Source organism: Arvicola amphibius, chromosome X (genome assembly GCF_903992535.2).
Source record: "Arvicola amphibius chromosome X, mArvAmp1.2, whole genome shotgun sequence".
In the NCBI taxonomy this organism is placed as follows: Eukaryota; Metazoa; Chordata; class Mammalia; order Rodentia; family Cricetidae; genus Arvicola; species Arvicola amphibius.
The window spans coordinates 116,554,588-116,698,766 of NC_052065.1; the positions used below are offsets into that span (position 1 = coordinate 116,554,588).

At 40.3% G+C, this 144,179-nt stretch overlaps 1 pseudogene; it reads right to left on the reverse strand.

The window, feature by feature from the left end:
• Window positions 1-6,331: 6,331 nt before the first annotated feature.
• On the reverse strand, window positions 6,332-61,022 carry LOC119804457 (annotated as a pseudogene).
• Between the last annotated feature and the right edge of the window lie 83,157 nt (window positions 61,023-144,179).

The following is a 144,179-nucleotide window of genomic DNA, read 5'->3' on the forward strand; positions in this document are numbered from 1 at the left end:
CGCTCAGACAGCTTACCCCATTGTGTGAGCTTCAGGCCAATGAAAGACTCTGTCTCAGAAAAAAATTGGACAGCACCTCAGAAAACATACCCAAAGCTGTCCTTAGGAATCCACAACAATGTTTACAGATGCCTGCACGTGTGCACGCATGCAAACACGCAAGCTCACTCGCACACTCCCCCCCCCCCCCCCCACACACACACATACATTTGATCACCTGGTGTGGAGGTTCTCCTCCCTGGATACCCCACGAAAGCATACTAGGAGCTTACATACCACACACACCACTACAATCTCACAACCAACCTACCCCCCACCCCCACACACACAGAGGGAGGGAGCCATAGAATGAGTGAATTCTGGACCTTATGCCCAAAGGCTAATTTGATTAGCCTTAAAGGAGGTTCAGGTACCAGTGGTAAGAAATCAGGTGATACTACCCAACCTAATTCCTGCCTCCTGTCCCCTAAATCCAGTTACCTCACTGGTTTTTCTTATTATGTGGAGAGGATCTCTGTTTTTCTCTGGTCTTGACCTTAGCAGCAGTTTCCTTCTTCCCTTCCTTCCTTCCTTCCTTCCTTCCTGCCTGCCTGCCTTCCTTCCTTTCTTCTGTCTTTCTTTCATTCCATTCTTCATATGATCCTTCTTGTTCTTGAAAGAGAAGAATCCAGATAGGATGCAGTAGTTGAACAAGTAGTCAAGAGTGTAAGCAGAGCAATCACGGAGGCAAAGCAAACTGGTCAAGTTGAGATGTAGCAACCTAGATTCTCATGAGCACCGAGCTTAAATATCTCTTCTCACTGTTCATCTCTCCTTTGTGCTCCCCTAGTATGGATACTTGAAGGCAAACGGTGTGCTTTTCTCAGAAGCCTAGCTTTCCTAGAATTCAATTTTATAAATACGTAAGTGTATAAGATGCAAGAATATGTAAAGAAGTTTAAGAAACAGATGAAGTTTGCCAGGTATGGTGGTGCAAGCCTTTAATCCCAGTACTCTGGAGGCAGAGACAGATGAATCTCTGAGTTCTTGTCCAGTCTGGTTTATAGAGAAAGTTCCAGGACAGCCAGGACGACACAGAGAAAGTCAGATAAGTAAGAAGGAAGGAAGGAAAGAGGAAGGAAGCAAAGAAGGAAGGAAGAAAAATAAAGAGAGAAATAAAGAAAGAAAGAAAGAAAGAAAGAAAGAAAGAAAGAAAGAAAGAAAAGAAGAAAAGAGAAAACTAAGTTGAAAGTTTACTAGGCAAAATATATAGAGGACTCTGCATGCCACCCCGCAGAGGAAGTCTTGAGGCTGTTTTAATCTGATCCAGCTTATATGGACCACCAGCCCCCATTTTTGGTCACATCCTGTTTGGAAGGTCCTGAGCTGGCCCATCCAGAGTCTCCCACTGCCATTCTTCTTCTCTCATGACCTCAGGTAGGCCACCAAATTATATTTATGGCACTTCAGGACCTTAGGTAGCCTACCCATTCTATGGCCTGTCTTTTGTGGTCTGTTGGTCCCTCCCAGAGCTCACCTTATGCCTAATAGCTTCATTGACAACTGCCATCATATTGCAAGTCCAAGGTCTTTTCTAGTCTTTTTCCTTCGGCACAATGGAGACAGGATGGTGTCGGGATATCTGGCTCAGATCATGGATATTCCTCAGCTCATTTGGGGCAGTGCACCGTCCCTGAGAGAAAACCGCAGCCAGCGACAGCCAGCCCAGGCTTCCCAGAATCATGCTGAGTGGAAAGAGAAGATGATAAAACTGTACACCAGTCAGGGTGAGTCTAGCCATCTGGAAGTTTCTTTCTTGCTAATGTTTCAGGCCTGACCAACAAAATGCCGTTTAAGGCAGAATGGGCAACTCAGCCTACCTGGGACCGTGGGTACAGAACGGGTTGGTCTGGCCTGGTCGGAAAGGGCACTGAAGTAGACTCCAATAGTAGATGGATGGCTTCAGCCCGGGCAGGAGGCAGAATCCTCAAACCTTAAACCAGGACGGCAAGAATGAGGGGTTAGTCAGGCCTGAGAAGGGGCCCAGGATGCTGAACAGAGGGGAGAGCTACAGGGTGTACAGCCAGTCCCTTGTGGCCAAGGAAAGGATATGGTCCCAACGGAGCAGGTCCTGTCAGGTTCTCTGACTTCCAGGGGTGTCCATCTCACGCCAGGAAGCCCTCCAGAATAGAAAGCAAGGAGCACAAGGCTAAGGCCCTGCCTGTGGTTCCTATCTTCACAAGACCACGGATAGATGTGTGGAGATTTGGTCTCTACCGGGAACACATGAATTCATGGCTCCATCTCCGGATTTCAGGAGCTTTGTGACATCAGATTCATGCATCATAGCGCCCACTGTGGATAACGTGACAACCATTGCCAGGAGACGCATCAGAGCAGCTCCTCACAGTGACTGGCTGTCTCCTTCTCACAGCCCTGGCTCTTTTCCCCTTCTGCTCATGGTCCTTGCTGTCCTCACTGCTGGGCCCCACAGGCACATTCCCTGTTAGGTGTCATCCAATCTTCGACCACTAGATGTCGACAGAGATCCTGGTGAGAAGCTTTTCTGTTCTTTTCAGGCTGGGCCAACATTTCCAAGCACAGGTAGACTTTGTACTGGTCCACTGCAGGAAATTAGGGAGGCAGACAAACCAGCGTTCTCACTCTTTCCCCTCACACACTCATCTCTCTCTCTTTCATACACCCCTTCCAGTGACCAAAGTCTGAGAGGCAGTATCTGGCCCACCTGGGATCCCCTGCCTTGACTTTCTGATCCTTTTCCAAATCATAGAGTGGAGAGCAAGCAGTGGCCAGAGTCTAGGAAATGAGCCGTGAATGTGCCATCTTGGGTCTTTCTCAGTTTCCTGTATCTACTGCCTCCTTCATATGGTTACATACTGAGGGCCCAGGTTGTCTCCTGACCTCACAATGATCAGGATGACTAGGAGGCGTGACTTAATCATGGGTAACATCTTAGTTGCTCTGTGATTTTTGAGCTACTTATTCAGCCTCTCTGGGCCTTTTGCTTCTTGTGTACAATGTGGATGGCAACAATACTTATGATATGGCGTCATTGTAATGGTGAAGTAAATATGTAAATCTACAGACTATGTGGAGAATATGTGTGTGTGTTGTTATATAACATGGGCTAAATAAACATGGGCTAAGTAGCCCAGTGTGGCCTCACAGTTACAGATGGCTGTTAGTAAGTACTGCAAACTGAACTCAGGTCCTCTGTCTAAGAGCCCTATTGAGACCAACAGGTATCTCTTATTATTTCAGGTTTTGTTGATTTTAAATTTATGTGTATGGGTATTTTACTTGTGTGTGTGTCTGTGGATATGCCCACAGAGGTCATAAAATTGTGTTAGATCCCTTGGAACTGGAATAACAGGTAGCTGTGAGCCACCATTTGGGGTCTGGGGACGAAAGTCAGGTCTTCTTGAAGAGCCATCTCCTCAGCCCTGCCTCAAGACACATCTTTTACTTTAATATTTCCTTCTTTTTGAATTTTTCATTTACTTTTATCATTTTCTCCCTTCCCCAACTCCTCCCAACTCAACATCATGCTCTTTCTTTTGCTTAAAACAAACAAAAAGAGTCTGTTTAAAAGTCAAAAACAAAACCGTGGTGTTTTATTGATCCCGGGACTGCTGGGCGGGGGGCCTGTTCTGGGCTCTGTTTGCTCTACCCAGTGTCACTCCATTGAGAAAGCAGCTATCAATCACAAATTGCTACTTGGCTCGTTGTAGGGCTTTGTGGCCACTTCCCGTCCTTCATGCTGGGATTTTATCTGGCTTGAGCTCCTGCAGATCTCCTGAGTGATGTCATGTTCTCTGTGAGGTCGTATGTACATCAGCACTGTTGGTTCTGAGAACGATGTTGCTTTGGAGCCATCCACTACCTCCGGAGATTCAGTTAGATGCAGACTCCGTGCGTAATCACTCGTCACCGAGTGGGCTTTCGTGATTCAACTGCTTTAGAACCACCCCTGTTTGTGTAAACTCCTCGCCCACAATTTGGTCTGTCATGGGTTCCCTATCCAGGAGAAGTGTCGCTCAGTGCCATCATGGTGCTGCTAATGGTGACCGTGGCATATGGTGGAGACTCCTCGTGTGGCAATGGACAGCATGCAAAGATTATAGATCAGATTCAGTGAGTGGTAAGTGTACCAGCCTTCAAAGGCCATTCTCCACACACTCCCCAACAGTGCCACCTGCTGGGGGCTAAGTGCTTAAACAGCAATCTTGCAAACCCCACCAATCATCTAAGTAGACGAAACTGAACTGAGGGCAGAAGCTGTTCTCAGCAACCAGCACTAACTAAATGAGCAGGTATGTTGGGAAGAACATCCCAAATACTCCTGTCTTAGGAGTGGAGAATAATTTCCCCATAGGCTCAATATGGTTGTGGTGCCACCTAACAATCTGAGGAATTGATCTCTTCCAAATACCTAGAGAACATCACACTAAAGTATGAGAAAAGGTCAAAAGTATTTGTAGAAATAAAAGTTCTCATATCTAGTAAGCTAAAAGTCAAAATATCTGATATCCTATGAAAAACTTTCACATGAACAAAGACACAGTTGAAATACAACCAGAGTGAGGGGGAAGTCATTGATACTGATATGAATCTAGCACAGTTAGAAAGAAAGCGGAAATATGTGTTTAGAAGCAAGGGGAACCAGGCGGTGATGGTGCATGCCTTTAATCCCAGCACTCAGGAGGCAGATGCACAAGGATCTCTGTGAGTTCCCTGAGTTCCACAACAGGCTCCAAAGTGACACAGAGACACCCTGTCTCAAGAAGAAGAAAAAGGAGAAGAAGAAGAAGAAGAAGAAGAAGAAGAAGAAGAAGAAGAAGAAGAAGAAGAAGAAGAAGAAGAAGAGGAGGAGGAGGAGGAGGAGGAGGAGGAGGAGGAGGAGGAGGAGGAGGAGGAGGAGGAGGAGGAGGAGGAGAGGAGAAGAAGAGGAAAATAAAGCAACTACTAACTACAACCACAAATGTATCTTCAACGTAGAGACATGGAAGATATAAAGCCAGCCTGAATAAACTTCCTGGTATAGTGATGAAAATTATAATATGGGAAATAAAAACTGTACTGGTTAAATTCAGACATGACAAAGGATTCATGAACCCAAAGACCCGGCAGTAGAAACTACAAAATGAAACATACGGGGTGGGGGGGGCAAAATCAACAATAAAAATACCAGTGAGCTGTGAGACACAGGCAATTAATATCTCTTTCAGGAGGAGATACGTGAATAAAAGTATCTGTTAAAATCCATGTCTGATGAAAATGACAAAGTCACAGATTCAAGTTCCATGAACTTTCAGCACAGGGAACACTAAGGAAAGCTGACTGAAGCACATGATAACTCCGTGTGAAAAACAACACAGACGTACCCTGTGGAGGCGGGGAAACATGGTAAGTTCAGAGAAATAAAGGTGAGGATGGGGCCGTTTCTCAGCGGGGACATGGTGAACAAGTGGATAGCAGGGCAAGATCTTTAACTGGCGAAGGGAAGCGCCTCTGTCAACCTAGAATGGTTAAGGAAGTACTGCAGGGGGAAGGCAAATGGATCTAGAGGGAAACAGGGATCCACAGGAAGGGCCAGGTAGTATTCCCAGTGCTGGGATGCCTCACTCAGCCATGATGCTGGGGGTGGGGGTGGGGACTTGGTCCTGCCTCAACTTGATTTGTCGTGCTTTGTTGACTCCCACGGGAGGTCTGTCCCTTTCTGAAGGAGGAGGAAAGTATGGGGGTGGTAGGCAGGAGGTGGGGGGAGGGAATGTGAAGAGAGGAGGGAGGGGGAAAACTATGGTTGGTATATAAAATAAATAAAAAATTTAATAAAAGAAGTAAAAGAAAGGACTGGGTAGTGCCCAAATTAAATAAACCATGTGGTGCAACTACGTTAGGTTTATCTGTTGCTTATTTACTCTTTAAAATAGTTGCTTAAAGAAATGTACATATTATTGAGTATATGTCATATATAGAAATAACATGTCTGTATGATGCTGAGTATTGTTCTTTCAAGGTCTGGAAAGAATTGTGTTGGAATTTTGCTGGGTATTGTATTGAGTCTGTAGATTGCTTTTGGTAAAATAAATGGTCATTTTTACTATGTTAATCCTGATGATCCATGGGCATGGAAGACCTATCTTTCTTCAACGACCAGAAGATTTTATTTTTGCATTATATAGTACTTTAAGAAGGAACTTATATGTCAGTACTCCTGGTTAAATAGTGACAATGAATCAAGGCAAACCCATCAGGGATCATGTGTATTATAGTAACTTAATTATGCTTTATATAATTGATGTGTAATGGTTAAGCAAAACTTAATACATCAAGCAAACATTTTTGCATATATTTCCTTCTCTTTCCCTTTCTGTGCCTTTATCATTTGTTTGACTTTAAACAATTTTCTCCCTGGATAGCCCTATCTCCTGGAACTACCTCCTGTGCCTCCTTAAGACTGGCCAATGACAACACCATTTGTTAAATATGCTTTCTTTTTTTATTTGATAGGTTTTGCTTCTTTGTCAAAAATCAGGTGTTCAGAGGAGTGTGGATTAATATCCAGGTCTTCAATTCAGTTCCATTAGTCCTCCTGTCTGTTCTTATGCCAATGCCAGGCTTTTTTCAGTACTGTAGCTCTGTAGTAGAATTTGAAGTCAGGGATTGTAATGCCTCTAGAAGTTCTTTTCTTGTAGAGGATTGTTTTGGCTATAAATGCCCCTTGACCAAAGAATAAATTAGGAAAGTGTGGTACATTTATACAACGGAGTACTACACAGCAGAAAAAATAACGACATCTTGAATTTTTCAGGAAAATAGATGGATCTGGAAAACATTATTTTGAGTGAGGTAACCCAGACACAGAAAGACAATTATCAAATGTACTCACTCATAGGTGATTTTTAAACATAAAAGCAAACAAAACCAGCCTACAAACCACAATCCCATAGAATTTAGACAACAATTAGGACACTAAGTGAGACTCACATAGATCTAATCTACATGGGAAGTTGAAAAAGACAAGATCTCCTGAGTAAATTGGGAGCATGGGGACCTTGGGGGAGGGATGAGTGGGGGAGGGTAGAAGCAGGGAGGGGATCAGAGAAAAATGTAGAACTCAATAAAAATCAAGAAAAAAAGAAAATAAGATTGGCTAATGCTGGATCATATCCTTTTAATCCTTGCCATTCTTGCAATTTATATATATAGTGCTTTGGTATTTGATGGATCCATTTCAAAAGCCTTCAAACAATTGCCTGTTGCTCCCTGCCAACTTGGCATCTTCAATTTACAAGCACCGATACTCGGTAAGCAGCTTAAGGATATAGGTTGCAGTCTGGATGTATCTGTTGTCTCAATAATTACCCACACACCCTAAAAAGTTTACATGTTTTAGAAGCTATCTTCCAGTTCTGAGATTTGAAGGAATTATTTCCATTTTTAAGTCTTTAGCTATTAACAAAATCTTATCTATATCTTTTAAATCTATACCTGTAACCTTGGTGAAATCAGAACAGCCGTCACCAGAGCCATCTTTGGGGAATATTCCTCAATCACCCTCTCCTTTTAGTTTTCTGCATTCTGTTACAACACATAGTTTGGCAGGGTTTTTTTTTGCCACTTACTTCTACATTATCAAGCATCCTTGCCACACCTACTCCTTTAATTACTTGACCAAATACCACATTTCCCATCCAAATGGATTCGGAACTGTTGTGATAATGAACTGAGACCCAATTGTATTGGGAGCCTGCATTTGCCATGCTTGTAAATAATTTTCATCTTCGAATTTTTCACTATAAGTAATTTCTCCATCTATCCCATTCTGACTTGAGAAGTTTCTGCCTTGAACCATAAGTTCTTAGTAATTTGATGGAAACGGCATCCCTTAAAATACAGAGGTTTCTCAATTGTGGATCCAGTGCCTTTTTCTCCTGTACACAATGCAAGAAAATTTTATATCGGCCAACAATTCTAAAACAATTCAGCCAACTCACTACCTGTCCATGTTCAAATCAAATAAGACCCAAGGGTTTTTGGAGTTGGGAGGGCTTGGCAGGTCAGGGTGGGGGCAACATCTTCATTTCAGGCACCAGGAAGCAGGACTGAGAATTGAAGCTTTTTTATTTGTTTTATTTCCAATAAATTATTTATCTTTATTTTATGTGCATTTGTATGAAGGTGACAGGTCCCTTGGAACCAGAGTTGTAAACTGCCATGCGAGGGCTGGGAATTGAACCCAAGTCCTCTGGAAGAGCAGTCAGTGCTCTTAACTGCTGAGCCATCTCTGCAGTCCCGATAGACTTGAAGTTTTTATAATGCAGGTCTTTCACTTGCTTGGTTAGATTTACTCCACAATATTCTATATTATTTGAGGCTACTGTGAAGAGTGATTTCCCTGATTTCTTTCTCAGTCCATTTGTCATTTGTATGTAGGAGGGATATTTTTTTTTAAAAAAAATCTTGTATTCAGCCATTTTGCTAAAAGTGTTTATCAGCTATAGGAGTTACCTAGAGGAATTTTTGGAGTCACTTATGTATACTATCATATCATCTGCAAATAGTGAAAGTTTGACTTCTTCCTTTCCAATTTGTATTCCCTTGATCTCCTTTAGTTGCTGTGGGACAATGGTCTGTACCCTGTCACCTGTATTTTAAATAAACACTGATTGGCCAGTAGCCAGGCAGGAAGTAGAGGTAGGGCAATGAGAATTCTGGGAAGAGGGAAGTTTCAGTCTGTAGTTGTCACCCAGACAGAGAGGAAGCCAGACATGGAGCAAACAAGATGTGATTGCCTCATCGAAAAAGGTACCAAGCCATGTGGCTAACATAGACAAAGATAATGGGATGTAAGAAATTTAAGATGTAAGAAGGAGTTAATAAGAAGAAGCCTGAACTAATAGGCCAATCAGTTTATAGTTATTGTAGGCCTCTGTGTGTTTATTTGGGACTAAACGGCTATGAGACCTGGTGGGACAGAAACCCCAGTCAACATTCAGTTGTCTTATTGCTCTAGCTAGAACTTCAAGTACCATATTGAATAGATATGGAGAGAGTGGACAACCTTGTCTTGTTCCTAATTTTAGTGGAAATGTTGGCTATAGGTTTGCTATAAATTACCTTTATTATGTTGAGGTATGTTCCTTGTATTCCTAATGTTCCCAGAACTTTTATCATGAATGGGTATTGAATTTTGTCACAGATGTTTTATGCATATGCTGGTGCATTATATTTACTTAAAAATATATTTATATGTTTTTTGCCTTCCAAGATTTTATCGAGTGGTTTGGGTATAACGAAACTATTTTTTCCTGTTCTCCTTTTAAGGTAATTTATTTATTTATTTTACAACCCAACCACACTTTCCCCTTCCTCCTCTCTTCCCATTACCTCCCTCCACCTCCTGTCTCCCACCCCTATCCTATCCTTCTCCATTCAGAAAGGGGCAAGCTGCCTATGGGAGTCGAACAAAACATGGCATAACAAGTTGAGGTAGTACTAAGCTCCTCCACTTGTATTAAGGTTGGGAAAGGCAACCCAGTATGAAGAATAGGTTCCCAAGAGCCAGCCAAAGCCATGGGGACAGCCCCCGATCCTTCTAGGAGTCCCACAAGTAAAAGTATCCAACTGTCATAATATGTAGAGGGTCTAGGTCAGTTTCATACAGGCTCCTTGGTTGTTGATTCAGTCTCTGTGAGCTCCTGTGAACCAGGTTAGTTGTTTCTTTGGTTTTTTTGTGATGTCCTTGACCCCTCTGGCTCCTATAATCCTTTCTCCCTCTCCTTAGCAGGATCCCCCAAGCTTAGCCTAATATTTGGCTGTAGTGTAGTGTCCCAGTCCTTTAACTAGAACTAGGATATGCTAGTTCAGGCTATGTATTCACTATTGCTTAGGAGGCTTAGCTGGGGTCATCCTTGTAGATTCCTGGGAGTTTCCCTTATATTAGGTTTCTACCTGAGAATGAAATATTTCGCTCCCCTGTCTGTAGTGATTGGGAGCGGTGGGCTGCATTCCCGCCTGGCTCCCAGCCGCCTGGCTAGCTTATGCCCCAAAATAACAACACACGAACTGCATTCATTTAAACACTGCCTGGCTCATTAGTTCCAGCCTCTTACTCACATCTTGATTAACCCATATCTAATAATCTGTGTAGCACCACGAAGTGCTGCCTTACCAGGAAGATTCTAGCATATGTCCATCTTGGGCTGGAGCTTCATCGCGTCTGGCTCAGAGAGGAGAGGTATGGCATCTGTCTCAGCCATCTACCTCACTTCCTTCTTCCTGTTCTGTCTACTCCACCCACATAAGGGCTGGCCTATTAAATGGCCAAGGCAGTTTTCTTTATTAACAAATGAAATCAACACAAACAGAAGACTCTCCCATATCTTTTCCCCTTTTTCTGTTTAAACAAAAAAAGAAGGCTTTAAGTTTAACATAGCAAAATTACATATAACAAACAGTTATCAAGTAAGAATTACAGTTACAATATTTGTATCTATTTTATCTTTTATCATAACAAAGGAAAACAACTATAACTATCTATTCTTTAACTCCATCAAAGACTCCAGAAGGATATAATATTACCTAAGTAAATGAGAAGTAAGCAACTTACAAAACTCTAGAAATCACAGAGACATCTTACTGCCTGGACAGTCACCCAAAGTTCCTCTGTACCGTTGGGGCATCCATCTTTGGCCTTCAGGCCCATAGTTTCCAGCAGACATTTCCATGATGTAGGAAATTTCAAAGGCAGTTCAGTCAGTATCTGTGGTGTCCTGCAGAATGTCTTGCAGACTCTTTCATGAATCAGGAACCACGAAAGATCATCTCACCTATAGGCAAGTTCAGCAGTCCTCTCTCTGAGGGTTCTCTGTGTCCAGTTTATGCAATAGCCCAGGCAAGAGCAGTTTCTTGCCCAAATGGCTATTAAACTCCATAAGTAGCCTCTTCAATGCCCGTCTTCCTCTTGTAGTAGATTGGTGCTGCCAGGAGCAGACATGTCTCATTGTCATGAAAAGCCCTAAGTTATTAAAACATTTAAATGCCATATTCTGTAGTCTTTGAAAGATATGAAGGATGCCTATCTAACTGAAATATATCTCTATATATCTAGAAAATCTAACTAACATGACTACAAGCTTGACTATTATTGATGATTATGCATTAACAACCTATATTTCCTAATTATACATTACATTTTTAAATGAACTACACAATCACAATACCGTAATCAAGATCAGAAATACATATACATATAACAAAATTGACCTTAAAATCCATACCAATGCAAATTATTCATATCTGTATCATATCCCCCTTTATATGTAAAAGAACATTTATAAACAATATTTGGGAATATGGGTGCAGTTATTTCTCTCCAAACTGCTTCCTGCTGAATGGGGATGATGTTAATCAGATCTTTCATGGTGTAACCTGTGTGCTAGGTTCGTCTTAGTCGGCAGTTGAGCAAAGTAATTTTCTGAAGGTGTTCACAGCAACCTTTCAGGAGGGCATGGTCTATCATACCATATTGGGATAGAAGCAATCCATAGGGTCTCATCCTCTGTGAAAACAAAAGAAGAATCTCTTTTTCAAAGCATGATATCCTTAGATCCAAATTCTGAAGTCAAGATACCTTTAGAACATATATGCAGGTTTGGCTTGGCAGCCCATTTAATGAAATGGTTTTTTGTACTTAGCTCCTTCATAGTCAAACAATTCAAAGAAAACATAATAATACATAGAATCCAGGCTCTCTGAGAATTTTTTATTTTTACGTGGCTTATTTTTGTTTATTTTGTCTCTTTAAAGATTTTATCCTTTTTTAAGGCATTAACTTTATTCTCTATATTTTTCTCTCTCTCTCAAGCCTATGTACATTCATCCAACATTGTGACCCATTTAAAGGTCTTTTATGTCTGAATCTGTCCTATTGTGAATCTAATTATTTTACTGTCGAGGAGATGCTGAGAAGAAATTACAGTCCTTTTGTTTTGTTTTGTTTGTTTTGAGAAGAAGTTTCTATTTCTACTATGATTTTATTGAATATGTTTTCTGTGCTTTTGAATTGGAGTTAATTCTCCTTTTTAAAACCCTATTATTCTTATGTTTGGTCTTTTCATGATGACCCAGACTTCCTGGATGTTTTGTTTTAGGAATTTAATGAATTCAGCATTTTCTTTGACTGATGAATCTATTTCTTCTGTGGTATCCCCAATGCCTGAAATTTTCTCTTCCATCTCTTATATTCTGTTGGTGATGCTTGTATCAGTAATTCCTGTTCGAGAACCCAGATTTTCCATTTCCAGAATTCCCTTAGTTTGTGTTTTCTTTATTGCTTCTATTTCAAATTTCAAGTTTTGAACTGTTTAATTCACCTGTTTTTTTTTTTTCATTTTGTTGGTATTGTTTAAGGGATTTATCGATTCCCTCCATTTTTTGTTTGTCTCTTTCTTCATTTCATCAAGGGAATTTTTCATTTCCTCTTTAAGGGTCTCTATCTTCATAGTTATTTTTAAGTTATTTTCTTGTGCTTCAGCTACAGTGGAATGTTCAGGTCTTACTGTCATAGTTTAGCTGGATTCTGTTGGTGACATAATTGTCCTTTCTGTTATTGACTGTGTCCTTACACTGGCATTTAGACATCTGTATTTGGGAGGATTATCAGACTATATGTTTATTCCTATGTTTGTTTTGGTTGAATGAGTATTTTTTCTCTTGGTTTCTGTTTTCTCTCTGGTTTTCTGGTCCAAGTGGCCAAGGTTTCTGGTGACTGATGAGTCTTCAGGTACAGTAGGGTATCTCTGGTGGGGTTTTGGGGGCCTTGGGTTCCTTGATCTGGTCCGGCCTTCAGTAAAGCCAAAGTCTTCTTGGGTTTCTAGATCTGGCCTGGCTTGAGTTTTCTTCTTGTTGTGATATAGCTGCCCTCACTTCCCCTGACTGACAGCAGATCTTCCTTGTGCTCTGTAATTGACAAGGATGTTTGTGTTCTTTCTGGCCGGTGGTTTTCCACAGAAGCAGTAGAGGTATAAAAGACTTTAGCTCAGGGCAAAATAAAAGTTGTTGTTCTTCCACCTGAATAGAAGCTCCTGTGTCTCAATCCCAGCACCCCTGCCAGTCTCGGCATCCAGGCAGTGCTGGCACCATATCTTCTGTAGTACCTATGACCAACCTGGCTTCCGGAAAAGCTCTTCAGTCTTGTGTAGACTGTTCCTGAGCCTAAGGAGTCTGCTGGAGTTGTGTGGAAGTGCTAGTTATGGGGAGGATAATGAGGTGGGAAGGGTTGGGCAGTAGTGTGGTTCTTGAGGGAGCAAAATCCAGGGGTGGTAGTGGCAGTCCAGCTGGCAGGCAGGTCACTCACTTATTCTTCAACTAGTGAGGACTATAACAGAGCAGTAAATGTCCACTGGAGTTGGGGGCAGAGCTCAGCAGTGATGCTGGTGCCGAGATGGGAGGAGGCAGGCCATAGGATACGTCCTGGTGATAGAGAATCTGGTGATTGGAGCAGCTCATCTGGGAGGCAGCTCACTCACCTGTTCTTCTAACTGGTGTGGACCATATCTGTGCCTATGGATTCTGCTAGAATTGTGGGGAATTACTGGCCAAGGAGAAGATGATGAGATGGGAGGGGTTGGGCTATGGTGTGGTTCTTGGGATGCATAATCTAGGGTGGGGTGGCAGTAGGTGGCAGGTGGTTCCTCACCTACTCATCAACTGGTGAGGGCTGAACCAGGGCAATGGGGTTGGGCGTAGGGGCCAGCAGTGATGCTGGTGCTGAGACTGGAGGGGCAGGCCACAGGACAGGAAGGTCACTCTGAGTTCTGGGTTCTGGCTGGTATGGTCTATTCTTCATTGGCAGAAGTTTTCTGGGATTGGGGGCAGGGTCCAGTAACAGTGGGGCCCTGGATGAGTTGTAAAGGTGTGGGCCTGGGGAAAGGTAGCAGCATAAAGAGTTCAGGGAAGGGTATAGCTTACTCACCTGGTCTTGCTGATATGGTCTGGGCCTGCTTGGCAGAAGTCTTCTGGGTTTGGGGAAAGACCCAGCAGAGGGTCCAGGGATGAGATGGGATGGCATGGGCCTGGGGAAGGGTGATGACATCATGAATTTTGCAGGCAATTGGATGCAACTAGAAAAAACAATACACTGAGTTAACACAGACCCCAAAAGACAAATATGGCATATATGTATTTACTTACAAGTGAATATTAACAGTTAAGTAAATAAAAATCAAGCTACAATCCACAGACCCAGAGAGGTCAGGTAAAGAGGAGGGCTCCAGAGGAAGGGGAAATAGAATAAGTTCTGCAGATGGACTGGAGGAGGATAAGGATAAAGGGGGAAGGATCAGGTGGGAGGAAAGGATGAAAGAGGAGAATGTGGGTAAAAGCTACTGGGATTGGGGGAACATTGGGCATGTGTGGAAGCATAGTGCAGTGGAAACTTCCTGGAATCTATGAGTGTGACCCCAGTGAGGACTCCTAGTAATGGAGGATACGGAGTCTGAACTGGCCTTCTTTGGTAACTAGGCAAGGCTTCCAGTTGTTGGGACTGGGTTACTTTCCTTTGAGCTGTTGGCCAAGGAGGCCCTGTGAAGATCCCTAAACAACCCTGGCTGGTGTTAGGACATAAGGTAGCTCTCTGAAAACTGACAGTGGGGCCCCATTGCTGAGGACAACTTCTACTACATTCACTGTAGAGAGGTCGAGCTCATGTGGGCATGGAGAATTCCCCCCTATGTTCTGGTCTTTTGGTGTGGGAAGGTAGGTACTCTGTAGGCTATGGAAAGAGAAACCTGGACATCAACCCAGCCACAAATCTGCAACCTATAATTTCTTGTGCTAGCAACATGCACTTGGGCAATGGTGGCACAGAACATGTTGGGGTGGCCAAGCAAGTGACTAGTCTAATTTGAGGCCCAGGCCATGAGAGGGAGCCTATGCCTTACACTCACTGCCTTGATGACAGCTTCAGATATGGAGGCTGGCTAGACCAGAGACCCAGGGTAGAACCAAACACAGCTGTTTGAAAACAAAACAAATCAATGAGATGATTTCTAATGATAAATTCTGCTATACTCATAGATTGGTGCCTTGTCCAGTCATCATAGAAGAGGCTTCCTTTGGCAGCAGATGGGAATGGGTACAGAGACATACAACCAGACATTATGGAGAGAGAGAGAGTGAGGAGAGAGAGGAGAGAGAGAGAGAGAGAGAGAGAGAGAGAGAGAGAAAGAGAGAGAGAAAGAGAAAGAGAGAGAGAGACTAAATTGGAGGTCTCTGTCAGGTCTGTCCCCTCAGAGACTGGGGAACATGGTGGAAGAGGGAAAGAAAAGATGGCAGGAGTCAGAGAGGATAGAAGAAAACAGGAGACCATGGTCCACAAAATCAACTAAGCAGTACTCATATGGGCTTACAGACTGAAGTAGCAAGCACAGGGCCTGCATGAGTCTGCACCAGATCCTCTGCATACATATTGTGCCTGTTAGCTTGTTGTTTTTGTGGGACTCCTAAAAGTGGGAGAGGGTGTGTATCTGACTCATTTGCTCTTGAGATGCTTCTCCTCCTACTGGGTTGTCTTGACCAGCCTTGATAGGAGGATTTGTACCTAGTCCTATTGTAACTTTTTATGTCGTGTTTGGTTGATAGCCCTAGGACACCTGCACTTTTCTGAAGGGAAATGGAGGAAGAGTGGATCTGGGAAAGAAGAATGGTGTGGAGGGGGAACTGGGAGGAGTGAGGGGAGGGGATACTGTGGGCAGGATACATTGTATTAGAGGAGAATCTATTTTCAATAAAATAAAAAATAGCATGTCTGACAATAGAATTATGAGAGCTGGGACAGATATGTGAATGTGTAAGAGTCTTAGCTCCTGCCTGATATTTTATATTTTCAATTTTTTGAGACAGGGTCTCTCTATGGCCCACATGAAACCCTTTGTGTAGACCACCACACCAAGAACATGTACAATTGTGAAATTATCTTTGGTTAGATAAAGGTATATGTGATTCTCTTTAAAGCAACTGTTAAAATAACAAAACGGTGTCTAATAGATAGCTAAGAATGAATAAATCTACAAAGACTTAAATCATTAATAGATCCCACAACCCAAGAGAAAGCAGAATAAAAGAGCACAAAATAAAAAAACAACTAGATGAATAAAAAAATAAAAAGAAAGTAGATAGAATTAGACCTAACCAGAGAGATGGTAACATCAAATATGGACCCTATGGTAGATCTAGTGCTAGTTTTTGGGAAAGTCTCTAGACAGATATTTAGAATGACTGTGTATCTTATCGCATCACCATAGCTTAAAGTTAGAATTCAACAGCAACACTAATTTCAGAAAGCCTACAAACACATGGAAATTGAACAATGCTCATTTGAATCACCAATGAGTCAGGGAAGAAATAAAGAAAGAAAATAAAGACTTCCTAAAATTCAATGAAAAATACTGCACAACATACTCAAATTTATAGGACAAAATGAAAGCAGTGTTAAGAGGAAAGTTTATAGTACTAAATGCCTACATAAATAATGTGGGGAAACCCCACACTAGTGAGTTAACAGGCTACCTGAAAGCTCTAGAACAAAAAGAAGCAAACTATGCACAAAACTCAAGTCCAAATGGATCAAAGACCTCAACATAAAGCCAACCACACTGAATCTCACAGAAGAAAAAGTGGGAAATACACTTGAACACACTGGCACTGGAGACCACTTCCTAAATATAACTTCAGTAGCACAGACACTGAGAGAAACAATTAATAAATGGGACCTCCTGAAACTGAAAAGCTTCTGTAAAGCAAAGGACACAGTCAAAAGAGAATGGCAGCCTACAGATTGGGAAAAGATCTTCATCATCCCCACATCGGACAGAGGACTGATCTCCAAAATATACAAAGAACTCAAGAAACTTGACATCAAAAGAACAAATAATCCAATAAAAAATGTGGGTCACGGGAGAGGGTAGAAAGGGAGACAGGAGGAAGGGAAAGGAACAGAGAAAATGTATAGTTCAATGAAAACTAAAAAAAAGAAAAAAGGAAAATTTAAAGGCATTCAATATCCTATTTAGAATATAGAATTGTCAGGTAAGATAACAAAGCAAATCCATCTTCATGTATTAAAAGCAGAACCTGCTTAAGAATATAAGGATGTAAATGATATTTAAACACCAATCAAAACAAAGTTTGAAACTTTTCATTAGTCCCAAATTAAATTTATCTTGGATTCAAAATTATCTTGTGGTATTGAAACGGCTAATTCAATAGCATAGAATCCAAAATGTTTTCTCAGCAGATCTTTAAAATACATTTACTAAAAGTTACAAACAAAGCCCTCAAAGAGAAGAAATTCATGATTATCACTATACTGTCTCAAAAAGGCTCCAAATTAGTATAGACTTTTAGGAGTCAAACAGCACAATGCAGTTGAAGTAACCGACATTTCTTGAACACAGTGTCTAACATAGCAAGAACACGTATTCTTTTCAAGTACCCAGACAGCAGCCATGATAGTCCATATCTGAGCCCTTCAGATAACTCACAAGTAGTTTGTAGTGTTCTTGTTGTACAAAGAAAGTTCTTTGATCACAATGGAATTCCATTAGTGAGACATCTCTAGCTTCTAGCAACAGGAAAACAATTAAAACAAGAAATGTACTTTGAGAAAGAATTCACTTGTGTTCTGAAACAGCACAGAGGCCAACGTAGAAACCAAAAGGAAAGCATTCTCAATGGTTTCAGAATAAAACCACAACTTAAAAGTCAAAGGAAGCAGATAGGAGGGAATATTAGTAAAATTGGCATAAACCAGTGAGAAAAGAGCAGAAGAACGAAGAACAGGGGAAGGCAATAAAAACAAAAACAATTCTTTACAAACATCTTGTTAACCCTCTAGTGAGAAAATTAGGGGAAATGAGAGAAGAAGCAAATACATTTGCAATGAAATGGGAGTGATGAAAACAGATTTTCTGCACAATATGAATTTACCAAGGACAACTCTATTATACACCAACATAGAGAAAGTTTAATAAGCGAATAAATTCCTTGAAAGATACAAACAAGGAAATTCAAGAATTTGAATCCACAGAATCTTTGACTTTATAGTTTAAATATACCCCAAATATGACCCTAAGCCTTTAACTTTACTACTGAATCCTGACCAACAAAAATGCTAAAGGAATAGACTATTTCAATTCCATTAGAAAAGTTAAGAAAAGAAACTTCCCATTTGTTCCATGTCGGTAACATTGCCTTGATATTAAAACCATATTAGTAGATCACAAGTCAAGAAAATTAAGATACAAAACTTCTTCCAGGTATAGGTATAAAATTGATTTTGTTTAGACGATTATTCCAATAGAAAAGGAAGAAATAAACCTAATATTATTCATAGAGGAAATGATGGCATAGAAATACTGATAGAATATATTCAAAAGTCAAGTTAATACACATCCATTTAGTGAGTTCACATTAAATAAAACCAACATACTTAACCTATTTTATTCATAAGTTCTAGCAACAACTGAAACTTTTAAAGAAGACTATCAGCTATAGCAATAGCAAAATGCACAAAATACTTATGTGTGAAGTCAGTGAAAGCTATGCAAGCCCTGAAAAGTACGAACTTCTCAGAAACCTTGAAGACTGACACCAATGGACACTGAGTTATCTTCATGAAAAAGTCTGTGGGGCTGGGATGTAGGTCACTTTGGAACACTTGCCAGGAATCAAAAGACCCTGGCTTCTCTTCCTCCACCACATAGACAAAACCCCAAACAAACCTTCAGTCTTTCACAATTAAGTATGATGGTATGGGGGAGGAGGTCCAGAGTATCATTTATGAATTTACTGAGAGTTTTGATTTGGGTGGTGGATGGCAACTTTCGGCAAATGCTTTTCCTGTGTTTATTGAGAAAAACAAAGCTGTTTGTCTAGTTTATTCCATTAATGTCATCAATTATATTTTTCCAATGTTAAATCAAGTTTCAGGTATTTAAGATGACTAATTCTGGATATCCAGTGTTCAACATTATCACTACAACTAAAGATCATGTATGATAGTTATACTATGATGATATATAATATACATAAGTTACAGTGCAACCTAATGTAGGTGGAGGCTGCTTATTTATTTCTGGCTGCCCAGATCCAAAATAATCACGCAGAAACTATATTAATTGCAGCACTACTTGGCAAATGACTTCTAGTGTATTCCTAGCTAGCTCTTACATCTTAAATTAACTCATTTCTATTATTCTGTACATTGCCACAAGGTTGTGGCTTACCAGGTAAAGTTCCAGCATCTGTCTCCTTCAGCAGCTACATGGCATCTCTATGACTGTTCCTCCCCTCTCTCTCTCTACATCTTTGTTCAGATTTTCTGCCTGGCTTTATTCTTTTAAGCCATTGGCTGAAAGCAGCTTCTTTATTAACCAATGGCAGCATACAGAGGGGAATCTCACATCAAATTACTGTACAATAATATATATATTATATAACTATATAATGTACCTGCTAAACACAGAGGTACATAGTACTGTTCACACAAAATACAAAAGAACATGCTGGTGGTGCACGCCTTTAATCCCATCCCTCGGGAGGCAGAGGCAGGCGGATCTCTGTGAGTTCGAGACCAGCCTGGTCTACAGAGCTAGTTCCAGGACAGGCTCCAAAGCCACAGAGAAACCCTGTCTCGAAAAACCAAAAAAAGAACATGCTAAGTATACGAGAAGAAAAATATAATGAGCTGAATCACATCAAAAATTTCACACTGTATATATACATCAAGGCAACAATTTGTGTATCTTAAAAATATATAATTCTTGTTCCCCAATTATGCCTCAATAAAGTCAAGAAAATGCTAAATCATTCTTTCATCTAAGGGATAAGCCCCACTTCATCTTTATGTATTATCTTTAGGCTCGAAAGCAGTGGATCTCAATATGTGGGTTGCAATACCTTTGGCAAACCTCCAAAAATTTTATGTTACAATTCATAACAGTAACAAAATTAGTTATAAAGTAACAATGAAAATAATTTCATGGTTGGGAGTCACTACAACATGAGTGACTGTATTATAGGGTGACAGCATTAGGGACATTGAGGAAGGCATTAAGTTAGTTGCTAAGCTTAACATTCACATATTAAAAGGAATTATATATTAAAGAGCATCATTTATTTAACTGAATCTTTTAACATAAATAGATATGGCCTATATCAAGCTAGTTTTGTTCTTCATATATGAGGAGGATTACAAATGTCTATTAAGCTCTATTAATATGAAACATTCATTTTAATGTGAAGCCCTTTACATCCCTTTATCAGTTAGTGATGTGATCTTTATATAATTTTATTGTGCTCTTGTTTTTTTTCCTAAAAGAAGCAACATTTATTTAACTCTTTGTGTCCATATTGAATTTTATCTGTTTTTTTTTTTTAATTTTGAGACAAGACCTCATGTGTTCCATGTTGTCCTGGAACTCACTATATAGCTGAGGATGATTTTAAATTCTTGATCCTCCTGTTTCTACCTCTGGAATTTAGTTATTACAGATGTTTTTCACCCTGCCAGGTTTCGATTTGATTTGACTTAGTTGGATTGAATTGATTCTGCTGGCTCGTGATTGGACTTACTTTTGTAGCTATTTTTTGCTTGGTTCTGTCCTTTGGATCAGTGCTACAAACTTTTGCAAAATGAGTTGTGTGTAGGTATCCACGGAAATAAAAGTGCAAGAAATTGAATCTCTCATTATCCCCCTCCAAATCCAAACAGAAGGGAAGCAAATAAACATACAGAAACCCACATCCACAGCTAAACTAGAAAACAGGAAATGTACAAACTTTAAAATCTGTAATTGGAAAAGTGAACTTTTTTAAGAAATTTATTTATTTATTAAAAATTTCCACCTCCTCCCCTCCTCCCATTTCCCTCCCCCTCCCCGTCCCCTCTCTCTCCAGTCCTAAGAGAAGTCAGGGTGCCCTGCCCTGTGGGAAGTCCAAGGCCCTCCCCCCTCCATCCAGGTCTAGGAAGGTATGCATCCAAACAGACTAGGCTCCCAAAGAGCCATTACATGCAGTAGAATCAAAACCCAGTACCATTATCATTGGCTTCTCAGTCAACCCTCATTGTCAGCCACATTCAGAGAATCTGGTTTGATCACATGCTCGTTCAGTCCCAGTCGAGCTGGCCTTGGTGAGCTCCCATTAGATCAGTCACACTGTCTCCGTGGGTGGACGCACCCCTCGCGGTTATGACTTCCTTGCCCATGTTCTCCCTCCTTCTGCTCTTCATCTGGGCCTTGGGAGCTCAGTCCAGTGCTCCAATGTGGGTCTCTGTCTCTATCTCCATCCATCGCCAGATGAAACTTCTATGGTGATATGCAAGATATTCATCAGTGTGCTATGGGATAAGGCCAGTTCAGGCACCCTCTCCTCTGCTGCCCAAGGACCTAGCTGGGGACATCTCCTTGGACACCTACTCAGCGATAAAAACAATGACATCTTGAATTTTGCATGCAAATGGATGGAAACAGAAAACACTTTACTGAGTGAGATAACCCAGACCCAAAAAGATGAATATGGTATGTACTCATTCATAAGTGGATTCTAGCCATAAACAAAGGACATTGAGCCTATAGTTCATGATCCTAGAGAAGCTAAATAGAAGATGAACCCAAAGAAAAACATATATTTATCTTCTTGGATGTTGGAAGTAGACAAGATTGCCAGGCAAAAGTTGGGAGCATGGGCGTAGGTGGGGTGGGGGGAGGGGAGATGGGGAGACAGAAGGGAGAAGGGGAGGATTGGGGAGAGCTTAGGGGAATGGGATGGTTGAGATGGAGGAAGGGCTGCTATGGGAGCAGGGAAGAAGATATCTTAACTAAGGGAGCCATTTTAGGGTTGGCAAAAGCAAACATCTTTTGCAAAGGCTTTTCCCACTTTTCTTCATTACTGAGCACCAAGAGACTGGTTGGAAGGAAGACTGGAGTAGATCAGTAGCTAGAGAACTCATCCCCTGTGCAGATCTAATGGAAGAGACCTCGTTGGTGCAATTCTTATTTCAAGGAACTGGCACGAGAAGCTAAGATGATAAAAATCGACAGCATCAGCGGAGCTAGAAGCAACACGACGTCTAAATATCATGTTATGTAACTTACCTGTAAGTAGAAATTTTGACAAATCCCGATGAGCTATTTCAAGTATCTCCAAGACTCTGGTTGCGTCCTCACACAGAGCAAGGAACATCTGGAGAAAATAGCATGGCAGTAGAAGATGGAACCTAACTGATGGCCATAAATAAATACATATGAAATATTTGTCAACCAGCCTAAGACTAAGCCTTAAGACCCCCCCCCCCTCTCTCACACACACACACGTGCAACATGAAAGTAAGAGGGATAATTAAATTATTGGGAAGGAGGAATCCAGCAGAAGCAGGAGAGGAATAAGAGAACGTCATGGTGAATAGGATTACAATAGAGTCTCTATAAGCATGTAATTACAAAATGTTTCAAAAGCTATAGACCACTCGGGAGGCAGAGGCAGGCGGATCTCTGTGAGTTCGAGGCCAGCCTGGTCTACAAGAGCTAGTTCCAGGACGGGCTCTAAAAAAGCTACAGAGAAACCCTGTCTCGAAAAACCAAAAACCAAAAAAAAAAAAAAAAAAAAAAAAAAAAAAAAAAAAAAAAAACGAAAAAAGAAAAAGCTATAGACAAGGCCATGTGGTGGTGCACACTTTTAATCCCAGCACTCGCGAGGCATATGCAAGCAGATCTCTGTGAGTTTCAGGCCAACCTGGTCTACAGAGTGAGTTCCAGGACAGGCTCCAAGGGTACACCAAGAAACCCTGTCTCGAAAAACCAAAAACCAAAAAAAAAAAAATTTAAAAAAAAACTATGGACAAACAGAAGGACTACAGAAGTGTGACAATACTGAAATGTTCTAGAACAGCAAATATTTACTATTTACTACAAGGAAGAAATTAAAATGAACCACTGATTTAGGCTAAGATTTCGAAGGTCATGACTTCTGGTTGAGAAAGAAAAAGATGAATACCCTCTGAAGACTGGATAGTAAAGAAGGTGTCAGGCACCAGACGGTGGTAGCACACTCTTTTAATCCCAACACTTGGGAGGCAGAGCCAGTTGTATTTCTGTGTGTTCAAGACCAGCCTGGCCTACAGAGAGTCTTTCAGGACAGACTCCAAAGCTACACAGAGAAACCCTGTCTTGAAAAACCAAAGGGAAAAAAAGAAAAAGGAAAAAAGATAGCAGACAAAGGGGGGAAATGCAAGTCTTTAAAAGATCAAAGCAACGGTAAATAAAGCAGGATATACAATCCATAATATGACCACTGCCCCAAATATTTTTTCAAAAAAATTAAATTATACTGCTAAGGTGCCGATATCTCGATGGGAACCTCCAATTGCCGTGCACCCTTCCCCCCCCCCCCCCCGTATCTGTGTTCCATGCGCTATTACCCAGTTTGCGAGCTTCGGGCAAGGGGCAGGAGGTTAAAATACACAAGACACCCAGAGAGAGAGAGAGAGAGAGAGAGAGAGAGAGAGAGAGAGCGAGAGAGCGACACGGGTCATCCTTGAATTCCCCAAGAATGCCCCCTTTATTGTGTTCAGGGGCAGATTATATAGAGATAGCCATGCCCCAGCCAAACCCACCAGAAACCACTTTCCTGCCATCAGGAACTCCTGAAGGTCTCGTGCTCAGCAGCTGTAGGCACTCAGATCAGGGGATTACAAGAAATTCAGGATCTGGGGGTCTCACTGCTCCCAACATCTCCCCCCTAAATTTTTTATAAAACAGAAGGCCCTCCTGACCACACAGCCTTTTGGTCACTTTGATTGAACCTGTACTCAGGAGAGAGTGACAGCATCTCCTCAGGAGAATATTGGCTTTTAGGGAACACAAGAGAGCAACTTCACTGCCTCTCCTTGTCCTGCTGCTGCCCAGTGGGGTCTGTGCTCCAGTTTGTGTTAGCTCCAGCAGTTGTGCACTTCTTTGGCTTCCCTAGCCACCCAGCTGATCCTGCTTTTGCTAAGTGACCATATGCTGCATTCTCATGGGTTGTCTGATCTTACACAGGATTTAAAGATGAATGCCCATGGCAACAGGCATTAAAATTGCCAGCAGTAGGGTCCCCAGTCACCACTGGACCCAGCCTCCCATTTGGGCTATGGTATTCAACCATCCCTTTGACTAAACAGTTACAATCTGGTGTGCCAATGGTAACATTTCAAAGGCTATTCAAGTAGCCACTGAGTTGTTTCACCACATAAGAGGCATTAGCAATATTAACAGATGTAATAATAAAAGTGTGAACAAGACATTTGTTGTACTAATCATAAGCCCACCTGCTCCTACAATAGGGCAATCTCTTGATTTAAATTCACTCTGCTGCAGACTCTTCAGTGTGCAGAGCCTAGAACTGCCACTGCCTTTTCCTTGTTCTGCTGCTCTGTGCACTTTTACCCAGTTACCGAGCTTCGGGCAAGGGGCAGGAGGTTAAAATACACAGACACACACAGACAGAGAGACAGCGGCACGGGTCATCCTTGAATTCCCCAAGCATGCCCCCTTTATTGTGTTCAGGGGCAGATTATATAGAGATAGCCACGCCCCAGCCAAACCCACCAGAAACCACTCTCCTGCCATCAGGAACTCCTGAAGGTCTTGTGCTCAGAGGAGCTGTAGGCACTCAGATCAGGGGATTACAAGACATTCAGGATCTGGGGTCTCACTGCTCCCAACATAAAGGAAACAGCAGAGGGCGCCCTTGCTCTATGAATGGTCTAAATCAGCATAAGGCCTCCACAAAAACACAGTTACTGATTCTAGGAGCAAAGGAAAGCTAAGCTCCTCTGTTGATGAAATTCTCACCCCTAACAAAACTTACGATGGTAAAGAGACTAAAAGAACACTCCTACATAGGTTTGCTTTTGTTAAGGTAACAAAGCACCACCAGCTTGGAATAACACAAAGTAATTTTGTGTCTTCAAAACAAGGTCTTCTTACTCTGCAGCCCAGGCTGGTCTCTAACTTACTATCTAGTGTCCACAGAGGACCTGAATGCCTAGGAATTCTCTTGCCTGAGCCTTTCCAGTTCTAGGGTGACAGACATAAGCTACCATTACCTAGCAACCCAAATGTGTGACAGAAAAACAGCACACAAAAATAAACATGCATGCTGATATTTAAGTCTATACAGTGAGAAAGAGTAACACAAGTGAATTATCATAGATTTATAGGGGAGAGCAATATGACATGGGTAAAATCAAAGAGACTATTACTTCTGGAGGCATTAATCAAGCATCCATTCTTTACTTGTTTTTGTATTCCAGAGGCTAAAAACAGTGTGGTCTCTTCAATCTTTGAAGGCTCATCAATGGAAAAAGGGTAAGTTACTGTAAAGAACCATTTGGAAGGCATTACTATGAACAAGTGATGGGCGTGATGGCAAGCCATTAGGGTGTTCGTGTGTGTAGGGTCCACCTGAGAATGGCAGTGTGTGCACTGCTGGGCATACTAGTCCGGGTCCCTCAGCGCATCCCGAAGGGGTTCGACTGCAGTCAGGCTGGACACACTGATTACTCAGCTCTCATCTCGACAGGCCATTTTTCTCCTAAATAGAATTAATTCTTCAGAGAAATGACTGACCTTGGAGCCCCAGCTGGGAAAGTGCGCAACGTACTCAGAACATTGTGTTCTGTGGAAAATATGAACTGGGCAAGGGACAAGGTAAGGGACAGAGGGTGCACAACTGGCTAAATCAGCTACAATTTGAGTATCGGTATAAATTTATGGTAGTAATGGACCATAGCATACTCAAAAGCAAGAATCCATTATACTGAAATAAATTATTATAGAAGAGAGAAACTTGTCCCTTACTGTGGCTTATGAAGAAAGGACATAGAAGAATGGAGTTAGAAAATGACTGTTTGGTAGCCCCTCATAGCAACAACCAAACTAAACAGGAAGGAAAATGAAGAATGGATACTAAAGCTAAGAATAACTTTCATAATTAGGCAATTAATTACATATTTGCCGAGTTGCCTTTCCAAAGATACCCACTCTCTATAAAAAGGAAAAATCTTACTTTATAGTAGAAAAAACCAGCAGCTCAGGAATACCAAAAATAATCATAAATTAACAGCAGTGGGACAGACTGTCATTTTTTTTGCCTCTTGATATGATGCTCTGGGAATTAATGATTTCTGTAATGTCCCCCCCCCCCCCAAAAAAAGCATAGCTGAAAACCATGAGAAAATGTCAGACGAACTCAAATTGTCGAACGTTGTTCAAAATAGCTACTATGTACTCAAAATCATCAAGATCATAAAAGAGCCAGGTGTGGTGGCACAGGCCTTCAGTTCTAGTACTCAGGAGCCAGCCTGGGCTGCATCGTGAATTCAAGACCAGCCAGTGTTCTACAGTGAAACCTTGTCTCAAAAAAGGAAATCATGAAAGAAAAAGAAATGAATGACGTATTCTAAGTTAAAGGAGACTAAATAAAAGGGTATGACCAATAAAGATAACCCAGACACCTGGATTTTTGATTAAGGACGTTGTTGATGTAATTTTAGTGTTTGAATAAGATCTGCAGAGAAGCTATGCTGTGTTAATGTTAATTTCTTGGACTTTATAACTATTTTTTGGCTATGAAAGGGAATTAACTTACCTTTTAAAAATAGAAACCGAAGTATTGTGTCTGCAACTTACTGTCTGGGAGTCAGAAAGGTTTCACATGAAATACGTGCATGCTTATTGATATATAAGTACACACAAAGAGAATAATGACAAGAATATAATAAACAGACCTTTGGTAGTCTTAGTAAAGGATGAAAAGAAAAATATTTATGCTATTTGTTCATTTTTTTCTTTTCTTTTAAAAAATGCTTTTTTGATTATTTTTGGAATTTTATACAATATATTTGAACCATATTCTTTCCCTTCCTCTATCTCTTCCCAGATCCTCCCCTACTTCTCTACTTACCCAACTTCATGTGTTCTCTCTTTAATAAAACAAAAACAGAACCCCAAAGAAAAACAGGTTCACATATGTACACCCAGATGCCCCTACACACACACACACATATACCACCACCAGCAGAAGCAGCAGCAGCAGCAACAAGAACAACCACAAAGCAAATTAAAAACCAATCAAACAAAAACCCATTGAATCTAGTTACGTTGGTTCACTCCTCTTTCCCTGGAGTGCTTGCTATATCCAGCATCACTCCATTGAAGAAAACTGATTTTCCTCTTCCCAGAAGCTATCAGTGGCAAGTACCTCCCTGGCTAGGGCTGGGACTTTGTGTCTACCTCCACTCATCCTTCCTGGGATTTGTGTCTGGCTTGAGCTTGTGCAGGTCTTTCTTCCGCTTCCTGTCACAGTTTTTGAGTTCACATGAGCATTAGCCCTGTTGGGTCTGGAAAACATTGTTGAAGTCATCTTTTCTGTAGGCTTGAACTTAGGCTCAAAAAGTCTTTAAACGTTCGTCATGCTGCTGAGCAGTGGTGGCACACGCCTTTAATCCCAGCATTTGGGAGACAGAGACAAATAGATCTCTGAGTTCGAGGCCAGCCTGGTCTACCGAGTGAGTTCCAGGACAACCAGGGCTATACAAGGAAACCTTGTCTCAAAATCCAAAAAAAAGAAATAAAAGGGAAAAAAGTTTATCATGTTTAGTAAAATGAAATTATTATGTTTGGATTATTTGATGGAGACTTCCCTAAGAAAAAAAATATAAAATATGCATGCAGACCCAACATGCTTTGATAAAATATTAATACACAACAGACAAAGAAGAAATTATACCAGGGAGGAAGGAATGGTGGATAACTGGGCCCATGCTACCTTAACCAAGTGTTCAATGTTGACATCGTTACTCCTGGGACAAAAATGAGTCATGTGCATCCTAATGGTAGGCAACAAGCGAGAGGAAAGGTGACCAAAGGAAAAAAGACAGCCGCATGGAATCGTGAGGTAACAATATATGAACTCCAGTGGGGAAAGGCGATCCTGCTAGAACCTCAGGGTTGTGAAAAAGCAAAAGACTGAGGAAGCATTGCACATTAAAGGGGAAAAGCAGTCAGAACGAAATGAGGAAGTCCAGCTATTCCTAAACATTTCTGGTGAACTTATCTTTGGCTTCGTTTGTTTTCTTGTGTTATGAAATTGGTCGACTTGTGTCAGAATAGTATTGTTGACGGTTTTGGGCAAATATCTTTAGTCTGGTGTCATTTGCGTTCTTTGACAAGTGAAATCTCCTGAGGCTGCCCAGACTGGCATCAAACTCTAGAACAAAAGAAATCCTCCTGCCGCAGCCTTCCATTAAACAAGGCTTACAGGCACTCTCCACAAAATCCAGCATGGTACCATTTCGCGGAGGGACACCTTTATCTAAACTTTGAAATTTCCCTTTGCAATTGACCTACTAGACTTTTGGTCTCTACTCAGGGGCACAGGGCAAGTTTAATTGACCTAAGATTAATTTAACAATTCAGTGTTGTACAAAATAGTTTCCCTTTTCTGTCTTAAAATACTATTATTTTTAAAAAGAATTGTGGGCTGTCTGAGTAGTTCTTCTAGTTTGGACTATCTCAGCTAGTCTCTGAAAAAGCCCTACTCATACTCTATTGGCTGGCAGGCTTTGGAGTGAAACACCTCAGTTCTCCACATGACCTCAGTCCTCCACATGACCTCTTGCCATAGGTTACCTGCATCACCATATGAAAATGGTCTCCAGAGTCCAAACACAACAAGAACAAAATAACCAGCACACAAACATTTGCAATGTACTGCGTTTCTTCATGCACCGTTAGGTTAAGCTGATGTAGGTGGGTCTTATGTTTTGTGTTGATTTCATTGGTTAATTAATAAAACTGCTTGGCCTGATAGGTCAGAACATAGGTTGGTGGGGAAGACAGAACAGAATGCTGGGAAGAAGGGAAGTGAGGCAGACGCCTCAGGCAGACACCACGCCTCTCCTCTCTGAGATGGACTCAGGCTAAGATCCTTCCCAGTAAGACACCACCTTGTGGTGCTACACAGATTATTAGAAATGGGTTAATCAAGATGTGAGAGTTAGCCAATAAGAGGCTAGAGCTAATGGGGCAGGCAGTGTTTAAATGAATACAATTTGTGTATTGTTATTTCGGGTGTAAAGCTAGCCATGCGGGAGCCAGGCGGGATGACAAGCAGGCCTGCTCGTCACATCACTACATTAAGCCACACACATAGTCAAAGAAACATAATCTGCTCATATTAGAGGCACACCTGTAGCTCTTGGCCATAGTACTCACGGCTTTCCCAATAACTGGCAGTTCTGATTTCCTATTCAGTTAACCAAATCACTAGCTAGTGTCCATAAATTGATGGCTCCTAGCGGTATCAAATATTTTATATCTTTTCCTCCATTAAATGGATAGTTGGAATTCTGGCCAGGTACCAGGTAGTTACTGCCTCTCTGGGATAATCCTGTTAAGTAAGAATACAGTGCATCACCCTTCCACATGTGCCTAAACCAGCATATGGTACATATGGTACTTATCTATATGTGAGCAGGTTCTAGTCTCTGCTTACTTTGCGAACTGGTTATACAGGAAATTCGTCTTGACAAGCAAGGAGTAAGTGGTAGGACATGTATGATTGCGTTTGAGAGTCCTTAGACTCATAGATGCACTATTTCCTAAAAGAAAGGAGGAGACAAAGCAGTAAAGGAAAATGGGTTTGTGTGCAGTTTGATCAAACTAAGGAAAGAGAGCCTTCTACTTTTCTCCTGTCTTTTCTGTGGCAGTGTCACGTTATAGGATGAAACAGGGCTTAAGAGATGACTCAGTGGCTAAGAACACTTGTTTTCCCAGAGGACTTGGGTTCAATTAATACCATATACATGGCAGCACACAACTGTTTGTAATGTCAGTCCCAGGAGATCTGACGCCCTCTTCTGGCCTCCGTGTGCACTGCATGCATGTGGTACACAGGCATACTTGCAGGTAAAACTCAAACACATAAAATATATTTAAAAAGATGAAATAAAAGCCAAAAAATATGAATATGTTATTCTGTTATTGAAACTATATGTAGTCTCTTTCTGGGAAGGCAAATTCATTCTCTGACATCAGGGCTTCAGCCTTTCCCTCTCCCAGCATGAGACTCCTAGGAAATTTTAACTCTTTGGCATCTGTTGTTCCAATAGTCTGATAGCTGAAGGGAGTGGAATGGTCCCTCTAGAATGTCTCTTGTCATAGGGAGGGACAAGAAAGGTAATGGGTGTGTGTGTGTGTGTGTGTGTGTGTGTGTGTAAATTTTGTCAAAATGTACTATACATATGTGAGAAAATCATAACAAAACATATTGCTATATAAATAAGATATATGGCAATAAAAACTCAAAAACAATTATAAAAGGATTATCTGCCAAAGGGGTTACACAATGGGACTTTGAGTCATCTTAATAATTTATTAATGTCTTGCTCAGTTTTGTTCTTATGAATCCTTTTCATTTTGCTATAGAATATTGCTACATGGAGTCAATTGGAGAATTTGGTGGATTAACAATAACTATTTCCTGATGAGAACTTTCAGTTAATTAGTTACTTAGTATTTCTTTTGTTTCTTGAGACAGAATCTCGTGGCCTAGAATTTGCTATATAGCTGGGGATGACTTTGAAATAATGATTCTTCCATATTGAGATTATGTGTGAGTGTTACCATACTCAGCTCAGTAATTTCACATTCTTCTGTTTTAAGGTGTATGTATTTATTATGTATACAACATTCTGTCTGCCATGTATGCCCGCACACCAGAAGAGGGCACCAGATCTCATTACAAGTGGTTGTGAGCCACCATGTGGTTGTTGGGAATTGAACTCAGGACCTCTGGAAGGTCAGTCAGTGCTCTTAACTGCTGTGCCTTCTCTTCAGCCCTTTTTCCATTCTCACATTCAGTCTTGAATAGGGCATAGAAGTTTCTTTGCTAATCAACAGTTGTTGACAGAGAAAAACATGCCTTAATGAAAAACCCTGGTATTTTGTGCAGTAATTCTTCAATTAGAATTTTTCCAGCCACTACGTAGAGCGTTTTGATTCTCCTTAGATACGGTGACTCTTCTAATATACTTGAGTTTGCTGCTTCGTAAGAGTCAGGGGGCAGAAAAGACAGCATAGCTCAAGCGCTGTAGGGCCTTTTTCTTCATTCTGGCTCTTCTTAGGCAGTGCTCCAGAGAAGAGAAGTAATAGAGTATATGCAGGTTAACTGGAAAGACTTACGTTGAGATCTACTTATGTATTTATATAGATGCATCTCTGTATGTAGATATGTAAGAAGGAATTGATTTATGGGATTATGGATGACAACAGAAGGGGTATAGTGGTTCATTTCAGCCTGAGTTCAGAGTCTTGACAAATAAGTCAGCCTACGGTGTAACTAACTCCCAGTCCAAGGTTTGGGGATACAAAGGCCCAGTGACCAGGAGCTCCAGAGTCTGAAAGCAGAAGGAAACGGATGTCTTAAGTCAAGAACCAGAGGGAAAACCACGACACTTCCTCTACATTTTTGATCCACTTAGAACCTGAAATGATTTGACCATCCCTGCCCATAGTAGCGAATTTGAATGTCATCTCCTTCTGGAAACACCCTCACAGGTATGCCCCCAAATGATGTTTTACCCAACTTTCCAGCTCTTGAAGTAACCCTTAGTCCAGCCAACTTGACACAGACAATTAACAGCCCTAAGGCTGCCTCTTGTCAACCAGGTGAGCATAAATATCTTCTTAAGTCCTGCTTCATGTACTGTTAATCACCAACCTGATAGGATAGAGAGGCCTGTAGGAGATTAGGCAACCCTGGCACTGTTTGTGATATCATTTCTGGATATGATTTCACAATGAGGACTGTGAACTAATGAATAGCCTCATAATATGATAGCATCATTGGGAGGGCTTTAAAATTAAGAAGCATGGTCTGGTTATAGGAAATAGGTCACTAGGGGCATGTCCTTGAGTGCTACATCTTGTCATGGCTCCTTCTTGTTTTGTCCCTCTGAGCTTCTTGGCTGCCATGAGGTGAGTGGTCTTCTTTTGCTATACATTTCTGCCACACTGTGCTGCCTCCCCACAGGTTCAGAAACACAAATCCAGCCTGTGCTGCACTAACCCGCCAGAAGCCATGACGCAGCAACTCATTCCCCTTATGTTGTTTCTCTCAGGTCTCCTCTCTCAGCAAAGCAAAAGTCTGACTGAACTCCAAATGTCCAAATAATGACAACAAGCCTGTGATTTGACCTAAAAAGATACCACTATCCTATGAACGACAGAAAATGCACTATCCCTTTCTTAGAAGAGAAGATGAAGATCCAACTGATGCCTATTCTTCTTCTAATGAAACCTAAGCTGAGTATTATAATATAAAGATCCATGATATTTAAATACTGATACAAAGTTAATATACCTTATTTATACAATAAGGAAATAACAGAAGAAAAAACAGTATTTTTCTAATATGACTGCACACATATGATCATTAGAAAACCAGAGTTTTGGTCCGACTCAAGAAAGGTGATGTTGTACATTAATTACTTGGTAAATGGGTTGGTTCAGGGACACCAGAGTGCCTGTTTTGCTCTTTCTAAAATCCAAAGAAGCCCACCAAAAACTATGCCATTTCTTAATTGTGAATGCTTTCATAAATGAGGCAGGCCAAATGATTTGCTGGGATTCGTTTTCCAGGCTCTGATATGAATGTTTTTTGTGAAGGTGTCCATAGTGTGTTCAACTTTCTGCTCATGAATTCTATTTAGCATCATCACGGTAAGGCTACTGCAGTGTGTTATCGGCAACATTATGGTATGATTTTTGTGTCATCAATGAGATTATGACCCCTCTAAAATATTTGGGACACCTCCAGACTATTTTGTAACAGAAACAGGAGAGTTTACACTGATAACAAAAAGAGAAGAAAGTAAAGCAGTTCTCTGGCTCTTTCAGAGTCTGAACGAGTTGCTGAAGATGAAAAGAAATGCATTGTGAAGTCAGGAACTACACATTGACAAAAGAAAGCACTGACTCCAGGGGAGAGCATGAAGACCCCCCTGGCTGGTATTCCAAGTTTCAGGCTAACCTGATTTACATAGTGACATAGTTAGGCCTTGTCCCCTGCAAAATTACCTGGCGGGGCACTGCAGAGATGGCTCTGAGGTTAAGAGCACTGGCTGCTGATGCAGAGGGCTGGGTTGAGTTCCCAGCTCCCTCAGTGTGCTTCTCAGCCACTCATAACTTCAGTTCCAGAGGATCCAATGCCCTCTGCTGACTTCTTTCAGGCACCAGGCATGCACATTGTATTCAGACATACTTGCAGGTAAAACATGCATACCCATAAAATAAAAAACATCTAAACAGAAAAATGAAATAAAATAATCATGTATTGGGGAAGTTGTAAGGCCAGGAAAGAACCTACTGCCATGATTTTGATAAAAAGATACAATATCAAATTGCATTGTAAACACAGATTACTATAGCTCTCAACCATCACCAGAGAGACTTCATTTTTCAATAACAAGAACAACAACATTATTTATTTATTCTTTGAGAATGTAATACAATATATTTTGATCATGTTCACAAACCTCTCTCCCAACTCCTCCCAGATCCACCCCACTTCCTTATCCACCAAACTTCTGGTCCTTTCTTAAAGCTCACGGAGTCCAATTTATGATGCCCATGTACCCTTCCAACTGAAGCATGGTAACTACTGGAAATCACATCCTTAATCAAAACTGACTCTCTCTCCTGGAAGCTGTTGCCCATAGCTCCTTGGTTAGGGGTGGGACTTTATGCTCACCTCCCCCTCCACATGCTGAGATTTTTCTGCAACTGCCCCTCTGAATCTGGAAAACACTATTTTGTTGTAGTCATGCATTTCTTCTGGCTCTTACAGGGCTTCACCCTCCCCTTTTCATGATGATCCTTGAATCTTGGTGGGAGGGTTAGGATATAGGAGCCCACTTCAGGGTAAATATCCCACGGTATCTTATTCTGGACACATAGACACATTGTTGTGCTCCGTGTTAACCCCATCTACTACAAGAAGACTCACACCTGGTCCAGAGAATGAGAAACTTTGGCATGTTTGTCCTAAACGGGACACTTGTATCACAGTCCTCCACAAACGGCTCAGGGACCGTCATGGAAGAAGCGGTAGGAAGAAAGATCATGAAAGTTGTAAGCTGGGAACTCGTGGTTGTAAAACAGTATCTTCTGGACGTGTCAGGGTCCTTGTCCCCAGGAACTCACTGCAGCTTTGAATGCTTGCAGAAGTGCACAAGATCCAGCCAGTCAAAACCTCAGTAGAGATGGGGAGGAGCTCCTGAAGCCCCACTCCTGCTGTGGAGCTTTGGCTGTTGAAAGATGCTGGAGTAAGCAGATTCCGTTATGTTAATGAAGGGACCCTGGGTAGGTTTCCTATGTGTGCTGCAGCGGGAGGCCAGAAATCCATGCACATATAGACACCACTGATTGAGTCATAGAAAAAGAGGCCATGAACTAGGGAAGGGATATCTGGGAAGAGTTGGAAGGAAGCAGAATAGATATAACAAGAATTATATATATATATATATATATATATATATATATATATATATATATTTCTCAAAGAATGAAATACAATTTAACATTAAACCAGAAAAGAGAGGCCATAGAAAGTGAGTTCCTCCTTCCGTCCTGTCCTGTCCACCTCAAGTTCATATGTGGCTCTTTTCTACATGACTATAGAATGCAGAACCTTTCATGGAGCTAGGAGACTTAGCAAAGAGAGGGGAAATGACATAAACCTGGACCGGCATTTGGATATACCAGTCCTATTGGCTGAACTTACCCAGATTCTGCCATGAAGCCAGGCCCTCCACACTCTTACCTCCTATTCCCTGTCACCTGAAAGCCCCATTTGCTTCCACTGCAGTCCCCCAAGCCCCAGACCTGACTTTCTGAGAGACCTAGGCTCTCATTACCACACATGATTTTACAGCCACAGCACTGCATCCAAAGCAACGAGACGGGTTAGAGGAGCCAGGCCCCTCAACATAGCTGCTCCTTTCCAAACACCGAGGACACTCTGTTTTCTTTGCCTGGTCTGAGTAGTTCCGCGCAGCTGGAACCTACTCATCGCAAATTAAAGAATTCAGGGGAAATATTGTCTGGAACTCCTTGACTTCATCTTTTTTCTTTTCGTTTTTAAAATAGAATCTCTGCCTAGCTACGCTCCCACCCCACCCCCACCCATGCCCAGAGTCGGGTGAAATGAATGCAGAGAAGTTGTCCCGTTTTCTGCACAGTGAAGAAACGGGAAATTCAATATGTGTTTACAATGACAGCAAAGTTAAAATAGCTCATCTCACGCTACATTGCCAAATGAAGGCTAACAGAGACATAAACATTGTCCTTAGAAAGATTCTTTTGGAGGAACAGTATGAATCGAGCCATTTACTGAAGCGCTGTTTGAGCAGATGGTGTGATTAGCAGCTAACATGTAAGCCATCCTGGGAGTTTATGGAAAAGTAAACAAGTGGAGCTAAAGAGAAATCCCTCTCTTCTCCCCAAGGTTCTTTCATTCATTTCTCCGGGAAAATTGGAGAGTGTGTGTTTTGCAGGGCTGCGTTTCCTTGGGGGGAGTTCAGCGTGAGCTGAGAGGAGGGTTTCTTTACAGCAAACCCACACAGATTCAGAATGGAGCTTCGAACTGGCCACCTGAGGAATGAGATCAGTCTGAGTAGTTAGTCCCCTCTACACTAGCTGAGTCTTCTGTCTGATGCACTAGAGCTTTTCTGTTTTTAAGATATGGTTGTAGTGAGAAATGCCCTTCGAGTGGTACCTCTCAAAATAATAACAAAAACCCCAAAGGCAAGATTGCCAATGTTGCCACTGGTTGCCTCTCATGGCTTGAGGGGAACCCATATTGCTGAAGACACTGCACACTTAGGACACAGGACTCAGAAGATTCTAGCTGGATCTGACTGAAAGCCTTTCTTTTGTGGTCCATCTTCCAGGGTTCCAGAAATACTATGCAAGATGCATGGGAAAGAGCAATTAAATAGTCCTATCCAGATGCAATACCTATAAACCACAACAATTACTAACACGATAAGATATCCATGGCCCTCATGCTTCAGAGGCAACCAACATCTGTCTAATTGGGCTTAAGACCCCACCTCAACAAGAGGGAAATAATTCCTAGTACTCGAAATGGAGCCAGTTTCTGAGGACAAGTAAGATAAACGTAGCTACTAGTACTTATCAAAGAAAGTTTGCTTTATAGCAAATGGAGGCTGCCACAGAGAACCACACCTGAACATAATATAGAGATCAACAGAGTCCAGTTGCAACAGATACAGCTATACCTAGCTTCTGCATAAATGACTCAGGGAACTTCTCAAGGAAGGGGGGCCAGAAAGATTGTCAGAGGCAGAATACCTGGCAGTCTGCCGTGAAATAGTCTGTGTTAGAAGTTATTATATAAATAAAATCGGGTCAATGGCAGCATCAGTGGATATGTTGTCGTGGAAAGGGGAAATTTTTTATAGGGTTCCACCCTTAGACAAAGAACTGCAAACAACTAATGACTCTTGGGAGAAGGACAATTAGCCTCTCCCAGGCATGAGTCCCCTTACTGGTTGTTCAATGTAGAGTGACAGCCCTGAAAACAAATATACGAAAACAGCAAAAATTAACTCATTAAATTGTGTGTGTGTGTGTGTGTGTGTGTGTGTCCGTGTAACAATAGTAATCGAAGAAAAGGAGGCTACTAACTTGAGACTGAGGGACATCAGAGGAATTCCACGAAGGGTAGCTCAAAGGGAAAGGAGGAAGGAAAGCGAAGTTAGTCTATTTTAATTAAAAACATTAAATTTCATCTTTGTGGGGTTTTTTGACCCACAGGCAACAAGAAGTGGTCTGTGGCCCTGGGTGTAGCTTGAGTTTAGGAGACCTCTGAGCCCATCCCTGCAGTGACACACTTCCTCCAAGTTCATCCCTACTCCAGCAAAGCTGCACCTGCTTATATAAGTACCACTCTTGATGCGTTTATGGGAGTCAGTCACATTCAAACTACCACGGGGAGTTTTTGTAAGATGTGGGAGGGTCTTCTGCTTGAGTTGATTTCATTGGTTAATAAAGAAACTGCCTGGCTCATTTGATAGGCTGGCCCTTAGGTGGGTGGAGTAGACAGAACAGAATGCTGGGAAGTTAGTCAGACCCTGTGCCTCTCCTCAGGGAGACAGACGCGATGAAGCTCTGGCCCAAGATGGACATATGCTAGAATCTTCCCGGTAAGGCACCACTTCATGGTGCTACACAGATTATTAGATATGGGTTAATCAAGATGTGAGTAAGAGGCTGAAACTAATGGGCCAGGCAGTGTTTAAATGAATATAATTTGTGTGTTGTTATTTCAGGGCATAAGCTAGCCAGGCAGCCGGGAGCTGGGCAGCGGGGAACACGGCCCACAGTTCCTCACTACAGAATTTGTATTTACTAGAGATTTGTTTACTGTCAATTTTAAGTTTTATTGCTTTGTGGTGAGATAGGATACAAGGAGTGATTTCAATCTTTTAAAATTTGTATTGATTTGTTTTGTGTTCCAGGATGTGGTATATTTTGGAATGGCTTCTATGTGCTGCTGAGTAGAATGTGTATTCTTTGGTGTTTGGGTAGAGTATACTGGAGGTATCTGTTAAGTCTTTTTGATATGTTAATTAATTCTGGTGTTTCTTGCTCTGTTTATCTTCTGTCCAGATGACCTGTTTATTGGAGAAAGTGGAGTGTTGAAATCACCTACTATTAATGTATTGATGTTATTATGTATCTTATAATTCAGTAGTAGAACTTTTTTAAATAAAATTGAGTGCCCCAGAGTTTGGGTATATATGTTTGGGATAGTAATGTGTTCTTGGTTAGTTGTTCCTTGATTGGAATGAAGTGTCCCTCTTTATCTCTTCTGATTAGTTTTAGTTTGAATTCTATTTTGTCTAATATTAGGATAGTGACACTTCCTTGCTTCCTGATCTCATTTGTTTGGAGCAATTTTATCCTTTTACTCTAAGATTGTGCTGATCATTAAAGCCAAGATATATTTCTTGTAGGCAACAATGGATATGTTTTCTTGATCCATTCAATCAGCCTGTGTTTTCTGACTGGTAAATTGTGGTTATTAATATTTAAAGTTATTATTTAAAAATGGGGTTTAATTTTTGTCATCGTGTTGCTGATTTTTGGTGTTGTTTGTGTTCTCAGTGGTACTTCGTGGGGGGTTGGACATTTTTCTTTTATTTTCGAGATTATAATATAATTATGCCATTTCTCCTTCACCTCCCCTCCTTCCAAAACCTCCTATGTGCCACTTCCTCCTTGTTCTCTTTCAAGTGCACTGCCTCTTTGTTCATTGTTGTGTGTTTTCCTAAACACATAAATACAGCATTGAAACTGTGTTTGTTTATAGTTGCAAGTATTTAACATTATCCCTATCCCTTTTCTTCTTCCAAACCGTCTTTTATATTCTTCTTGCTCTTTCAAATTCATGGCTTCTATTTTCATTAGTTGTTATTGCATGCATAAATGTCTATACATATGTATTTCTAAATATAACCTATGTAGTTTATATAATGTTACTTGTATGTGTATTTTCAGGGGTGGCAATTTGTTATTGGATGACCAATTAATGTGCTTTTCCCTGAGGAAGACCATTTCTCCCATGCTCAGCATCCCTCTGTTACCAGTAGTCCTTTAGGTAGGGTTACAGCCTGCTCAGCTGTCCCTTGTCCTCTTTGGCATGTCTGTTGTTGTTGTCCTTTGTATTTTAATAATTATGGCTTTGCATTCATTTCCATAGTCACTCTGCTATGTTTATTATGTTTATTCGTCTCTTTAGCCAGAAACAATGCTTCCTGGATTTTCTTTATGTTTGATTTGTTTTTTTTTTTTTTATTTTTATTTTTTTTTTTTTAAATTTCCATCTACTTCCCTCCTCCTCCCCCAACCCTCCCGTCCTCCTCCCCCTACCCTCCCCTCCTTCTCCCCCTTCCCTCCCCTCCCCTTCACCCATACCTCCCCTCCCTCCCTCTCAAGGCCAAGGAGCCATCAGGGTTCCCCACTCTATGCTAAGACCAAGTTCCTCCCAACTCCCCCCAGGTCCAGGAAGGTGATCGACCAAGCTGAGAAGGCTCCCACAGAGCCCGTCCATGCAGAAGAATCAGAGCCCAGAGCCATTGTCCTTTGCTTCTCAGTCAGCCCCCGCTGTTGGCCACATTCAGAGAGACGGGTTTGGTCGCATGATCCATCAGTCCCATTCCAACTGGAGTTGGTGATCTCCCATTAGATCTGTCCCACCGTCTCCATGAGTGAACGCACCCCTCTCGTTCCTGACTTTCTCCCTCATGTTCTCGCTCCTTCTGCTCCTCATCAGGACCTTGGGAGCTCAGTCCAGTGCGCCAATGTGGGGCTCAGTCACCTTCACCATCTGTCGCCAGATGGAGGTTCCCTCACGGTCCTGACTTTCTTTCTCATGTTCTCTCTCCTTCTGCTCCTCATCCGGACCTTGGGGGCTCAGTCCGGTGCTCCAATGTGGGGCTCTGTCATTTTCTTCATCTATCGTCAGGTGGAGGTTCTATGGTGATATGCAAAAAATTCATCAGTATGGCTATAGGAACTGGCCTTTTCAGGCTCCCTCTCCTCAGCTGCCCAAGGAACTAACTGGGGGCGTCTCCCTGGAAACCTGGGAACCCCTCTAGGGTCAAGTCTCTTGACAACCCTCAGGTAGCTCCTTAAATTAAGATATATGCTTCCCTGTTCCCATATCCACCCTTCCTATATCCCAAGCACCCCATTCCTCCGAGCTCCCCCCGTTCTCCCCTTCAAACTTTTCTCTCCCCATCTTCCCTTGGCCCAGTCTTGCCCAACCCTCAAGTTCCCAATTTTGCCTGGCGATCGTGTCTACCTCCAATATCCAGGAGGATTACTATATCTTTTTTTGGGAGTTCACCTTCTTATTATCTTCTCAAGGATCCCAAATTTATAGGCTCAATGTCCTTTAATTATGGCTAGAAACTGACTATGAGTGAGTACATCCCATGTTCATCTTTATGGGTCTGGGTTACCTCACTCAGAATAGTGTTTTCTATTTCCATCCATTTGCCTGCAAAATTCAAGATGTCATTGTTTTTTACCGCTGAGTAGTATTCTAGCATGTATATATTCCACAGTTTCTTCATCCATTCTTCCACTGAAGGGCATCTAGGTTGTTTCCAGGATCTGGCTATTACAAATAATGCTGCTATGAAGATAGATGAGCATATGCTTTTGTTGTATGATTGGGCATCTCTTGGGTAGATTCCCAAGAGTGGAATTGCTGGGTCCTGGGGTAGGTTGATCCCGATTTTCCTGAGAAACCGCCACACTGCTTTCCAAAGTGGTTGCACAAGTTTGCATTCCCACCAGCAATGGATGAGTGTACCCCTTACCCCACAGCCTCTCCAGCAAAGGTTATTATTGGTGTTTTGTATTTTAGCCAATCTGACAGGTGTAAGATGATATCTCAAAGTTGTTTTGATTTGCATTTCCCTGATAGCTAGGGAGGTTGAGCATGACCTTAAGTGTCTTTTGGCCATTCGAACTTCTTCTGTTGAGAATTCTCTGTTCAATTCAGCACCCCATTTTTTAATTGGGTTAATTGGCATTTTGCCGTCTAGTCTCTTGAGTTCCTTATATATTTTAGAGATCAGACCTTTGTCAGTTGCAGGGTTGGTGAAGATCTTTTCCCAGTCAGTAGGCTGCCTTTGTGTCTTAGTGACAATGTCCTTTGCTTTACAGAAGCTGCTCAACTTCAGGAGGTCCCATTTATTCAATGTTGCCCTTAAAGTCTGTGCAGCTGGGGTTATGCGTAGGAAACGGTTCCCTGTGCCCATTTGTTGTAGAGTACTTCCCACTTTCTCCTCTATCAAGCTCAATGTGTTCAAATTAATATTGAGGTCTTTAATCCATTTGGACTTGAGTTTTGTGCATGGTGATAGATATGGATCTACTTTCATTCTTCTACAGGTTGACATCCAGTTATGCCAGCACCATTTGTTGAAGATGCCCTCTTTCTTCCATTGTGTACTTTTGGCTCCTTTATCAAAAATCAGGTGTTCATAGGTTTGTGGTTTAAGATCCGGGTCTTCTATACGATTCCATTGGTCAACTTCTCTGTTTTTATGCCAATACCAAGCTGTTTTCAATACTGTAGCTTTGTAATAGAGTTTGAAGTCAGGGATGGTAATGCCTCCAGAAGAACCTTTATTGTATAAGATTTTTTTGGCTATCCTGGGTTTCTTGTTTTTCCATATAAAGTTGATTATTGTCCTCTCAATCTCTGTGAAGAATTTTAATGGGACCTTGATTGGGATTGCATTGAATCTATAGATTGCTTTTGGAAGAATTGCCATTTTTACTATGTTGATCCTCCCAATCCACGAGCAGGGGAGATCCTTCCATTTTCTGGTATCCTCTTCAATTTCTTTCTTCAAAGACTTAAAGTTCTTGTCAAATAAATCCTTCACTTCCTTGGTTAGAGATACTCCCAGATATCTTATGCTATTTGTGGCTATTGTGAAAGGTGATACTTCTCTGATTTCCCTCTCTGCTTCCTTATCCTTTGTGTATAAAAGGGCGACTGATTTTTTGGAGTTGATCTTGTAACCTGCCACGTTACTGAAGGAGTTTATCAGCTGTAGGAGTTCTTTGGTGGAGTTTTTGGGGTCGCTTATGTATACTATCATATCATCTGCAAATAATGAAAGTTTAACTTCTTCCTTTCCAAATTGAATCCCCTTGATTCCCTTATGTTGTCTTATTGCTATTGCTAGAACTTCAAGCACTATATTGAAGAGATAAGGAGAGAGTGGACAGCCTTGTCGTGTTCCTGAATTTAGTGGGATAGCCTTGAGTTTCTCTCCATTTAATTTGATGTTAGCTGTCGGCTTGCTGTAAATAGCTTTTATTATGTTTAGGAATGACCCTTGTATCCCTAATCTCTCCAAGACCTTTATCATAAAAGGGTGCTGAATTTTGTCAAATGCTTTTTCAGCATCTAATGAGATGACCATATGGTTTTTTTCCTTCAGTTTATTTATATGATGGATTACATTGATAGATTTTCGTATGTTGAACCAGCCCTGCATCTCTGGGATGAAGCCTACTTGATCGTAATGGATAATTTTTCTAATGTGTTCTTGGATTCGGTTTGCCAGTATTTTATTGAGAATTTTTGCATCAATGTTCATGAGTGAGATTGGCCTGTAATTCTCTTTCTTGGTTGAGTCTTTGTGTGGTTTAGGTATCAGGGTAACTGTAGCTTCATAGAAGGAATTTGGCAGTGACTCTTGCGTTTCTATATTATGAAATACCTTAAGGAGTATAGGTATTAGGTCTTCTTGGAAGTTCTGGTAGAACTCCGCATTGAAACCATCTGGTCCTGGGCTCTTTTTGGTAGGGAGGTTTCTGATAACAGTTTCTAATTCTTCGCGACTTACAGGACGATTTAGAGCATTTACCTGGTCCTGGTTTAACTTTGGTATATGGTATTTATCTAAAAAACTGTCCATTTCTTTTACATTTTCCAATTTTGTGGCATACAGGCTTTTGTAGTAAGATCTAATGATTCTCTGAATTTCCTCTGTGTCTGTGGTTATGTCCCCCTTTTCATTTCTGATCTTATTAATTTGCGTGTTCTCCCTCTGCTGTTTGATTAGTTTGGCTAAGGGTTTGTCAATCTTGTTGATTTTCTCCAAGAACCAGCTTCTTGTTTCATTGATTCTTTGGATTGTTTTCTGTGTTTCTATTTTGTTGATTTCTGCCCTCAATTTGATTATTTCCAGTCTTCTACTTCTCCTAGGTGAGTCTGCTTCTTTTTTTTCCAGAGCTTTCAGGTGTGCTGTTAAGTCACCAATGAGCGCTTTCTCCGTTTTCTTTAAGTGGGCACTTAGTGCTATGAACTTTCCTCTTAGCACTGCTTTCATTGTGTCCCATAGGTTTGAGTATGTTGTGTCTTTGTTTTCATTAAATTCAAGAAAGACTTTAATTTCTTTCTTTATTTCTTCCTTGACCCAGGTGTGGGTCAGTAGTTGGCTGTTCAGTTTCCATGAGTTTGTGGGCTTTCTGGGGGTAGCATTGTTGTTGAATTCTAATTTTAATCCATGGTGATCCGATAAGACACAGGTGGTTACTAATATTTTTTTGTAACTGTGGAAGTTTGCTTTGTTACCAAGTATATGGTCAATTTTCGAAAAGGTTCCATGAGCTGCAGAGAAGAAGGTATATTCTTTCCTATTTGGGTGGAATGTTCTATAGATATCTGTTAAGTCCATTTGGTTCATTACCTCCATTAAGTCTTTCAATTCTCTGTTAGGTTTCTGTCTGATTGACCTGTCCATTGGTGAGAGAGGAGTGTTGAAGTCTCCAACTATTAGTGTGTGTGGTTTGATGGCTGCCTTGAGTTCTAGAAGTGTTTCTTTTACATAAGTGGGAGCTTTTATATTAGGGGCATAGATATTCAGGATTGAGACTTCATTCTGATGGATTTTTCCTGTTATGAGTATAAAGTGTCCCTTTCCATCTCTTCTGATTGATTTTAGTTTGAAGTCAACTTTGTTGGAAATTAGTATGGCCACACCCGCTTGTTTCTTAGGGCCATTTGCTTGATAAACCTTTTCCCAACCCTTTACTCTGAGTAGGTGTCTGTCTTTGTGGTTGAGGTGTGTTTCTTGTAAACAGCAAAATGTTGGATTCTGTTTTCGTATCCAGTCTCTTAGCCTGTGCCTTTTTATAGGTGAATTGAGTCCATTGATATTAAGTGATATTAATGACCAGTGGTTGTTAACTTCAGTCATTTTTAGTAGTAGAGTTTGTGTGTTTCCCTTCTTCTAGTTGTGCTGGTGAAGGGTCGCTAGATGCCTGAGTTATTGTGGGCGTTGTTGGACTCCTTGGTTTGTGATTTTCCTTCTATTACTTTCTGCAAGGCTGGATTTGTGGCTGCATATTGTTTAAATCTGTTTTTGTCCTGGAATATCTTGTTTTCTCCATCAATGGTGAATGCAAGCTTTGCTGGGTATAATAGTCTAGGCTTGCATCCATGTTCCCTTAGTATCTGTAGCACATCTATCCAAGCTCTTCTGGCTTTCATGGTTTCCATTGAGAAATCAGGTGTAATTCTGATAGGTTTCCCTTTATATGTTACTTGACCTTTTTCCTTTGCAGCTCTTAATATCTGTTCTTTATTCTGTATGTTTTGTGTTTTGATTATTATATGGCGTGGGGATGCTTTCTTTTGATCCAGTCTATTTGGTGTTCTGTAGGCTTCTTGTACCTTCATAGGAACATCCTTCTTTAGGTTGGGGAAGTTTTCGTCTATAATTTTGTTGAATATGTTTTCTGGGCCTTTGAGTTGTAATTCTTCTCCTTCTTCTACCCCAATTATTCTTAGGTTTGGTCTTTTCATGGTGTCCCAGATTTCCTGAATGTTTTGTGTTAAGAATTTGTTAGATTTGTTTAATTCTTTAATCTGTGAATTTATTTCCTCTATAGTATCTTCAGAGTCTGAGATTCTTTCTTCCATCTCTTGTATTCGGTTGGAAATACTTGTCTCTGAAGTTTCTGTTCGTTTACTCAGAGTTTCCATTTCCAGTCGTCCCTCAGATTGTGTTTTCTTCAGTACCTCCATTTCATTTATCAGGTCTTGTACTTTTTCCCTTACCTGTTTGATTGCTTTTTCTTGTTTTTCTTGTTTTTCTTGGGTATCTTTGAGCGATTTATTTATTTCGTCTACCTTTTTGTTTGTCATCTCCATTTCTTTATGGCAGTTTTTTACCTCCTGTTTAAGGTCCTCTATTATTTTCATAAAGTACTGTTTAAGGTCGGTTTCTTCTATATCTTCTGGGGTAGGGTGTTCAATTCTTGTTGTTTCGGGATGTCTGGCTTGTGGTGATGTCATATTGCCTCTCATGTTGTTGGAGGAGCTCCTGCATTGGCGCCTGCCCATCTCTTCCTTCAAAAGGAGCCCGGAGGCGTTTGGTGTCCTAGACCAATCTTTGCTGTGACTGAAACTGGTTGGATCTCCCCAGTGCCAGAGGAGGACCTATTCCTTGTGTCACAATCTGAAGAAGCCCGCACTCCCTTAAAGGAATCCTCAGACCTGCCTGGAGGCCAGAGTCTGACCCCTTTGGGTGGATGGCCTTAGAACAGGAGCAGGACACCTGAGAACACTAAGGAAAACTTGGGAGACACAGGGAACGGAGAACCGACACACGCCTGCAGAGGGAAGTGGGGGTAGGGGGGGTCTGTGCTCTCTTCCAGGGCAGGTTGCCCCAGGGTCCGCATTCACTCACCAGTTCAGGTGGAATGTCAGGGCACAGGATCAGGGATTCCAGGCAGCCCAGGGTCGCAGCCCAGACAAAAGGGCCAAGGTGGGGGCAGGGCGGGATGGAATACCACACAGCGATCCTGGCAGCACAATCTGAAGGAGCCCGCACCCCTCCGCAGGAATCCTCAGACCTGCCTGGAGGCCAGAGTCTGACCCCTTTGGGTGGATGGCCTTAGAACAGGAGCAGGACACCTGAGAACACTAAGGCAAACTTGGGAGACACAGGGACCAGGGAACCGACACAAGCCTGCAGAGGGAAGTGGGGGTAGGGGGGTCTGTGCTCTCTTCCAGGGCAGGTTGCCCCAGGGTCCGCATTCACTCACCAGTTCAGATGGAATGTCAGGGCACAGGATCAGGGATTCCAGGCAGCCCAGGGTCGCAGCCCAGACAAAAGGGCCAAGGTGGGGGCAGGGCGGGATGGAATACCACACAGCGAACCTGGCAGCACAATCTGAAGGAGCCCGCACCCCTCCGCAGGAATCCTCAGACCTGCCTGGGGGCCAGAGTCTGACCCCTTTGGGTGGATGGCCTTAGAACAGGAGCAGGACATCTGAGAACACTAAGGCAAACTTGGGAGACACAGGGACCAGGGAACCGACACAAGCCTGCAGAGGGAAGTGGGGGTAGGGGGGTCTGTGCTCACTTCCAGGGCAGGTTGCCCCAGGGTCCGCATTCACTCACCAGTTCAGATGGAATGTCAGGGCACAGGATCAGGGATTCCAGGCAGCCCAGGGTCGCAGCCCAGACAGAAGGGCCAAGGTGGGGGCAGGGCGGGATGGAATACCACACAGCGAACCTGGCAGCACAATCTGAAGGAGCCCGCACCCCTCCGCAGGAATCCTCAGACCTGCCTGGAGGCCAGAGTCTGACCCCTTTGGGTGGATGGCCTTAGAACAGGAGCAGGACACCTGAGAACACTAAGGAAAACTTGGGAGACACAGGGAACGGAGAACCGACACACGCCTGCAGAGGGAAGTGGGGGTAGGGGGGTCTGTGCTCTCTTCCAGGGCAGGTTGCCCCAGGGTCCGCATTCACTCACCAGTTCAGATGGAATGTCAGGGCACAGGATCAGGGATTCCAGGCAGCCCAGGGTCGCAGCCCAGACAAAAGGGCCAAGGTGGGGGCAGGGCGGGATGGAATACCACACAGCGAACCTGGCAGCACAATCTGAAGGAGCCCGCACCCCTCCGCAGGAATCCTCAGACCTCTATGTTTGATTTGTTGAGAGAAATTTTTTAAAGGCTATTTATATTATATAAAGTTTTTCTTTCTCTTTCAATTACGGCAAATAATTTTTTAGATATTTTAGTCACATTGACCCTCGTTTTCTTTTAGGACTTGGAGTGCATTTCTCCAGTTTCATCTGACCTTCATAGTTTCCATTGGGAAGTCAGCTGTTAAGGTTTTCCTTCATATGTGACTTCTGTCTTTTCTCCAGAAGCTTTCAATACCTTTTATTTATTCAGTATGCTTTGTAGAAGGAAGTGGCGGGGTTGTGTCCCGCCACCCGGCCGCCAGTTAGCTTTACACCCGAAATAATTACACAGAAACTGTATTCTTTTAAATACTGCCTGGCCCATAGTTTCAGCCTCTTATTGGCTAATTCTCACATCTTCCTTTAACCCATATTTAGTAATCTGTGTAGCACCACGAGGTGTGGCTTACCAGAAGAGATCTTAACCTGCATCTCGGAGAGGAGAAGCATGGAGACTCACTATGGCGACTGCCTGAAGCGTCTCCCCAACTCTCCCAGAATTCTGTTCTGTCTACTCCACCTACCTAATTTTCTGTCTCTTAAAGGGCCAAGGCAGTTTTCTTTATTAATAAACCAATGAAAGTAACATAGACAGATAACTCTCCTCCATCAATGCTTAATATTTTAGCTATGATATGCCATGGAGACTTGTCATCTGATTTTGTCTATTTGGGGTCTTCTGTGACTCTCGTATCTGTATAGCTACGTCCTTCCTTAGTTTGGGGTAGTTTTCTTCTATGGTTTTATTCAAGATTTGGTCTCTGACATTGACTTGAGATTTTTCTACCTCCTCTATGCCTGTAATTTGAAGGTTTTTTTTTAATGATACCCCAAATTTCCTGCATGTTCTTTTTCTGTGGTTTAATTTTTCATAGTCTTTGTTTCTTGGTCTGGATCATTTACTTTATATTCAAGTCCTGGTAGTCTGTTTTTTGCTTTGAATTTTTAGTAGATTAAATCCTCTTCAGTGTTTCTGGCTTACTGAATTCTGTTCTCAAGTCCTGGATTATGTTTGTCATTTTCATCAGTCTTATGATTGCGTTTTCTTGGTCATCACTCATGCGTTTATTCTCCTTAATTTCACTGTGCCACTTCCTTATGTTTTCTTTAAACTCTTTGAACTCTTTGATGAATTTTCTGATTTTTTTAAAAAACGTCTATGTCTTAGGGTTCATTTAGGTAATTCTAGTTGGTAAGTATTTCTACAGAACTGGTAGGTTTTTAGAGGGGAGACACTGGCTTGATCTACCATATTGTTGGCATTTTTGCAATGGGATCTGGACATGTAGACTCCTTTGTTACTTTGGTGTCTGATATGAACAGAGATGGTTGGGCTAGAAGAGGGGATGTATGGGTCAAGTTGGGCCTAGAAGTAAACTGCATAGATAGAATGAGGTAATGTGGACACAGAAGATCGGGTTGATGTGCAGGATGTGTTTCCTGGTCCAAGCCCGGAGTGTGAAAGTAGATTCTGGGGGCTGGAGAGGATTTGTGGAGGTAGAGACCAAGCAGACTCACTGAACCCCTGGTGAAGATTGTGCGACATATGGCTGGGTGGAGAGGCTGGGTGTGTTGTGAGAAGTGTCTGTGGGTAGTGGCAGGCATGGTAGGTCCTGGTGGAATCCTCGAGGTTCTGGGGACACAGGCAGAGGTGGAGAGACTAGAATAGGGCACTGGATGTAGGACTCAGGCTAAATCCGGGAGCACTCTGCCCATATCTGCAGTCATCCACCACTGCATCTCTGACCACCGGAGCCTGGGCCCCGGCAGCCTCTGGAAAGATGAGGTTCCCAGCTGTACTGCTCTGCTCTCGAGGTTTTAGCCCATGGAGGAGCATCCAAAGCCCGAACCCCAACCACCAAACCCCAGAGACCCCAGAGCAGTCTCCCCACACCTGCAACCATCCCCCACAGCACCTACAACTACTGGAGCCTTAGCCCAGAATTTATCCCTACTGCTTGAATTTGATTTTCAGAGCCCATTCTCTTTGGAGGGATACCACACTCAGCCTAGATATAGGGGGAAGGGCCTCAAAGTGATGTGTCAGATTTTGTTGACTCACCATGGGAAGCCTTACCATCTCTGAGGAATGGATAGGGGCATGGGGTAAAGGCAAGGTGGGGAGAGTGGGAGGAGGGGAGGGAATGGGAGTGGGATAGTTGTGTAAAATGAGAAAACATTGTTTTAAAAATTAGTTAATTTAATAAAAATTGTAAATGCATTTTGAAAATATTTTATCCTAGCAAACCTCTAACCTGCAGCCCCCGTGGGAAGAATAAATATCCTTTCTCTGTTTCTTATTATTAGTTTGGTTCTTTCAATTGGTTTATTAAGGACAAGTGGCTGGATCCCACTTTGTGGGAAATAGGATTTAACCCCGGAGTCTGGTAACAAGGTTTTAGAAGTGGCTTCCAGAGGGGCTACAAGATGAAAACTTGGTAGCTCTATACTCAGGATAAGTCAACAGCCCCTTTGAAACTCAAATCTAGTTAGAGGTTTTGATGGAACAGAGATTTTGACAGGCCAGCGGCACAAATAAATCCCTTTTCACCCGGAGGGTAGGTATCTTAAGAGAGAAAAACTATTGTTAAAAAGTAATCTACCCTGGGAGACTGAGATCAGGGAATACTCAAAGGTTGGAGAACTTCAATTTGGCCTGCCACTGTCCCTCAGGGAGAGAAGTCACACATAAGTAGTTGGAGAGAGCAGGAGACCGGAAACTGAAAGGTTCAAGGAGCATGAGGCTGGCTAAGGTGAGCAAGTACGTACAGAGAGATAACCCCATCCTCAATGGGCAGGAGCATATTTCATCAACTAAGAATTACCCTGGAGTTGATGGCTAAGTCTAAAGGCAATGAGTTCATCACCTATCTGCCTTTGACCACTGGAGAGTCTGAGAGCTCCGAAATTCCAGGGACGGTACATGATGCTGACACTGGCATTCTTCCAGCAGGGTAATTAAAACTCAGGAATCTTTGGAAGGAAGAAGACAGGGTCTCTGCTGGTACCAATTTGATCTCAGTGCTACAGTTGCTAGACTACCAATGTGCCTGGGAGAAACCTCTCAGTTGAACCTCTTACCCTGGGGGAATATGGGGAGTCTGAGGGGAATCAAAAGAATCTGCCTAGTCCACAGAATGCAGAGCTACTAAGCATGACCAAAAGAGTCCCCTGGTATACAAAGAAAACTAGCTGCTGAAAGACATGTCTGGCTAACATCAAATACTTGTCCAATATGCGTGCAGCAACAAGTTAATCCAAAGGAAAAATAAGAGAACAAACATCCCTCGCCTCCCTCCATGGCCCGTCTATGCAAGACATTTACAGGAGCCGCAGAACAGTGGCTCCTGTACCCCATTTGCCCTGTCATATCTAATAAGAGCTTTAATGTACTTCTGAAACTTCCAACATTTTCATGTGTTATTTCCCTTCACACATTCATCTAGTTTTGTTCATGTATACTATTTTTGGAAAACATGTTTTTATTTTCTTGATTTATTTCTTGAACCCTCTTCCTTCGGCATTTATTAGTATTTTGAAGTTACCTTACTGGCTTTAAAAATACTCCAGATTTTATTTCTTTTTATTATTATTATTATTTTATTTTATTACTTAAAAAATACCAATCCAAATTCCCATCTCCTCCCCTCCTCCCACTTCCCCCACGCACCCTCACCCCCTCCAATTGTAAGAGAGCACAAGACACCCTGCCCTGTGAAAATTCAAGGCCCTCCCCACTACATGCAGGTTGAGCAAGGTGTACATCCAAGGAGAATAGGATCCCCCAAAACAAGTACATGCAGTAGAGACAAATCCCAGTGCCATTGTCATTGGCCTCTCAGTCTGCCCCAAATGTCAACCACATTCAGAGGGACTAGTTTAATACCATGCTCCTTCACTCCCAGTCCAAATACATATCCTCTTTTATTCTTTCTTGTTAGAACGTGGACAGGCATCTAAAAAAAAGACAAAAAAGGAAATAAGATAAAACAAAATCAAACCAACCTGAATAGGAAAGAAAAAACCAGTAAAACAGAGAATCAAAGAAAGGTCACAAGAAATAACTATAAGTGCAGAGACATACATATTGGCACACACATAAATCCCCTAAAAGAATAAAACAGAAACCATACTATATAAACAAAAGACGTGGAGAGTAAGAATTAGTAAAAGTAATATGCTCAGAAAATGCATTATGAGACAAAAAATCCCTCCAAAGCCACCACAGAGTTGTGTGTTGGCCATCTACTTCTATGCATGGGGCCTTATTGTTGTTTGTATACCCAGTCAAATTCCATTGGAAAAAATAATTTTTCCTTTGCTAGTAGTTATCAATTGAAGATAGCTTCTGGGTTAGGGATGGGGGCTTTTCCCTCTTCTTCCTTCATCCCCTCTGCGCTGGGATGCCATTGGGCCCAGACCTGTGCAGACCTTGTGCATGTTGCCATAGTCTCTGTGAGTTCAAATGTGTATTGGTCCTGCTGTGTTAAAAGGCCTTGTTTCCATGGTGTTCTTTATCCCCTCTGGTTCTTGCAATCTTTCCACAGAGTTCCCTGAGGCAAAAAGGAATGGAATTTATGGAGACATTCTGTTTAGGACCAAGGGTTCCAAGGTCTCCCATTCTCTGCACATTGTCCTGATGTGAATCTCTCTATTTAGTCCCATCTCCTGCAGAAGAAAGCTTCTCCTATGATGGATCAATGAATATGGCAGAATGTAATTAGGAGTCATTTTATTGGTATATTCCTTAATGTTAACCAAACCTTATCGTTTGGCTTTCTCCTAGTTCCCTGGCATGTGAACTCTTAGGTTCTTAGGTTCTTGGCCATCTGTGCAGTGTTATGTATGGGTTCCATCTCTCGAATTAATTCTAATCAGATATTGGTTGTTCAGTACCACAAACTCTGTGCCACTATTGCACCAGCATATCTTTCATGCAAGTCAGCATTCTAGACGGAAGGGTTTGTAGCTGGGTTGGTATTTATCTTTTTCGAAGCTTTGCAAGCCTGCACTGCAACTTCCAGTACTGTGAACATTAGTCAGCAGTGGTGATGGCTTTACATAGGCACCAGATCGACTTCTCCATGTTCAATAAGTTGTGTACAAGTTATCTTTAGGAACAGGGCATTACCATCTGTTTATCAGTTTGTGGAGAGCCACCAAAAGCCTCTGCAATAACCTGAGATCCCTCAGGCCAACAGTTCAATTAGACATAATCAATTCCCAGTACTCGAGGCTTCATTTCATGACAAGCAGTGTCCAGTTGGTGCTCTGTCTATCACATTATTTTGTGTAGTGCATTTCATTTATATTTTAGTAAATAAAGCTTGCCTGAAGATCAGAAAAGTAAAACAGCCACACTTGCCAGCCTTATAGCAGGCAGCAATGATAAACACCTTTAATCCCAGTAGCCACACTAGTTTGCCATAGAAACGAGACAGTAGTGGTGTACACCCTTAATCCCAGAACTAGAGAGGATTTTAAAACAGGAGGAGACAGCTCTCAGTCTCATTTTGAGATTCCTGGAGGCAGGATCGCCATTTAGGACTGAGATAGAGGTAAGAGCCAGCGGCTGGCTGCTGTGCTTTTCTGGCCTTCTGACTAAACACCAATATCTGTCTTTGAGTTTTATTAATCATGCATCGATTTGGCAATTCCATTTTGATCACTTTCATATATGTATTTATTTTAGGAAGCTTCTAATGTATTAGGTTTCCACACAACCCCTTGCTGTGGGACAATGGTCTTTTACCCTGTCACTTGTATTATTTTTAATAAAATGCTGATTGGCCAGTAGCCAGGCAGGAAGTATAGGCGGGACGACAGTGACCAGGCAGGGAGTAGAGGTGTGGAAATGAGAATTATGGGAAGAGGAAAGTTTCAATCTGCCACCATCACCCAGATGCAGAGGAAGCCAGACACAGAGCAAGCAAAATGTGACTGCCTCGCTGAAAAAGGTACCCAGCCCCTGGCTAACACATGTGGAAGGACACTTAAAAAAATCCCACACTAGCTCAGAGTTGAGAAATAGACAGTTATTTATTTAGGGGCAGACTCACAAATCAGAATCCTCTGCTGAAACGGAGATCACAAACTGAATTCTGCAGTCGGAAAAGAGAGCCCAGACACATTCTCTACATCGGCGGCATATATAGTATAAGAGGCCACGCCCCAGCGGGCAGGTAACCAGTAACCACTGGCTGTAAGACTTCCTACAGCAAACACAGACAAGTATTATGGGCTAATACAAGTTACAAAAATTAATAAGAAGTCTGAGCTAATAGGCCAATCAGTTTATAAGTAATGTAGACCTCTGTGTGATTTCTTTGGGACTTAACTGCGGGAACGGGGCAGGACAGAAACCTCAGTCAACAACCCCTTCAATGGCCCTATGTTTTTACTGTCCCTCCCTGTATATCCTCCCTTCCACCCTCTTCCCTCATCTTCCCTATTTGATCTTACCACCACAGTCCTCATCTATCTAGAACCATCTATTTTATTTCCCCTTCCTAGGATGATCTAATTCCTTACCCTTGTGGTTGTATGAATAGTAGACTGTTTTTTGAAGACTTAACAGCTAACATACACATAGGCTAATACACACTACATCTGTCTTTTGGGATCTGGGTAAGCTCTCTCAGGATGAATTTTTTTTCTAGCTCCATCCATTGACCTGTGAATTTCGTGATTTCATTTTTTAAGCAAATGCCTGAAAAAAATTCATTTCTTTATCCATCCAGCCATCGGTTATTGAGTATTTCCAATTTCAGCCTATTATGAAAAGGCGGAAATAAAATGGCTGAGCAAATGTTTCTGTAGTAGGATGTATAGGCCTTTGGGTTTATGCCTAAGAGTAGTATAGCAGGATCTTGATGTAAATCAGTTCCCAGCTTGTTGAGGAATCCCACACTCCTCTCTCTCAGCTTTAGCACACCATCTGGTATAGATCCGCATTTAAATGGAACCTCAAGAAACTGAAAAGCTTCTGTATAGCAAAGGACACTATCATACAAACACAGTAGGACAGTAGGGCATACACAGATGAACTCACAGAGACTGGGAGGCATGCACACAGCCTGCACAGATCTGCACCAGATGGGGTCCCAGAGCTGAATGGAGAAGTCAATACCTGCTCCCATCCCTAACCCAGAAGCAATCTCCAGTTGATAACCACTTCCAAATGAAAGTTTTGTTTCCTCCAAAGTAAGTCTCCCTGGGGAAACAAACTACTCTTAAGGGTAGGATGCACGCCCAGCAGTCGATGGCCAACAGAAATTGAACTCAATGACATCTTTGGAGCTTCCTTGTATCATAATGCCATTTCAGAGTTTTTTAATTTTTCTTAATTTAATTTTTAAATTTTCATTTTAACTGTTCTCCTTTTTCCTCTTTATTGAAAATACTTTTTTTCACATAATATATCCTGATTATGGATTCCCTTCTCCTCCACCTACTCCTCCAAGTTCCTCCCCACATCCCCTCCATTCCAGATCTACTCACTTTCTGTCTCTTGTTAGAAAAGAACTGGCTTCCTAAGGGATAAAAACAAAACGTGACAAAATAAAATATAGTAAGATAAAGCAAAAAGTATCATATCAAAGTTAGACGTGGCAATCCAACAGGAGGAAAAGAGTTCCAGAAGCAAGCACAAGAGTCAGAGACCCACTTATGCTCGCACTCACGAGTCCATGAAATACTAACTTGACAGCTATAATATATCCACAAAGGACCTGGTGCAGACCCATACAAGTGCTGCGCTTGCTGCTTCAGTTTCAGTAAGTTCTTATCTGCCTTGCTTAATCGATTAAAGGGGCCTTGTTCTGCAGGTGTCTTCCATTTGCTCTGGCTCTTACATTCTTTCAGTCTCCTCTTCCAAGGAGTTACCTGAGCTCTGCAGTGAGGGATTTGATGAGACCTCCTATTTAGACTCTCTTCTCTCTGTCTCTGTCTCTGTCTCTGTCTCTCTCTCTCTCTCTCTCTCTCTCTCTCTCTCTCTCTCTCTCTCTCTCTCTTTGTGTGTGTGTGTGTGTGTGTATAATATCTGGCTGTGGATCTTGGCATCTGTTCTGAGCTGCTGCTTCAAGAAGGCTCTCTAATGATGACTGAATGAAGCATTGCTCATACTTGTCTTTCTGGGTCTGGATTACCTCACTCAGGATAATTTTTCCTAGTTTGATCCATTTGCCTGCACATTTCATAGCATCATTCTTTTTTTAATTGCTGAGTAATACCTCATTGTGTAAATGTACCACATTTTCTTTATCTATTTTCCAGTTGACGGCCATCGAGTTTGTTACCAGTTTCTCGCTATTATGAACAGAGCAACAACCAACAACAGTTGAGCAAGTGTCCTTAGGGTAGGATGGAGCTTCCTTTGGGTATATGCCCAAGAGTGGTTATAGTTGGCTCTTGAGCTAGATCGGTTCTCAACTTTCTGAGAAACTCCCACATTGATTTCCATAGTGACTATACATGCTTGCATTTCCACCAGCAATGATGGAGTGTTCCCCATGCTTCGTATCCCCTCCAGCATGAGCTGTCACTCGGGCTTCTGATCTTAGCCATTCTGACAGTTGTCAGATGAAATCTCAGAGTCATTTTGATTTGCATTTCCCTGATTGCTAAGGATGTTGAACATTTCTTTAAGTTTTTCTCAGCCATTTGAGTTTCCTCTATTAAGAATTCTCTTTTTAAAGCCACAGAGCTGGGGATGTGGCTGACAGGACACAAAATCAGCATACAAGAATGGGTTTTCTATACACATAACAAACTTACTGAGAAATAAATCAAAAGCTCATTTAAAGTAGCTTTAAATAATGAAATACCTAGACACAGGCCTAACCTAGCCAAGGATGTAAACCAATAACAGTGAAGAAAGAAATGGAAGGCTTTCAAGATAGGGAACACTTACATGTGCATGGATTCAGAAAATTAATACTGTGGAAAAGACTATACTACTGAAAGTAGTTACTAGATTCAACCTCTCATCATCAAAATTCCAGTAACTTTTTTTGTACAACTAGGAAAAACACACTTGAATTAACATGGAAGAAGACAAGCCAATGCATAGTCAACAGTTAAATAATAATTTAAAGAGCAATGTTAGAAGTGTTCTAATACCTAATATTGAACTATACTACAGAGCCCAAATAACAGAGTATAGTGTGCACAAAACAACACATAACCAGTTGGTTAGAATACAGGACCCAGAAATAAATCAAATCCTTCTCAAAGATGTGTGAAACATATATTTACAAAAACAGTTTCTTCAACAAATAGAGTTGGGAAAATAGGACATCCACATGCAAAGAATAAAAATGCATAAAAATCAATGCAAAATAGAACCAAAGACTTTAATATGAAAATTTGAACCTACATGAGGGAAACATAAATTAAACAGTAATGGCCAATATATATTTCAAAAAACGTTTGACATCCTTACCCATCAGAGAAATGCAAATTAAAACTGCATTGAAGCCCTATCTTACCTGACTCAGAATGATTGTCATTGTTGTGTGTTAAGTCTTTTCCTGGGGAGAAGTGACACACAGTCCAGATAGAAAGCCCATGACAGAGAAAGTTATGGATATTACTAAAGTCCAACTTGCTATACCTATGAGTTGTATTGGGGTTACTCACAGGAATACGGATCAGAAGTTACTTACAGGAACAGAAATGACTCAAAAACAGCTGCATAGCCAAAGTCCACCCCAGCATTGGTGACAGCTCACAAGTGATGTGGGAGAGTCTTCTGTTTGTGTTGATTTCATTCGTTAAAGAAACTGCCTTGGCCCATTTAATAGGCCAGCCCTTATGTGGGTGGAGTAGACAGAACAGGAAGAAGGAAGTGAGGTAGATGGCTCAGACAGATGCCATACCTCTCCTCTCTGAGCCAGATGCAATGAAACTCTGTCCCAAGATGGACATACGCTAGAATCTTCCCAGTAAGGCACCACTTCGTGGTGCTACACAGATTATTAGATATGGGTTAATCAAGATGTGAGTAAGAGGCTGAAACTAATAGGCCAGGCAGTGTTTAAATGAATGCAGTTTGTGTGTTGTTATTTCGGGGCATAAGCTAGCCGGTGGCTGGGAGCCGCGCGGGATGAAAAGCAGGCCTGCCCGCAGCCCCTCACTACACACAATACTGGGAATCAGGAGCACACTGCACAGCCTGAAGGCAGCTTAGCAGGGTGGAGGGTGTCCTTTCCAGGTACCTCATTTGCTCTAAACCTTTTGCAGACAACCTGGCGTGTTGCAGCTTTTTTTTCAGGCTGTTGGTCAGCTCTCAGAGTCTTCTTGGCAGTTTGGCTTGTTTACTCTTGGGAAGAGGGGCCTTGGGGGATCCGGTCAGTTTCAGGGACTTCCTGAAGCTATTTTGAGTTGTTTACTTTCTGTTTTAGGGAGCTTCCCTGGGGGGATGGAATGTTTCGATCTCCGTGGTAGGTGCTACACTATAATCAAAGAGCCCCAATGTATGAAATACTGGTGAGGATGTGGAGAAAGAACCTTCATGGGTTGCCCTGGAAGCTATAAACTAGTATATCTGCTTTTGAAATCAGTAGGAATTCTCCTCAAAACGTGAAAAACAGAACTGGAGAGATAGCTGAGCGGTTTAGGGCACTTGTTGCCTTACAGAGGACCCAAGTTTGTTTTCCAGCCCCCACATACATGGTCCTCACAACCATTCTAAAAATCCAGTTCTAAGGAACTCTAATTCGCCCTCTTCTGGATTCTGTGGGCATCAGGTGAAAGGAAAAGGATGGGCTCAATACGTCCAAGACCAAATTCTCAGCATAAAGGAGAATAATTTGCCCCAGAGGGACAGAGGACAGAGGGCAGGGAATAAGAGACAAAGACAGGAGATAGAAGAAGAGGGAGAAAAGGAAGGGAAAGGGAACAAGGAAAGGGGGCAGAGATATTTGTTGGGGAGCGGGCAAGACAAAGGACTGCTTCTGGATAGAGAGGAGACAGATGTGGCCCATAGGAAAATGGGGTTTATAAAGGTACAAAAAGAAACTCCATGTTAGGATCAGGTATTTAATTTTAATTGGGCATGTTAATTAGGTGAACAAAAGGGGGTTTTTAATTGTTGGACTTCAATACTTTGATAGCTGGATCTTGGTAGTTAGCCTCAGGAGGAGGAAGTGGCCAAATAAGGTGACTAGCTTTAGGGATGTAATTTAATGGTTTTTAGCATGGCAAAAGGAATTGGGGAGAAAGGCAAGGCCTGCCAGTACCATGCTCGCCATGCTCGTGCTGGCCAGAATCCCCTCACCAGGCACACACTGATATTATATAAACCAGAGAAATTAATGAAAGAGAAACTAATTTGGAACTATGCTCATGTATTTATATTGACATCCAATTTTTAAAAATGTCAAATGCCATTCAGCAGTCCAACAATATCTTTAATGGCTAATTGTGCCAAAATAATTACATAACCATATGCAATAAAACAAGCTTCAGTATACCATCTGCCTTGTGTAAAATTAATTGCCTGTTGTAGACTAAACGTATTAGCTAGCATTCTTAATATTCTAGAAGACAATATTGGAAAAACCTCTGTGATCTTGGTTTAGGAAAAACATTTATTAGATCATAATCCATAAAAATAAACTGATTAACTGGACTTCATCAAAACTATGAGCTTCTTTTTGCAGGACACACAACCAAGAGGCTGGAAGAAAGATAATATGATGTTACAAGATTTATATCCTGCCTATATAAAGCTTCACACAGTTATCTGGATCTCCAGAATATATAAATTGAATTTTAGTAATCTAATTTTTCAAAGTGGGTGAAATATTTAAGTGGGTGAAATATTTGCATAGACATTTCACCCACAAAGGCATTGGATGGCAGACACTATGCATCTAAAATATGCTCAAACTCGTTCTTTATTGGAGAATTGAAAAGTACAAGCATTGGGTGTGTTTTCCATCACACACCAGTCCCATCTGCTAAAACTGACACAGCAGCCTGTATCAAAGGTTGGCAAGAATGTGGTCCAACTGGAACGCTCATATACTGTCCATGGAAACGTAAAATGTCAAAGATTTGGGAAGCCAGCCATTTGTTAAAATTTTAATATATGTCTGCCATATAAGCCAGACATTCCCCACTTTTCTCATCCGAGAAAAGTAAAAGTGCATATCCAGACAATGATTTGTATGTAAACATTTGTATCACCTTCCTCCCCAACTTCCTATCTCCTTCCTTTTCTCCCCCTCCACATGACATTTTCTCAGGCTGGGTTTGAACTCCTGAACTCAAGTCAATCCATCTGCTTCAGCCCCTGCCCTCGCTAGGCCCAGGACCTGATTCTTTCTGTCCTTCATTATGCTATGAGTACACCTGCCTGCTAACGCACAACAGATGGCATGGAGATAACACTGGGCACAGTCTGTGGAGCACCTCACAGGGAGAATAGTAGACAAAAGTGAGTGACCACCAGGAAAGGACAGATAGCATTTGGGGCATTTATCATGTGTTTGGTGAGGGAGAACTTGAAGTGGATCTTATTCAGAACTAGTTGGCCCCAAACTCTGGGGGATCCCGGGTCTAAGGTCCTGAGTTGTTTTTGTCAGACATCTGGGCACAGCTCACACAATTTGGAGTCTTTCAGGCAAACTCGGACAGCACAAAGGTGACTGGGTGAGTGCCTGAGTTGAGCTGTTTAAGGTTGGTGGCATCTCTTCGGCCTTTGTCTGTAAGCTGCTCCAAGGACAACGGGAATTCAGTGCATGGGTTGTTGCCGCATACGCGAACCAATATGGCTCTGGGATGATGTAGCTGGCAAATCATAACCGCAGGAAATAGTGGCTTTCAGATTGGCTGCATCTCCTTTATGAGGTGCAGGTGCAACCACTGGCCCACATCCTAGCTGCAGAGAACTCTATCCTTCTTGAAAGCTGTCTTCATGTCCTGGCAATCAGACTCATTGTGGAGTCTCTCAGGGGGAGTCCTTCAGATCAAAAAATCATGTCACAACAGTATCCCAAGTTTCTTGGTTGTGCTTTGGGAACTGAAACCTGTCTGCTACAGGTAGAGCCAGCTTTGAACTGGAGTTGCTAATGTCTAAGCCTGACCTATTGGAACGTCTTTGCTGCTTGCATAGTATCTTTCTAAGTCATGCACTGGACTACAGATTCTGCACAGTGATGGACTCATCATCACCTTGCACAGGAAACCCTTACTTCTGACCTGAAATTTCATCACTTTTTATGGGTTGGGGAAGGCTGTAGAGAGGCAAGTATAATGTCATCTCTTCATATGAGAAAAAATATTTCTGTATTCAGGATGACACTGTCCAATACTAGCTTATTGCCTTAGATCTTACTGCAGAAAACAAGGATGTTCTAGTACTACAAAGCTCCCCCTACAGCAATAAGGCCTGGTGGGGCCACAAACTACACAGCTCCCAGATCTTACTCTTACTGATGGTAGCAGAGCCAAGGGTGGTGAGGCCTTTGGGTCCAGGTTCTTCTGTGGGCTAGCAGGTGAGGCAGGTAACAGACAGACTGTTGACTTCACAGAGTAGTAAAAGTAGAAATCAGCTCCTTTTGTTACCTTGCAGCAACTTGATTTGCAATAGCCCAGATCTGTAAATAATTCAAATGCTTATCATAACGTGAGCAGATACTGTTTAATCAATACAATACAGTGCTATAATATCCAAAAAGGAATGAAGTATCAATGTATGTTGCAATATAAATGAACCCCCCCACCAAATGATTATACTTGTATCTTTAAGAAGCAAGGGAGAAGCAGAGCAGTGGTGGCACATGCCTTTAATCCTAGCATTAAGAAGGCAGAGGCACATGGATCTCTTAGTTTGAAGTTAGCCTTGTCTACAGAGCAAGTTACAGGACAGGCTCCAAAGATACAAAGAGAAAACCCAGGGAAAAAGAAGCCAGGAAGAAATAATACTCTACCATTCTGTTTAAGTAAGACCTGGGAAATGTAAATCAATATGTATCAATAGAGTAAGACCAGTCAGGGGCAAGAGTGGTGTATTGGTTAATTCCTTCATTGTTATAATCCCTACTTCCCCCTCCTCCTCAACTTAAGAGAACAGAACTGTTTTGGCTCATTGTTTGAGAGGATAGTGCTCACTGTCGTGAGGAGGGCATGGTAGCAGTCAGCTCCATAGCAGCTGTTTATCCACATCTCACTAGGCCAGAAAGCAGAGAGAAAGAAGGTGGCTAGATTATCAGCCTCAAGGCTCACCCCCCCAGGGACCTACTTCCTGCAAGTAGACACCTCCTCTTAAAGAGGACACTCCACCAGCACCAGCTGAATCCATGTGGTCTAAATACAGGAGCTTGTGGGGGGACATTCCACATTCAAATAAGGATAAGTGAGAATGAGTAGTTACTAAAGGGTCCATAGAAATTTTGGAAATGGTAAATATACATTCTTTGTTTCACTTGTGAAGATAGTTTCATAATTATGAATATATGTATATTATATAAGGCAATTTTGCTGGAGGAGGGAGCCGCTTGTTGGTTCTCAACCACTTAGCCCCAAAATAATCACACAGAAACTGTATTATTTAAAACACTACTTGGCCCATTAGCTCTAGCTTATTATTAGCTAACTCTTACATATTAATTTAACCCATTTCTGTTAATCTGTGTATCGCCACATGGCTGTGGCTTACCAGCTAAAGTTCCAGCATCTGTCTCCAGGCAGGCTACATGGTGTCTCCTGACTATGCCCTTCTTTTTCCCAGCATTCAATTTAGTTTTTCCCGCCTACCTAAGTTCTGCCCTATCATCAGGCCAAGGCAGTTCTTTATTCATTAACCAATAAAAGCAACACATAGACAGAATGACCTCACACACCACAATTTATTAGAATGTATAGTGACAATAATCTCAGGTTTTGCTGCTGACCAAAAGGTGTCCATTTGTTTTAGTTTTCCTCTTTCACATCCCATATGATATTTCTATTATACTCTGCCAAAATCTTGGCTCAGTGATTTCTGCCTTTATATTCCATAAAAATCTCAATTTTAATTTTTAATGGATCTCATAACTTAGTGGTCATATCTTTACCGACTTACCATAGCTTCTCAGCACACATACATTCGGGAAGTAGAAATAGTAAGAGACATGTTGGTAATTTCTGTGGGATCCAGACATAATATTTTTGGTCCTAATTATTAGTGACTATCTCTTCTACTTCCCTTTTTAGTAGTTGAGTCAATCACCATGACAGCAGAGCAATGTCTCTTTCTTTTTTGTTGGTGCACTATGAGATATGCCTGATTCATCATGGAACAGTCTCAGTTCACAATTTATCCTAGTCATGATCTTTATCCCTTGTTGAACAATTGCTTTCTTAGGCACAAGGATCTGCAAATTCATAAAGACTGAGGTATCTGGGAAAACAAGCAAATACAAAATTACACAAAGGTGGGTGGTGAGGGCGCTAAAATTGCTTGCCATACATAAGGTTGAAGGATGACCTGAGTCTGGTACACACTGGGGAAGGAGAGAACTGATTGCTGAAATTTGTTCTCTGATTTCCACATACATTCCATGGCATGCACACACTTGCACTCATATACCTCATGCATGCTGAAACTGAAGGTAATAAGCATAAGAACCAAAAGCTAAAAATTACTTATACATATGCATAGAAGGAATGGCGTGCTGTGTCCTGCCACCTGGCTAGCTTTGCCCAAAATAATTACACGAAACTGTATTCATTTAAATACTGCCTGGCCCCTGGCCCGTTATTTGTAGCTTCTTATTGGTTGATTCTCATATCATGCTTTAACCCATATTTAGTAATTTATATAGCACCACGAGGGGTAGCTTACCAGGAAAGATCTTAACCTGCCTCCATCTCGGAGAAGAGAAGCATGGCGACTGCATATGGTGACTGCCTGAAGCATCTCCCCAACTCTGCTTCCTTTTTCCCACAATTCTGTTCTGTCTACTCCACCTACCTAATTTTCTGTCTCTTAAAGGGCCAAGGCAGTATCTTTATTAATAATGAAAGTAACACATAAACACTCCTCTATCACATATGTACGTATACTTGAAACTAGATGCAATATTGAGGTGGCCACTGTGGGAAGATCTAATCTTGTATTTGAACACTGATCTGATAGGCTAGTTTGGAGCTAGACTTGACCCTTCTGAAGTTCGTCCTCCATTCTTTCATTTGGGTGATGGAGCAAATAGGTAGACCAGTGACTTCTGTAAATTTGCATCCATTGTCATTCTTCTCTCCCTATAAAAACATGTTCATTGGTCAGAATTGATATTTTATGAAGTGGCACAATGAACATATGTCATTAAGGGTTCTCTCTCAGAGCTGACGGAATGTATATATTAAAAGGGGATTATGATACAGTCTGGGCAGCCAAACAGTGGTCGTCAGTACACCAGAGAGATAGCAAATCCAGCTGCTTCTCAGTCCACAAGGCTGGACGAGTCAGCAATTCCAATCTGGAGACCAACTGGGCTTCAGTTCATACTGAAAGATAGAAGCTGGGCTCTTTTATCAGCAAAGGATGACAGCAGCAGTGGCAGCAGTGACAGTTTCATCAGTGGCTACAACAGCAACAGGAATGGATGAAGAAACTCATGAGCAGGGTCGATAAGCTTACCAGTGAGATGTGAAGGCAAGCAGGCAAAAGCTTTCCCCTTAGAACTTATGCCTATATTGCACTGGAAGGTGCATTCATATTTAGTAGGGGTGTTGTCCACTTCAGTTAACTCTGTCTCTCTGTCTCTGTCTCTGTCTCTCTCTCTCTCTCTCACACACACACAAACACACGCACACACCCATACCCACACATCCCTTACAGATGTGTGCAGAGACTTGTCCCTTAGTTGATTCCAGATCCAGTCAAGTTGGTTCACTGAAATTTGCACCACACATGCAGTGATTATTTTAAGTGAAGGTGAATCATTATCTAGAATATGTATCTGATTCTGTGAGAAGATATCATTTTCATATGATAGAATCAGTTTGCCTCCAGATGACTGTTTTGTCCCCGGAAGAATGGTATTACATTAGAGATGATCATGAGGAACCTTCCATGTAATCATGGGAGGTCAAGTATATTAGTCACAGGATTAACCTTGTCAGATGAAATCTTTGATCTTGACAAAAAAAAAAAAGCTTAGCCTCTTCCACCATTGACATTGGCACTTTATACAAGGCCCATTGGCAACCTTCAGACTGCCACTGAGAAACACACTGACACTCATATCATGTTATCTTGTCTACCTTATCATCATCATCTTGCAGGACTTGTCCTGTGGCTGGAAGTTAATTAAATAGAATCCTATGTCCCCACACTCCTGCACTGCTGACGGGAGTGTAAGCTGGTACAGCCTCTTTGGATATCAGTATGGTGAGTTCTCAGAAAATTATAAAACAACCTTCCTCCAAGACCCAGCAATACCGCTTTTGGGTATATATCCAAAGGATGCTCAATCGTGCCACAAGGACATGTGCTCAACTATGTTCATAGCAGCATTGTTTGTTATAGCCAGAACCTGGAAACAACCTAAATGCCCCTCGATCAAAGAATGGATAAGGAAAATGTGGTACATTTATACAATGGAGTGCTACACAGCAGAAAAAATAATGACATCTTGAAATTTGCAGGCAAACAGATGGAGCTAGAAAACATCATATTGGGTGGGGCAACCCAGACCCTGAAAGACAATTGTCATATGTACTCATTCATAAGTGGTTTTTAAACATAAAGCAAAGAACACCAGCCCACAAATCACAATCCCAGAGAACCTAGACAACAATGAGGACCCTAAGAGAGATATAAATAGCATGGGGACCATGGAAGAGGGTTGAAGGGGAGGGGAGAGGAAAGGAGGGGAGCAGAGAAAATCAATAAAAAAGAATGCTATGTCCCCATTTCTTACTATGGTAACTTGAATTGACTCACTCCTGAAATGTTTCCCATTGTAGCGATTAATAGTACACCTTGGTAAGTTTCCAAACTTCTTGATTTCTAGAAGCCTCATAATTAATTAACTACCACCATAGATTACCACAGATCTGAAACTCTTGTTTATCCACATTTTTATCTAGGGCTTTCTGTAGTAATTGGTCACTTTGTGAGTGATGGCTAAGCACACTACCTGACCTCACTTTTCTGGTATCCAGTTGTTAAAGGCAAAGGGACCTATTTCCTTGTCATTTACCACAATGATCTGAACATATGGAATAAAACTGCAGGGAACTTTCCCCCCATCTAGTATTAATTCTATAACATATTGTTGAAGAGACTATCTTCTGCTCTCAGACATTGTAGTTAAAACACCACTGAGTAGTTTACACATAACAGACATAGCCCAACTGATGTGGTATTCCCCTTTGTATGCTGTGAATATGCTTTATTACCATTGGTTAATAAAGAAACTGCTTTGGCCTATGTCAGGGAAGAATATAGCTAGGTTGAAAATCCAAACATATACATGGAGAAAGAATTCAGAGTTAGGAAGACTCCAGCAGCAACCAGGAAAGCAACATGTGAGGTAACAGTCACAAGCCTTGTGGTAAAATATAGAATAATAGAAATGGGTTAATTTAAGTTATAAGAGCTAGTTAATAATATGCTTAAGCTAATATGCCAAATAGTTTATAATTAATATTAAGTCTCAGAGTAGATTTTCAGGAACTTGAAGGCAGGAGAGAAATCTCCAGTTACAGCCAACCTTCCTATTTTCATGTTTTTACATTCCTTGAAGTTATACTAAGAAAGTCTACTATGTTTACCTAATAGACTTCTTCTAAACAACCTAATCAAAAGACTATAAACAGTCCCTGTTGGGGGAGGCTGCTTGTTCATTCCCAGATTCCCAGACTCGAAATAATCACACAGAAACTATATTATTTGTAATATTGTTTGGTCAATAACTTAAGCATATTTCTGGCTAACTTATATCTTAAATTAACCCATTTCTATTAATACATGTATTGCCATGTGGCTGCAGCTTACCAGGCAAAGTTCCGACGTCTGGTGTTTCACTGACTCTGCCTCCTTTCTCTCTATATTCTGTTAGGCCATTGGCCAAAAGGAACTTCTTTATTCATTAACCAATAAAAGCAACACATATACAGAAGGACTTCCTACACCAAGTGCTCGTAGGTGATTAAATCAACATATTAGATCCAGAATTCTAGTCAAATGTACCTATATCAATAAATTCAACCAAATATATAGTCTTCTTTCTTGGTATATTCTTTGAATACACATACCTGTTCTTAAAACTATTGCTGATTCACATTGGCAAATCTTACAGCTCTTTTAACATATACACTGTCTTCTCTTGAAGACATTACTTTTGTGGTTTACTGGGTTCTCATTCTAAATATGGTTTGCAAGTTACTGAGGGGGACTAAGAAATAGCCATTTATTTGTGAGGAAATTTCTTCAAGTGAAGTCATGTCTTACAATAATTGCCTCACACCAATGGATTGGGATGCATTTGTCTGTTTCTTCTACAAACAAAAATAACAGTAACTAGTCAGAAAATTACAAACTTCTGTTGTAGCACATCAATGTATGCATTAAATAGATTATCTAAATACACCAAGTAAGGATAAGGTTGGGGACAGGAGAAATGGATTGGGGGTTAAAAAGCACTGACTGCTCTTTCCAAAGACCTGGATTTGATTTCCAGCACCTACATTGTCACTCACAACCATCTGTCACTCCAGTTCCACAGGAGTGGATACCCTTCTCTGGCCTCCACAGACACGACATGCATGTGGTGTACAGACATACACGCAGACAAAACACCAATGCACATACAATTTAACTTTAAAAAGGTAAGATTGACAGAGTATATACAAAACAAACCTAACTATATTCTTAATAAAAATCTCTTTATATATTAAAATATAGACAGGCTGAAAGTAAAGTAATAGGAAAAGAGATCAAGATCACACTAAGCAAAATAAAATGGAATGGCTGGATTAATGCCACATTAAGCAAATTCAGAGAAAAAAAAACCACACTGGTGACAAGAAGGAATCCTATACAAAGGATAGGTACAATAAGAAGACAGAGGAACTCTAAATGAGTAGCACACAACAGTCTATAAAATATCTAAAGCAAAAACTAATAGAATAGACCACAAAACAGAGAAGTTCATAATTACAGTTAGAGCCTTGAACACTGCTTCTCAGCAATTGATAGGATACTCATGTGTGTGCATGTATGTGCACACACACACACACACACACCAACCACTAACTCAGAATATAAAATTTAACAATATTGTGAATTTATCAAATCTAATAATATTGATAGATTTGGACTGGAGAGATGACTCGGTGGTTAAGCACACTTGCTGCTTTTACAGAGGACCCAGGCTGAATTCCCAGTATCCACATGACCATCTTCAACTCCAGTTCCAGAAGAGTTAGTGCCCTTTTCTGGCCTCCTTGAGTACTATACATGTATGTGGTGCCCATACATTCATGCAGACAAAACACTATATATATATATATATATATATATATATATATATATATATGCACACACACATAAAAAATAAACCTTTTAAAAATTGGTAGACTCACTCTATCAAATTTTAGGTGAACATACATTTTTTACAAGTGCCTGCAGAATCTATACCAGAAGACCACACCAAACACTATAGAATAAACGTATACAATTCCTAAAATTTGAAACCATATTTAGTAGTTCTCTGACAAGAATGGAAGCAAATAAGTATCTAAACCATATAACTGCAAGAAAAAACTGAGACACATTTTGAAATTAAGCAAAATGCTACTAAATAACCTATGGCACAAAGAGAAATCTCAAGAGAAATTAAAAAAGATTATCTGAATAACAATGCAGATATAGTGGGCCAAAATCTGTGAGAGAAAGATAAAGCAATGGTGAGAGGGAAATTAATAGAACTAAATTCATGAACCTATGAAGAGGAAAAGCCTGCAATCTATTTTCTGTGCTCTCATAACAAAGAAGTATAAAGAGAGACAAAAGCAATATGAGCCTTGTTTAAGCAGCAGGGAGCGAGAGAATAATGATCAATGGTTTTGGAATCTGAAAACAATAGAAAAATCAATTGGACAAAGAGCAGGTTCTTTGTAAGCATCAAAAGTATTGATAGAATTTTACATGACAAACAGAACGAGACATGGTTTATTGCTAATAACAAGAAGAAACTGTTACTATCACAGTAAATCCTTAAACATCAATCTAAGCAATAAGGGTTGGGGAGATAGATATCTTAGTTTATCAGACCTACATAAAAATCCAGGTGGGTATCGTGGTCTGACTGTAATCCCAGTGATCTTGGAGGCTGAGACAGAGGATCGTGGGGAAAGCCTGGTGAGCTAAACTACCAGAATTGATAAACTCTGGGTTCTGTGAGAGACACCCCCTCAATATAAAGGTAGAAAGCAATTGAGGAAAACACTTGATATCAACATTTAGCCTTCCCATGTATGTGTATGCATGTGTGCCCCCACGTATGAAAGAACACACACAAACACATGCAAAAAGAGGGACGTAAGGGAATATACTGAATGGCTCTATAAATTCATGCATTTAAAATGTTAAATAAAAATGCCAACTGTCACAAGTCACTAAGTATTTAGTGGCAAATGTGAATAGCCCTATAATTGTTAAAGGGATTGCATTTATCATCTAGCCTTTCCAAATAAATTTCCTGGGCCAGATGGCTTCAGTGGCAAAATCTGACAAGTACTTAAGGAAATATTTATATCGCTTCTTCAAGGTTTTTTTTTCCCCCAGAAAACAGAAGAGGAGGGAATGAATACTTGCTATTTTTAAGAAGGAAGCTTATATTACCAATGGCATAAGATAAATAGATCAAGAATGAAATTAAATCTCTAAATGAGTATATGTGAAACTCCTTAGCAAAATAGTAACCAACAGAAAACAGTACTGCATAAAAGAATTACATACTACGATCAAATGTAGTTTGTATCAGAGATGCAAGCCTGGTTTAATATTTGAGAATCAACCACTATAATCTAATACACTAAACAGATAAAGGAAGAAAATGATACAATTGCATTAATCAATGTAGAAAATTCTTGGTGAAATTAAGTATCTATGTATTATGGACACTCCCAGAAAACAAAAACAGATGATAACTTCCTCAATTTCATAAAGGATAGTTAACATACTTAGTGCTGAAAGATTGAGTACTTTCTCCTTAGTATTCAGAAGGCAAAGATGCTCGCCCTCCTCATTCTTATGCAATATAGTTCTGGAAACTCTTTAGGCAGCTTAATATAACTATAAAAGGAAGCACAAGGCACACCGATCAGACAGAATGAAAGGAAACTGCTCTTACTTGAAGATAATTGAGTTAGTTATTTAGGAAATACCAAGGAATGAACAAAAAATAATAGTGGACGGATGGCTCAGCAGTTAAGTGCCCTTGCTGCCCTTGCACAAGACTGGGGTTTGTTTTTCTTTATTATTATTATTATTAAAAATTTCTGCCTCCTCCCCACCTCCCATTTCCCTCCCCCTCCCCCCACTACCCTCCCCCTCCCTCTCCAGTCCAAGGAGCAGTCAGGGTTCCCTGCCCTGTAGGAGGTCCATGCTCCTACCCCCCCCCCCCCATCCAGGTCCAGGAAGGTACGCATCTAAACAGACTAGGCTCCCCCAAAGCCAGTACATGCAGTAGGATCAAAACCCAGTGCCATTGTTCTTGGCTTCTCAGTCAGCCCTCATTGTCCACCACGTTCAGAGAGTCCTGTTTAATCCCATGCTTTTTCAGTCCCAGTTGAGCTGGCCTTGGTGAGCTCCCTTTAGACCAGCCCCACCATCTCAGTGGGTGGGCGCACTCCTCGAGGTCCTGACTTCCTTGCTCATGTTCTCCCTCCTTCAGCTCCTCATTTGGGCCTTGGGAGCTCAGTCCTGCACTCCAATGTGAGTCTCTGTCTCTATCTCCCTCCATCGCCAGATGAAGCTTCTATGGTGATATGCTAGATATTCATCAGTATGGCTATAGGAAAGGGCCATTCCAGGCTCCCTCTCCTTAGCTGGCCAAGGAACTAGCTGGGGACATTTCCATGGATACCTGGGAACCCCTCTAGAGTGAAGTCTCTTGCTAACCCTAAAATGGCTCCCTTAATTAAGATATCTTCTTCCCTGCTCCCCTATCCACCCTTCCTTTATCCCAACCACTTCATTCCCCCAGGGTCTTCCCATCCTCCCCTCCTCACTTTTCTCTCCACATCTCCCCATCACCCCTTACCGCCACTCCACCCCCATCCCCAAGATCCCAATTATTGCCTGTCATTCTACTCTACTTCCAATATCCAGGAGGATAACTATATGTTTATCTTTGGGTTCACCTTCTTATTTAGCTTCTCTAGGATCAGGAATTATAGGCTTTATTTATGTCTAGAATCCATTTATGAATGAGTACATACCAAATTCATCTTTTTGGGTCTGGGTTACCTCACTCAGAATAGTGTTTTCTATTTCCATCCATTTGCATGCAAAGTTCAAGATGTTATTGTTTTTTACCGCTGAGTAATACTCTAATATGTATATATTCCACAGTTTCTTCATCCATTCTTCCACTGAAGGGCATCTAGGTTGTTTCCAGGTTCTGGCTATTACAAATAATGCTGCTGTGAACATAGTTGAACAAATGCTTTTGTAATATGATAGGGCATCTCTTGGGTATATTTCCAAGAGTGGTATTGCTGGATCCTGGGGTAGGTTGATTCCAAATTTCCTGAGAAACCGCCACACTGCTTTCCAAAGCGGTTGCACAAGTGTGCATCCCCACCAGCTGGGGTTTGTTTTTCGTTATCCACTCAACGATCTGTAACTCCAGATACATGGGTTCTGATGTCCTTTAACTGTCCACAAGCTGCACTTACATCCATGTAGGTAAACTGCTCACCCATACAAAATAACAATAAATCAAACAATAAACTAACAAAATTCTAGTGCTAATAAATGAGTTCCCCAATCAAAACATGGAGGCTAACATAAAATACAGACTGTTTCATTTGTTCAAAACAAAACAAATACCAGCCAGTGTGATGGCTAAACATGGGTCCACTACGAAACCTGACTACCTGAGTTTAGTTCCGGGACCCCAACAGTAGGAAGATCACACGGAACCCCACAATTCTATCCTCTGACCTCCACATGACTGTGACCCATAAATACATGTGAAACAAAGATATATTTAAATGTAAATTTAACAAAATATGGGTATGACTGTTGAATGGGGATGAAACCAAAGTAATAAATAAACGGAGAGATACATATGTTCATAGATTGGAGTATGCAACAGAAAAAAAAGATGTCAAATTTTCTGAAATTGAAACACTGATTTAATACAATTCCTATAAATATTCCCAGTGGACATTTTTGTAGATATGATCAATATTACTATAAAATGTGTATGGAAATACATACAAGGTAAGGTAGTTTAAACAATTTTTTAAAATTTATTTAAAAAACTTTTCTTTTTCTCATTTTAAATGCCAAATCTATTTCCCACTCCCTCCCCTCCTCCTGCTTCCTCCACCTTCCCTCCTTCCAGTTCCCATCCCATCCCCCTCCACTCCTCAGACAGTATAAGGCTTCCCATGGGGAGTCAACAAAGTTTAGCATATTGCTCTGAGGAAGGACCAAGTCCCTCCCCACTATATCGAGGCTAAGCAATGTATCCCTCTAGGGAGAATGGGTTCTAAAAAACCAGAACACCTTCCTGGATCTGGGGAGAGTTGGGAGGACCTTGGTCTTAACATAGAGTAGGGAACCCCGATGGCTCCTTGGCCTGGAGAGGGAGGGAGGGGGTATGGGTGGAGGGGAGAGGAGGGGGAGGAGAAGGGGAGGAGATGGAAATTTTTAAATATAAAAAATAAAAAAAATACACCATATAAAAAAAACAGAACAAGCAGTAGGGATAAATCCTGGTCTCACTGCCAGTGGCCCCACAGTCTGCCCCAGCCATACAACTGTCACATTCAGAGGGCCTAGTTTGGTCCTATGCGGTTCCCTCATTGTCAGGCCAGAGTTGGAAGACTTCCATTATCTCAGGTAAACTGTTTCAGTGGGTATGCCCATCATGGTATTGACCTCTTTGCTCATATTCTCACTCCTCCCTCTCTTTGACTGGACTTTGGGAGCTCAACCCAATGCCTTGCTGTGGTTCTCTGTATCTGCTTCCATCAGTTGCTGGATGTAGGTTCTATGATGACATTTAAGATAGTCATCAATCTGACTATCAGACAAGGCCACCCTTCTCTACAATTGCTTAGGGTCTTAGCTGGGGTTATCCTTGTGGGTTCCTGGGAATTTCTCCAGTGCTAGGTTTCTTGCTAGTCCCATAATGGCTCCCTCAATCAAGATACCTCTTTTCTTTTTCCCCATCTCTGTCCTTTCCCCATCTCGACTAACCAGTTCCCTATAGTTCTCCTCCTCCCTTGCTTTCCTTCCTCCTTCTCCCCTTCCACCTTTTCTTTTTCCCCAACCCCCATGCTCCCAATTTTCTCAGGAGACCTTGTATATTTCCCTTTCCTGGGGGGATCTATATATGTTTCTCTTAGGGTTCTCCTTGTTACTTAGCTTCTCTGGGGTCATGAACTATAGAGTCCTCATCTTTACCTATAAGTGGTTACATACCATACTCTTCTTTCTGGGTCTGAGTAACCTCACTTAGGATGTTTTTTTCCTATTTCCATCCATTTACACGCGAATTTCAAGATGTCATTGACTTTTACTGCTGAGTAGTACTCAATTGTATAAATGTACCATATTTTCTTTATTCATTCTTCAGCTGAAGGGCATCTAGGTTGTTTCCAGGTTCTGGCTATTATGAATAATGCTGCTTTGAATATAGTTGAGCAAATGTCCCTATTGTATGGTTGAGCATCCTTTGGGTATATGCCCAAGAGTGATATTGCTGGGTCTTGCGGTAGGTTGATTGCCAATTTTCTGAGAAACTTGCATTTTGATTTCCAGAGTGGTTGGACAAGTTTGCATTCTCAACAGCAATGGATGAGTATTCCCTTTACTCTGCATCCTCTCCAGTATAAGTCATTATTGCCATTTTGACAGGTGTAAGATGGTATCTCAGAGTCATTTTGATTTGCTTTTCCCTGATGGCTCAGGATTTTGAACATATCCTTAAGTGTCTTTCAGCCATTTGAAATTCTTCTGTTGAGAATTCTCTGTTTAGATTGTACCCCATTTTTATTAGATTATTTGATATTTTGATGTCCAATTTCCTGAGTTTTTTTTATATACTTTGGAGATCAGTCCTCTGTCTGGTGTGCGGTTGTGAAGATCTTTTCCCATTCAGTAGGCTGCCTTTTTGTCTTATTGACTGTGTCCTTTGCTTTACGGAAGCTTCTCAGTTTCAGGAGGTCCCATTTATTCAATGTTGCTCTTATTGTCTGTGCTACTGGAGTTATATGTAGGAAGTGGTCTCCTATGCCCATGCATTGGAAGCTACTTCCCACTTTCTCTTCTATCAGGTTCAGTGTGGTCAAATTTATATTGAGGTCTTTAATTCATTTGGACTTGAGTTTTGTGCATGGTGATAGATATGAATCTATTTGCATTCTCCTACATGTTGATATCCAGTTATACCAGCACCATTTGCTGAAGATGCCTTCTTTTTTCCATTGTATATTTTTTAGCTTCTTTGTCAAAACTCAGGTGTTCGTAGGTGTGTGGATTAATATCCAGGACTTCAATTTGATTCCATTGGTCAACCACTCTGTTTTTATGACAATACCAAGCTGTTTTCATTACTGTATCTCTGTAACAGAGTTTGATGTCAGGGATAATGATGTCTCTGGAAGTTCCTTTATTGTACAGGATTGTTTTGGCTATCCTGAGTTTATTTTTCCATATGAAGTTGAGTATTGATCTTTTGAGGTCGGTGAAGAATTTTGTTGGGATTTTGATGGGGATTGAATTCAATTTGTAGATTGCTTTTAGTAGGATTGCCATTTTTTTCTTTCTCATGGTTTTTTTTTTTTATATTTAAAAATTTCCATCTCCTTCCCTCCTCCTCCCCCTCCCTCCGCTCCTCCTCCCCCTTTCCGCCCCTCCTTCTCCCCCTTCCCTCCCCTTCCCTCCACCCATACCTCCCCTCCCTCCCTCTCAAGGCCAAGGAGCCATCAGGGTTCCCCACTCTATGCTATGACCAAGGTCCTCCCAACTCCCCCCAGGTCCAGGAAGGTGATCGACCAAGCTGAGAAGGCTCCCACAGAGCCCGTCCATGCAGAAGAATCAGAGCCCAGCGCCAATGTCCTTTGCTTCTCAGTCAGCCCCCGCTGTTGGCCACATTCAGAGAGACGGGTTTGGTCGCATGATCCATCAGTCCCATTTCAACTGGAGTTGGTGATCTCCCTTTAGTTCTGTCCCGCCTTCTCCATGAGTGAACGCACCCCTCACGTTCCTGACTTTCTCCCTCATGTTCTCGCTCCTTCTGCTCCTCATCAGGACCTTGGGAGCTCAGTCCAGTGCTCCAATGTGGGGCTCAGTCACCTTCCCCATCTGTCGCCAGCTGGAGGTTCCCTCACGGTCCTGACTTTCTTTCTCATGTTCTCCCTCCTTCTGCTCCTCATCAGGACCTTGGGAGCTCAGTCCGGTGCTCCAATGTGGGGCTCTGTCATTTTCTTCATCTATCGTCAGGTGGAGGTTCAGTTCAGGTGGAATGTCAGGGCACAGGATCAGGGATTCCAGCAGGATTGCCATTTTTATTATGTTGATCCTACCTATCCAAGAGTATTGGAGATCTTTCCATTTTCAGATATATTCTCAATTTTTTTCTTCAAAGACCTAAAGTTCTTATTAAACAGGTCTTTCACTTGTTTGGTTTATGTTATTCAAAGATTTTTTTTATGCTATTTGTGGCTATTGTGGATAGTGATATTTCTGTGATTTCTTTCTCAACTTTTTTTTTTTATCATTTCTATATAGGAGGGCTACTGATTCTTTTGAGTTGATTTTGTATCCTGCCACATTACTGAAGGTGTTTATCAGTTGTGTGAGTTCCCTAGTAGAATTCTTGGAGTCATTTATGTATACTATCATATCATCTGCAAATAACAAAAGTTTGACTTTTCCTTTTCCCATTTTTATCCCCTTGATCTCCTTTTTCTCTAGCCAGAACTCCAAGAACTATGCCGAATAGATATGGAGAGAGTGACAGCCTTGTCTTGTTCCTGATTTTAGTGGAATCACTTTGAGTTTCTCTCCATTTAGTTTTATGTTGGCTGTCACCTTGCTGTATATTGCTTTTATTATCTTTAGATATGTTAGATATGTTCCTTGTATCCCTGATCTCTCCAATACCTTTATCATGAAGGGGTGTTGGATTTTGTCGAATGCTTTTTCACCATCTAATGAGATGATCAAATAGTTTTTTTCTTTCAGTTTATTTAGATGATGGATTACATTGTTAGATTTTCATATGTTGATCCATCCCTGCATCTCTGGGCTGAAGCTGACTTGATCATGGTGGGTAATATTTTTGATATGTTCTTGGATTTGATTTGCCAGTATTTTATTGAATATTTTTGCATCAATGTTCATGAAGGAGATTGGTCTGTAACACTCTGTTTTGGTTGAATCTTTATGTAGTTTCAGTATCAGCATAACTGTAGCCTCATAGAAAGAGTTTGACAATGTTCCTTCTATTTCTGTTATGTAGAACACTTTGAGGAGTATAGGTATTAACTCTTCTTGGAAGTTCTAGTAGAATTCTGTGTTAAAACCATTGAACTCTGGGCTTTTTTTCTGGTTGGGAGTTTTTGATGACAGCTTCTATTTTTTGTGGTTTATACGTCTATTTAAATTGTTCACCTGGTCTTGATTTAATTTTTCGTATGTGGTACCTATCCAGAAAATTGTCCATTTTTTTACATTTTTCATTTTTGTGGAGTACAGGTTTTCGAAGTATGACTTAATGATTCTCTGGATTTCCTCAGTGTCTGTTATGTCCCCCTTTTCATTTCTGATTTTGTTAATTAGGATGTTCTCTCTTTCTGCCTTTTGATTAGTTTGGATAAGGGTTTTTCTATCTTGTTGATTTTCTGAAAGAACCAGCTCTTTGTTTCATTGATTCTTTGTATTGTTTTCTTTGCTTTTATTTTATGACTTCAGTCCTCAATTTTATTATTTCCTTGGGTGAGTGGTATAGGAGGTCCTTCTGTATTTGTGTTGCTTTCATTGGTTATTAAAGAAATTGCCTTGGCCTTTTGATAGGGCAGAAACTTAGGTAGGCGGGAAAGACAGAACTGGTTGCTGGGAAGAAGAGCAGAGTCAGGCAGATGCCATGAAGCTCCTGTCTGAGACTGACGCTGGCTAGGATCTTTCCGAGCAAACCACGACCTCGTGGTGAACACAGGTTTGTAGAAATGGGTTAGATCAGGATGTGAGAATTGGCCAAGAAGAGGCTAGATATAATAGGCCAGGCAGTAATTTAATTAATACAATTTCCATATGGTTATTTAGGGGGTTAAGCTAGCTGGGTGTGGGGAACGTGGCCCTCTCCTCCTCCTACAGGTGAGTCTGCTTCTTTTTGTTCTAGAGCTTTCAGGTATGCTGTTAAGTCGCTAGTGTGTGATTTCTCCACTTTCTTTATGTAGGCACTTAGTGTTTTTAACATTCCTCTTAGCACTGCTTTCATAGGCTCCTACAGGTTTGGGTACATTGTGACTTCATTTTCATGGAATTCTAGGAAGTCTTTTCTTTTTTTATTTCTTCCTTGACCCAGGGGTGATTTAACTGGGCACTGTTCAATTTCCTTGAGTTAGTTGGTTTTTTGCAATTAGTGTTGTTGTTGAGTTCTAACTTTAAACCATAGTGATCTAATAAGATACATGAGGCTATTCCAATTATTTTTGTATCTGTTGAGGCTTGCTTTGTTACCGAGAATGAGATCAATTTCTTTTGTGTTTGTGTGCAATGTTCTATAGATGCCTGTTAAGTACATTTGAGTCATGACATCTGTTAGTTCTCTTATTTCTCTATCAAGTTTCAGTCTGGCTGACCTGTCCATTGGTGAGAGTGGGGTGTTGAATTCTCCTACTATTAGTGTGTGGGCTTTGATGTGCGTTTTAAGCTTTAGTAATATTTCTTTTACATATGTGGGGGCTCTAGTATTTGGGGCAACAATGTTCAGGATTGAGCTTTCACCTTGATGGATTTTTCCTGTGATAAGTATAACATTTCCTTCTCCTTCTCTTCTGATTAATTTTAGTTTGAAGTCTATTTTATTAGATATTAGGATAGCTACACCTGCTTGTTTCTTGAGTCCATTGGATTTGACAATATTTTTCAAACCCTTTACTCTGAGGTAATGTCTGTCTTTGAGGTTGAGGTGTGTTTCTTGTATACAACAGAAGGATTAATCCTGCTTTCATATCCATTCTATTAGCCTGTGTCTTTTTATAGGTGAATTGAGTCCATTGATATTAAGTTATATTAATGACCAGTGATTGTTAATTTCTGTTTATTGTTGGTGGTAGTGTTTTTGTATTTTCCTTCTTTGGGGTTTGCTTGCATTTGTGGGGGGTGCAGTTAGCTTTCTTGGGTTGGAGTTTTATGTCTAGTACTTTTTGTAATGCTTGGTTTGCAAGTAGGTATTGTTTAAATTCGTTTTTTTCATGCAGTATCTTGTTTTCTCCATCGATGGTGATCGAAAGCTTTACTGGATATAGGAGTCTGGGCTGGCATCCACGGTCTCTTAGTGTCTGCAGCACATCTGTCCAGGACCTTCTGGCTTTCATGGTTTCCATTAAGAAGACAGGTATAATTCTGATAGGTCTATCTTTATATGTTACTTGTCCTTTTTCCTTTGCAGCTCCTAATATTTTCTTATTCTGTATGTTTTGTGTTTTCATTATCATATGATGAGGGGACATTTTTTTGGTACAATCTATTTGGTGTTCTGTAAGGTTCATGTACCTTCATAGGAATATCCTTCTTTAGGTTGGGAATGTTTTTTTTTTTTCTGTGATTTTGTTGAATATATTTTCTGTGCCTTTGAGCTGGAGTTCTTCTTCTTCCACCCCTATTATTCTTAGGTTTGGTCTTTTCATAGATTTCCTGGATATTTTGTGTTTAGGATTTGTTGGATTTAACATCTTCTTTGACAGATGAATCTACTTCCTCTATAGTTTCTTCAACATTTGAGATTCTCTGTTCAATTTCTTGTATTTTGTTGGTTATGCTTTCATCTGTAGTTCCAGTTCATTTCCACAGGTTTTCCATTTCCAGAATTCCCTTAGTTTGTGCTGTTTTTTTATTGTCTCTATTTCAGTTATAAAGTCTTGAACTTTTTCCCTCCACCTGTTTGATTGCTTTTGGGGGGAGGCATTTTTGAGTTTCTTTAAGAGATTTATTGATTTCTTCCAATTTTTTGTTGTCTTTTCCTCCAATTCTTTAGGGAAATTTTAATTTCCTCTTTAAGGGTCTCTATCATCTTCATAATGTTATATTTAAGATAGTTTTCTTTTGCTTCTTCTGGGGTAGCATGATTAGATCTTCCTGTTGTATGAGCACCGGGTTCTGGCATTAACATGTTGCTTTTTAGGTTGTTGAATGAATTTGTGCATTGGTGCCTACCCATCTCTTTCTCCAATTGGTGCCGTCAATGTCTTTGCCTCTTGGTCCAATATTTGCAGTTGCTGTCTGTGTCTTAGGGAGCTGCTCTTAGTCTACTCTGTGCATTCTCTCTCTGTGTCTCAGGGAGCTACTGGGGCCTTTCTTGACCTGCTCTCTTGGATGGCTCTGTGTAGTTGCAGACTGGGCCTCAGAGTTCCTCTGAGGTCGCACGGGATGGATGGGTTTGGGCTAGTTTGAACAAGTTTTAACAAAGGGGAGGAAAAGGAGGACTGGCTGGTTCACATATATTTTATAACTACAGTAAAGAGTGTTATATAGAGGCTCAAGGAAAGCCACGCAGGTCAGCAGAACCAAACCAATCTGAACCGAATCAAACAACAGGACAGTATGGCAGAGGGCAGGAGCACATAGTAGAAATAAAATACACACTGTTTCAGTTGTTCTAAACAAAACAAAACAAATATGGGCCAGCGAGATGGCCAAGCATGGGCCCTCTACTCGTACACATTCAGCACACTGAATTTTGAAAAAGATGACAAGGCATTCTGGCGACTGGGCCAGTTTGCATGCTTGCTCACAGTGTGGTAGTGGGTTTGCATTTGCTTGCATCTTTGTCAGCATGTGTTGTTATTTCTTTTTTTTTTTTTATGAAAGACTGCCGTGCTGGCTGGAGTAAGATGGAATTTCAATATAGTTTTGCGTTACACTTCTCTGATGGCTAGTGATCTGGAACGTTTGTTTCATACATTTAATGGATATTTGTTTTTTGGTTTTTTTTATTTTTTTTCATTGAATGGATATTTGTAGTCACTTGTTCATTTCATTAGATTATTTCGAGACTAGTTCTCCAATATCTTCTGATTTGGTTTTTGAGTTCTTTGTGTATTGCTGACTTTATTCCTCTTTTGATTGTGTAGCTCCAAAAGAATTTTCTCCCAGTATGTAGATGACTTCTTCATTCTATTAATTTTTAATTTGATGTGCAGAAGCCTTTTAATTTTATGTGATCTCATTTGTCAGATGTTGGTGTTATTTCTTGAATGACTGCGGAGCTTTTCTGAAAGTCCTTGCCACTGGCTATATGTTGAAATATTTTCTCTAGTGTTTCCTCCAACTGTTTCTGGAAATGCATGTTTTACCTTAAGGTCTACAAGTGGCATGTTGCCTTTGATTTTCATGTTTCTTATGGTTTTGCATTGAGATTTGTTGCTTGGGTTCATTATTATTCTTTCAGTGGATCTGTTTGCAATGTGAAAGAGGGACTGGGTTGTTATAGGGCTGAGGTACCATTTGTTTTCTCTGCTGGACTAGGGTCTATATCAGTAGACCATATGCATGGGACGCCATGCCCAATCTTGACCTGTGACTTTAAGAGTAGAATAATATACATGAATATAATCACTATCAGTTTGGATGCTTACTATGAGAGTACAGCAAAAGTTAATTAAAAACAACTGGCCTTCAATTCCATTAGGTTTATTAAGTAAAAAGAATAAGGGCCACTATGTTACTGAAGGATATTGCTGTGGCCAGCGCAGCCTGGATAGCCAAGACTGGTGAGGGGTACCGGGATTGAGACACAAAGGCTTCTTTTCAGGTAGAAGAACAGCAACCTTTATTTTGCCAAGCAACCTTTTATACCTCTACTCCTTCTGTGGAGACCCATCAGCCAGAAAGAACACAAACATCCTTGTCAATTACAGACCACAAAGAAGTTCCACTGTCAGTCAGGGGGAGTAACGGCAGCTGGATCACAACAGGATATGGAAGAAAGAGAAAAAAGCAGAGTATGATATGATTAGTATTTGAATGATTGAGAAAAATGTAGAGGGAGACACAAGATGGTTGTACAAAGAGTGGGTGAGAGTAATTGCCATGAAGCCTAGTAGTGTAGGAGGAGGGCCAGCTTGTTTGTCCCAGCCACCCAGCTAGCTTAGCCCTGAAATAACTACACAGAAACTGTATTAATTTAATCACCACTTGGCCCATTAGCTCTAACTTCTTATTGGCTAACTCTTACATCTTAATTTAACCCATCTCCATTAACCTGTGTATTGCCATGTGGCTATGGCTTACCGGCAAGATTCTAACCTGCGTCTGTCTCAGGAGGAGGATCCATGGCTTCTCTCTGACTCTGCTTTCTTCCTCCCAGAATTCAGTTCCATCTCCCCCACCTACATAAGTTTTGCCCTATCAACAGGCCAAGGCAGTTTCTTTATTCATTAATGAAAGAAACACATAGACAGAAGGACCTCCTATACCGTTTCCTCTTTCCTGTTTAAATAAAAAGGAAAGCTTTAACTTTAACATAGCAAAACTACATATAACAAAACAGGTATCCAGCAAGAACTACAGTTACAATATTTACTTTATCTTTTATCATAACTAAGGAAAATTATAACTATAATCTATTCTTCAACCCCATTAAAGACTCCAGAAGGATATAATATCACCTAAGTAAACAGGAGGTATACTGTAAGCAACTTCCAAAACCCCAGAATTAACAGAAACATCTTGCTGCCTGGACAGTCACCCAAAGTTCTTTTGTATCGTTGGGGCATCCTATTCAGCCTATAGGCCCATAGTATCCAGCAGATTTTTCTATGAAACAAGAAACTTCAAAAACAGTTCATCCTATATGGGCAATTTGTCAGTCACTTCCGTTTCCTGTAGAATGTCTGGCAGACTCTTTCATGTAGCAGTTTTGCCTATGCTGGCAGTTTTCAGTCACTTTCTTTTGTGTCCTGCAGAATATCTGGCAGACACTTTCATGAAGCAGGAATCCCGAAGGATCATCGTACCTTTAGGCAAGTTTAGCAGTCATTTCTCTGTGGGTCCTGCATGTCCAGTTTATGCAACAGTCCAGGCAAGAGCAGTTTCTTGCCCAATGGCTAACCAACTTCGTAAGTAGCCTCTTCTATGCCCATCTTGAAGTAGCTTGGTGCTGCCAAAAGAAGATGTGTCTCATTGTCATGAAAAGTCTTAAGTTAAACATTTTAAATGTCATATTCTGAAGGTCCTGAAAGATTTGAAGAATACCTATCTAACTGAAATATATCTCTATATATCTAGAAAACCTAACATGGCTACAAGCTTGATGATTATATTTCTAAATTATACATTATATTTTTAAATGGGCTACACAATCACAATACCTTAATCAAGAGCAAAAATATATATATACACATAACAAAATTGACCTTAAATTTGTATCAGTAAACCAAGATCCATACCAATGCAAATCTTTATAGCATATTCCTCTTTAAATGTACAAGTGATAGAGGAGGGTCATCTGTCTATGTGTTACTTTCATTGGTTAATAAAGAAACTGCCTTGGCCCTTTAATAGGACAGAAAATTAGGTAGGCGGAGTAGACAGAACAGAATTCTGGGATAGAGATGGCAGACGCTTCAGGCAGTTGCCATAGGCAGTCACCATAGCTATCCTCTCCAAGATGGACACAGGCTAAGATGCTTCCCGGTAAGCCCACCTTGTGGTGCTATGCAGATTACTAAATATGGGTTAAAGCAAGGTGTGAAAATTAGCCAATAAGAGGCTGAAACTAATGGGCCAGGCAGTGTTTAAATGAATACAGTTTCTGTGTAATTATTTCGGGTAAAGCTAGCCGGGTGGCGGAACACAACCCGCCACTCCCATCACAACATAAAAGAACATTTACAAACAATATTTGGGAATATAGGCATAGTTCTGTTCATACTGCTTCCTGCTGTTTGGGGGCACTGTTAATCAGGTCTTCATGGTGTATTCTGTGTGCTAGGTTCCTCTCAGTCAGCAGTTAAGCAAAGAAATTTTTTGAGGGTATTCACAGCAACCTTTCAATTCCTAGAACTCATGCAAAAGTGGTAGGAGAGAGCCAACTCTACAAAGTTGTCTTCTGACTTCCACATGTGCCCCATATCATACACGCACACATCATGCACACACTTGCAGTCATACAATAATAATGGAGTTTGAAAATAAAGAAGGGCATAAAGGGTGAAAAACTAAACAGAAGGGGGAACCACAGGAGTTCAAGGGGAAGATAAGGCAGTTTTTCCTAAGAGTAGATTGAACATGGATTATCTAAATCATTACCAGCTAGCTCCCAAGAGTTGAAGAAGTGATAGCAGGAAACCATGGCAGTCTAGTTTCTTGGGAAAGTCTATTAGGAGGAAAATGGAAAGGAAAGAATAGCTGGTCTTGTTTCCTTGGTGTCCTTTTTTACCCCTGGCTCTTAACTTTTTTCTGACCCTTTTTTTGTCAGGAATCCCTGAGCTCTGAGGGGAAGGATTTGATTGAGGCATCCTATTTAGGGCTTAGTATTCCAAGGTCTCTCACTCTCTGCGTAATGTCTGACTGTGGGTATGTATATTTGTTCCCATCTGCTGCAGGAAGAATTTTCTCAAATGATGGTTGAACAAGACACTGATCTATGAGTATAGTGGAATACTATCAGGAGTCATTTTTATCACTACAGATGTTTTCTCTTTTTAGAACAGTGTTATCAGGTTTTTCCATAGGTCCCAGGGCTATCTGGGACTAAAGTAGCAAGACTAAACTAGCAAGATTGACACATATATGAACTCAGAGACTGAGGCAGAATACACAAAGATTGCATGGGTCTGAATCAGGTCCTCTTTGTACATATTATGGATTTCCGTTTAGTGTTTCAACAGGATTCCCAAGTGAATGAACCAATGAATCTCTGATTCTTGTGTCTTCTTTTAGGCTCTTTTCCTTCTGTTGGTTTGTCTTGCCCAACTTGAAAGTGATAGTTTAACAACTGAACTATCACTTATACCTATTGTGAGAGGAGAAATCAGTTTTCTCCAATGGTATTTCAACCATTCCAACCAATCTTCATGTTCAGGATTAGTTAAACAACATATAATGGAGTCCACAGTTTTTTGGTGTGTGTTTTTTATTTTTATTTGGAAATGATTTGGTGGTTTTTCTTCTTCTTCTTCTTCTTCTTCTTCTTATTATTATTATTATTATTATTATTATTTCCTCTTTGGGGTTTGGTTTTGCATTTTTAGCTTCATGTTTTTGTTTTTGTTGCTTTACTTGACTTTTTGGTTCTTTTTTTGAGAAAAAATCTTAATGTTAGGTATGTTGGATGGGGAGAGGACCTGGAAAGACTTGGGGAGTGGGAGAATATGATCAAAGTGTATTTAATTTTAAAAAGAGTTTTAAATAAAAATGTCATAAAATATAGGTGTTCATAGGTGTGTGAATTAATGTCAAGGTCTTCAATTCAATTCAATTCAATTCCATTTTTATGCTAATACCAAGCTGTTTTTATTACTATAGCTCTATAATAGAGCTTCTAGTCCTGATGGCAATGCCTCTAGAAGTTCTTTTATTATACAGGATTATTTTAGCTATTCTTTTTTTCTTTCTTGTTGTTGTTTTTCTATATGAAGTTGATTATTGTTCTTTCCAGGTATTTGAAGAATTGTGTTGGGATTTGGATGGGGACTGCACTGAATCTGAAGATTGCTTTTGGTAAGATTGCCATTTTTATTATGTTGATCCTACCTATGGGAGCCCTTACCATTTGGGAGGAGTGGATGGGGGTGGGCTAGGGGGAGCAAATGGGAGGCGGGGGGATGGTAGGAGGGAGAACTGTGGTTGGAATGTAAAATTAAAATAAAAGAATAAGAATAAAACTCATATATATATATATATATATACACACACACACATACACATACATGCATGCACACATACATATGAAAGAAAAGGACAGAATAGGGAGAGGAACAAATACAGAAATGGGAGAGTGGACAGTATAACAGAACAGGACATGGGGAGGTTTGCTAACTTGACCATGGTTAAATGAAAGCGGAATACAAGGGAAGAGGAAAGTGCTGCATGGGGATTCGATACAGGATCTTAACATGGTCAGAGCTGCTTCCCAGTCCCTCGGGTTCAGTTCTTTTGAAGGCTATGGGTAGATGCTATTCCTACCTATGAGGTTGAGAATACTGGCCATGTTCCTGGGAAGCTGTGTCCAAATTTGAATCACAGATGTTGGTCCCCTCAGTGGGAGATCCTTCACGGTTTGGATTGCACATGCTGATCATGCGCCTGGGCAGCTCCTTCTCATGTCCAGTGCCCTTGGAACCCATGCCTGTGTTCCATTGCAGACTCTGGCTCTGACCCGGTTTCCACCTCACTGACTAGTGCCTGGTTCTGACTCAAAGTTTCTTCCCCACTGTCTAGACATACTCTGCTGGCCGGGTTTCAGTGTAATAGTCCTCTCACACTTGCTCTCTGCTCCTACCCTACATGATTCAGGGGCGACCTAGGCTGGCTATGTGCTGACTCAATGGGGGTCTTTCAAAAAAAAAAATGGCTTCTCGACCCCATTCTAGACAAACCTGGAAGGGAGTGTTTTTCCCATCTCCTCCCCTCCTTTCCTTTCCTGCTCCTTAAGATGTGTGTGATTGAAAGTACAGTGAAGATTTTCTGAGACGTTTGTCTTAAGCTCCGAGCCCTCATGAACATCTGCTCTTTCACTCCCCTCTTTAGGAGGCCAAAGCTCCCCTAACCACATCAATCCCCCAGGATGGGCTCTGGACTTGCTCTCCTGTTCTGCTTTGTAAAGTTCTCTCTTTTCCTTCTTATTTAGAGTAGAAATTTTGTGACATCATGCAGCTCTTGTGAGAGCTGTTATCCGTTTTCTCTGATTCTATCCCCTGGAGATTCTAATGGACGGTGCCTGGGAGCTGCCTGCCTTCTTAAAAATCATCAGGATTTTATTCTTCTATATGAAATTGATGCTAAACTTGAATTTGTTACACACAGAAGAGAAACCAAACAGTTTTTGTGTCCAAATTTTAGTTACAGAAAATTCCAGAAGTATGGATTCAAAATTAATCCCCAAATACAGAGTCTAAAGCAGTCCATATTTAAAAGGGCATATATTCTACTAGTGACCTCATGAACACAACAGAGATAAAACCTTAGCATTCAATCCAGGATAATAGCTTAATATCCCAAAGGTTTTTAAACTTACTCTATTTTCTGTTGACATAATGGAACACCTGATTCTGAGTAAATTGTAAATGAAATAAATTTGTGTATTACATCTCTGGAGGTCGAAAAGTCCAAGGTGTAAGGGGGTGCATCTGGTGAGTGTCTCCTTGGTTGTGGAGATTCTGAAGAGTCTCAAGGTAGCAAGGACATTAAATAGCAAAGTGCAGTACATTGAAGACACAGAGTTAAAATGGGTTTGATAGGAACACTCTCAAGATAGCTCATTAATTCAGTATATCATTAATAGACTAATCCATTTGCTGAGGAAAGGGCACTCATGACCTATCTAATTACCTCTTCCATGTCCCACTTAGAAAAGGAAGGGGCTTAATTATTCCATTTGGTACCACCTCATCTATCTATCTATCTATCTATCTATCTATCTATCTATCTATCTATCTATCTACCCATCCATCCATCTTTTTATTCTTCTCTCATATATTACATCCTGACTTCAGTTTTGCCTCCCTCTCCTTCTACCAGTCTGTACCCCCACTTCCCCTTTCCTCCAGATCTACCCTCCTCTGCCTTCTGTCAGAAAAGAGTAGACCTCCCAGGGACATCCATCAAACTCAGCATAACATGTTACAGTAACACCAGGTACATACCGCCACATTAAGGCCGGATGAGGCAACCCAGTAAGAGAAGAAGGGTCACACAAGTAAGCAAGAGAGCCAGAGACAGTCCCTGTTCCCACTGTTAGTAATCCCACAAGAACACCAAGCTACTAAGCCATAGCATACATCTAGGTCAGACCTCTACAAGTACCCTGATCTCTGCAAACCCTCATAGGTCCTGGTCAGTTGATTCTGTGAGCCCCCATGAGTCCTGGTCAGTTGATTCTGTGGGTCATGTTCTTATGGTGTCCCTGATCCTTCTGCTTCCTTCTGTCCTTACTCCTCCTCCTCTGCAGGACTCTCTGAACTCCATCTAGTGTTTGGCTGTTGAACTCAGCATCTGCTCCCATCAGTTGTTGGATGAAGTCTGTCTGGTCTCTTTGATGAGGATTCTGCTAGGGTCCTGTCCCAGAACACTCTGCAGACAGGACGCACTGAAGGTTGAAGGTTTTATAACTGGGTTGGTGTCCCAATCAATACACTTGAGAACTTGCCTGGTTACAAAGAATGGCATGTTCAAATTCCTTACTAGGATTGGCAGGATTAGTATGGGAGGGCCCTGATCATTGTGAGTGATGCTTTCCTTGGGCTGGTGATCCTGTGTTCTATAAGAAAGCAGGCTGAGCAAGCCATGGGGAGCAAGTCAGTAAGCAGCACTCCTCCATGGCCTCTGCATCAGCTCCTGCTTCCAGGTTCTGCCTTGAGTTTCTACTTTGACTTCATTCATTCATGGACCTGAAAGTGGAAAGTAAAATAAACCCTTTCTTCCCTAAATTTCTTTGGTTTTCATCACAGGAATAAGACCGAAATTGGTACCAGGTTCATAGGATGTTGCTGTGACAGACCTGACCATTTGTTTTGGGGAGGATTGTGGAAAGATTTTGGAATGTTGGGCTGGAAAAGCCACTGAGTGCTCAGAGATAAGTGAGCGGTTGCTATGGGAACTCAAATGATGCTGCTGAGAGAAGCACAGATAATGGAGGCCTGGCTTAGAAGCTTCAGAGGGAAGTTTGAGTCCCTTAAAGACTCTATCAGTGTCTTTTAATAATTTAAATTAAAATCCACAAAGGTGAATGCTTTTGTTTTCTGGGACAATTGATACTGGTTAGCTGGAGCTGATAAATTAGTGGTGATCAAGAAGAGAGCAGCATAACTGAAGGGGAAATCTTTAGTAAAGTCTCAATGTCATCATACAAAACCTGTGGTTAAGAAGTGGTCAGGAATGTCACGCCAACAGCAGAATTTGGGAATGTATAAGGATTTCTCAGTTGGTACATGATTTGAAAGCACACAAAGTCATAGAGAGCAGTTCAGACTTGGTACTGCACGGCAGGACTGGAATTTCTAAAGAGAGGCAAGCAGATGCCACTGGTGAAGTTTCAGCCTCAGTTCCAGTTGAGGTCCTAAGATTGAAGGGGTCATGGATAGAATTTGAGTCATGGTACCATGTGGCAGAGTCAGAGTCCGTGAAGAGAGCCCCAGAAAGATGAATGGTAAAAGTACTGAAGCCCAGTTGTGGTGTGGGAAGTCCTTCTGTATATGTGTTGCTTTTATTGGTTAATGAATAAAGAACTGCTTTGAGCCTATAGCAGGGCAGAACAGAGGTAGGTGGAGAAAACTAAACTGAATGCTGGGAGAAAGGAAGCAGAATCAAGGAGATGCCAGAGGGGAAAGATCCAAGCCACCAGCTGGAAGCTTACCAGTAGGCCATGAGCCTCCTAGTAAAATATAAAATAACAGAAACTGGTTAATTTAAGAGATAAGAGTACATGTGATAATTGTCTTTCTGAGTCTGGTTTATCTCACTCAAAATGATGTTTTCTAGCTCCATCCATTTGCCTGCAAAATTCAAGATGTCATATTTTTTTCTGCTGTGTAGTACTCCATTGTATAAATGTACCACATTTTCCTTATCCATTCTTCAGTCGAGGAGCATTTAGGTTGTTTCCAGGTTCTGGCTATGACAAACAAAACTGCTATGAACATAGTTGAGCACATGTCCTTGTGGCATGATTGAGCATGCTTTGGATATCTACTCAAAAGTGGTATTACTGGGTCTTGAGGAAGGTTGTTTTCTAATTTTCTGAGAAATCACCACACTGACATCCAAAGAAAGACCCAGAAAGACAATTATCACATGTACACTCACTCATAAGTGTTTTTTTAAACATAAAGCAAAGAAAACCAGCCCACAAATCACAATCCCAGAAAACCTAGACAACAATGAGGACCGTAAGAGAGACATACATAAATCTAATCTAAATGGGAAGTAGAAAAAGACAAGATCTCCTGAGTAAATTGGGAGCATGGGGACTTTGGGAGACGGTTGAAGGGGAAAGGGAGAGGCAGGGTGGGTAGCAGAGAAAAATGTAGAGATCAATAAAAATCAATTAAAATGAGATAAGAGTGAGCTAGAAATATGCATAAACTAATAGGCCAAGCAGTGTTGTAATTAATATAGCTTCTGTGTGATTATTTAGGTTCTGGGCAGCCAGGAACAAACGAGTGGCCTTCATACAACACAGTTGCAGCAGAAAATGCCAACATTTTGGAGATGCCAATACCACAAGACAACAGTCAATGACAGCTACAGCTGGGGCATTGGCCTTAGGCTAGAAGAGAAGCTGTGTGTTGCAGAGGGTGAAGCTGGAGAAGTAGTTCAGGCTCTTCGGAGGAGCTCAGAAGAACATAAGTGAATCCCAGATATTGAGTTATTTGTACTGTTGTAGTTTGATTTTGCTTTGTTCAGATTATGACTGTGACCTGGTTCTCCCTTGTTGAACTAGAAAAGTATTTACCTTACTTTTGATTTTATAGGACCCCACAGTTGAGAAACTTTGACTTGTGAAAGAGACTTTAGATTTATTTTTGAAGAGACCGAGCTTTTTAAAATGTTGGAATTTTTAAACATCATGGGGCTTTTAAGTTTAGAGTGTTTTATATTGTGATATTGCTCTTAATATGGCTTGTTGGGAACAACAAAAAAGAAATGTTGTGGTTGATCAGTGATGTTTAAGTAGACATGGGATCAACTGTTCTGCCTAGCTTTATATCAATTTGACGCACGCTAAAGTCATTTTAGAAGAAGGTAAGTCTTTGATATGTTGTCTTGATTGATGATTGATTTGTAAGGGCCCAGATCACTTGGGGGTGCTGCTACCCTAGGCAAGTGATTCTGGATCCTCTAAAAAAGCAAACTGAGCAAAGGCAAAAATCAGCAGCCCTTAATGGCTTCTCCAACAGTACCTACCTTGTCCTTCAGGCCCTACCTTATGTTCCTGTCTTGACATCCCTTGTGGGTACAAAGTGTTAGATAAAATAAATCCTTACCTCCTCAAGCTGTTTTGGGATATCATAAGCAGTCAACAATTCCCGGAGGATGGAAACTTCTTCAGTGGTACGGCTGCCAAGAACTACCCCAGATCTCGGAAGGAACTCCTCACTCATGCTTCTGTATATAGCCCAAATTACTCTCACTGGCTCCCCGAGTAAATGAATTATTGTCTTTGGTGTGTCACTGCCTTCTCTGCTTGGAGTGAATGGAAGTAGAATTCCTCTGAGAAGTCATACTGCATACATGCTGAAAAAAATGTCAACGCGGTTGAAAGAAATCTAAGCCAAATCAACTGAAGCTATTCCATGCTCGTGGACTACAGTTAGAGTGCTTCAATAGCATACTGCCCAAAGCACTCTACCGATTCAGGGCAATCCCTGCCACAATTTCAACTCTCATTTTTACAGAAATGTAAAAGGAATCCCTAAAATTTGAAAGAAACTATAAAAGACCTTGAGTAGTCAAACCAATTCTGAGCCAAAAGAAGAAAGCTGAAGCCATCATATACCTGATTGCACATGTACTGAGATACTATAGGAGTCATAGCAGCATGGCACACGCATAACTGCAGACAGATTAATAGCACAGAAAAGCTCTAGAAACTACTCACACATTCACAGTCAACGGATTTCTCACAACGGTGCCAAGAACACACAGTGAAAAAATGACGGCCTCTTAAATATAAATGGTGTTGGAAGAAAATGCGTTTAAGCTCACAGCGGAATGAAATTGATAGGTCCATTGCACCGTATACTATACTGTGGTGACACTATTTAGACTTCAAATTATACTAAAGTATCATTATTTTTTTTTTGCTTGTGGAGGGTCTGGATCTATAGAAAAACAACTCAAGATGTTGAAGAGATAGATCAGTCATTAAAAGCACTTGGTGCTCCTGTAAAGGCGCTAGGTCCTATTCGTAACTGTAACAATTCTGTAACTCCAGTTGCAGGGAATCAAACACCTTTTTCTGGACTTTTTAGGCACCAGGCCTACACATGCATACATGAAACAGAACACTCTATACATAAAACTATCTTAAGAAAATAAATGAAACAAAAAAATATCAACTCAAAGTGGATTAATGATGTAAACATAAGCTCTATGATGGTAAAAGCAGTAGAAGTAAATGTACAGAAAAGCTCGGTTAGTATTGGCAATGAATGTGTGTGTGTGTGTGTGTGCATATACAAATTCAACACATCGTATGTGTATGTACTGTTTATGTGTTCAAATTTGTAAGTCGAGTCATTTGTGGTATAGCATGTCTGTGAACTGTTGGTTTCTTGCCTTTCAGTTTGTCTGAGATAGTATCTCTCTGTTATTTAAGCTGCATATACCAGGCTAGATGACCTGTGAGATTCTGGAGGGAGTTTCCTGTTTTCACCTCCAATTTTACCCTCGAAGAACCTTAGATTGCTAACCCGAGCCATACTGTTCTTGGCTTTACAAGAAAAAAAATTGCAAAAATGGAAGAACATATGTGTAAAACATATACCTGCTAAAAACATAACATCAAAATAAACGAGCAGCACAATTCACCAACAAGTAAACAAATGACTTCATTTTAAAATTAGGCAAAGAACCTGCATAGACATTTGTCAGAAGTCTCACAAAAGGTAAGCAGTACATGAAAAAACTACTGAACATCGCAAATCACCAGGAAGTCTGAATCAATGCCACAATGAAATGTTGCCTCACGACAGTTTTAATGGCAACGACAGAAGGACAAAGTCTAAAAAGTGCTCACATGCATGCAGAGAAATAGGAAAATCCTTGTGCTCAGTTCATCTACTGATAGGAATGTAAACTGGAATGACCATTATAGAAAACAGCTAACGTCTATATGACCCAGCAATGCCACTTCTGGGTATGTATGCAAGTGGAAGGTATATCAAAGAGGTAACTATACTTATTATTCATTTCAACATTATTCACAACAATCAATATGTGAAATCGGGAAGCTGGAGAGAGGCCGAATGGTTAAGAGTCCCTGTTGGCTCTATGAGTGGACCTGGCTTCAGTTTCGCGAGCTCACATGGAGGCTCACAATCATCTGTAACTTCAGTTGAGGAAAACTAATGCCCTCTTCTGACCTCTGCTGGCACCAAACATGTACATTGTACACAGACACACATTCAGGCAAAACGGACATATGTATACAATTTAAAAATGAAGACATACACAATTAAACCAAAGTGTCCATAAGCCCATAAATTAGTTCTAAAAATTGTACATATACATAGACACACAGTAGAATGTTACCACCTTTAGGAAGAAGAAAATACTGCTATTTGTGACAATATGGATGACCCTGGGGGGGGGGCATTATACTAACTGAACTAACTCATGACATATACTGTGTGATTTCATTATATATGGAATCTACAGAATCCGAATTCATAGGAGTGAGTGGAGCTGTAGTGTCTAAGGACTGAGATAGTCCAAAGTCTGCAGTTGCGGCTTTGTGGGATGAGTAAGTCCTAGAAGTCTAGAGTGTGGTGTGGTAGTTCCTGGGTGAGATGATTTCCACCTAGCATTTTAGTACTTGGAAGTTGGAGATCCGAGGATCAAGAATTCAAGGTCATCTCAGCTACATAGCAAATTTGAAGCAAGCTTGGGTTATAAAAAGCTTTTTCTAAAATAAATACTGTATTATATTTTGTATGTCAAGAAAATATACCTAAATAGCATTACTACAGTGAAAAGTGCATGTATCTGTCAATTAGCTTTGCTATTGTGATGTAGGTGTGTCTTCTATCTATCTGATGATTTCATTGGATAATTAATAAAGAAACTGCCTGGCCCATTTGATAGACCGCCCCTTAGGTGGGTGGAGTAGACAGAACAGGAAGAGGAAGTGAGGTAGAAGGATCAGTAAATTGCCACGCCTCTCCTAAGTGAGGCAGACTGTCGTGCCTCTCCTCAGAGAGAGAAGCCAGATGCGATGAAGCTCCAGCCCAAGATGGACGCACGCTAGAATCTACCTGGTAAGGCACCACTTTGTGGTGCTACACAGATTATTAGATATGGGTTAGTCAAGATGTGAGTAAGAGGCTGAAACTAAGGGCCAGGCAGTGTTTAAAAGAATACAATTTGTGTGTTGTTATTTCGGGGTATAAGCTAGCCGGTGGCCGGGAGGAGGGCGGCCAGGAGCCAAGTGGTGGGATGCAGCCCGCAGCCCCTCCACTACACTATTGTAATTATTTCAGAATGTACATAAAACCATTGTAAAAACAATACTTCAGATATATTTTTTGTCAATTATACTCAAATACTGGTAGTTTGAATACAATTATTTTGTGAGACAGTGCCTAACCATGTAGCCATTAGCTGGCCTGGAATTTGGTATGTAAACTATTCAAACCTCGAGCTCACAGACATCTACCTGCCTCTGCCTCCCAAGTTCTGGGACACAAAGACTGTGCCACCATGCCAAGTTTGAATATACTTCTTAATTCAATTCATCATGGTACTATTGAAAGATTTAGCTACTACATACTTATCAAGAATGGATGAATGAACAACTTTCCAGGAGCAAAAAGTTTCTCCTAGAAGATCAGACCTAAGTTCTGCAGCCATGGCTAGTGTGAGAATTCTTGGAAATTCTCACTGAGCACCCAAGATGAAAGTTAACATTCCTTTTGCTAGCTAAATATTGCAACTTTCTCCTCTCCTGCCACCGAGATTCTTCCCCACACTCTTGCCCCAACTCCAATCCCTCTTTGTATTAAACAACTCAGTTGCAGAGCAGGGACATGTACTTTTGTGTGTGAAAGTAGAAACATATCTAGAGACTAAGGTTATGCATTTTTAAATCACCACAAGATTTTCCATCACTGGGTTTGAGCTGTGGATTCTCTTGAACTTAATTATATATGTGAGGTCTCTCTATAAACCACACATTTTGGACAAATAACAATTTTTAAAATTTTCTACATATAATCAAAAAGTACTCTCCTTAATTTAGTTTTATGTGGCTGGGATGAAGGCAATAATATCTTAAGCACTTCAAGTAGAAATATTATTTTAATATTTGTGCAGAGAAAGGCAAACTACATGCCATGAAGTGGCATCTGTGCTATTATTATGGGCGCTAAAAAAATGAGTTCTCATCAGTGGCTTTCTGACATTAGAGTTTAATGGCAGCTTTATTACAAACCAACTCTGTATAAATAAAGGAAAAAGATATTTAAACACATAGAAATAAATGTGCATGATTCACCAGTACAGTTAGCTCGAGATTTTCCAGCTTCATAACCACAACTGATAGGAAGATTTATCGCCACAGCTGCCAGCGTTCAACTTCTTCTCCTTCTAGTTGAAGGAATCAAATTTCTTTTTGGAGATTAGTCATTTATGGGGGTGTTGCCAACTGCAAAATGCTTCTGTTATGAATGAGGTGTATTCCTCTACTGCTGTCCTCCAGCCCTATTTTTTCATCTCTTTTTGTGTCTTTCCTGCTCACAGACAAGTTTTAATGACTTTCACAGCGAAGTTTTCTGTAGTTGTTATTCCAACCTAAAGCTTCGGTGTGCTTTGCTTGATGCTAATGCAGTCATCTCCCAAGGAGGGATGGGATGAAATGACCTTTTGACCCCTGCTCACAAGAATGAAATGTGAGCAGAAGAGAAATTCTGCAGGAGATGTGAAGTGGGGAAGGGAACAATCATTGTCTAGGTAATTGTGTGTGTGGCAAGCACACTGCTAGGTTAGGCTCTACATTGAAATGACCATATTCTCAGAACAAGCTTCAAGAGCCTATGTGACATTCTTATTTCACATGTGAGAAAATCAGTTTTCTAAGACTGCACTATTTATTTGTCACTAAGAAGACATGTGAACCCAGATACAAAGGACTCTGTAGCTCTTAGGATCTTTTCCTCTGTTTCACAGAATACTCTCCAGAATCCTAGAGTAGATCTGGGCAAAAAGCTACAACGAGGCAAATTAAGGGGGTTGTTTAAGTAACACCTCACAGAGAAGCAGTTCATACCCTATATGACTCACCCTTTAAATCTGTACAAATTCAGTAGTTTTCTGTGTTTTTTGTTTGTTTTGCATTTTTGGAGCTCTGCAGCTTCTCCAGTCAGTTCGGGTACATTATCATCATATCAGAAAGAAACACTGTACAATTTAATAAACACCTCTATATGATCCTGTTACTCCTCAGCTCCAAGCCAGCACTAATCTCATTTCTGTCTCTGTGCATTTGTTTATTTTGTTCACACATCACATAAATATTCCTATAGAATATGACCCTTGGCAGCCTGCATCTATTCTTACCATAGGCTTTTCAAGGTACATTGTTTATAGTACATAGCAGTAATTTTATTATTTTCTGTGATTAAACAGTAGTATTCCACTATATGCATGCAACATTTATTTATTGCAATTCACAGAAATTTTCTTTACCTAAATAGAATTCGCAAAGCTCCTCAGATCATCTATTATATTATCTTGTGAAATCAAGCAAGCTCGAATGGGATAGTTCTGCTTTTTTGCTTTCGTTTGTTTTGTTGGTAGGGGTTCCTAGAATCATATATATCCCAATTTATTGAAGAATTACCTCAGAGCTTCTAAATAAACAGTGTCTTTGTGTACTCATTTTGATTGAACAGATTTTGTTTCCCTCTATATGGGGATGGATGATGTACAGGCACGGTTGTCAGTTGAGGACAGGTTTCAGAACAGTAAAGATTGTGTTTTCTTCCAGTCCATCGGATGTGTAATTAATTCTGTACCATTTTGTCTATGTCTATTTTCATCTCACTGACTGACTGTTGTGGAAATATAGACTTAGTTTACCATAGTAGATTGTTTCTTTTGTTTCTTTCTTCTTCTTTTTTCAATTTTTTTTTTGAGACAGGGTTTCTCTCTGCAATATTGGCTGTCCTGGAATTCACTCTTTATACCAGGCTGGCCTTGAATTTAGAGATCTACCTGCCTCTGCCTCCTGAGTGCTGCAATTAAAGGCGTGTACCACCATCTGGCTGCTGTAGATGGTTTCTATAATGGCAGGACTAGAGGATTAGGAATGCTTAATATTCTTGAACAGGATCAAAGTTTTAATTTGGTTCCTAACATCTACACGAGGCAGCTGAAACCACCTATAACTCCAGCTTCGGGGGATCTGAAACCCTCTTCTGGCCTCCATAGGTACCTACACACACACACACACACACACACACACACATACACATACACACATACATATAAATAAAAATAAAATAAATAATAAAATAAAATGAAATGGCAGCAAGAAAACCCAGGCAAAAAATTAATGATGTATTTACATGGTATCATACCTCTTTGAGCTTACATTTGCACAAAAGTATGTATGCGTTAGCCAGTTTGCTTAAAACCCGGGAAAATCATTTCCACGTGGTACACCATATATGCAAAAATAAACTAATACCTCATTCTGTCAAAGTTTCAGCCACTAATTTGTTCATTATGAGTACTAAGACTAACTGCAGGCTTGACTACTTACCAAAAATGATCAAATATTGGCATCATATAATTTGGTTAAATGCTCATCTTCAGGATCAAACCAGGTTAGCGCAGCAGCCTTCTTTTGCTTTGGTCTTAAAATGGCAAGATAAGCCCTGCTGTAAGTGCTTGTGCAAATGTACAATTGAACCTAAAATAGTGATACCTTTGTGGGGACCAGTGTATGTTAGCATTTGCTTTGACTAATGGCAGAATATAAACCCTTTGGAACAATTCACTGCTTAAAACTACAGGAACACAAAGAGAAAGAATTATTGTACATGGCCACCATATAAAGCACACATGGCGTAAGTGGCACGTTTATCTGCATGTGAATTAAACCTTTTTGGTACTTGTCACATAATGAAGAATGGAATTAGTATATCTGATTGAGTTTATGTGATCACAATCTAGGAATTCCTTCTTAGATCTCGTTTTATAGACACGCGATCCTCTGTGAACCAGTGTAAAGGACACATTTAATTATCATGTTAAGGTAATTCTATTTCATGAGAAAGATTTTTTTGCAAAATACTTCATCATTTCAGAATTACTATTATATACATTATTCTTCTTTATCCTTATAATTTCTTGTTTTAAAGTATTTTGCATATCATACATATTCATAAATGTTTCTTTAACATTGTTTCTGCAAATATATTAAATTTCTATCACATTAAGTTTCATGGAAAAGATAACTGACATTATTCTTCCCCCTTTGTGTCCTTGCCTTCTTTCTCTTCCTTGCTGTCCTTCAACAACCCTTCTGGTCACTTTGACTCCTTATCCACATTCATGAGCTTACCATTTCTGCTCTTGTTCAGGGCCGTGATCAGTACTGTGACTGTTTATCTCTGCAAGGTCCCATATATATTATGTAATTTCCTTCCATTGTTGTCTTGGCTAAGTAGCCCCCAAAGCCTTCTGAGATCACACTCCTTGACAACCTGAAAATGAGTCTTCCTACCTGCTCTGTCAAACCCTCTTTCTCTAAAAGTAATCAGTCTCTCTCTTCCTCCCCATCTCTCTTTTCCTCTCTTACATATCCTCTCCTCGTGCATACCTGGAGCTTCCTTACTAGGCTATTGTGGCTGTCCAGGGACCTCCCTGTCTTCACACATCCAGTGCTGGGTTTACAGGTGCACCCCTGCATGCTCAACTTAACCAAACAAACAAAACGCCAATGTTGGTTCTAGGGATTGATCACAGGTCCTCAAGCTTGTATGGGAAGCACCAACTAGTCTCTCAAGTCTGTTCTGTTCAAAAATGGATGCTGTCTTTCTTGATCAACCCTTTTCAGTCCCTCTTGTTTGTCTTCATCAGTTGTCTGTGTTGTATAGAAAATATCTTCTTCGGTGGATTTTGGGCACTGCGCGGTGTATGAGTTTATTGTCTGTTGCTGTGATATATAATGGTCTGAGCAAAGCAACTTAAGAGACAAGGATTGTCTTTCAGCTGCCAACAGCATCTTACAGGGATGTCCGTGTGGCAGGGATTTAAAGCAGATAGGCACATCTCAGCCACGGGCAAGAGAAGGGAGAGAAGGAACACATGCATGCACATGCTAAACTCACTTTTTCACCTCTTTAATACAGTCTGAGAGCCATGCCCATGGAATTTTGCTGTTGACTTTTAGGCTGGCCTTTTCATGTCAATGAACATATCAAGGCCATCCTAATTGTCTAGATTAGATTGACCTATTCTAGAAAATTCTTCATTGACCTGTTCTTGCTAGGGGAATCTAGATTATGTCAAGTGACAATGAAATGTAAATCATTACATAGGGGATCATGAAGAATGTGTCCCACATGTTAAGGTTTAAACTGAGGCAAGGGATAGGCATTGCAACATTTTCTGATTGGACAACATGTTTACCTGGTACTCGATAGATTGGATTGCTGCAAATAATGTTCACTGGTGCACGCTTTTAATCCCAGACCTCTGGAGGCAGAGGCAGGCACATCTCTGTGAGTTTGAGGCCAGCCTGGTCTACAGAGTGAGTTCCAGGACAGGCTCCAAAGCTACAGAGAAGCCTTGTCTTGAAAATCCAAAAGAAAAAAAGAATGTTCACTGATGAAAGGTTTTTGCTACTTCTCCCACGAAGCTTTCAGCGGCCTAGGTATAGAACATCAGAGCAGGTAGCTAGTCAGGTTATCAGGATTTTGTTAACCTGCAAAGACGACGAACAAGAAAATTGAAGGGAATTCCAATCAGAAGCAGATGAAGCAAAAATGTCATCGTGAGAATTGCTCCATGAAACTTTGCTGCCTTCCTATGCCTATGAAATATCCTCTCCATGATTGGCTTCATGGCCATGTAACCTATCTCTACCTTGGTTTCTCTGAAGTCATAACAGGCAGTTCCTCTATTGTCACTATAGGCACAAGATGCTCCAAATGTTACCAAATACTAAGTTTCAGCTCACCGCACCAGTATATAGATATTTTCATATTGTCCAGGCTTGGAGACTCAGGCCTATAGTAGTAGTACTCAGGAGAATGAGGCAGGAGTATGGAGCGGTGTAAGCTAGTGCAGGCTCTACAGTAAGATGCTGTTTCGACAAACAAACAACCCCCAAACATTGCTTGTCTTAAACCAAGTGGGGGACTATTGTGTTCTGAATGCTTCCAAATCCTTACTTATTCCCACTTAATATTGTCTAAAGCTATTAACACCTACATTATATACATAGTTTATCTTGTGCCCCCCAAATGTAGGCACCATGCCTCATTTCCATTTGCCTCACCTAAAAACACTGAAGTAATATGAGAGCGGGGACCACTCCCTTCTAGACTCTTACTATTGAGCCACCTGTCTCGAGATTTCTGCCAATGGCAAAGACTATCTCCGGCCAAGCCCTTTTCAAGTCAATGATCCCACGATAAGCAGAGATTGCTCATCAGATCACATGTATAACCATTGTCGAGTTATGTTCACAAATGTGCTTCAGGTCATCCGCCAGTACATTATGTTCTCATATATAGAGAATGTGTTCTATGTGCCAGGCTATGGCAGCAGTTGTAACCCAAATAACAATGGACTTCATACACAGCAGGCACTACAGTCTCTGTGTCTTCAATTTTAAAACAGGTGCTTTGGGGCTGAGTACCACAATGCTCAAGAGAACAGCTATTTTCGATATATGAAGAGAGAACTCTAAATTTTTCGTCACATTACTTTTATTCGTGTACTGTGTGAGTGTGCACTCATGTGTACACATACGTTTATATTTCTCAGTGTACATTTAGAGGTATGAGGACAGCTTCTGAGATTCAGCTCTCTCCTTCACCATATGTGTCTGGGGGATTGAAAACGTAAGACATCAGGCTTGGTAGTAAGTGGATTTGCCCACTGAACCATCCTGTCAACCCAAAAGGTGAATCTATTCTCAAATCACACCAATTCTCTGTATGCCTCGTGGACTAGTAGCAATGCCTCACAAGTTCCTCTGTTTAAGTGACTTACCCATAAAGAAAACCTTACCAGTCGAACCACACCCAAACTTTTCTATGCCCAGAAAGGATACACAGGGTCTCTACGTGTGCAGTGCTGAACTGATTATCTTTACAGAACTACGACCACCTCTGAGGGACTGTTGTAAGAACTCCCAGTTAGTAGTGCGCAGGAAGTCCAAGACAGCATGGGAAAATTTTAAGACTTACGGAGAACAAAGAGAAGCATTCAGCACACATATTGACTTTGTGTTGTGCACACTGTGCACTTTACAGGCAGCTGTCATGGAGATCACATCTGCTGCTTCGCTGCCTGAAGTGACTGACTGCCCTCCAAATAACCCTAGGTAGATGTTTAAGCCTCTAGTTACACACTGGGAACCCAAATCCCAGATATCAGCTATGCAAAGTCTCTCCTCAGGTTACCCCGTATAGAGACGCGATGGAATATGTTTACGGCTTTGTTCCGAGTAGCCCCTGTGAGTCTACTTTAACAGAGATGGTTGATGATTGAGGTCATCTCTTCAGGAATTTGTTATGGAGTTGCGAAGGAGGATCAGTTTCCCTGGGCTAAAGTGAACTGTGCTGTTGTAACCTGAGTTGGAGTACGTAGGACAGCTGGTGGTCTACCAAAAGGAAAGTACCCTGAACAGAATAAAAGCAGCTGGGGGGGTTCCCGAACATGGAGACTATCACATCTGGCATTGGCAGGACTTGCAAGTTATCTGGAAGTTTTCCAAGATGCTGTCTTCTAATTTCATGGTCCCCAGTGGGGAGGCCCCTAGACATGGTTCCTCCAATCTTCAGAACCAACAATTCTCTCTGACACCCAGGGTAACCAGGTGGTTGATTACAGCTGGAAGGAGCTTAAAGATATACACAGAGGCCAAAGTCCCTAGAGACCCTTTTACAAAAAGATTGCTAAAACTTCTCTGGTCGAGACGTCTGTTTCTCCAGACAGGACAGGTCCTGGAGGGCCAGGATAGGCCCGAAAGTAAGCAGTCTTCAGTTGTTTGAATACCTTGGCCGTGGGAAAAAATGTTCCATTATCCGAGAAGTGTAATTAATGAAAAGTCAGTTGAGATAAATTAAATATCAACTTGTGAATGCCTGGGGAACGGAGAGATGGCTCAGAGGTACACAGCACTGACTGTTCTTCAATAGGGCCTAGGTTCAATTCCCAGCACCCACATAGTGGCTCACAACCCTCGGTAATTCTAGTCCCAGGGGTATTATTGGCCTCCATGGGTACCACTCACACATATAGTACACTTACATACATGCAGACAAAAGAGTCATATATGTACAAAATGCATCTTTAAAAATGTATGGATGCTCTTGGTGCCGGTAGTGCTTCAGGAGCTGGTGAGTACATTGAAAGCATGAAGGGCAAACTAAATCATCAAGCTGATTACGTGATCCTTTGTATCTCTTTCTGTGGATATGTGTGCTCATGTGTGGGTGTCTTTCACTCTCTACTTTTTTTTGAAACAATATCCATCACTGAACCTGGCACTTGTTTGTTCAGATAAACTGGCCGGCAGGCAAGCCCCAAAGAGTCTCCTGTCTCCATTCCCTAGCACTGTTATTACAAGCAGACACTACCAGACCTGTTTTTATGTGAGTTCCAGTGATTCAGTGCTGCTCCCCAGGAGTGTCAAGTACTGTATGGAAGCTAGTTTGTACAGTCCAGTACTATGTGGCTTTAAACATGCATGGTTTTCTAACTCACTTGCCAGAATTCCAGTGACTCCAGAGTTTTAACGAATGCCCTCTTAAGGAAGGGGATAAAGGAGAGTAAATCAGGTGTGACGTAAGACGCTAGATACATCACTATAGGTAAGTATATCCTTTAATATGTTAGCCATCAGCCACAAGTGACTAGATTTGAATTAACGAAAAGTCAGATTTGAATTTCAGCTTTTCAGTCACATTACCCACAATCCAAGTGCGTACTAGTTACCGTGAGTGTGAGCCATGTAAGACACCAGATACTGAATTGCTTCACCACCTTCAAAAGTTATATTAGCTAACACTTGTAGACTTTCAGTCTATTGTTTGTCTGTCTGTCTGTTCTATCAGTTATCTATCACTTACCACTTTCTGCCTAGTCTCTACGCACTTGTGTGTACTTTCATTCAGAGAATTCCCATCTATCATCTTGACTCTCACGTGTCTAATATACCTTCCTATACGTCAGTCTTCTAGAGAATCTCTGTGACAACAGTTGCATAGTTACATTGCTGTGTGACCAATCCTTGGTGAACTAAGATAGTAGCAGTGACTGATGCTTGTCTTCGTCTCATAGAGGAAGAAAATGTATTGATGCTGGAGTCATGCTTTCTTTCAGTGTGACCACTGAATATATGAAAACTCTACTCCCCCCCCCCCCCCAAGAAAGGATGCTGCTTAAGTGGCGATTTCTAGGCCTAATTCAGCATGTTGAAAAGAAGCATACCACGTTTGGGTCTCTTTCCATTGCTGTACATCCACACTTCATTTCAAAGCTTCCTATACCAACAAATAGCTCTACTCACTATGACCTAAATAGTAGTGCTAGATCTCTTCACAGTCTTGATATTAAAATCTGTCCAAATTCCAAAAGAAAACCCACGAGGACTCAGTGCTACACAGAGAACTAAATGTAATTAAAGAATCCTGAGAGCAGGAGAAACAGTCTTCCCCAGGGAAGAATACACCTATCCAATACCAAATGGTCAGCCTTAAAGACATAAATACAGGTAATATTATGTAGACAGAGAAGGAATATATGCATACATATAGGCATGCAATAAAAACTAAATAAAAAAAGAGAGTATGAATCGGGTGGTGGGGGCACATGCCTTTAATCCCCAGACGGACAGGCAGATCTCAGTGAGTTTGAGGCCAACCTGGTCTAAAAAGTGAGTTTCAGGACAGTCAGGACTGTTACACAGAGAAACCCTGTCTCTAAAAACCAAAAAAAAAAGAGGCCATGAATATGAAGGAGAGCAAGGAGGGGTATATGGGGAAGTCTAGAAGGAAGAAAAGGAAGGGACAAATGCTGGAATTATAATCTTTAAGAAAAAATTTAAAAACTGTTCAAATTCATATCTAAATTTGTCCTGGTTGGTTGTCATCATTTTTGTTTGGTTCCATTTGATTCCTGCCCCCAGGCTTCTGCCTTGAGTTCCTGCCTTGGCTTCCCTCAATGAACTGTCACTCAAGGTATATAATCCCAATAAACCTTTTGGTCATGTATCACAGCAATAGGAATCTAACTAGCAAACCTTGATGCAATTCCTTCTCTCTAGGCAACTTGAAACCTATTCTGCCCTCATCTGCGACTCATTCTACAGCCCTACTCCAGTCTGAGTCTCTGTTTAACTTTACTTCATCTTAGCTTTTTAGCCTCCTGCATATTGATTCATCATTTCTCTATAATCTAACAGTCTTTTCTCTCCTTTTCCTCCTTCTCTTCTCTTCTTCCTCCTCCATTTATAGTGATGATGATTGAACTCAGGGTCTTGTATGTGTTGGGTGAATACCGTACCACTGACTTATGTTTCTATTGCTTGATTTCTTGAGACATGGTCTTAGCATATTGTTCAAAGTAGCCTTGGACTCATTGTATAACCTGGGCTGGCCTCAAACTGGCCATTGGCCTACCTCAGTCACCCGAGTGTTTTGCTTAGGCCTCAGTCACCCAATTGTCTTGACTTCAGTTGGCTTATAAGACTGTGTTGCTATGTAAACCTACGTTACCTTTTTTAAATTTTATTTTTAATTAAAAAATTTCTGCCTCCATCCTGCCTCCCATTTCCGTTCCTTCCCTCCATCCCTTCCCCCTCCCTCTCCAGTCCGAAGAGCAGTAAGGATTCCCTGCCCTGTGGGAAGTCCATGGTTCTCCCCCCTCCATCCAGGTCTAGGAAGGTGAGCATCCAAACAGGCTAGCCCCCAATCCAGTTTATGTAGTAGGATCAAAATCCAGTGGCACTCTCCTTGGCTTCTCAGCAGCCCTCATTGTCCGCCATGTTCAGGGAGTCCGGTTATATCCTGTGCTTTTTCAGTCCCAGTCCAGCTGGCCTTGGTGAGCTCCCATTAGATCAGCCCCACCATCTCTGTGGATGGGTGCACCCTTCGCGGTCCTGACTTCCTTGCTCATGTTCTCTCTCCTTCTGCTCCTCATTTGGACCTTGGGAGCTCAGTCCGGTGCTCCAATGTGGGGCTCTGTCTATATTTCCATCCATCGCCAGATGAAGGTTCTATGGTGATATACAAGATATTCATCAGTATGGCTATAGGATCTGGCCATTTCCGGCTCCCTCTTCTCAGCTGCCCAAGGAACTAGCTCGGGGCATCTCTCTGGACACCTGGGAACCCCTCTAGAGTCAATTCTTTTGCCAACCCTATAATGGCTCCTTTAATTAAGATATATACTTCCCTGCTCCCATATCCACCCTTCCTATATCCCAACCATCTCATTCCCCAAGCTCTCCCCATCCTCCCCTTCACACTTTTCTCTCCCCATCTCCCCTTACCTCCATTCCACCCCACACCCAAGTTCCCAATTTTTGCCCGGCAAACTTGTCTACTTCCAATATCCAGGAGGATAACTATCTGTTTTACTTTGGGTTCATCTTATTATTTAGCTTCTCTAGGATCACTAATTATAGGCTCAATGTCCTTTATTTATGGCTAGAAACCAATTATGGGTGAGTACATCCCATGTTCATCTTTTTAGGTCTGGGTTACCTCACTCAGAATAGTGTTTTCTATTTCCATCCATTTGCATGCAAAATTCAAGATGTCATTGTTTTTTATCGCTGAGTAGTACTCTAATATGTATATATTCCACACTTTCTTCATCCATTCTTCCATTGAAGGGCATCTAGGTTGTTTCCAGGTTCTGGTTATTACAAATAATGCTGCTATGAACATAGTTGAACAAATGCTTTTGTAATATGATTGGGCATCTCTTGGGTAAATTCCTAAAAGTGGGATTGCTGGGTCCTGGGGTAGGTTGATCCCGAATTTCCTGAGAAACCGCCACACTGCTTTCCAAAGTGGTTGCACAAGTTTGCATTCCCACCAGCAATGGATGAGTGTACCCCTTACCCCACAACCTCTCCAGCAAAGGCTATCATCGGTGTTTTTGATTTTAGCCAATCTGACAGGTGTAAGATGGTATCTTAAAGTTGTTTTGATTTGCATTCCCCTGATTGCTAAGGAGGTTGAGCATGCCCTTAAGTGTCTTTTGGCCATTCGAACTTCTTCTGTTGAGAATTCTCTGTTCAGTTCAGTGCCCCATTTTTTAATTGGGTTAATTAGCCTTTAAAGTCTAGTCTCTTGAGTTCCTTATATATTTTGGAGATCAGACCTTTGTCTGTTGTGGGGTTGGTGAAGATCTTTTCCCAGTCAGTAGGCTGCCTTTGTGTCTTAGTGACAGTGTCCTTTGCTTTACAGAAGCTGCTCAGCTTCAGGAGGTCCCATTTATTCAATGTTGCCCTTAATGTCTGTGCTGCTGGGGTTATACGTAGGAAGCGGTCTCTTGTGCCCATATGTTGTAGAGTACTTCCCACTTTGTCCTCTAACAGGTTCAGTGTGTTCAGATTGATATTGAGGTCTTTAATCCATTTGGATTTGAGTTTTGTGTATGGTGATAGATATGGATCTACTTTCATTCTTCTACAGGTTGACATCCAGTTATGCCAGCACCATTTGTTGAAGATGCTTTCTTTTTTCCATTGTGTACTTTCAGCTCCTTTATTGAAAATCAGGTGTTCATAGCTTTGTGGTTTAAGATCCAGGTCTTCTATTTGATTCCATTGGTCGACTTCTCTGTTTTTATGCCAATACCAAGCTGTTTTCAATACTGTAGCTCTGTAATAGAGTTTGAAGTCAGGGATGGTTAATGCCTCCAGAGGTTCCTTTATTGTATAAGATTGTTTTTGCTATCCTGGGTTTCTTGATTTTCCATATAAAGTTGACTATTGTTCTCTCAAGACCTGTGAAGAATTTTGATGGGACCTTGATGGGGATTGCATTGAATCTATAGATTGCCTTTGGTAGAATTGCCATTTTTACTATGTTGATCCTCCCAATCCAAGAGCAAGGGAGATCTTTCCATTTTCTGGTATCCTCTTCAATTTTTTTCTTCAAAGACTTAAAGTTCTTGTCAAATATATCCTTCACTTCCTTGGTTAGAGTTACTCCAAGATATCTTATGCTATTTGTGGCTATTGTGAAAGGTGATACTTCTCTGATTTCCCTCTCTGTTTCCTTATCCTTTGTGTATAAGAGGGCAACTGATTTTCTGGAGTTGATCTTGTATCCTGTCATGTTACTAAAGGTGTTTATCAGCTGTAGGAGTTCTTTGGTGGAGTTTTTGGGGTCACTTATGTACACTATTATATCATCTGCAAATAATGAAAGTTTAACTTCTTCCTTTCCAATTCGAATCCCCTTGATGACAAGGCTGTCCACTCTCTCCTTATCTCTTCAATATAGTGCTTGAAGTTCTAGCAATAGCAATAAGACTACATTACCTTTTTTAGACAATGTTTCATGTATCCCAGACTGTCCTGGAAACCACTATGTAACTGATAATGATCTGGAACTTTTTATCCTTCTGCTTCTACTTTCCAAGTGCTGAGGTTGTGAGGATGTGCCAACATGCCTGGTTTCATGAGGTGGTGGTTATTGAACCCAGGGCTTCATACATGATAGTCAAGCACTTTGCCAACTAATCTACAGCACGATTTTTTCTGTTTCTGCCTTATTGGAGCTGGTACCCATTGCCTCAAGTGTGATGGGGAATTGCTCTACCATATGCCATAGTCCCAGTATCTAATTCTTTTTTCTTTTCTTTTTCCCTTTTTAAAAAAATCAAACTTTGCATTAATTTGTTTGTTTGAGGAGATGTGTGTTCTCTGGCAAATATGGGGAGGTCAGAGGACAATTTATGGAGTTGATTTTCTTTTTCTATCCCTTTGGATTTAGGGATCAAACTAAGGTTGTGAGGCCTGGTGGCAAGTGCCTTTACCCACTGAACCATCTAGTCAACCCACTATGCTCTTTTAATTTTTCCTCAATGTCACATTTTTGATGGAACACCAGCAAATAGAAATGAATCCGTTAAATTTTTGTTCATAATACTTTATTATCACCAGTCCATACATGTATTTTTCTGCCATCTACTTCCTATCTAACTATCTATCTATCTATCTATCTATCTATCTATCTATCTATCTATCACTAATAAACTCAAACCCAAACAAGTACAATAATGTTATCAGCATCATTTACCTGTGTTCTTCTGTTGTATTCAGTTCTCTTATCTACTTTACAAAAGGGAAGCAATTCAGGTCACATTTTGCACAAACAGTATAGGTTTTATGTAAATTTGAAAGGGATGCTCATTTGTCAGGTAAAAATTTTCATTTGTATATTATTTATTTACAAAAGCATAGTCATTCAAGACAAATTATATTAGTAAATGCTTATGAATCATTTAATACAATAAAAATAAATTATTTGAATTTTAAATTTCAGCTATTAGAAAATAAGTTGTCCATGGTAGATAAACAGTTGCAAGCATTTGTCTTCATCAAACTGAGTGTCATGCGAAAATCTAAAAGCTCATTTGCTCCAACATCTTGCTTTTAATAGACGTGGTCACCAGATTATATGATATTTCATATAGCATCATATTACTTGGTCTGTAATAACATTTCCTTCCTCCTTTCTTCTTTCCTTCCTTCCATTATTCCATCTTCCCTTCTTTCCTTCCTACCTCCTTCCTTTTGCAGTTCCAGTGTCTCCCCTTCCCTTTTCCTTCTCCCCTTTCCTTCCTCATTGCATCCTTCTCCTTTCTTTGCTTTCTTTTTCTTTTTTGACCACGCTAATGATAACTCAGGACCTTAAGCATATTATTACTGATCTCACTGATCCACTTCTCCAGCCTTTATTTTTAAAATATTTTATTACTTAAAACAATTTTTAAATTTGAATATATTTTCATCATATTCTTGCCTCCCCCAAGTCCTTCCAGATTTTTAATGAATTTTAATTTTGAGGTGTCACACACTTCACTGGTGGATATTACTGGAAAATTAAATGTATTTATTAATCACACAAACTCTTAAAATGTTTGGGGCAATTGCACTAAGTTTTGGAAAACAGTGACAGAGGGTTAGTTCCTTACATGGTGATCATCTAGCAATGTTCCTCACAATATGAACTGGTCAATTTTAGAGACAATTTTTACATAATTTTGTTACTTCAGTTTCATTATTGTCAAATCAAACAATTTAAAACACTGTGAGTCATGATATCAGTCCACTTTGTATGTTTGAGCTTTGCAGATGTTACTTTTTGTCTAACCTACAAAAGAGAAATTGACTTTTTACATCTGTTTTTGTATTATAAATAGACTGGTGGTAGAATTTTGCTAAAAATGACACTCTTTCCTTTTAGTTGTTTTTTTTCTATTGGAGTATTTAGCACAAATGTCAAGAGAAGCTATTACTTGCTTGGCAACAATAACACAATTTCATGAACATATTTCTTTATTTCATGAAAATCATTTCTTCTTTTGATGCTTTCAAGGGAGGTATGTGCATAAAATGTTGGTTCTTTTGTCATGTTTAATATTATAATACTTTATTACTGAGAAAATAATTTGAGTAGGTATCGTTTGAAGTTATGTATTTGAACTATTTTCAAGAGTTTTATATCTTATTTGCAATTTTATAGTTTATAGTCAAATGTTATTTTAGAATTTATTAAAGAGCAACACCATCTTTCAGTCATGAAACCTGACTCTTGCTTGTAACTATATGAAAGAAAAATATGTACTTAGTATAACTGAACAAGGCATTTCTTTTACAATGTAGAAAAAATACTTCTATAGATACTATTTTGTTGGGATGAGAACATTTTTCATGTGACTATTCAAAGTATTGCCATCTGGAATCAACTTTATAATGAAGGTAAGAACAATTCAAAAGAGTGATTAATTTCTGATCTGAATCCTTCTTCGAAGGTGTGATGTCCTTAATCAGGAAAGGAAGCTGCTTCTGGAGGCTAGAGGTTTAGTTCAGTAGTTGAGTGCTTGAGTGGTTAGTACATTAGGTCCTGGCTTCATTCTCACTGCACAGACAACCACATTTGCTTCTGATGGACAGCTTTGAATTTGTAAGGCTAAATTTCATGTTTATCATTGCTTGATGAGATGACAGATAATAATGCAGCGAACAGTTGCTCTGGTCATCTGGGCCACCTATTCATGTAAGTGCCTGATACCTTCTCTATTCATAGGAAGTTAGTATATGAAATATTCTTTGTACAGAAAGTGAAGTAGTTACTATGTCCATGCACATGTATGATGTGGTGACTCCAATAACACACAGATCAGAAGACCTTCATGTGTTGTGCCCAATCTCAACTAGGACCAAGTAGCATAACTTGAAAGCTTTGCAAAGACCACTTTTCCTTATATAGATGGTGTGGTAGTTTGAATGTCATTGGCCCCCATAAGCTCACAGGGAGTGACACTATTAGGAGGTGTAGCCTTGTTGAAGTAGGTGTGGCCTTGTTGAAGGAAATGTGTCATTGTGGGGTTAGGTTTTGAAGTCCCTCTTGCTTATACTTCACTCAGTGTCTCAGACAACTGTTGCTTTCTGATCAAGATGTAGCCGGCACCATAACAGCCTGCACAGTGCCATGCCCTCCACCATGATGATAATAGACTGACCCTCCGAAGCGGAAAGTGAGCCACCCCAATTAAATGCTTTCCGTCTAAGAATTGCTGTGGCCATTGTATGTCTTCACAGAAATAGAAACCCTAACTTAGACAGATGGTATGGTCTTGATCCAAAGCCCTAGAGGTTTGCACTATTATTCTTATTGAGACTAAATTAACTTAGTTTAGCTTTCTGGTTGATACAATTTTTAAACAGAAAACTCTGTCATTCTTTGGGAAAGCATCTTAGTTTGTTCAAGATCTTCCCCTAACTGTACAATATGACTGTGAATATTTATGGACTTTGTCTTTATTCCTTTGAACTTGAAGTTATCTTACCTAGACGTCTCATAAAATTGACATGTGCGTAGCAGTCCCATTGAATAGATGTAGATGAGCAGGAATTCTCAGAGTATTTCAGCAGGAGCAGGATGAGAACAGGATGCGTGGGGGGATAACAACAATGTATTATGCATATGTATGAAATTGTCAAAGAGTCAAATAAATAAATAAAAACGAATGCCTTCTCAAGAATTTGGGGGAATATTCAACAGATTATGTCAAAAAGCTCAAGGCAACTGAGCACCAAAGCAAGAGCCTTCATGAGCGGCTGCGTTTACTGTGCCCTTGTCAGTAGCTTCCAATCCTTTCTGCTCATATGCATAAAGTTGGAGGCGTTCTTCCAAATGCTAATGGCATGCTGCATCAGACACTGTCACTCCGAAAGGGAGAAAATGGAAGCAGTGCAAGGGTTACTAGTCTAAAGCTTCTTAGGCTCTAGGCCCTGGCTCCGTATGTGATTACATAACTGAATGTGGGGTCTTCCTCCAACCTTCTAACAGTTTGTGAATGTGCAACAGCTAAAAATTAATTCAAAATCAAATGTGAAACGAATCCGAGGTGTCTCCAGAAATTCTTGCCCTTGCTGTGTTGGGCAATGTAAGGCAACCTTGGTTCTAAACACAAAACATTCACTTTAACTGGAAGTGTTACCATATCGCGCAATATTGTGAATGCCACCTGAAACACCTTGACTCAGATCCAATATGGCCCTATGATTTGGACTGCAGGTTCATTGAATATGGAAGTTTTTGCTCTTAAATAAACATAATGGTTCAGTTACTAAAAAGAAAGACAGTATTTTCCTACCATTTTTTTCTCAGCATGTAGTATCAAAAAGTGAATCTTTGGCATATGTTGCAATGTTTAATTTTCAAATTTTCTCTTGTAGTTAATGCTTTTAAAATTTCAAATATGGTTTTAATTGAAATAAAATGACATCATTTTCCCCTTCCTTTCCTACCTCTAGCCTCTCCAACTGCTGTCCATCAAATCCTTGCATGTCTTTCTACTCTCAGGTTAATAGTCTCCTTTTCTTTATTAGTTTTGCAGACATATAGAAAGATGTTTATGTGTATGCACAATGTATATATATATATATATATATATATATATATATATATATATATATATCACCTGCTGAGTCCATTTTGTTGGTGGTGAGTATATTGTTTCAAGGCTGTTCACTCTCCAAAAGAGTTCATTCCTGGGGAGACTAATTCTCCTTCTCTCAGCACTGAGGTGCCTGTAGTTCTTTTTCTCCCCCTTTCCATGTTAGCATTTCCACTGATATTGTCATTGCTCTGGTCTTGTTTATGCAGACATTTGCAGGAAATACTGTTTCACAGAAGACTTCCTGGTACTTCTGGCTTTTACAATCTTTCTGGTTTCCCTTCCATAGGTCATAGATGCAGGAGCTCAGATGTAGATATATCTATTGTGACTCAGCTCCCACTATCCATTGATCTCTTTATTGAGCCCAGTTGTGGTTTTATATCATGGTCTCTATTTGTTATAAAGAGAGATTTCTTTGGTAGCATCAGGTATTTGTAGATATGTGGGTAAGAGATTGATGTGGGATTTCCCTCTGTATGCTGTGATTACCATTAATGAATAAAGAAATTGCTTTGGACCTATAGCAGGCAGTACCATATTTCCCCTAGCAATGGCACCACTTAAGTTTCTAAGAAGTGCTTAGCATTTTAAGAAGCACTCCTGGACAGTAAAGAATTACAGATACACAGTAGGACTGATTCAGAAATAAAAGACCTCTAAATGGGTCACAGTGTTGGACAAATGTATGTTGACTTGGGAGAGAGAAGAAAAAGAATATAGACAGTTATAAAAGGAAGCAAATGGTGTTTAACAAGGTGAAGTTTTTAAAGAGACAGAGTACAGACAATCATAGATTAAAGAAGTAAATATAATAAAATAAATATCAAAAAGTAATAGTGTAAAACCAAACCAGCCACGTAAAGATGGAAAATTCACAGAGTCTGGATTATGTATCTTATTGTGTTATCTTTGAATTTTTTGACTGCAGAGAGACATTTGATTCTGGGGACTGCTATACTAAGCCAAAATGCATATTTCAAAGGTATCTTGAATTCAAAATTTGAATCTAAGGCTATGTTGCTTTGGAAAAGACATTCTTCTTTTGTTTCCACAGAGGATGGAAACCTTTTCATTGCTTCCAGACTAATATGATTTGATAGACCAAGATCCCCAAAAGGTTGCTTTGAACACCCCTAAAAAATTACTTTACCCAATAAACAGCAGGAAGCATATTGGACAATAATTATGCCCATATTCCCAAATATGGTTTATAAATGTTCTTTTACATTTAAAGGGAGATATGCTATAGAGATTTGCATTGGTATGGATCTTGGTTTATTGATGCAAATTTAAGGTCAATCTTGTTATATGTATATTTCTGCTCTTGATTAAGGTATTGTGATTGTGTAGTTCATTTAAAAATGTAATGTATAATTAGGAAATATAGGTTAATAGTCATCTATAATAGTCAATCTTGTGGTCATGTTAGTTAGGTTTTCTAGATATATAGAGACATATTTCAGTTAGGTATTCTTCAGATCTTTCAGAGACCTCCAGAATATGGCATTTAAATGTTTTAAGAAATTAGGACTTTTCATGACAGTGAGACATATCTGCTCTTGGCAGCACCAATTTTTTCAAAAGGAAGATGGGCACTGAAGAGGCTCCTTATGGCGTTGGTTAGCCATTTGGGCAAGTAACTGCTCTTGCCTGGACTGCTTGATGAAATGGACATGCAGGACCCACAGAGAAATGACTGCTGATCTTGCCTAAAGGTGAGACAATTCTTCTGGGTTCCTGCTACATGAAAGAGTCTGCTAGACATTTTGCAGGACACAGAAGAAAGTGACTGACAAACTGCCAATATAGGCCAATATATAGTTTGAAATTTCCTGCTTCATGAAAAAGTCTGCTGGATACTGTGGGCCTGTAGGGTGAAAATGGATGCCTCAATGGTACAGGAGAACTTTGGGTGACTGTCCAGGCAGCAAGATGTCTCTGTCAATTCTAGAGTTTTGGAAGTTGCTTACAATGCACATCCTGTTTGCTTAGGTAATATATCCTTCTGGAGTCTTTGATGGAGTTGAAGAATAAATAGATAGTTATAATTATAGTTTTCCTTATAAAATTTCCTTATAAAAATGATAAAAGATAAAGTAGATATAAATATTGTATTTATAATTTTTACTTCATACCTGTTTTGTTATATGTAATTTTTCCTATGTTAAATTTAAAGTCTTCTTTTTTATTTAAACAGAAAAGGAGAGGTTATGTGGGATTTCTCTCTGTAGCTTGTGATTACCATTAATGAAGAAAGAAATTGTTTTGGACCTATCACAGGGCAAAACTTAGTTAGGCAGGGAAAACTAAACTGAATGCTGAGAGAAAGAAGGGCAGAATTGGAGAGATGCCAGGTAGCCCTGCCAGAGCTAGATGGCACTTTAGCTGGTAAGCCCCAGCCACATGGCAATACACAAATTAATAGAAATGGGTTAAATTAGTATGTAAGAGTTAGCCAATAAGAAGATAGATCTAATGGGCCAAGCAGTGATTTAATTAATACAGTTTCTGTGTGATTATTTTGGGGCTGAGCACTCAGAAACAAACAAGCAGCTTCCCTATAACAAGAGATAGATTGTAGTAAGGAATTATGCTGGTCTAACACAGTGATGGTAGTAGATTGTTTTCTAATGTCCATGACCTCACTAACTCCAGGAAGATAGATAGGTTTCACTACCCTACAGACATGATTTCAATCCTGTTGACTGTACTTTAAGCCCAAGTAGACAGCTGTTGGTTACCATCAACTGTTACAACACTGTTTGACCAGTGGCTAAAGTAGCTCTTTAAACATACTCCGAACTAGCTTTGACATCTTAATCAGTTTTTATTCATAACTATGTATCATCACCGGACTGTGGCCTACTGGTAAGTTCCGAGCATCTTTCTCCTTCAACAGCTACATGACGTCTCTGACTCCACCTTTTTTCTCTCTGTATCTTTGTTTGGACTTTCTGTCTAGCTATATTCTGGCCTATCATAGGCCAAAGTAAGTTCTTTATTACCATATGATACTAAAACATATTTATAGCTGACAGAGAGGAATCCCACATCAATACATTTCTTGTTATGTTGGTAATTGTAGATCATAGGTGTGGCAGCTAGATAGGACTATTTATTTGCTACCCTCCCTTTTCGGCTTGCATAGTATTCTCTAGAAACATGGAAAATAGACTGCAGAAAAGGGGCTTTTAGGCTATATCCAGCCCAAAATATCTAAGTTTGGTGTCTTAAGAGTATAGTATCACTTTTCAGTAATAGTGGCTCACTCTCAGCTTTTGAGATATAACCAATGACAATATTGGTAACATATATTGTTTCTGAAATCACTTGGATAACCTGACCAACTATTTGAAATATTTCTCACGCCTGGTACTGGAGTTTTTATTAGTCCGTGGTTCTTGTGGAGAATATTGTTAGCCTAGGTGTCTTAACATATATTATTTATATATTTTACTTACTGTGCATAAATTTAGGTAAATATAAAACGATTCCTTGAGGTATTATCAAAACTTTGATGTTTTTTGTTCAACCTTCCTGATTATCCTTCTGTATTGACCTCCCTCCCTTTCCTAGTTCATGACTCCATCCCATTTTTCCATTTTTTTGCTTCATATCACTATGCCCTTCTATTCCCACCCCATAACTCCCATAGTCCCATTATCTATTCCTGATTTCTGCAGTTATTCCTTGTTGTATACTTGCATCTGAATGTTTGGAGTCAGGAACCACAAGTGAGAGAGAACAGGTGACATTTGTTTTTCATTAAATTCAAGGAAGACTTTAATTTCTTTGTTTATGTCTTCCTTGACCCAGGGGTGGTTCAGTAGTTGACTGTTCAGTTTCCAAGAGTTTGTAGGCTTTCTGGGGGTAGAATTATTGTTAAATTCTAACTTTATTCCATGGTGATGCGATAAGACACAGGTGGTCACTAATTTTTTTTTGTATCTGTGGAAGTTTGCTTTGTTACCGAGTATGTGGTCAATTTTTGAGAAGGTTCCATGAGCCGCAGAGAAGAAGGTATATTCTTTCCTGTTTGGGTGGAATGTTCTATAGATGTCTGTTAAGTCCATTTGATTCATTACCTCCATTAATTCTCTTAGTTCTCTGTTAGGTTTCTGTCGGATTGACCTGTCCATTGGTGAGAGAGGAGTGTTGAAGTCTCCCACTATCAGTGTGAATGGTTTGATGGCTGCCTTGAGTTCTAATAATGTTTCTTTTACATAAGTGGGTGCTTTTATATTAGGGCCATAGATATTCAGGATTGAGACTTCATTCTGATGGATTTTTCCTGTTATGAGTATAAAATGCCCCTCTCCATCTCTTCTGATTGATTTTAGTTTGAAGTCAACTTTGTTAGAAATTATTATGTCCACACCCGCTTGTTTCTTAGGTCCATTTGCTTGATAAACCTTTTCCCAACCCTTTACTCTGAGTAGATGTCTGTCTTTGTGGTTGAGGTGTGTTTCTTGTAAACAGCAGAATGTTGGATCCTGTTTTTGTATCCAATCTCTTAGCTTGTGCCTTTTTATAGGTGAATTGAGTCCATTGATATTAAGTGATATTAATGACCAGTGGATGTTAACTCCAGTTATTCGTTTATATTTTTTTGGGGGGGGTAGTAGAGTTTGTGTGTTTCCCTTCTTTGAGTTGTGCTGGTAAAGGGTCGCTAGATGTCTGAGTTATTGTGGGCATTGTTGAACTCCTTGGTTTATGATTTTCCTTCTATTACTTTCTGTAAGGCTGGATTTGTGGCTACATATTGTTTAAATTTGTTTTTATCCTGGAATATTTTGTTTTCTCCATTGATAGTGAACAAAAGATTGGCTGGGTATAGTAATCTGGGCTTCATCCATGGTCTCTTAGTTTCTGCAAAACATCTATCCAGGACCTTCTGGCTTTCATGGTTTCCATAGAGAAGTCACGTGTAAGTCTGATAGGTTTACCTTTATAAGTTACTTGACCTTTTTCCTTTGCAGCTCTTAATATTCTTTCTTTATTCTGTATGTTTTGTGTTTTAATTTTTATATGGCGAGGGGATTTTTTTTGATCTAGTCTATTTGGTGTTCTGAAAGCTTCTTGAACCTTAATAGGAATATCTTTCTTTAGGTTTGGGAAAGTTTTCTTCTATAATTTCATTAAATATATTTTCTGGACTGTTGAGCTGTACTTCTCCTTCTTCTACCCTTATTATTCTTATGTTTGGTCTTTTTTTTTCAGCACAGCACACTTTAATAAATACAAGCAAATACTCATACACATAAAATACAAATAATTCCCTTTAAAAATGCTAATGGAATCCTAACAAGGATATGATCCTAAATTTATTATAGTCAGAAATGTAGTCAAATAAACTGTTTTCTACTTGCTGTGGGGATAATGCATGTTTTTATTATTATTTATTGTATAATACTCATTTTTTTCACTTTTATTTTTTTATTAAAAATTTCCACCTCCTCCCCCCTCCCATTTACCTTCCCCTCCCCCCTCCACTCCCCCCCTCTCCTGTCCTAAGAGCAGTAAGGGTTCCCTGCCTTGTGGAAAGTCCAAGTTCCTCCCCTCTCCATCCAGGTCTAGGAAGGTGAGAATCCAAACAGGCTAGGCCCCCCCCCCCCCAAAGCCAGTATGTGTAGTAGGATCCAAACCAAGTGCCATTGTCCTTGGCTTCTCAGCAACCCTCATTGTCCTCCATGTTCAGGGAGTATGGTTTTATCCCGTGCTTTTTCAGTCCCAGTCCAGGTGGCCTTGGTGAGCTCCCATTAGATCAGCCCCACCATCTCGGTGGGTGGGAGCACCCCTTGCAGTCCTGACTTCTTTGCTCATGATCTCCTTCCTTCTGCTCCTCCTTTGGACCTTGGGTGCTCAGTCTGGTGCACCAGTGTGTGGCTCTGTCTCTATTTCCATCCATCGCCAGATGAAGGTTCTATGGTGATATGCAAGATATTCATAAGTATGACTATAGGATCTGGCCTTTACCTGCTCTCTCTCCTCAGCCGCCCAAGGAACTAGCTGGGGGCATCTCCCTGGATACCTGGGAACCCCTCTAGAGTCAAGTCTCTTGACAACCCTAAAATGGCTCCCTTAATTAAGATATATACTTCCCTGCTCCCATATCCACCCTTCCTATATCCCAACCATCCCATTCACTCAAGCTCTCCCCATCCTCTCCTTCACACTTTTCTCTCCCCATCTCCCCTTACTCCCATCCCACCCCACGCCCAAGTTCCCAATTTTTGCCTGGCAATCTTGACTACTTCCAATATCCAGGAGGATAACTGTTTTGCTTTGGGTTCACCTTCTTATTTAGCTTCTCTAGGATCACTAATTATAGGCTCGATGTCCTTTATTTATGGCTAGACTAGGTTTGGTCTTTTTATTGTGTCCCAGATTTCCTGAATGTTTTGTGATGAGAATTTGTTGGATTTGCTGTTTTCTTTGATCAGTGCGTTTATTTTCTCTATGGTGTCTTGAGAATCTGAGATTCTTTCTTCTATCTCTTGTATTCTGTTGGTTATGCTTGTTTCAGTAGTTTCTGTTCATTTACCTAGATTTTCCATATTCAGCCGGCCCTCGGTTTGTGTTTTCTTCATTTCCTCCATTTCAGTTTTCAAGTCTTGAACTGTTTCCATTATCTGTTTGATTGTTTTTTTTTCTTGGTTTCCTAGGATATCGTTTACAGATTTACTCAATTCTTCAAACTTCTTGTTATTCTTCTCATCCATTTCTTTAAGGGAGTTTTCAACTTACTGTTAAAATTCTATGAGGGAATCTGTAGTTCAACTCTAAATAAATTGACAAACATCTCTCAGCAAACTAATCAGGCATATTGGGAGAGGCACAGTCTGTCAATGAGCTAGATTAGCTTCTGATCTGATGGACAAACAATCAATGAAATAGATACACCTTCTTAATGGAGAGGGACGGTGAAGACATGAATGCTGAATCCCATCCCTGTTGAGTCCAGTGATTTAGACAGTTCGTCTTCATTGAAGGGGAATTTAGAAGATGCTCCCTGATCTCTTCCTGTTTGTCCTTGGGTTTCCCTTAAAAATAGAAAGCAAATTAATATGCCAATCTTGACATTCTCTTGACACTTGGGATGCTATGAACCTTAGTTCTTCACCCAAAGGATTCAGTCACCATTTTTAAATAAGTTGGCATTGAGTTGCTGCCTTCATTTAGCAAATTAGAGGTTGTTCTTTTTCCATAGCGTTCATTTTTGAAGTTGATGTTCATGGGGCTTTTAAAAGATGAACTTAGTTACTTCCCATCTTTCATTTCAAGTATGAGTCTCAGATTGAATACTACCTGTGATCAACCTTGCTTTCCAGTCTCTCAGAAGACAAATAATAAGTGTACTTGTCAGGGACTTCCTGTAGAAGATGTATCTCAAAGGGCTTAAATATATGATTATAATCTCTTACATATGCACGTTTTGTTTTGTTCTTACCCTATAATCCAATGTATATAGTTTTATCCATCTGTCATCTGGTTATTTAGTCATTCTTTGATAATTCTTTTCATAGTTATCCTAGAGTAGGTATGGTCGACAGGCCTCTCACAGTTTATGAGGCTCTTTAAGGAGATTCATGAGATTAAAACTTTTTCACAATAAGAGTAAAAATATCGCTCTGTATCAATAGCCTGCCTGCAGCAAGGTAGGCCCTTTGAGCTGCTTGGCCAGCAAGGAGACCTGACTGTCTACCAGAAGATCCATCATTCATTGAGTGAGTGACTGAACCGAGGCAGCTGCCCGGAGAGGGACCACGGACATTCCCCAACCCCCCCACACACACTTCCTGGTCTTCCTGCAGGGGTTATTCTCCCTGGATACTGCCTCTCTCTTCCTGTCCCTTCCCAGCTTGCACCCAGAAACCACCCCCTGCTTCATCCTCCTGTCTTTGGGGCCACAAAATCCCACAGCTCAGCCTGTTAGGGCACCAGGACCGGGAATTGAGTGCACCCAGGTGGGTGGGAGGTCCTCTATGTCAATAACCTGCCTGCAGCAAGGTAGGCCTTTTACCTGTGAGCTGCCTGGCCAGCAAGGAGAATTGAACTCCTAAAAGAAGACCCATAGGGGATTATTCAGAGGAAGAAATGGGCAGGCACCAATGCAAGAATTCCTCCAACAATTTGAAAAACAACATGAAAGCACCAGAACCCAGTGAACTTACAACAGGAGGACTTGAACACACTAATCAAGAAGAAGTAGAAAAAATTGACTTTATGAAAGTAATAGAGTCCCTTAAACAGGAGAGGAAAAACTCTCTTAAAAAAATGGATGAGAAGAATAACAAAAAGTTTGAAGAATTGAGTAAATCTATAAACAATATCCTAGGAAACCAAGAAAAAACAATCAAACAGATAATGGAAACAGTGCAAGACTTGAAAACTGAAATGGAGGCAAGGAAGAAAACACAAACCGAGGGCCAGCTGGATATGGAAAATCTAGGTAAACGAACAGAGACTACAGAAACAAGCCTAACCAACAGAATACAAGAGATAGAAGAAAGAATCTCAAATTCTGAAGATACCATAGAGAAAATAAATGCACTGATCAAAGAAAACAGCAAATCCAACAAATTCTCATCACAAAACATTCAAGAAATCTGGGACACAATAAAAAGACCAAACCTAAGAATAATAAGCGTAGAAGAAGGAGAAGAATTACAGCTCAATGGTCCAGAAAATATATTTAATAGAATTATAGAAGAAAACTTCCCAAACCTAAAGAAAGATATTCCTATTAAGGTTCAAGAAGCTCTCAGAAGACCAAATAGACTGGATCAAAAAAATCCCCTCACCATATTATAATCAAAACACAAAACATACAGAATAAAGAAAGAATATTAAGAGCTGCAAAGGAAAAAGTTCAAGTAACTTATAAAGGTAAACCTATCAGACTAACACCTGACTTATCTATGGAAACCATGAAAGTCAGAAGGTCCTGGATAGATGTTTTGCAGAAACTAAGAGACCATGGATGCAAGCCCAGATTACTATACCCAGCCAAGCTTTTGTTCACTATAAATGGAGAAAACAAAATATTCCAAGATAAAAACAAATTTAAACAATACGTAGCCACAAATCCAGCCTTACAGAATGTAATAGAAGGAAAATCACAAACAAAGGAGTCCAGCATTGCCCAAAATAACTCAGACATATAGTGACCCTTCACCAGCACATCTCAAAGAAAGGAAACAACACAATCTCTACTACCAAATAAAAAATGACAACCGGAGTTAACAACCACTGGTCATTAATATCACTTAATATCAATGGACTCAATTCACCTATAAAAAGGCACAGGCTAAGAGATTGGATACAAAAACAGGATCCAACATTCTGCTGTTTACAAGAAACACACCTCAACCACAAAGACAGACATCTACTCAGAGTAAAGGGTTGGGAAAAGGTTTATCAAGCAAATGGACCTAAGAAACAAGCCGGTGTGGCCATACTAATTTCTAACAAAGTTGACTTCAAACTAAAATCAACCAAAAGAGATGGAAAGGGACACTTTATACTCATTACAGGAAAACTCCATCAGAATGAAGTCTCAATCCTGAATATCTATGACGCTAACATAAAAGCACCCACTTATGTAAAAGAAACATTACTAGAACTCAAGGCAGCAATCAAACCACACAGACTGATAGTGGGAGACTCCAACACTCCTCTCTTTCCAATGGACAGGTCAATCAGACAGAAACCTAACAGAGAACTAAGAGACTTAATGGAGGTAATGAACCAAATGGACTTAACAGACATCTATAGAATATTCCACCAAAATAGGAAAAAATATACCTTCTTCTCTGCGGCTCATGGAACCTTTTCAAAAATTGACCATATACTCAGTAACAAAGCAAACTTCCACAGTTACAAAACATATTAGTGACCACCTGCATCTTATTGGATCACCATGGATTAAAATTAGAATTCAACAACAATGCTACCCCCAGAAAGCCTACAAACTCATGGAAACTGAACAGTCAACTACTGAACCACCCCTGGGTCAAGGAAGAAATAAACAAAGAAATTAAAGTCTTTCTTGAATTTAATGAAAACAAAGACACAACATACTCAAACCTATGGGACACAATGAAAGCAGTGCTAAGAGGAAAGTTCATAGCACTAAGTGCCCACTTAAAGAAAACGGAGAAAGCACTCATTGGTGACTTAACAGCACACCTGAAAGCTCTGGAAAAAAGAAGCAAACTCCCCCAGGAGGAGTAGAAGACTAGAAATAATAAAATTGAGGGCTGAAATCAACAAAACAGAAACACAAAAACAATCCAAATAATCAATGAAACAAAAAGCTGGTTCTTGGAGAAAATCAACAAGATTGACAAACCCTTAGCCAAAGTAATCAAACAGCAGAGAGAGAACAAACAAATTAATAAGATTAGAAATGACATAACCACAGACACAGAGGAAATTCAGAGAATCATTAGATCTTACTACAAAAGCCTGTATGCCACAAAATTGGAAAATGTAAAAGAAATGAACACTTTTTTAGATAAGTACCATATACCAAAGTTAAACCAGGACCAGGTGAACAATCTAGTCCTGTGAATCGCGAAGAATTAGAAACGGTTCTCAGAAACCTCCCTATCAAAAAAACCCAGGACCAGATTGTTTCAATGCAGAATTCTACCAGAACTTCCAAGAAGACCTAATACCTATACTCCTTAATGTATTTCATAATATAGAAACAGAAGTCATTGCTAAATTCCTTTATGAAGCTATAATTACCCAGATACCTAAACCACACAAAGACTCCACCAAGAAAGAGAATTACAGGCCAATCTCACTCATGAACATCGACGCAAAACATCTCAATAAAATACTGGCAAACAGAATCCAAGAACACATTAGAAAAATTATCCACTACGATCAAGTAGGCTTCATCCCAGAGATGCAGAGCTGGTTCAATATACGAAAATCTAACAATGTAATCCATAATATAAATAAACTGAAGGATAAAAACCATATGATCATCTCATTAGATGCTGAAAAAGCATTTGACAAAATTCAACACCCCTTTATGATAAAGGTCTTGGAAAGATTAGGAATACAAGCGGCATTCCTAAATATAATAAAGGCTATTTACAGCAAGCCCACAGCTAACATCAAATTAAACGGAGAGAAACTCAAGGCCATCCCACTAAATTCAGGAACATGACAAGGCTGTCCACTCTCTCCTTATCTCTTCAATATAGTGCTTGAAGTTCTAGCAATAGCAATAAGACAACATAAGGGAATCAAGGGGATTCGAATTGGAAAGGAAGAAGTTTAACTTTCGTTATTTGCAGATGATATGATACTGTACATAACCGACCCCAAAAACTCCACCAAAGAACTCCTACAGCTGATAAACTTCTTTAGTAACGTAACAGGCTACAAGAACAACTTCAAAAAATCAGTTTCCCTCCTATATACAAAGGATAAGGAAGCAGAGAGGGAAATCAGAGAAGTATCACCTTTCACAATAGCCACAAATAGCATAAAATTTCTTGGGGTAACTCTAATCAAGGAAGTGAAAGATCTATTTGACAAGAACTTTAAGTCTTTGAAGAAAGAAATTGAAGAGGATACCAGAAAATGGAAAGATCTCCCTTGCTCTTGGATTGGGAGGATCAACATAGTAAAAATGGCAATTCTACCAAAGGCATTCTATAGATTCAATCCCCATCAAGGTCCCATCAAAATTCTTCACAGAGATTGAGAGGACAATAATCAACTTTATATGGAAAATCAAGAAACCCAGGATAGCCAAAACAATCTTATACAATAAAGGAACCTCTGGAGGCATTAACCATCCCTGACTTCAAACTCTATTACAGAGCTACAGTATTGAAAACAGCTTGGTACTGGCATAAAAACAGAGAAGTCGACCAATGGAATCGAATAGAAGACCCAGATCTTAAACCACAAACCTATGAACACCTGATTTTCAATAAAGGAGCTAAAAGTACACAATGTAAGAAAGAAAGCATCTTCAACAAATGGTGTTGGCATAACTGGATGTCAACCTGTAGAAGAATGAAAGTAGATCCATATCTATCACCATGCACAAAACTCAAGTCCAAATGGATTAAAGACCTCAATATCAATCTGAACACACTGAACCTGTTAGAGGACAAAGTGGGAAGTACTCTACAACGTATGGGCACAGAAGACCGCTTTCTATGTATAACCCCAGCAGCACAGACATTAAGGGCAACATTGAATAAATGGGACCTCCTGAAGCTGAGTAGCTTCTGTAAAGCAAAGGACACTGTCACTAAGACAAAAAGGCAGCCTACTGACTGGGAAAAGATCTTCACCAACCCCGCAACAGACAAAGGTCTGATCTCCAAAATATATAAGGAACTCAAGAGACTAGACTTTAAAAGGCTAATTAACCCAATTAAAAAATGGGGCACTGAACTGAACAGAGAATTCTCAACAGAAGAAGTTCGAATGGCCAAAAGACACTTAAGGTCATGCTCAACCTCCTTAGCAATCAGGGAAATGCAAATCAAAACAACTTTGAGATACCATCTTACACCTGTCAGATTGGCTAAAATCAAAAACACCAATGATAGCCTTTGCTGGAGAGGTTGTGGAGTAAGGGGTACAGTCATCCATTGCTAGTGGGAATGCAAACTTTTGCAACCACTTTGGAAAGCAGTGTGGAGGTTTCTCAGAAAATTCGGGATCAACCTACCCCAGGACCCAGCAATCCCACTTTTGGGAATTTACCCAAGAGATACTCAATCATATTACAAAGCATTTGTTCAACTATGTTTATAGCAGCATTATTTGTAATAGCCAGAACCTGGAAACAACCTAGATGCCCTTCAGTGGAAGAATGGATGAAGAAAGTGTGGAATATATACATATTAGAGTACTACTCAGCGGTAAAAAACAATGACATCTTGAGCTTTGCATGCAAATGGATGGAAACAGAAAACACTATCCTGAGTGAGGTAACCCAGGCCCAAAAAGATGAACATGGGATGCACTCACTCATAATTGTTTTCTAGCCATAAATAAAGGACATTGAGCCTATAATTCGTGATCCTAGAGAAGCTAAATAAGAAGGTGAATCCAAGGAAACAACATATAGTTATCCTCCTGGATATTGGAAGTAGACAAGATTGCCAGGCAAAAATTGGGAACTTGGGGGTGGGATGTGATGAGGGGATGGGGGGATGGGGAGAGAAAAGTGTGACGTGGAAGATGGGGAGAGCTTGGGGGAATATGATGGTTGGGATATAGGAAGGGTGGATGTGGGAACAGGGAAGTATATATCTTAATTAAGGGAGCCATTCTAGGGTTTGCAGAGACTTGACTCTAGAGGGGTTCCCAGGTGTCCAGGAAGATGCCCCCAACTAGTTCCTTGGGCAGCTGAAGAGAGGGAGCCAGAAATGTCCAGATCCTATTGCCATATTCATGAATGTCTTGCATATCACCATAGAACCGTCACCTGGCGATGGATGGAGAAAATGACAGAGCCCCACATTGGATCACTGAACTGAGCCCCCAAGGTCCTGATGAAGAGCAAAAGGAGGGAGATCACGAGCAAGGAAGTCAGGACCGTGAGGGGTGCGTTCACCCATTGAGACGGTGGGACAGAACTAACGGGAGATCATCAAGTCCAGTTGGAATGGGACTGATGGAACAGGAGACAAAACCGGACTCTCTGAATGTGGCTGACAGTGGAGGAGGACTGAGAAACCAAGGACAACGGCAATGGGCTTGGACTCTACAGCATGGACGGGCTCACTGTGAGCCTTGTCAATTTGGTTGCTCACCTTCCTGGACTTAAAGGGAATTGGGAGGACCTTGGACTTAACATAGTGAAGGGAACCCTGATGGCTCTTTGGCCTGGAGAGGGAGGGAATGGGGGTATGGGTGGAAGGGAGGGAAGGGAAGGGGGAGGAAGAGGAGAGAAGATGGAAATTTTTAATAAAAAAATGAGGGGAAAAAATTAGTAATTAGAAAAAAAGAGTAAAAATATCATTTGCATTTTAAAATGATGGGGCATGCAAATGCAGATGCCTAAGGCAGAATCAGGGTGGGTACAAAAAACTCTAGCAACTAGTCATTGTATTCCTTGTCAAATGCCATTATAGTGAAAGAGAGAGTCAATTTCACTTAAGAATATTCTCTTCAAAGTAATATTTTATTAATTCTTTTATAATTTCATACAACGTATTTTGGTAATACTCACCAGGCCTTCTTTGAGAATCCCATATGATGTGTTTTGGTCATATATATCAGCCTTCGCCCACCTTCTCCCACATCCACCTTCCACACCTTTACCTCCCCACTCATGCTAACTTTGAGATTTCTTCTTCTTTTTCAAATGAGTCCAGTTTGTTTTGAGCAACTATTCATGGCTGTAGGTTCAGTCCCAGAGTGTGGTCCACCTAACCAGGAACTCATCTTTAAAGAAAACCGACCATCTCTGTCCCAGCATCCATCAAATTCCAGTATGTCCTCATGCCCACCTTTCCCCGTCTACTCTGGGATGTTTGTCTGTCTTGAGCTTGCGCAGCTCTTAGAAATGCTGTCTTCACCCCCATGCCTTATTGTTTGTCTCAGATATTGTTTCTTTTAGGTTATCCAACACCTCTGAATCTCACAATGTTTTCCCTCTCTTGTGAGAAGTTCTCTGAGTCTTGGTCAAAGGGGTATAATATAGATATCTCATTTAGGGCCGAATATTCCAGTCTTTTATTGTCTTCACATTGACCATTTGGGAGATTCTGTATTAATTGTCATCTACTAGAAGGAGAGCTTCTTCATTGAAGGTTAAGTGACACACTGACCTATGGGTACAGCAGTAAGTTGTTAGGAATTGCTTTAATGCTATGTCCACTTAGCAGAACAATAGTATTAGGTTTTCTCTTAGGACCCATGACCTACCTAATCCCAGGTTATTTTTAGCTCTGCTAAAGTGCCAAGTTTGGATTTCATCTCAGAGATTCGGTCTGTATTACTTACTTTTCTATTGCTGTGATAAGATAACAATGACCAAATCAACTTCTAGCTGAAAGTGGTTATTTTCCAGCTGAGACTTTCAGAGAGTTAGAGTTCATGATGGCAGAGCAGAGGTACCAGGCAGCAGGGAGCAAGCAGCAGGAGCAGTAGCTGGGAGCTTACAGTTCAAAACCTAAGGAGGATACAAAGAGGACTCTAGTGTTGATTGGAAGCTTTCGAGCTTCAAAGCCTGCCCTGTGACACCCCTCCTCTAACAAGGTCACACATCACAATCTTTCCCAAATAGCCCCATCAACTGGGGACCAAGTATTCAAACATATGAGAATATGGGGGCTCATTCAAACCACCATAGTGTCTTCTATCCAGTAAGAAATTTTTAAAAATTATTTTTGATTATGTGTATGTATGTATATATGAAGAACAGCCTAAGGCTTTATGATTTCAGAGCTGGATTTTACTAAGCCCCTCAATATCTAACACATACTCAGACATTGTTGCCTAGGATTAAAAGAGGGAAACTTTACAAGTTCATTCTATGATGTTAGGATTATTCTGATTTAAAAAGAAAATAACACAGACACACAAAACAAAATTTTAAAAAAAAACACCTAAAAACTACAGATCAGTATTTGTGGTGAGTACAGATGAAAAATACTCAAATGCCAACAAATCAATCCAACAGCGGAAAATATATGTGTTGACCATGCTGAATTTGTCTCATGAATGGAATTTTTGTTTAACAAATGAACAATAATAAATGCAGCAAGCTGGGTCAGTGTCAGGAAAAATAAATATCATGAATTCATCTCATCTCAATGAAGAAAAACTTACAATAAAATTCATCTTTATAAAATTTTTACAAAAATTAGACATAGAGGAATGTATACCACATGATGAGTATTGTATAGAAGCTTAGATTCTGTATATTACTTATAAGAGGAAAAACTGATTCACCGCCCCTGGCCCCACATTCGGAGAGAAGACAAGGATGCGTACTTTCACCATCCCTAATCAATATACCATTTGAAGTCTTAGCCAGAGCAAGAAGGCAAGGGTAAGCAATAAAAGGCATCCATATAAGAAATATGCCATGATTTTATACACATGATTTTAAAACCCTAAAGAGTGTGCCCAGTGTCAGAAATGATCAATTCAGTACGGGATGAAAGATTTAAAGTCAGTTATCACTTTGGGGTGGGTGATGAGGGACACTTTTGATTTCAGTACTAGGGAGGTAGATTTTTGTGAGTCTGAGGCCAACCTGGTCAATACAGTGAGACCCTGTTTCAAAACACAATTACATATATATCAGTGCTTGAGTCTGGTGTGGTGGCTCATTTCTGTAGTATCATGGCTCAGGAAATGGAAGTAAGAACATTACTATAAATTTGAGGCCAAAATTGTGAGCTTATGTCTAATCTGGGCTACAGAATAACATCATGGCTCAAATAATAAATGGACGAATGAATAAAATATCAGTGTACAAATTCTGCATCTCTTTTAGAGATTAACAGTGAAACACCTGAGCAAGAATTTGTTGAGAGCAACCCCATTCTCAATAGGTATGGAAAGAGAATACAGAGGAGTAAGGTTGCTGAAGGATGTGAATGCTTTCAACCATTAAAGGTACAACATGCTGATGAAAGAAGTTTCAGAAGACAAAAAAAGATGAGAAGATCTGCCAAGTCCATCCAATTGTTAAACTGTCATTTTGCCTCCAAACAATTTATAGACTCAATGTCATTGATATTAAAATGCTATGTAGCCGGGTGGTGGTGGCGGCGCATGCCTTTAATCCCAGCACTCAGGAGGCAGAGGCAGGCGGAATTCTGTGAGTTCGAGGCCAGCCTGATCTACAGAGCGAATTTCAGAATTGGCTCCATACCTACTGATAAACCCTGTCTAGAAAAAAATGAAAGAAAGAAAGCAAAGGAAGGAAGGAAGGAAGGAAGGAAGGAAGGAACTGAAAAGAAGGGAGGGAGGGAGGGAGGGAGAGATGGGGAGGGGGGTCTGTAGTCCTTCCTTCCTTCATTCCATTCCTTCCTTCCTTCCGCTCCTTCCTTCGCTTCCTTCCATTCCTTCCTTTCCTTAATTCACCAGTCATTAAGGTAATGCTTTGCTATTCCAATACCAACACCCAGGATATCTAGTTCTCAGAGCTTAAAGGAGACATCCCCAAGGGATCTCTGAAAATGAGGCCACTCCAGAAATTTAAATGATACTGTATTTCTCTAGACTGATTACAAGAGTGCTGCCGAAGGTTCTCTGTGGCTTTGGCACATTAGTCTCACCCCAAGGCTAGGGTTGCCTTGAAAATCTGGGTTATGTATGTAAACACTTCAAGATATTTTTGGTCATAGTCTGTTCTAAGAAACAGTCAGCGTCTTGGCATCACTTCTCTAGGGAGAGAGGAGACAAAGGCTCCCTTGTAGCCTTCAGGATGCTAAGAAGTGTGAAGGTTGGTGATGATTTTTCACAGTACAGCCCTGGCTCTCCCTTTTCCTTTAACTGAAAAGTCTCTATTGCTGATCTCCCTTTTTATGCCACAATGTATGCTTCGAGGTACAATCTCAAATCTCAGAGGTGAGCAGGTAGTGGTTTTCCTATTGCTCTATTTTTCACACATAAAAGATTAGTTAATCAAGTTCTAATGGCCTTGTGTTTCATATGATTGAGTGCCAGGTGAATCTGCTCTGCATCATTTAAATTTCAAGGCGCATTGAAATGTTCTTCTCAAAGGCACGGGGAAAGGAAAGTACTATCTCCATGTACCACCATGTTTTGACTATTTCTCCCCTCATGGCCTTCCTTCCTCTGATAATCACACAGCCGTTTACTTACAACAAGTGATCAGAACACTCAGGTGCAGTCCACATGCTTCCAGTTCCCCATTTCTCCGTGTCCTCAGAGGTGAAGCTGTGGACCAGGCAGTCCTTCAGGGTATGCTTTTCCTAGAATATTTCAAGCATGTTACCCCCAAGTGATCTATCTCCCACAGAACTCTCAACATGGACCGGTAGAATTAAATTGTTGACCTTTAAGTGAGAGTCTAGTCAACAAAGTGAACGGAGGGCAGAAAAAAAAAACCACTACACTATCCCATTGCTGTACCAAAATCCTGCATTTGCTGGAAACAGAGCACCATCAAGATTTTCTAATTTTAAGCCAACATATTTCCTGTTTTTCTCCATAAGTCCATTTCTGTTTTCTTTCCTATTACTTATATCTGAAAGAATGTTAACCTATAACCTCCTGACTTCTTCAGCAGTAATATGTATGCATCTAAATCCCAAGGTGGACCCACAGTCTTCTCACATTTTTGAAGCATTATCTTAAAGCTATGTAGAAATTCATTCAACAATTAATTCTTTCCATCTTTTTCCATGTACAATAAAATCAAGGTTCAGTTTTCTCTTTGGCTTTCTCAACTTCTGTCCTGGAATTTTGACTTTAGAGAGTTACTTTTTTTGAGATTCTTTGTTAGGTCTACTTCCTGTTGTTGCAACGTGAGAAAAAGCCAGAGAAGGAGGACATCTGCCTCTGTCTTTTTCTGCACACCATCCCCCATCTCTGTCAACATGTTCCCCTACCAACTATTCTGTACACACATTCAATAAGTAAATAAATAATAAGAGAGAGAAAAAAAAACGTGGAAGCCAGAAAGAAAGAGCACAATGGTTTTTAAGAGTTCGGGGTAAAAAGAATTGCCAATTCCCAATTTTACAGTCAGTAAAAATAAAAATGAAGTAATTTTATTGTAGCAAACTCTTACTGTTTTCATTGAGGGTTTAACTTTGGATGGTGATTGTTGTTGGACAAGATGTTCTGTTTTCAGGAGAGGATCAGAGACAGAGCCTGGTGTTTTGAGGAGCAGTCTAAGAGAGGAGAGCACCCCACAATTCTACTAGAACCTAGTCCCTCCCAGACATTGCAAACACTTCAACTCAGGGAATAAAGGTGACCTAAGTAAAATTTCAGCAATGATCTAATTCCTGATTTGCAAATTCTAACACAGAAACACAGTTGCATGAAAAATCAAGACAACGTAATTCTTCCGAACACTGTCAATCCCAGAGCAATGACTCTCAGTGAGAGGGGCTTCAGTCGAAGTCCGTATAAGGAGTCAAAAAACTCTTACAAGTTTGTAAACATGTTCAAAGAGAATATAAATTAACTGGGTTAACTTCAAGAGCATAGGAATAGTGAACACACTATGAAAGTCAATATAGGATACAAAAAGTAGAATTCATACCAGGTGTTGGTGCCTTTTTGGACTGAGCATTCCACAGTCCCTTATTCTTTGGACTTTTGGCCAGTTATGCATCGCTGTGTTAATCACCATCTATTGAAAATAGAAGTTCCCAAGGTCAGAGATGAGAGATGACTAGATCTACAGTTATAATGGTAGGTATTTATGATTCAGTTCAATACTATGTCCACTTTACAGCATAATAGCAGTAGAATCCCCCGTATGGTCTATGATCTATCTAGTCCTAGTTTCTTGATCCAATAATGGATAAGTTTCATCCTGTGGAGTGGGACGTAAATCTAATCAGAAAGTGGTTGTTTGCTCCCATGATGTTCATCAGACTATTGAAATTTTTCCAGGTCAATCATTATCATAACTCATAGGACTTATAGCTGAATATGATTAGTGAGTGCTTCTGTCCTTCAGTGGCCTGCATAGCACCTTCCAGCCTGATAAAATATAGCCCATAGGGATGAAGCTTCTAGGTTTGTACTAGCTTGATTATGGCATGTTCAACTATGAGTCAGGAATGTGATAGCTTTAGAAATATGGCATTACTGCTAGGTTCTGGAGGGTAAGTAAAGCACTAGGAATAGTTTTTAATGTTTGGGGATTAGTGGAACCTCATTGGCCAACAATTCCATAAGCTATATTCCATTACCAACACTGGGCTTTTGATTTGTTAACCCTTGGTGTTTAGTAGAAACATGCTCTGTTATAGGGTAATTCAATTTTAACTCTTTGTGATATATATATACATATATGTGTGAATACATATGTAAATATATGTGAATATATATATGTGTGTGAAGCTTCTATAGTAGCAGGTTGCCATATGTCTTTTTCAAAATGTCTTCGTGTTATTGGTCCCTCCTCAAACTCCATCCTCTATCTTATCCTCTACTTCCCTGGCCTAGTTTAACCCTTCCTGTTCTGTTATTTCCTTTCATCCTTTTAGACCACCCAGTACATGATATCGCCACTCCTTTGGATGTCCCACTTCATGGCCCCTTAGTAATTTCCTGACCTCATGGAGTATCGCAAATTAATAACTGTATCAATTATGAGCTTTGAAGAATTTCATGAAAAGCATAGAAAAGGTTTTTAATACAAATAGCAGAAAATTAACCAAATCTAGGGAAAGATAGATCCTTTAATGTGCAAAAGTCACATCAAGCACAAATAGGGAGGATTAATAAAAGAAATATTCGGTATGATATTATAATTCAAACAATAACTATATAGAACAAAGAAAATGCATTGAAATCTGAGAAAAACACAAAGTCACAATATAAAGACGGGTCTATAGTTATAACAGTTGGTTTCTTTACAAAAGCTTTAAAAGCAAGAAAGACTGGGAATGACGTATTTCAAGTTCTGGATGATCACAGTTGTATTAGACTTCTATACCCAGCAAAATTATCTTCTATAATTTATGAGGGGGAAACCTTTAAATTACAAAGTATTGAGAGATTTATGACCAGAAAGCCAGTTCTACAAGGGATACCAGAAGGAATTCGCTGGGCTGAACAAAGTGATAAGCACATTCAAGAGGTATGGGGTGATATTGTATTAGAAACAATATGGTTTGGGAAACCACCAAACATCACAAAATCAACAAAATGACAGGATATATACCTTTAAGTAATAACTCTGTATTTTAAATAATCTCAAGTTCCTCATAATAAAACACAGGCCAGCAGATTGGATTTTGGAAAGTATCCACGTATTTGTTGCCTCCAAGAATGTAATTCACAGTGTGAGATACAATATTTGTGGAAAGAATGGAAAATGGTATTCCAGTAAATGTAATTAAGAGACAAGCAGGTGTCAGTAAGTCCTTTCTGATAAAACAGACCTCAAGGCCAACCAAATCAGGAGAGAGAATGAAGCTCATTTCAAACTGATTCACAGAACTGTCTATTAAGAGTACCTTGCAGTGGCACTGGGTAGATGCTTTAGTTACTAAATTGCTTGGTATGAAAACAGGAAGACCTGAGTTTGGATCCCCAGAATCCACCTAAAAGCCAGGCATTTCAATGTGCATTTGCAGCCCAGCACTGGGAAGCAGACACAAACAGATTTGGCCTACCTGAACCCGCAAGCTCCCTGTTCAGTGAGGAGTGCTTTGTCTCCGAAAAATAAGGTGATAACGTAAGTGAGAAAGACATCCTGATGTAAAAAGCTGGCTTCTGCACTCACATGCATGGCAATCACACCTACCCACACTCATGATTCACCACATGCGCTCTCTCTCTCTCTCTCTCTCTCTCTCTCTGTCTCTCTGTCTCTCTCTCTGTCTCTCTGTCTCTCTCTCTGTCTCTCTGTCTCTCTCTCTGTCTCTCTCTGTCTCTGTCTCTGTCTCTCTGTCTCTCTGTCTCTCTCTCTGTCTCTGTCTCTCTGTCTGTCTGTCTGTCTCTCTCTCTCTTTCTCACACACACACATTCAAACAAAAATAAAAAGGAGACACAATACGGATTCTAAATGTATGCATATCAAACACTGTGTCATTCAATTTCATAAACTTTTGGATAAAAAGTTATAGAGTAACCCCAACACATTAATATTATGTGATTTAAATATCCCCGTCTTACTAATAGACAGATCATCATGATAAAAATAAACAAATAAATAACAGAGTTAAATGACATCATGTTCCACTCAAACACCGCAATATATATATATATATTATATACATATATATATATACATATATGTATATATACACACATACATATATATATGTATACAGATATGCATATATACATATATGTATATATATACATACAGGAATACATATACATGTATGTATATATGTGTATATATACATATATATGTATGAATTGTATATATACATATATGTACAAATACATATATGTATATATACACATACAGGAATACATATACATGTATGTATATATATATGTGTGTGTGTATATATATATATATATATACAGAAATGTATATACATTTCAGCAATCCATGGAACTCTGTGCAAAAATAGATTGTGTTTAAGAGACAAAGTTTTAAGAAATATTTGAACATTGAAATAACTTCTTGTATATTGTGTAACCACACAGTAACAAAGTTAGAAAATGACAGCAGATTAAAAACTACAGAAAGTACACATAGTCATGAGGACTAAAGAACATAATTTTTAATGATGAATGAGTCATTGAAGAAATCAAGAATGAAATAAATATTCATGGTGTTGAACGAAAATGGAGGCACAACATACCTTAACCTACAGGATACAATGGAAGCAGTCTTAACAGGAAGTTAAGAGTGGTCATCCTCTACATTAAACAATCAGAGTGATCTTAAATACATAAAGTAATGATGTACCTTAGAGTCTTGTAAAAACAAGAATAATGGGCTGGAGAGATGGCTCAGAGGTTAAGAGCATTGCCTGCTCTTCCAAAGGTCCTGAGTTCAATTCCCAGCAACCACATGGTGGCTCACAACCATCTGTAATGAGGTCTGGTGCCCTCTTCTGGCCAGCAGGCATACACACAGACAGAATATTGTATCCATAATAAATAAATAAATATTTAAAAAAAAACAAGAATAAGCCAAACTCAAAAGTAGTATTTGGGAAGAAATAATTAAAGTAAGGTGAGATATATAGGACATCTATATCAGTAACACTCAAGGAATATGGCATCACTGAAGAGGGGACCAAAACAATGTAAGAGCCAAAAGATGGGGTGGTGTAGGAGGGTCTTCTTTCTATGTGTTGCTTTCATTGGTTAATTAATAAAGAAAACTGCTTGGCCTGATAGGTCAGAACATAGGTAGGCGGGGTAGACAGAACTGAATTCTGGGAAGAAGAAAGCAGGGTCTGAGAGCCTCTATGGAGTCTCCAGAGTCAGACATGCTGAATCTTTCCCAGTAAGCCCACGACCTCGTGGTAACACAGAGATTACTAAATATGTATTAAAGCAAGATGTGAGAGTTGACCAATAAAAGGCTAGAGCTAATGGGCCAGGCAGCAATTTAATTAATAGAGATATCCATGTGATTATTTCGGAGGTTAAGGTAGCTGGACCAGGAATGCAGCCTGCTGCTCCTTTTACTACAGTGGGGAAAAAGGTGGTAACGAGCTGTGTTCTGGACATAACTATTTGCATTTTAGAACTCCTTGTTACTATGGTGACCAGGACAAGGTCAAGCCAACAAGATCAGTCAGCAGGCAGCACTAATTGGATCTCGTGGGTTATACAACAAATGAAAAGGACATGGGGCAGGGAAGGAGAATGTCCTGAGAGTGCTTAGGAGAATTGTACACGCTTTGGCGCTAGAAATAACCAAGATACCTTGTTTACCCTATGAAATTGTCACAATATAAATTAAAACAACTCCAATTAAGAAGATAAGTGGAAATATTAATAAAAATACAAAGAACAAATGAAACGAAAAGTTGGTTTTCTGAAAAAATAAAATAAATTTACAATTTGTTTGTTTGTTTTCAGATAAGACTTGTTCGGTAGTCTTGGCTTGCCAGGAATTCACTATATCGACCAAGCTGGCCTCAAACTTATAGAAATCCACATGTCTTTGCTTCTTGAGCACTGGGACAAAAGGCATGTACCACCATGTCTGGCATCATTAGCCAAATTAAACAATCAAAAGAGAAAAACAAAAGACCCAAACAAAATGAAAGAAGATAACAATGCAATTCAGAAAATTATAAAGACATACTCTAAAAGCGAAGGCATTTAGGAATACCTTTTTGATCCTAGCACTGGGGAGTCAGGGATAAATGGTTTTCTGAGTTCAAGGCCTTCCTGGTCCATATAGTGAGTTCCAGGCTAGTCAGGAACATACAGTGAAACCATGTCTCAATAACAAATCAAAAAACAAAATCTTATATACCACTAATAGGGAAAGTCTAAAAGAATTGAATGAATTTCCAGATGAATATGCTGGAAATCATCCAATTCTTTTATCCAAAAAGAAGAGATAAATATGCTTTTTGTTTTTATTTAAATCTTGTATAATGTTAATATATATATATGTGTGTGTGTGTGTGTGTGTGTGTGTGTGTGTACAAAGGTCAGAAGAGGAAATTCCCTATAGCCTAAGTTACAGGCAGTTGGAGCCACCTGACAAAAGTACTGGGAACCAAACCTGGGTCCTCTGTAAGACTGGTGAGTAGTCTGAACTGGAGTCATCTCTCAAGCACCCTAGCCACACACCATAAAAAGATTCATAACCAGCATGTGATTCAAATGGCAACAAAAACATCTCCCAACAAAATGTCCAGGGCCAGATGACTTCTCTGCCTAAACTATCAACCTTTAGAGAGTTCTAAAATGAATAACTCCAAAACTAGTCCATAAAATATAAAATGGAGAGAACATTTCTCAACTCTGTTTATGGATCCAGTGTCTGATTTGTATCAAACCATATAAAAATACACCAAAACTTAGAATTCCAGACCCAGTCTCCTTCACAAAAACACAAACACAAAACTTCCCAATAAAATACTTTAAAATCTGACCTTAACAACATATCAAGAAGATCAGTCATCATAATCAATTTAACATCATTTGAATAACACATAAACAGTTCATTATATGCAATCATTACATGTAATGTGTTGTGGGATATTCAATCACACTGTGAACCCTGAGTTTGTATTTGCATTAATTAAATAAAATAAACCTTGGGTCAGGAGGCCGAATTAGCAATGAGTTGACAGAAAGTAATAATAGGGGGTCATATGGTGCCTGTAAAATGATAGAGAAATACACAGGAAGTAATAGGGAAGGACTTAGCACAGTGTGGGGTTTTGGTTTTGGTGAAGTGGAAAGATACTCATGTTTGGAGACTCCAGCAAGGAGAGGTCAGCTAGTCGCTACCCAGCCTCTCTGAGCTAGCAGGCTTTCACCCCAGCCTTTGACTCTAGAGTCTTATTGATAAATAGAACAATAGGGATTTAATTAAAAGCTATATTCAGTGGCAGTGACATAGCCAGTGCCGGCCAGAACAGAATTCATACCAGATCATAGCCTGAGTAGCTAGGCCACTGCCAGAGAAGCAGGCCAGTAACTGTGGAAGCGCATTTGCTGGCTAACAGAGCAGCAGGTTAAAACACAGCCCCTGTGCTGTCAGAAAGACAACAGAAATTATCATTTAAATGGACTCACGGACAGAAATTACATTATTATCTTAGTACGTGCAGAAACTTTCCTTCATCGAAATCCAACATTCCTTCATGATAAAAAGTACTCCAAATACTAGAAATAGAGGTAAGTATATCCCAATGTAATAAAGGCTAGGTATGACAGACCCAGAAACAACAATGATACCAAGACAATTTATAGAAAACAATTTTTATAAATTTTGGCTTATAGGTCTAGAGCAGTGGTTCTTAACCTTAAGGATGTGAACCCTCAGGGGCTCAACCGATCCTCTCATGGGATTCACATATCAGATATCCAGAATATCAGTTATTTACACTATGATTCATAACAGTACCAAAACTGTGATTATGAAGTACCAACAAAATCATTTTGTTTGGAGGTCAGCACACCATGAGAAACTGTATTAAAGGGTCACAGCATTAGGAAGGTTGAGAAGCACTGTTTTAGAGGGGTAGGGTCTACAACACTAGGGCAGTGGCATCAGACAGGCATGGCAGCTGAAGCAGGATGCTGTAAGCTCACATCTTGAACTGTAAACATAGGGGAGACAGAGAGAGAGAGAGAGAGAGAGAGAGAGAGAGAGAGAGAGAGAGAGAGAGAGAGAGAGAGAGAGCTAAAGAAGGTGTGAGGACGGCAGAGGCAGGAGGTTTCTTGTGAGTTTGAAGTCAACCTGATCTACATAGAGAGTTCCATGCCATCCAGTGTTATATAGTGAAGCCCTCTCTCAATAAATAAATAAACATAAGAAAGATTACAACTGAATAAGAATGGGCTAAGCAACTGAACAGAGTCAAATAGCCAATAAATGTTTTCAAGTGATAACATCCTTGGCCATCACATAAATACAAATAAAATCTACTTTGGAATTCCGTTTCACCTTAGTTCAAATGACTATCATCAGGAACCCCAACAATGAGAAGCACTGGTGAAGGTATGGAGAACGGTGAGCTCTCATGCTCTGTTGGTGTGACTGAAACTAATGTATCCACTGTGAAAATCATTGTAAAGCTTTCTCAGAATACTCAAAATAGAACTACCATTTGACCAAGCTCTATCGTTTCTGGGCACACACCCAAAGGACACGATAACCTATCACACAGATAATTTGCACATCCATGTTCGTTGGTGCTCTCTTTACAGTAGCAAAAGAAATGGAATATGCCTACATGCTTTGCCTTTAAATGTTTCATTTCTATTTTTAAAAAAGCCCAGAATGTTGTTTATTTTGGCCATTGCTGCCTATAACAGTCTGCTAAAATAACATACTTGGCTTAAATTGTAGACACTTCCTCTCTCAAAATTCAGGAGGATGGAAGTCCAAGAACAAGGTGGTGGTGTCTTTGGTTTCTGGCAAGGCCTCAATTCTTGTCTTGAAGGTTACCGATTACTTGCTATATCCAGAGACCCTAGACAACAATGAGTACCCTAAGAGAGACCTACCTAGGTCTAATCTACATGGGAAGTAGAAAAAAAGGCAAGATCTCCTTGTGTGGTTTTTTCTTGGAACATAGAGGAATACATAGAGCTCTGAAATGTGCCCTCTTCCTCAAAGTCCTACCACAGTAGGACCACAAATTTAATCTCAGTTGCTTCCCTAAAAACTCTTTCTCCAAACACAATTACACTAGATGTTAGGGTGGTTAGGGTGTTGTGATAGTTAGGGTTTCTATTGTTGTGAAGAGACATCATAACCATGGCAAGTATTATAAAGGAAAACATTTTATTAGGGCTGGCTTGCAGTTTCATAGATTTAGTCCGTTATCTTCGTGGCAGTATGCAGGTAGACATGGTGTTGGTGAAGGAGCTGAGAGTTTGACATCTTGATCCACAGGAAACAGGAAGTGAACTGTCTCACCGGGTGTGATGTGAAGATATATGAGACCTCAAAGGCTGCCTCCAGTGACACATTTCCTCCAACAAGGTCATACCTCCTCCAATAGTGCCACACCTCCTAGTAGTGCCACTCTTTATGGGCCAAGCATTCAAATACATAAATCTATGGGGACCATATCTGTCCACGCCACCACAGGTGTCAATGTGTAGATTAGACACATCTGGAATATTTCAGTCTATAATATGGTCCTAGTATTCTTAATACGTGTGATATATTTCCAAAATATTAAGGAGCATGCTTTCTGTACAAGATGAGACATTTTCCTTTGGTTGGACCTACACAACTGTACTGTAATTTAGATGTTAGCAAAAATACAGAAAAGAGGAATTAGCAAAGTAATATAAATAGCAGATTCAACTATACCACAATGAAGGTAGTCACATATAAATTGTGTAGTAAAAAAGACATCTAAAACAAATAACAAAATGATAGAATTGTTCTTTTCTTATTAATTGTTAATTTATATGCTGTTGATGAAACATTATTATTAGAATGGATAAAATTATGTAAACCATCTATTCATGACTACAGAAACTTACCTCAGATCATGCGGCACAAATAAATTAAGAATGAGAGAACAAAAATGTCTTTCAAACAAATAATAACAAAATATATTGGGGGTGCTTTACTAGTATCAGAAGAAAAATAGATTTTTTATGACAAAAATGTTACAAGAGAGAAAGATGGTTGCTATAAAATTGATGTCCATGAAATATACACCTAATATGGTGGCTTAGGTTTGTAAGCCCAATGTTCAGGAGAAGTCAGAACAACTGAGAAGTTCAAAGCCATTTTTTGAGCTAGAGAATAAGACTCAGTCTCAGAACAAACTAAGAAAGGGAGCTGGAGAGAATGTTCAGTGATTAAGAATACTTTCTGCTCTTCCAAAAGACCCAAGTTCTGTTCCAAGCAGTCATGTTTGATGGCTCACAGCCACCTGCAATTCCAGTGTGAGGGTATCTGATGCCCTCATCTGCCCTCTGTGGACATCACACATAATTAGATGCATAAACACAACAAAAATAAGTATTAAAAAGAAAAGAAGGACGGAAAAGACAGTTGCTGAATATCCTAAGTGTTGAGAGAGATTCTGTGCAAGAGAAACTCATGCATTCCTAATGCATACATGGTATGAGCATGGCAGTATATTATTCACTTAAAACAGGATCCTATGTACTAATCGACAGTTCCTGGGTGATTACAGAAAACTAAAAATGTATGTTCTTAGAAAACTCTTCACCTGTAGCCTTATTTATAACAACACCAATTTGCTAATAATCCAAATATTCTTAAATGAATGGAGTATGTCTTTTAGTTAGAATCCCACTCAGCCATAAGAGAAAGGATAGAAGCAAACACAACTGGTCAAAAGAAGAAAAAACAGTCAGTAAAATTATTTCTAATGATATTCTGCTATACTCATACATCAGTGCCTAGCCCAATCATCACCCAGCAACTGATGGGAGCAGATGCAGAGACCCAAAGACAAAGATTAGGCAGAGCTTGGGGAACCCAGATGAATAGGGGAGGAAGAATTGTAGGAACCAGAGGGTTTAAAGACACTATAAGAATATGGCCCACAGAATCAACTAAACAGGGCTCATAGGGACTCACAGAGACTGAAGCAACAATCAGGCAACATGTATGGGTCTACACCAGGTCCTCTTCAAATATGTTATGGTTGTTAGTTTGATGTTTTTGTGGCACTCCTAACAGCTGGAGTGGGGGTGTCTCTGACTCTTTTTTGTGCTCTTGGGACCCTTTTCCTCCTACTGGGTTACTGTCATTTTTTTTCTTTTTTTCTTGATATTTATTGAGCTCTACATTTTTCTCTGCTCCCCTCCCTGCTTCTCCTCTCCCCTTCAACCCTCCCCCAAGGTACCCATGTTCCCAATTTACTCAGGAGATCTTGTATTTTTCTACTTTCTACTTCCCATGTAGATTAGATTTATGTAAGTCTCTCATAGTGTCCGTATTGTCCTCGTTGTTGTCTACGTTCTCTGGGATTGTGGTTTGTAGGCTGGCTTTCTTTGCTTTATGTTTAAAAACCACCTATGAGTGAGTACACATGATAATTGTCTTTCTGTATCTGGGTTACCTCACTCAAAATAATGTTTTCTAGCTCCATCCATTTGCCTGCAAAATTCAAGATGTCATTATTTTTTCCTGCTGTGTAGTACTCCATTGTGTAAATGTACCACATTTTCCTTATCCATTCTTTAGTCAAGGGGCGTTTAGCTTGTTTCCAGGTTCTGGCTATGACAAACAATGCTGCTATGAACAGTGTACATTCAGAAAAGTCAAAGTTACTTTCTCACAATTCAAACAGAAATTTAAATAAATTGAGACCCAAAGAAAAGGAAGTAAGAACGCTCTGGCTCTGGAATATCATGTTTGTAATGATTTCATTCAGGAAAAGAAAAAGGGAATTAGCATGCTCTTTAAAATCAGAATAGACACCATATAAAAAAGTATAGATGGAAACAAAATTACCTCTGAAATTACCTCTGAAAGGCCAAGATGTGATAAAATGTTTGTTTATATAATGAATATAATTATATATGATACATATATAATTGTATATAATATAAAATAAATATATGTGGGAAAATGAGGGTTTTTTTTTTACAGAAAAGGCATATTCAAGCTGGTCTACATGAGTCCATAGCTAAGGTACAGCAGATTTTTCTTCTTCAATGACTTGGTAGCTCCTTTAGTTGGGAAAGTGAATTGATTCTAACGGAGACACATGCCACATAGCACAAACCTTTCTGGGAATGCTATGCAGATGCCCCAGCAGAATCTCACAGGATCCTCTAAATTATGCCCTGACCTTATAAGCCATGTTGTTACACTGTAAACAACTCCCTTTTAGAAGCCTGTACAAGTCTGTTTTAAACAAAAGCAAAATCCCATGCCCTCTTCTCTTCTAGCTGCTAAGTGTCAAAGCATGTCCTTGAATCAAATGAGCACCTGTAGTTCTGAGGTCAGAGCGGGTGTGCAAACTCCGCTCCTCAGCTGCCAGCAACAGAAGCTATTCTTTACAGCCCACGTCATAGCTGCAGTGTGTATTTCTGCTGCTGTACGTCACCACGCAAATTGCAAAATAATAAAAAAAAATAATTGGTAACCACTGTTGAAGGGAAATACAGAAAGTGATATCAGAAACTTCGGACTGAGTTGAGAAAACTAGTACAATCAGCCTCAATTCCAGGACATACTAAGTAAAGTGTGTGAGGACAGAAATTTCGTGTACAAAAAGAGAAAGAAATTTTGCGTACAATAGGAATTGTCTACATCCCTAAAGAAGTTGTTAATAAACTGGATAAGCCTGGGGCTCTAAGTTGTATTGGACAAAAAGGTCACATTTTATGTCACCCAGTTAGGGAATCTCTAGAGAGATTCTGGGTTAAATACAGCATTCATAGGCAAACCCCTTAATGAGTGGGTTCATGCGGTTTAGGGGGATGGAGACAGACAAGAGTTGTCTGCACATGGGGCGCTTTGGGAAGAACCAAATATGAACAGTCTGTCTTTCTTTAGAGAAGACCCTACATTGCAGAATTTTGGAGGGTGTTGATTTTCAAAATGCCTCTGTAAACAAAGAGAGTGAAACATGGGAAGAAAATGCATCAGACTTGGTCCAGAAGAATACAGAGAAAGGCAAACTTCAGAAGACTCAATTGGTAGAAACTTGGATGACCTTTCCGGAAGGACTGCGGTAGGAGGCACTGAAGCACCACACCACGGAAGAGCATAGAGACGGTGATACCTTGGAATTGTCACCTCTCAACGATGAGAGCTGTAAGAGAGGCTTCTTTCGCAAAACAAAAAACAAAACAAAAAACAGGATAGCCAAAACAATCCTGTATAATAAAAGAACTTCTGAAGGCATCACCATCCCTGGCATCAAGCTCTATTATAGAACTACAGTCATGAAAGCAGTCTGGTATTGGCATAAAAACAGAGAGGTTGTCCAATGGAATCGAAGCAAAGACCCAGGTATGAATCCACACACCTACAACACCTAATTTTTGACAAAGAAGCAAAAATAATAAAATGGAAAAAAGAAAGCATATTCAAAAAATGGTGCTGGCATAAGTGGATATCAACATGTAGAAGAATGGAAAGAGATCCATATCCATGCATGAACTCAGGTCCAAATGGATCAAAGACCTTATCATAAAACCAACCACACAGAACCTCATAGAAGAGAAAGTGGGAAGTACACTGAACACATTGGCACAGGAGACTACTTCCTAAATATAACTTCAGTAGCACAGACACTGAGAGAATCAGGTAATAAATGGGGCCTCCTGAAACTGAAAAGCTTCTGTAAAGCAAAGAACATGGTCAACAAGACAAAACGACAATCTACAGAATGGGAAGTAGAAAAAGACAAGATCTCCTAAGTAAATTGGGAGCACGGGGATCATGGGAGAAGGTAGAAGCAGGGAGGCATGGAGGGGAGCAGAGAAAAACATATAGCTAAATAAATACAATTTAGAAAAAGAAAGATTACTTTCAATTAATTTTAATTATCAACCTGTCAGACCTCTGTTTCTGTACCTGAGCATTCTACTTGTTATTGCACTTAAACGTCCAAGAATATTTTAGAGTTATAATAATAAGGAAGCAAAAGGGCCTATTATATATTTCCCCATTTAGTCACTTTTTCTGGTGCTCTTCTTTCACACGTCCATCTGGTATCATTTTTCCTTCTGCCTGAAGGAAATCCTGAAACACGTCTTGTAGTGTCAGTTCCTTGATTGATGGGCTTTCTTTTTCCCTCATTATGGGTTGCATTTCCTTGCTTCTTTGCACACCTGGCAATTTTTGATTGGGTGCCAAAAACTGTGAAAGCTACCTTGTTGGATACTGGAGATTCTTATATTCCTATAAATATTCTTGAACTCTGTCTGGGACACTGTTAAGTTGTTTGGAAACAGTTTCATCCTTTTGGGTCTTGCTTTTGTGATTTGTTGGACAGATCCAGAAGTGTTTAGTCTAGGGCTAACTCTACCTCACTATTGAAGCAGGACCCTTCTAAGCATTTTACCCAGTGCCGTATGAGTTAGAAAGCCATTCAGTCTAGCTGATTAGAAAGAAACAAGCACCATTCTTTCCCTGTCTGAGCACTAAGCACTGCCACTTGGCATCTTTTTGGATGCTCCTTTCCCTTGCCTTGGTTATTTTCCTCATATGCTAGTTAGCACTTACTAGATGCTTAAGGAAACTCCTCCGCACACCTTCAAGGTTCTCTCTGCTGTTATCTTCACTTCCCTGTTACATTGTTCTTCTGGAATCCAAGCTTCCGTGTCTTCAACTCAGGGAATATGCTGGGCTCTGGCTGCATTCTTTCTCCTGACACCATTCAGAAGCTCTCTCAAGTTACACAGTCAGGCAAATCTTACAGTTATTCTCACTTACATGACACTTCCTAGTGAGCTTTGAACTTTGTTGTTTGCTTTCCAGTGTTGTAGAAACCATCGGTTCATAGATTCTTGTTGGGTCTTATTGTTTCTGCCAGGAGGATGCATTGAAAACCCTTGGCTCTATCTTGGCCAGCAGTAAAATTCCCAGTTGAGTTGAATTTCATAAATCACGTAAGTCTAACGTTTTTGGACTTTGACAAACAGCTGTGAGGAATTCTAATACCCATTACTTAGAGACTTCTTCCTTGTACTTTTTAGACTTTATATTTTCATGGAATCTGTAAAATCAAAGATTTCCACTTCCTCTCACCTCATTGGCTGCAGCATACGGATATGTGGACCAGTTGCCGGAGCGCCTTCAGCTCCTTCAGCCAATAGCCGCTGAGATACTCTTTAAAAAAGCAGTGCCCTCTGCTAGCTCTCTTGCTTCCGGCTCTGCTTCTGGCTCCTAGACTCCTTTCCTGATCGCAGAGGGCTGTTGTCTGCGTGTAAGTTTTTCCCATGCTGTGAGCCAGCCCTGAGGGCATGGGAGCAGGAGAACTGGTCCTGCTCCTTGCTGCTTGCTGCAGTGGGTGAACTAACCAGGGCAGTGCTGGAGAGTTCATCCTGGTGGCGTTGAGGGAAAAATGGCAGACTGACCAATCCAGCTACTACTCAGTCCCAAGACCAGGGCTGTGTGTTAGCCCACCCCAGCATCCACCTCACCTATGAACTGCTGGAGCACACAAAGAGGCCAGGCCTGCAGATCCAAAACTGCAGGATCTCCATGACACGGGACAATAACAGGATATCCAAGAGGAGTCCCAGGGAGGGCCCAGTATTTCGGGTATAGCAGAAGCCAGAGGCCTCAGAGCACAGCAATGACTCGTTGCAATGAACACTTACAAGTAAAGGTGTATGGACTGAGGGGCACTTAGACTGTGTGACTCATTGTGCCACACTATAGCTTCCATGCCAAGACTTTTTTGTTGTGTTTTTCTGTATGGTTTTTTTTTTTAACTTTAT